The sequence below is a fragment of the Antennarius striatus genome, chromosome 11 (assembly GCF_040054535.1).
Source record: "Antennarius striatus isolate MH-2024 chromosome 11, ASM4005453v1, whole genome shotgun sequence".
NCBI classification, from domain to species: Eukaryota; Metazoa; Chordata; class Actinopteri; order Lophiiformes; family Antennariidae; genus Antennarius; species Antennarius striatus.
In genome coordinates, this window is record NC_090786.1 from 2,847,501 (window position 1) to 2,990,000 (window position 142,500).

At 44.6% G+C, this 142,500-nt stretch overlaps 5 protein-coding genes across 12 annotated transcripts in view; 2 read left to right on the plus strand and 3 right to left on the minus strand.

Annotated features, from left to right (window-relative positions):
* Nucleotides 1-5,592: 5,592 nt before the first annotated feature.
* Nucleotides 5,593-56,678, minus strand: rims1a (regulating synaptic membrane exocytosis 1a). The gene is made up of 30 exons (XM_068327095.1): nucleotides 56,515-56,678; nucleotides 54,465-54,539; nucleotides 43,023-43,233; nucleotides 32,456-32,721; nucleotides 30,758-31,455; nucleotides 28,461-28,501; nucleotides 26,648-26,761; nucleotides 26,470-26,569; nucleotides 26,259-26,382; nucleotides 24,730-24,776; nucleotides 23,799-23,914; nucleotides 23,549-23,679; nucleotides 23,195-23,366; nucleotides 22,717-22,870; nucleotides 21,019-21,184; nucleotides 20,076-20,180; nucleotides 19,061-19,120; nucleotides 17,701-17,778; nucleotides 16,447-16,536; nucleotides 15,503-15,586; nucleotides 13,821-13,886; nucleotides 11,367-11,476; nucleotides 11,152-11,273; nucleotides 9,513-9,673; nucleotides 9,215-9,426; nucleotides 8,169-8,201; nucleotides 7,373-7,535; nucleotides 7,065-7,279; nucleotides 6,854-6,993; nucleotides 5,593-6,246 (listed from the first exon to the last, which is right to left on the minus strand). Exons 1-30 carry the CDS (start codon nucleotides 56,676-56,678, stop codon nucleotides 6,028-6,030), a joined length of 4,437 nt encoding a protein of 1,478 aa, XP_068183196.1. The 3' UTR covers nucleotides 5,593-6,027.
* Nucleotides 56,679-60,093: 3,415 nt separating this feature from the next.
* asrgl1 (asparaginase and isoaspartyl peptidase 1) lies at nucleotides 60,094-65,841 on the plus strand. Of its 5 annotated transcripts, none has more exons than XM_068328190.1 (8): nucleotides 60,923-61,080; nucleotides 61,658-61,678; nucleotides 62,710-62,898; nucleotides 63,425-63,567; nucleotides 63,723-63,877; nucleotides 63,970-64,091; nucleotides 64,672-64,785; nucleotides 64,824-65,841. In XM_068328190.1, exons 3-8 carry the CDS (start codon nucleotides 62,712-62,714, stop codon nucleotides 65,105-65,107), a joined length of 1,005 nt encoding a protein of 334 aa, XP_068184291.1. In that variant the 5' UTR covers nucleotides 60,923-61,080; nucleotides 61,658-61,678; nucleotides 62,710-62,711; the 3' UTR covers nucleotides 65,108-65,841. The 5 variants fall into 5 exon arrangements, with proteins under 5 accessions (XP_068184288.1, XP_068184292.1, XP_068184291.1 ...); XM_068328189.1 differs by having other exon boundaries at nucleotides 61,658-61,674; nucleotides 62,707-62,898; XM_068328187.1 differs by lacking the exons at nucleotides 60,923-61,080; nucleotides 61,658-61,678 and adding an exon at nucleotides 60,094-60,141.
* Nucleotides 65,842-84,554: 18,713 nt separating this feature from the next.
* ogfrl1 (opioid growth factor receptor-like 1) lies at nucleotides 84,555-91,681 on the minus strand. The gene is made up of 7 exons (XM_068327181.1): nucleotides 91,284-91,681; nucleotides 90,431-90,517; nucleotides 90,253-90,331; nucleotides 90,059-90,137; nucleotides 89,696-89,762; nucleotides 88,959-89,104; nucleotides 84,555-87,691 (listed from the first exon to the last, which is right to left on the minus strand). Exons 1-7 carry the CDS (start codon nucleotides 91,452-91,454, stop codon nucleotides 87,157-87,159), a joined length of 1,164 nt encoding a protein of 387 aa, XP_068183282.1. The 5' UTR covers nucleotides 91,455-91,681; the 3' UTR covers nucleotides 84,555-87,156.
* Nucleotides 91,682-100,637: 8,956 nt separating this feature from the next.
* b3gat2 (beta-1,3-glucuronyltransferase 2 (glucuronosyltransferase S)) lies at nucleotides 100,638-121,502 on the plus strand. The gene is made up of 4 exons (XM_068327372.1): nucleotides 100,638-101,187; nucleotides 112,339-112,483; nucleotides 116,949-117,097; nucleotides 121,363-121,502. Exons 1-4 carry the CDS (start codon nucleotides 100,669-100,671, stop codon nucleotides 121,447-121,449), a joined length of 900 nt encoding a protein of 299 aa, XP_068183473.1. The 5' UTR covers nucleotides 100,638-100,668; the 3' UTR covers nucleotides 121,450-121,502.
* Nucleotides 121,486-142,500, minus strand: part of smap1 (small ArfGAP 1) — a 44,383-nt gene continuing 23,368 nt past the window's right edge. For 2 of the 4 annotated variants that reach the window (XM_068327370.1, XM_068327368.1), the window contains 5 exons: nucleotides 136,343-136,406; nucleotides 132,830-132,966; nucleotides 125,825-126,014; nucleotides 124,384-124,595; nucleotides 122,236-123,935 (listed from right to left, as the gene is read on the minus strand). In XM_068327370.1, coding sequence (XP_068183471.1) covers nucleotides 123,789-123,935; nucleotides 124,384-124,595; nucleotides 125,825-126,014; nucleotides 132,830-132,966; nucleotides 136,343-136,406 — 750 coding nt within the window. In that variant the 3' untranslated portion in view covers nucleotides 122,236-123,788. Of the gene's footprint in view, nucleotides 121,621-122,235; nucleotides 123,936-124,383; nucleotides 124,596-125,824; nucleotides 126,015-132,829; nucleotides 132,967-136,342; nucleotides 136,407-142,500 lie in introns of those variants that run through there. The other 2 variants (XM_068327371.1, XM_068327369.1) reach the window with 2 other exon arrangements.

Below are 142,500 nucleotides of genomic sequence, written 5' to 3' on the forward strand. Positions count from 1 at the left end.
GTACAATAAAATACGTAGTTCCTTAAAAGAACTATGAAGTGCACTGGCACATGGGGCCCAGGAGTGGGGTCACCCCAAGATGCCGTGAATTCAAACAGGAGTTAAAATCAATTGGAATCAATTAAAATTGGGGAAGGAAAAGAAAAGTTAGGGGAATGGTCCACAATGAAAACACACTACATATGTTCAGGGAGGATGATGGAGGTATGTAGAGAGCAGGACTTGAACCCTGCTCCCCTGACTGCTAAGCTTGTGTTTAAAGCATTGAGCTATAGCTTCTTGGTGGTGACTGTGGGGAGACGCAGTTCTTAGGAAAACTTTGGTTAGAAGAATGTTTAAAGAAGAAGTGGTCCGGTTGGGGTTTGAACCCTCGATCTCAAGTTGTAAGGTACCGACATTACCTCTACACCACTCTGGGGCCTGCTGACAATGGGAAAATAGCTAATCCGATTCAGAGGGGTTGGGATGAGGGGAAAGAAGAGGAAAATTTTGGAATTGGCAGATTAGAGACGTGTGTGTGTGTGTGTGTGTGTGTGTGTGTGTGTGTGTGTGTGTGTGTGTGTGTGTGTCTGTGTGTGTGGTGGGGGGGGGGTAGGGTTAGAAAAATCAGGGGTCAGGGTTAGGGTTAGAGGTTAGGGTTATGGTTAGGGATAGAGTTTAGGGTTAGGGTTAGGGTTAGGGTTAGGGTTAGGGTTAGAGGTTAGGGTTAGGGGTTAGGGGTTAGGGTTAGGGTTAGGATTAGGGCTTGGGTTAGGGTTAAGGTTAGGGTTAGGGTTAGGGTTATGGTTAGGGGTTAGGGTTAGGGTTATGGTTAGGTTAGGGTTATTGTTAGGTTAGGGTTAAGTACAATAAGATACGTAGTTCCTTAAAAGAACTACGAAGTGCACTGGCACATGGGGCCCAGGAGTGGGGTCACTTTAAGATGCCGTGAATTCAAACAGGAGTTAAAATCAATTAGAATCAATTAAAATTAGGGAAGGGAAAAGAAAAGTTAGGGGAATGAGGAAAAACTGGGGGAAGTGAGGTAAATGGATTTTCAAATTTAAAAAGCACTCTTGTAAAAAGAAAGCGGAGCAGGAAAGAGTTAAAAACATTGGAATAAAATAATAGTTAATAAGGTCCACAATAAAAATGTTCAGGGAGGACGATGGAGGTATGTAGAGAGCAGGACTTGAACCCTGCTCCCCTGACTGCAAAGCTTGTGTTTAAAGCATTGAGCTATAGCTTCTTGGTGGTGACTGTGGGGAGACGCAGATATAGGGAAAACTTTGGTTAGAAGAATGTTTAAAGAAGAAGTGGTCCGGTTGGGGTTTGAACCCTCGATCTTAAGTTGTAAGGTACCGACATTACCTCTACACCATTCTGGGGCCTGCTGACAATGGGAAAATAGCTAATCCAATTCAGAGGGGTTGGGATGAGGGGAAAGAAGGGGAAAATTTTGGAATTGGCAGATTAGAGACGGGTGTGTGTGTGTGTGTGTGTGTGTGTGTGTGTGTGTGTGTGTGTGTGTGTGTGTGTGTGTGTGTGTGTGTGTGTGTGTGTGTGTGTGTGTGTGTGTGTGTGTGGTGGGGGGGGTAGGGTTAGAAAAATCAGGGGTTAGGGTTTAGGGAAAGAGGGGGAGATGGGTGTTTGAGGTTAGGGAAAGAAGCAGCTAGAAAGAAAGAAAAAAGAGAACTGTATTTATATATTTTTATAGATACAAATAGATATTTAAATAAATAAATAAATAAATAAATAAATAAAATAACAATAATAAACAACCAATTAGTGATAGAACAAAATTTTAGGGCCCCTTCTGGTAAGAGAACAATTCAAAATATGATCTGAATAATAATAAGTATTTTAGTTAAGTGCTATGTTATTAAAATATGTACAATTAATAAGTAAAATGAAACATGCAGTTGAAGACAAAAGTAATCATTTTAAAGAAAGGAGTTTCACTCAATTCAGGGTGAACTCTAACCCTAACCCTAACTCTATCCACCAACCCTAACTCTAACCCTTAATCCTAACCCTAACTCCTAACCCTAACCCCAAACCCTATCCACTAACCCTAACGCTAACCCTTAAACCTAACTCCTAACCCTTAACCCTAACCCACTAACATTAATCCTATCCACTAACCCTAACGCTAACCCTTAAACCTAACCCCTAACCCTAAACCCTAACCCTAATCCTGGTTGATCGGTTGTTCTATAAAAATGTATTTTTTTTACCATTCGATTGCTCTAAAAAACATTTTTTCAGTGCGTGGTCCGTCGGTCTAATAAAGTTTTTTTTGGGAACTTCGTCCGGTCCAAAAAGTGGTTTTGTTTGGGTCAGTCAGTCAATCATAAAAACATTTGTTTTGGTGGGTCATTAGGTCTTTAAAAAAAATTTTTTTTTTTGACCAGCCGTTTGGTCTAAAAAAATGTGTTTTTGGAAGTTCCGTCGGTCAAAAAGTTTTTACCTTCGGTTGGTCTAAAAAAAATTTTTTTGGAAGTTTGGTCGTTCAAAAAAATTATTTGTTTAGTCGGTCGGTCTAACATTTATTTTGGTCAATAGGTTGGTCTTAAAAAAGCTTTTTTTTTTCGACTGTTCGATCAGTCTAAAAAAATTTTTTTGGCTGTTCAGTTTGAAAAAAATTTTTTTTTTCGGTCGGTCGGTCAATTTAAAGAAAATTTTTTTGGTCAGTCAGTCGGTCTTAAAAAATTTTTTTTTTGAAGTTTGGTCGGTCTACAAAAGTTTTTTTTGGCAGGTCAGTTGGTCAAAAATAAATTTTTGTTCTGTCAGTCGGTCGGTCTAAAAAAAAAGTTTTTTTCGAAGTTCAGTCGGTCAAAAAAATTTTTTTTTTCAACCGGTCAGTCAAAACATCTTTTTTTTAATAAATAAAACTCCATACCGCTCCTGAGAACTGAAAACAAACCGGTCCGCCGGCCCCCCCCCAGGAGACGACAGGAGCAGCTCCAGACTGGTGTAAAAACTAGTCCCCTTATATAATGAGAGGATTCGCTCAGAGTTTTTATGAATAAATTACTGATAAACTGGACCCGATTCGACCCGAGTAAATGCGGATTCGGGTCAGCAGCAGGTGGGTCTAATTGTTATTTCCTCTGTGGACTGATTGTGAGGGGGTGGAGCTACAGGTGTGTTCCACCTACCTGTCAGAGTGTTTATGTGTTTACAGATATATAAGAGGAAATGAGTCAACAATGCGTTCCGGTGGATTTGTGGGAGGAACATGAGTGGAAAATGTTCTGATCTTAAAACGTTTCTGAAAAATAAAGACGTGTACAGATAGATGTTTGACATTCATCAAGAAGTTTTTATTAAGTCATTAAAAGTCACCACTAGGGGGCAGAAACAGCCTGAAATGAGGTCAGCGTTTGAACTACAGCAGAACCTGGTGATACGAGTTGAACCCGTTCTGTGACTTAACTCTTAGGTCAAACAATATTTAATCATTTAAAATAAATAATTTTAATTCGTTCCAACGTTGTAAAAAAAAAACCCAAACCCCCTGCAATCTGAAAAAAAAAATTCTTATCAACCGATAGACATGCAGATTTTACACGTGTATAATTAATTATATATAAATTACGTGAACAATGATAAAGAATGAAAAGAAACCACCAACGAGAGCTGATGCTGTATCCATCCACCAACACGTGGAAAAAAAAATAACTCAAATAACTCGTATCTCCAGGTTCTACAGGAAGTCCTTCTGAACAGATGTTTATGTACTTTATTTCTGCATGTTTAGCTAAAACTTAAGTCTATAAAATCTATAATTCTGTCAGATAAAATCAGTGGAACCAAAACAAACATCCAGAAGTCGAGTTTGATCCGACCGGAACGCTTCTGGATCCAGGAGAAGCTGGAAAAGAAAACATTTCTGCCTCTTGAATCCAGGTTAATCCCACAAACCTGAAGGAGGCCTGAGGAAAAAATGCACAAGGAGGCAGTGTGTGTGTGTGTTTTCCATTTCCTAATCCCATGAACTCAACACACACATGCACACACACACACACACACACACACACACGAGACAGAAGTGTGTTCCAACAGCTGGATTCTTGATCCCACCGGTTGGCTCCAAGGAAAACGGGACGAAAAACTTTTAGCCGTCTCTACCTACCTGGCTCGCATCCTCCATCGCCGTCGCCGTGACAACCAAGAACGTGAGACGAGGCAGTTTGAAGACGCCACGCTCTTCTTCCACACAGTCTTTATTTGTAAATCATAAAAATGAACTCTTGAATATAAAACATACACATCAGTAGAGCCACATCTGTTATACAAACAAGAACTGTTGCAGTGAATTCTTTAGTCTTTCGTCTAAAATCATGGTTTGGGAGTGTGTGTGTGTGTGTGTGTGGGGGGGGGGTGTTAGGGTTAGGGTTGGGGGTGGGAGGGGCCGTGGGCTGTAAACAATCAGTATCCCTGGAGTAATACTGACAAAGGAAAGGGCAGTCGGCCACACCGCCGGGGCGTCAACAGAAACGTCCACAAAACGCGTCCGTTGGTTTCAGGAGTCCAGACCGATCGCAAACAACAGGGGGGTGGGCGGGGTTAAAAAGAAAAGCTTGTTTCCAATTGGTTCTGCTAGTTTATTCTGCAACCGGGTGTCCAAAAAAATAAAAAATAAAAAAAAAGGGAAAAAAGGTCTGTTAGCGCCCCCTTGTGGCTCGGCGCCGCTCAGCGGCTTCCGGCACATCGACAGGACGCAGAATTCCCCTCCGACCAACCTGGGAATGTTGGTGTGAACTCGTCCTGATTGGTATGTACAGGTGTGTGTGTGTGTGTGTGTGTGTGTGTGTGTGTGTGTGTGTGTGTGTGTGTGTGTGTGTGTGTGTGTGTGTGTGTGTGTGTGTGTGTGACGGTTGTGCAGTCAGATACACTCTTTTTATATTCATATATCTATATCTTTATAATTGATATTCATATACATTGATCTGTTTTACACACATTCTGGTTCTCGGTCTCCGTTTAGACGCCTACGCTCTCGGGGTGGGGGTGGGGGGGGGGGGGCGTGGGGGGGGGGTGGAGAACAGCAAGTTAAAAAAAAACAGAACACAAACAGAACCTTGTTGTTATTGTTGGGGGGGGGGGTTTGTTTGTTTTTGACTTCCTATTTCGACCCAGAGCGGTAGGCGTGGCCTGGCTGGAGTGGATTCCCCCCTTTTTCTATTGGTCCGCTCCCGTCTATGGGGGGGGGCGGGCGGGGCATGGCTTGGCGTTTTCTCGGTTTGTCTTCATATTCAGTACGAGCAAACTGTACAAGAACATGCAACATACAAGCTGGCCTAGAGCTATGTGGAACCAACACAGTCTGGTCTTCTTCTTTTTTTTTTAACCGTTTTTGTTTTTGGTTTTTTTGAGAATTGTTCATTTTAATTTTGTTTCGTTTTTTTTTTTATTTTACAAAAAAACAAAAAAAGTAGAGAACAAAACAAAAAAAACAAACAAACAAACAAACAAACAGAACTGAAGAAACGTGCATGCTGCTTAGGGGGCGGGGTCAGGGGCGGGGCTTCCCCGAGTCATGCTGCTCCCTCCTAGCAGGGGGGTAGGGGGGGGGGTTTGGAAAGGGGAGGATTGTGTGTGGGGGGGGGTGCCTCTCTTGTGCTTGCTTTCACCAGGCTTAAGCGTGTGCACGTGAACGTGCACGCTCCCGGACCGCCGCAACGTAGTTAACCCCTTCAGACGTCAACCAATCCCTGTGCAAGAGCTCTACTCTGATTGGCTGGAGGGCTACTGGGTGTGGGGGGGGGGGAACAAAGAAAGCAAAATGCATGGGAAAATAAACGGCGAACGAAGGAGTGGGGGGGCGGTGTGAGACGTGATTGTCAGACTCCAGCTAAACTCTGATTGGCTAGTTCTCTCGCTCGTTCCCTGTCGCTCTGTCTGGCTGTTCATTGGTCGACCGAGAGCTCGTCGTTGCCCGGGGCGACGTCTTGCCTCGGCTTGGTTCTGGTCCAGCGGCTGTGGTCCATATAAGGGATGTTTTTTTGGGATGGGCGGGGCTTGTGGTCGCCACTCAGATCACTACGACCGAACGCCCGGTGGCGGTCCTGAGCTGTCCAATGACGTCTGAGACGCCAGCCGCGTGAGCGGAGCTAATGTAGGGTCCACCAATGAAGACGGTGGGAACAGTTTGTACCAGCCAATCACCGTGCTCGAGAGGTCCAGCTCCTCCAATAGGATCTGTGCTACGCCCATGAAACACTTGTGGTCCAGCCGCCCGTAGTCGCCCCAGACGATCACCTGGAGGAGAGAACGGCAGACGGGAGTCAGCGTATCCTAGCAACCGTCAAGGATTCATCAACGCTTCCTGACCAGACAGGAAGTCCGAGTCATTAGAAAAAATTAAGGTGGAGACACTTTTCAAGTCCAAGATTCATTATTCAGGTCAAGTCACATGTTTTTGTAAGAGGGAAAATATTTAAATCCCTTCTGTCAAGACTCCAAACGATCCTCCTCACCACTGCCTCTAATCCGTCACCACTGTCTCTAATCCATCACCACTGTCTCTAATCCTCACCACTGTCTCTAATCCTCACCACTGTCTCTAATCCGTCACCACTGTCTCTAATCCTCACCACTGTCTCTAATCCTCACCACTGTCTCTAATCCTCACCACGGTCTCTAATCCTCACCACTGTCTCTAATCCTCACCACTGTCTCTAATCCCTCCACCCATTCCAGTCAAACATGTTAGAAATCCAGACCTAGAGACTGAAGTCTGACTCTTTGGGATGATTTTCTGTTTGCGTTGCATTAAATGGTTCCAAAGAAGTTTTTATTGAAAAAGAAGTTTTTTTATTCCTTGTACCCCCCCACCACCACCACCACCAGGAATGCTGGGGGTTACCTGGAGCACCTTCCCCTGGGGGCTCTCGTCAAAGAGCAGGTGCTGCTGGTAGAGCGGCTCCAAGGTCTTTCGTGCAATCTTGGTTTTCTTTTTGGCTTTGCAGGTTCCGTTATCCAGCAGGTACACCTTCACGTAGGGGGCTGAGGACGGACAGGGGGGGTCAGACAGGAAGTGGCTTCACGTTGAAGCATTTAGTGTGCATGTGGGTTACCTGGGAGGGATTTGGAGCCCGGTTTGGGGCTGAGACCTCTCGCCCGGATCACCTCCACCTCCAGCTGGCCCTTCTTGTCCATCAAGCCGATCTGAACATCGCCCATGGCGGGCGTCGCCAGCGTTTGCCGGCCCACCAGCTGACCAGGACCCAAACCGTCCAGGAAGTCGCTGAACTGACTGTCGGCGCCCAAACGCATCCCTGAGAAGATCAGACTGACACACACACACACACACACACACACACACAAAGTCAAGTCGAGGGGGAAACCAACGCTAACACCACCGCTCCGCTAACGGTTCACCTACTTCCCCTCAGAGCTGTAGCTGTTCATGCTGCCGTCGGTGGACTCCCTGCTGGCCTGGCGGTTCATGGCCGACCCCCCCCGCGGATACTCCACCGCCATGCCGGTCTCCACGCTCCTCTGGATGCTGCTGCTGCTCTTACCCACCTTCTTCCCAGCGGACACCTCTGCGGGCCGAAGAAGCATTAAAACCATTTTAAACGCCGGTGTCTCAAGTCACATGACCAGGAAACTGATCCCATGCAGACTCACGTTCCGTCGTGATCTCACCAACATCCCAGAACATACGTGTTAAATCCCATCATGCTAACAAAAAAAAAGGCTGGTGTTTCAAATCTGGACTTTTTGTTTTTGTTTTTTTTGGGACTTTTTGGAGATCAGGGACTATTTTTTGTTACTTTAGTGATGAGGTCACTTCAGGAAATCACATGACGTCTCAGTCGACCCCCCCCACCAACTGAAGCGTCCATCACTCATTCATCCAGACGTAAAAGGAGGAGTTCAGCTCTTTTCCCAGCCTGCTGTTGTCACAAACAACTTCCTGTCAGTCCAGATTGGTTACTTTGGTCCAATCAGAGAGCAGGCTGCAGACCTGAACCCTCCTTTTAACATACAATGGTGACGGGAGGGGGTGGAGTAAGGAAGCGTGCCGGAGACATAATTCAGGAGTGGGGGGGGGGTGCATGGAACTGTTTCAGAGCTATCATCTATCCCGGTGTGGGTTTCTCTGCATCTCATACAACGTTCCACTACTACTTCCTGTCTGACTGTCTCGACTTCCTGTCTCGCTACTGCTTTACCTTTCTGTCTGTCCGCCGCCTTACCCGCCGCCTCTGAAATAACACACAACAACGACAACAACAACAACAACAACAACAACAAAGCCGATAAACAACAACATCAGGAACAACAGCAACATTGGAAACACAAGCAGTGAAGATCTAGATCACGTGTGTCAAACTCAAGGCCCTGGGGCCAAATGTGGCCCACCACATCATTTTAAGTGGCCCACCAGAGCTTACTCTTCTCAAAAACTGACAGGGCGTCTTATAATCCAGTGCACGTTATATATAACACTTTTTTAGAATATGCCATCCATTGAAGGTGCGCCTTATAGTGCGGAAAATACTATTTGTTTTTCTGTGTAACTGTAATGTTTGTAACTCCAACTGTAATGTTTGTAACTTGAATAAGTAATAAATTCAGTTATTTAACATTAAAGAGTAGTTACATTTATGTTACATCACAATGAGTTACATTTTGGTTACATTTATTAGTTACATCTGGTTCTTTGAGGACAAACGTTATGGTGATGACGATGTGATGCTGATGTGGCCCCCCCTCGCTGAAAATGAGTTTGACACCCCTGACCTAGCTTGTTGTCAACCTGTTTGTAATACGAGAGTTTGCGTTTTGTCCTGGACGAGTTCCACATCCATCGATCGCGTCAGCGCGTTATGCCATCTTGTGCGGATCGCCCGCCGTCGTCTTCAGCCACGTAAAAAGTCAATCGCGCTTTTGGATTATCTTATTTTTCCGATAAACAAAAATCGTCTTGCCAGCAGAACGCCTTGAAGGATGTCGTTGGGATGACGCTCTTAAAAAATAAAGCTGCATCAGCTTTAGAGTAAACATTTTATATCAGGCTTTTGACTTGTCTTCAAAAAGCGAATTATTTTATAGGCGTATAAAACGGACTGGACGCCAACGAGGCTGCCAATCGTCTTGGCAACGGAATCTGCTAATTTACAGTAATGGGGTGATGGTGGTGGATTGCCCATGGCGGTGATGGGTCTTCCTGTCCACGTGTGTCGGTGCGCTGACTCCGCCCCCTCCCCTCCCTCACCTGTCTGGCTGAGCTGCGAGGTGCTCCGGCTCCGTCTGGACGGCAGAATGGCGACGACACGTTGGCTGAGGCTCGAGCGCCGCTTCTTGATGCCGCTCCCGAGGCTCCCGAGCGCCGTGTCTGATTGGCTGCCGTCGGCGTGCTCCATGCCGTAGATCTCGCCGCTCACGCTGGTGCTCTTCATCATGTGGCGGCCCGTCGCGCGCATGGCCCTGGAGGTCATACCGCCACCCGAAGGGTTAAGTCATGTGACTTACAAAAGGAGTGACGTGAGCGTCAGAGCGAGGGGCGGCGTTACCTGAAGCGTCCCCGGGGTCTCTCTGATTGGATGGACATGTAGCTGGTGCTACTGATGCGAGAGGCACTGCTGGTTCGAGAGATGGCTGACACGTCGCTGACATCACTGTCTGAGGACTTATGGGAAACGTTTTCGCTGCTCCTCCTCTGGTCCTTGTAGAGCTGCGGGAAGCAAATCAATAGACGTGATCAGCAGATATCCAATCAATCCAATCCACTTTATTTCTATAGCACGTAACACAATGAACATAACGCAATTAAATAAGATATGAAACAGAAATTCAAAAAAATAAGTTAAAAACGGAAATAAAATCAGATAAAAACAATTAAAATAATGTGAAATAATGTACGAAATCAACACTCTCGATGGTACGTAACGCCAGAGAAAAGAGGTAAAAAAAAAAATCAATATCAGAAGAGATCAATCACGGTAAGCAAATATATAAATATATAACAGTAAGTAAAAATATAACTTATATTTGTTGTACCAGGGTATTATTATTATTATTATTATTATTATTATTATTATTATTATTATTATTATTCCCTTTCCCCTCATGTATTAATTTTCTTTAATGTATGTTCTCCATGTTTGTTTGTCTGAATGCTGCTACAACATGTGAATTTCCCAGTTTGGGATCATTAAAGCTAATCTAATCTAATCTAATCTAATCTAATCTAATCTAATCTAATCTAATCTAATCTAACACTTGCTCCCCATCAGCGCTGATGTGCATTTTGGTGTCTTTCAGCTTGCTGTTTTGGTTCACCGCTGTAGTTCTCACTGGATCAGGTGCCAGGTGACACCACGAGGCTGCCGACCTTTGACCTTCCACACACACCCGTCTAATCCGTGGAGCAGGAACTAACGTTTCACGCCCCGTAACCTTAATGGATCCTGACTAATGAGATGTGTTTTTGCATGACCTCAGACGTTTCTTCGCTGTTAATACGCTCTGTCGTCACTTAAACACAACCTTTATCTGCTCATTTAAAGTCCACACGCGAACATTAACGCCTTCCGTACACGTCTCCACCCCCCCACACACACCGACCCCCCCCCCACACACACACACACACACACACCGACGTTTAAACCGGTTTGCATGGATGATCTGCGCTGTCAGGTTGAAATGATTTCACATTCCGTCAAATTGGGGGGGGGGGGCGGCGGCGTGATGTCGTACATCACGCAGATGGCGCTGACATGATGCATACAAAGAAGGGGGGGGGGGGACCGCTGGCTTGTAGATGCGTGTGAAATCCGGGACATCACCATTAAACTGTCAGCTTTCTGTTAAGGTAGTGATAGAAAAGCAGCCGCGCACACACACACACACACACACACACACACACACACACACACACACACACACACACACACACACACACACACACACACACACACACACACACACACACACACTTCTTGAGCGACTGCCCAGTTGGAACCGATTCATTTTATGGAGTGGTCCTCAACCATTTCGCCAACGGAATTTATTACTTTCTTGAGACAGTAAATGCAATTCGTGGTGATGGAACATTATCCCCTCCCCCCCTCCAATCTCCTGATGAGGTTGTTTTTCTTTTAAGTAAACCATCAGGATAAATAAAACACACACACACACACACACACACACCTCCCGTTTGTTCTTGAGGGATCGGTCCAGCTCCTGTTGGCTGGAGGTGGCGACGACGGCCGATGCCCGGTTGGAATGAACCCTCATCTGGAGCTGCCGGACGCACTCCTCTGCTACCAGGGCTGCACAGCAAAAAAAAATAAAAAAACACAAGACGCCGTGACCTTTGACCCCATCGGACAGGTAAGCGCCCGCTAGCGTAGCGGTTAGCTTACCTTGCTCTACAGTGTTGCTCTTGGGGGGAAGCTGGGGGAGTTGCCTCGCTCTGCGGGCCGAGGACGACGTCACCGAGGAGGAAAGAGACGAACCACCTTGGAGGTGGCCCCTGGATGAAGTGATGAAATGATGTGGGGGGGGGGGGCAAATGAATGAAAGAAAGGATGAAAAGAATGGAAATAAGAAAGAGAAACGACATTAAAGTTCGTTTCACACGTCATTTATTTGTATTTTGGAATTAGGAGCGCTTGAAATTCACCTGGAAACCGAGCAAAAGAAGAAAGAGTTACTAACTCCCTGTTTCAAAATGCGCGTAAAGTGGAAGAATGCGGTCGCAGGGAGAGAAATAAACTCAGACGTGGAAGTGAAAGGAAAGCAATAAAAGCTTCTGGAGGAAGAAAAACCAGTGGCAGCCACATTATCGACGGGGGGGGGGGGTCGATAGCGAGGGATCCTGTCGCAGGACAGAGCGGCAAATAAAGATTCAGACAGTCAAAGAAACACAAAGAGGGAAGCGCTGAAGCACAAACGCTGTAATCTATCAGGAGAAGAGCCGACAGCAGCACACATGCTTCCTATTACTCTGTAAATGACCTGTTAATAGTTTGCAAATATTCCCACTGCCAACATAGCTAGGGGGTGGGGGGTGGGGGGTAACAACGTCTGCCTGCTGGTGTTTAACTAACACACCTCACAACCCGGACGAGGCAGTCAGAGACCCCAACATCCTCTGGCTTCCTGGAGATGTTGCTTTTTCTTTTGTGACTATATCTCATCATGTTTCAGAGATGTGCACCTAAAAAGGTATAAAAGTGAAAATTTGACCTTGACCTAGTTTTTCGAGGTTAAAAATCCGCGATGAGGTGAAGTCGCAAGCATTGATGTGCGAATGCAACTTACCACATTTTGTATCTTTTCGGGTGCAACATTCTGGAGACGGACAATAAAAACTTTGAAAATACAGTATTTTCCGCACTATAGGTTCACCTAAAAGCCCTTAATTTTCTCAAAAACCAACAACGCCTAATAATCCAGTGCACTTATATATGAAAAAATAGTGAGTGAGCCTTATAGTCCAGTGAGCCTTATAGATCAGTGAGCCTTATAGTCCAGTGTACCTTATAGTCCAGTGTACCTTATAGTCCAGTGTACCTTATAGTCCAGTGAGCCTTATAGTCCAGTGAGCCTTATAGTCCAGTGAGCCTTATAGTCCAGTGAGCCTTATAGATCAGTGAGCCTTATAGTCCAGTGAGCCTTATAGTCCAGTGAGCCTTATAGTCCAGTGAGCCTTATAGATCAGTGCGCCTTATAGTCCAGTGTACCTTATAGTCCAGTGTACCTTATAGTCCTGTGAGCCTTATAGTCCAGTGAGCCTTATAGATCAGTGCGCCTTATAGTCCAGTGCGCCTTATAGTGCGGAAAATACTGTAATCAGAGGTCAAATAAGCAAAAACGATATGATAACTTTGACCTTGGGAAAACTTAGATTGTGTATTAATAGTAGCGTGTGCACATGGTTTAATAACATTTGCACCTTCAATGTTTTTCTGAAAATTAGTTAGTTAGTTAGTTAGTTAGTTAGTTAGTTAGTTAGTTAGTTAGTTAGTTAGTTAGTGTGCACACATGTAACAAAGACAATAGATCAAAGCACTAGCTATCCGGTTCCTGAGATATGTGCAAATTTTTTTTAAAAAGTTTAAATTTGACCTTGACCTAGTTTTCTCAAGGTCATCATCTCATTTTTATCCCCTTTGCTGCCTGAATAATCTGCTTTTTGTTTCATCTTTCTGTCTGCAATGGTTGTGAAGATATTTGGTGGACAGACAGAGAGACGGACGAATTCCGATGAGATTCCGATCGGGGATTAGATTCCGATCTGGATTGGAGGTCAAAGATATGGATTGATATGGACCCACCGGTTCAGTTCAACACTGATCAGACTTCTACTTTTACAATCGGATGAAGAAATGATGCCGCTTGAGGAATCGACAACGACACAAACACGACAGCAGCCACGTCACAGCAAAGGCAGATGGGTAAAAGTACGAGGCGTGGTTCTATCTAGAGTCTCTACTCAAATCAGAACAAGGGGGTACATAATGTGCGGGGGGGGGTTCCCCTCACCAAGGGGCCGCAGCGGCGCCTTCTTTCCTCTGGAGCCCCTTAAGATGGAGGTGGGCTTGATTCTGGTGCACAAACACACACACACACACACACACACACGTGGAGTCACAAGAGCGCGATACAAACCCAAGAAGCCCGGCGAACACGAGGCGTGAGCGACAAACAGGAAGTAGAAAAAAAAATGGAGGGAGGAAAGAAAGAAAAAAAAGCAACAGAACATGAGTGAGCGTAAAAACTTTAAGATGACATTCATCATCTTTTTTGGGGGTGAGGGTGGGGGGACCCCCATTCCTTTTTGATGTGTGCTGAGCGGACAGGACACGCCTTACCTGCCGCTGTCACACAGCTTCCTGCCCAGAGTGGGACACTCAGGTGTTTCCAGGGTCCGAGGATGCCTGGAGGACGACGGATGAGGGAAAGGGGAACGATGCACCAAAGAACAAAAAAAAAAAAGACGGATGGACAGATGAGAGGATGGAGGATACATCATTTACAGTCTGTCAGGATTGGGGGTTGGGGAGGGGGAAAGCTGTCACTGGACTTATAAGTTTATGATCTGGAAAACAGGAAATAGGGGACATGCTGTGATGGATGGCGCCGAAGCGATGAAGGCTGTCTGAATGTCTTCTGGGTGAATTAAAGCACGACTCCACATCCTCCATTCATGAGCATGAATATGAAACGGATGACACGCCCACACGTCTGATGTAAATTGTGGATGATGCGGATCCTGTCGTCAGGGAGACGCGACACCCACAACAAGAAAAAAACAACAAAACTCATCTCTGAGAGGCTATAGCAAGGAAAGATCACATGACTAACCCACCGACCACGAACAGCAACGAAAGAAAAGCCACGAAAGCCACAACCGGAGAGGGGAAAAGTGTCGCCGCAGCGCTAAAGGAACGGGTTACAAACCAGGAAAACACATGTGTCAAACTCTAAGGCCCGGGGGCCAAATGTGGCCCTCCACATCATTTCATGTGGCCCGCGAGAACATTAAAGGTCAGAATGTCTAAAAATAAATAAGTCAAAAGTGTGCTTGGAGCAAAAACTACATTTCCCACAATGCAATAACCACAAAAAACGTTTCAAACAAAGTTATCGTCCTAACTTGCGTCTGATGTTATTTTTCTTTATTGATTGATAGTTTGATCCTTGATTGACGGAGTTCCGTGGGTTTAATAACCCGACAAATTAAAAGGATTTATGTTCGAACAGAGAAACAAACAAACATGTTTGTTCGGTCCGACTGTAACATTTGTAACTCGAATAAGTAACAAATTGTGAATTAATTGAGTTACATTTATGTTACATTACATTGAGTTACATTTATTTACATTTATTAGTTACATCTGGCCCCTTGGAGGACAGCCGTTACGCTGATGTTGGCCCTCGGTGAAAACGAGTTTGACACCCCCACCCCAACCCCCCCGCTCTACACAATGAGAGTCAATCAAAGAAAAACCTTTATTTTGAAAGGGTGTTTGTGTTCCCTGTCACTGTGCGCAGCTCGCTGATCACAAAGCAGGAGTTCAGGGTTAGCGACAGGAAGCTACAGGTGACGGACAGTTTGTCATTTCATCTTGTATCTGAAGAGTTCAAAGTAATAGTTTTAAAATGATTTGTTTCCAGATTTGGATGAAATAAAGTTATATTTCTTAATATGACACAAGATAAAATCACATATTAGACTTTTATAGGAAGAAAAAGAGTTGGAAAAGTTTCACTTTCTACCAGCTAGTCACAGAAATCAGAGATGGATGTTAGTTGAAAGTCGGAGGTAGAGCTTGACGTCCGCCTGAACCCCAATAAGACCCGACTGAACCCGGAGGAGTTCAACCCCCCCCCCCCTCCATGACAAATGAGTTATGTTACTGAAATAAAATAATAATAATTTAAATGTCTAAATGTTTTTGCTCCTATTGATCTTAACGGGTCTTAACGGCGTGACGTTCGAAGGCGTGAGTCAAGCTCTAACAGGAAGCAGCTGGGCTCCACAAACGGATACCTGTCATCCTCAGGGGACGCATGTTGGATTAGAATCCTGGGACTCGCTGGACGTCTCCGGGGCAACGAGTGGGACAAAGGTTTTCTGAGCGTACACACACAGAATATGTCACCCATGTGGTCAAAGGAGCAATCCATCACAAAATCACAAATATTCTCTAACTGAAGACGCTGCCAAGAAGCCGAGACTACAGGATGGGGTATGTTTTTGGCCACAAGGGGGCAGTAGAAGAAGTTCTAAACACAACAAGGAAATAAAATAACCTCATATGAAGCAGATGAAGACTTATTGGCACACATTTGCTCATTTACAAATCCAGCAGACGTGGAGAAACATTAGAAGTTTCAAATTGTGTTTCAAATTTCTGTTTTGGTGTCCACAGAGTGCAGAGTTTGTGCTTGAGTCTTTAAAAGTCAACAATAGAAACAACTCCAATCAATTCCTACCTATTCTCTGAGGTATTTCGATTAAATTGAGTTTGAAAGGCAATCAATGAAACCCCAACAGGTTAGATCAGATCTGGTTGTCAGGGGTCATATCTGGTTGTCAGGGGTCATATCTGGTTGTCAGGGGTCAGATCTGGTTGTCAGGGGTCATATCTGGTTGTCAGGGGTCAGATCTGGTTGTCAGGGGTCAGATCTGGTTGTCAGGGGTCATATCTGGTTGTCAGGGGTCAGATCTGGTTGTCAGGGGTCATATCTGGTTGTCAGGGGTCAGATCTGGTTGTCAGGAGTCATATCTGGTTGTTAGGGGCCGGATCTGGTTGTCAGGGGTCCAACTGTGACCTCGTAATCATACCGACACTGACAGGTCAATGAAGGCGTGATATGTCAGCTACATGACTAAGCTAAGCTAATGTAAGAACCACTGCTAACAGTGGAGGATAAGAGACAACTAAAGTCCCGAAGGAGGGTTTGGGAATGGGGGGGGGCAGAGGCTGGTACCTTTCAGTCTCTGCTGAGGGGGCATGATTGTCTGGAGCCAGACAGTTGGTACTAGCGCTCCTGACCCTCTCCAGGGAGGGCTGCAGGTCACTAGAGGCACCACAGACCAACAAGCCATCCAATGGGAGAGGAGACAGGAAGAGGAGACAGGAAGAGAGAAAACAATGGACAAACACAAAGAGATGCTTTAAAAGAAAGTCTGATTAGATTCACAACCATAGAGCGACCCTGATTCTCAGTGGTTGGTTCTAACGACGGTGGCGGAGGAGGTGCATCAGCAACAGCATGCATGAGCAAAGGAAGGAAGGAAGGAAGGCCAAGACTGGAAATGAATCTGAAGCTCCTTCTGCTGAAGGAAATACTTACAGGAAATAAAGTCCACCGACTTCTATCTCAAGCTGCTGTCGTTTCTACTGTAAATATGTACGTTTTTGAAAGGCGCCGATATTTAATATAAGAAATTATTACCGCCTTTTGAGCAGGTTGAAGAAAAAAAAAAAGTCTAATATGCTTCAAATAATGTGATTGTCAAATCATTAAGTCCCATTCGTTCACAAATTTTAGGAGCATCACAGTCGTTGTTGAAAAACATTGAACGGAACCATCAGAAGAAAAAAAATCACGACACCTAAAAATGCATTTTTAAAAATGCATATTTAAAATGAACAAATAAAATAAAATAAATAAAAATGTATATTTAAACATTTAAATAAATAAATAAAAATAAAATACATAAAAATGCATATTTAAAATGAATAAATAAAATTTAAAAAATTAAAATGTATATTTAAACATTTAAATAAATAAAAATAAAATACATAAAAATGAACATTTAAATATTTAAATAAATACATGCATAAATAAATATTATATATAAATACATATAACTATATATACATATTTAAATAAATACATACAAATAAAATAAATAAAAATGCATTTTTAAAAATGCAAAGAAAAGATCACGACATTTCAAAATGCATTTTAAAAAAATTTGTGTCTTCATATAGAAACTTCAGGATTGGACTACACTTTGAAATTTGACGAGGATTTCAAAAAGAAACGCAAGGAAAGTGTGAGAAAATATCGAACTACTTATAGTAGTCCTACATTCTGTGACGCTGTACTTAAAATAAACTTACAAAACAAAAAGTTTTTAAGTGAAATAATGTTAAGGAAATCATCAAAAAGTTAGAAATGGAACTAGAAACACCTCGTCTGACGCACGCTTGAAGCCCTTAGACGTGGACTTACCTGTTGGTTCGTTTGTGGGTGCCGTTGAACAAAAGCGGCATCTTAGGAGGGAGTGTGTTACTGAGTCTAGTCGATCTCCTGACGTGAGCATGCATGCAGACAGACGCAGGAGGAACGGGTGGAGGAGGAAACACAAAAACAGGTGGGACCGTTTGCACAACAGAAAGGTCAAGAGGTCACACACATCCCCAACTTATCCAGTGACTCATTACATTTTCACTCCAAGTAAAAGTTTTCCAGTCGATTTCCTAAATTTTTGGTCACAAACAAAACAGTCCTGTAAATAAATCACTGGCTTAAGTTTGTAAATGCTTTCATGTAAGTGAGCAGGAAGCCGCGTGAAAGCCGCTCAAGCGTCAGAAATCCACCCTTCACCAAATGTTAACTGTTACCATGACGATAAAATTCCATGCAAAAGGGAAATGCTTCCTCCTGTTCTCAGCTGTTTGCATCATAACACACAGAAACCTAATGTCCATGTGAGGGCGATTAACGCCCCCCACCGGAGCAGGAGACGCAGAAACAACACATCTGAGTGACATGTGTCAAACTCAAGGCCCGGGGGCCAAATGTGGCCCTCAACATCATTTTACGTGGCCCGCCAGAGCATAAAAGGTCAGCTTATAAAAATAAATAGATCAAAAAGTGTGCTTTGACCAAAAACGACATTTCCCACAATGCAGTAATTTAACCCATTTTAACTCTGATAAAAACGTTTTGACCAAAGTTAACGTCCTAACTTGTGTCTGATGTTATTTTTCTTTATTGATTGATAGTTTGATCCTTGATTGATGGAGTTCTGTTATTTTATTATAACAGAGAAACAAACATATTTTTCTGTGTAGCTGTGATGTTTGTAACTTGAATCAGTAATAAATTCAGTTATTTAACATTAAGGATTTAGTGACATTTATGTTACATTACATTGAGTTACCTTTAGTTACATTTATTAGTTACATCTGGACCTTTGAGTTTGACACCCCTGCTCTAGATTCTCTGCTCTGATTGGTGAATTCTCCTCTAACATGTTGGGAGTGGAGCGCAGTTTGAAGGCAAACATGGGCATGTGCTGCCCTCTAGTGGATCCCAGGCAGACGTACATCAGAGCCAGATTATATATCATCAGATTACTGTATATAGTCATACTCACTATAGCGTGACCTCATGGGGATTAATCCATAGTTCCCACCAGAATGACTGAGCGACTTATTAAACGTAACTCTAATGCATATTTAATTATGAAGCTACATATGCAAGAACATTTCTATGCAGCGTTATAACAAGATTTATAACAAATACACAAACAGATGATCTGATCTTGTACCAAACGTAAACAACACATCGTGATTGGCCAGTTTACCTGGTGTGGAGGCACTCGGCACTTTTGCCTCGCACTGACTGGTGGATCATGATGACCTCACTGTGGTTACCATGGAGATGGATGACATATGAGGAAATCAACAACGGTGGGGGGGGGGAACAAAACAGAAAAAAAACAAACAAACCACAAGAGCAGAAGAGGAGAAGAGGGTGAATAGGAAAGAGAAGCTGTCTCTGATATAAACACACACACACACACACACACACACACACACACACACACACACACACACACACACACACACACACACGCTCAGAACTGGAGCCGAAGAAGCAACACACTCTGGGAGACGTAGTAACACAAAAACACGAGCAGCCTACCCTAGAAGTCGGAGACATAAAACTTTATTTAAAATCCATGGCCAGACAAAAACATTCAAACTAATCCAGGAAAGGAGATTAAAAACAAAATCCCCCCCTCATCCAAAGACAACGGGGTAAACTACACACACCTCAGTTCAAATAAACATCCAACAATCCTTCAGTGACACCAGATTATTGATCGGGCCCCGCAGACGGTTGCTACGGCTACAGCTGTGATGCTACGTATCATCAATGCTGGCATTAATTGAGCAAAGCGTATAGTTGTGATCAACGGTCCCGGCAAGCTTCCAGCGTAAACACAAACATGTCACATGACACGCCCACGTCAGCTGACCTCTAGGGTATCACCTGACCTCCTGACAACAGAAAATAATCTGTTCGGTAAAAGAAGACAGACAGAGAGCTGCTGCGACAAACACAAACACAGAGGAAGAAGATTCAGCAACAGGAAGAGAAATTTATTTAAATTTAAATCTATAATTATATTTAAAAATGAGAAACGCAAAATAAAAGTCAAACATCTGACCTGTGTTCATTCACACACAGATAAAAACCAACTGTCTGCACTCACACCAGCACATAAATGAGCGTTTAGTATATGAGCATACATTATGAGCACACACACACACACACACACACACACACACACACACACACACACACACACACACCTGTCGTCCAGGTACTCCTCCTGCTGCTGGCGACCTCTGGGGGTGTCGTGGTAACGGTTGGGAGATCGAGAACGACGAGAGTAAGGAAGTTCATCATCCAGACTCCTGAGAGGTAGAAAGAAAGAGGCAGTTGGGGGGGTGAGGGTTGTGGTGGTGGTGGGGGGTGTTAGTGGTCGTTGGGGTGTGGTGGGGGGGGGGGGGGGCTGCAGCAGACTCTTGGCAGGTCGGTCTGGCCGGCTCGGTAAAAGCAGAGCTGGCAGCACGGCGTGTTCTGCCTCAGACGGTCGTTTCATTAGGAGATGGACTCCGTTTGCTGCCTTCCAATTAACTTCCTGTTCTCTGTTCCGTCTCCACGGCGATGCTTCTACCTTTAACACTGTGACCCCCCCCCCTCACCCACCAACCCCCAAGGCCTCACAGGCACCGATTTCAAACCGAGCCGCTCCATCCCCATCCTAAAAAAACACTCTTATACTAATACAAAAATAAAAAAATAAAAATCAAGTTTATGTCATTTTACTTAACTTATAATTTGTTTTATGACTTTAAAAAAGACTTTTATTTATTTATTTACTCGTAAATAAAGCGTCCACATCCTCAAACTGTATTTGTAAATTTAGATATTTATTTTCTGTACTATAATAAAAAATAAATTGTGTTTTAAAGTTTAAAATAGATTCATTTTAACTGTTTTTTATTGAAAATTCATTCATAAATAAAGTTTAGTTCAACTTATGTCGTCTCTCCTGGGACCAATAAAAACAAATAGTGATGTTTACCTGTACACACAAATAATTTACATATTTTAAGCTTAAATCAAGGTTTTTTCATTCTTAAATATTTAAAATTTTAAAATATTTAATTTAAATATCCCCCAAAAATTTTTAATCTAAATATTTAAATACCCCCAAACCGGTCAGAGTACCCCGGTTCGTTCCTTCACCTCTGGGCTGGCATGTTGGGGGGTCGTGAGCGGATCCTCCCCTGCTCCTCCCGGTGCGGCGACACCGATCGGGAGCGGATGTGATGGGTGGGCGTCCGCTGCTGGTCGGGCACCTCCAGGGTGGACGTGGACTCCCGCTGCCTCTCCCGGCCACGCCCATCTGCTGCTAGGGGGGAGGGGACATCGGGCAGACACGCCCACGCATAAAAACACCTCATTAGGAGCTCGGCACCGAAAGGAAACGCATCCAAACGGAGAAAAGTGTCCAAAAAAACCTTTAGATAAAATTAAAAATATATATTTTAATTCGTTAAAAGCAGTCAATTAATATGAATTACTTTTATCGATGTAAAACTTTAATTTAACTGGTTTTACGATCTATAATTCTTTAAATCGTCGTTCCTGGTAGTAGATTTTTAAAGATCGGACAGCTGGCGATACTTCATCACTTCTTTATTTTAACTCAGTCTGGAGGTAAAAACAGACGGATCGGCCTCATGTCGGGTTTTCATATCGTTCCAACGTCCAAGTGAACCAGACCTCAAAGGAGGGGGGGTCTGGTTTTGTTTTTGGGAAGTTCTTTCCTTTATTCCCACCATGAGTGGAAATGAAAAAAAAAAAAAAAAGTCTGGTTTTAACTTCGGTGTTCCGATAAATCCGACGGAACTAGAACTTTATTTCCATCACTAGAACTCAAAAGTGTTCTGAACTACAGTCAGATTCTTCCTTCTTACTCACGGCTCGGTGATGTTTCATATAAACTAAAGTCTGGATCAGTTAAGTCCGATTTTCACTAATCGGAATCAATTAAGCCAAAGTGCGATATTTGCTTTTCAAGCCGTATTAAAGACGTAAATCATGTGTTCTTGTGATTTTTGCGTTTCTTTTCATTTTTTATCATTGTTTACGTAACTTATATATAATTAATTATACACTAGTAAAGTCTGCACGTCTATTGGTTGGTAGAATTCCCCCCCCACCCCCATAATTAAGGGGGTTTGGGACTTTTTTTTACAAGGCTGGTAGAGATTAAAAAGATTTTAGGAAATTTTGAGTCACAAATTGATTGACTTACAATCTGAAGGTACTGCCGTATTCCAATTTTATTCATTTTATGAATGAAACATTTTTAAATCATAGCAACCAATTTATAATAACAGGTATTTAAAAAAAAAAAACACACGATGCAACACGATGAGTTTAGGATCAGTTCACATTTTTTACGTCATCTTTAATTACAGTTTCCAGATTCGTATCGAGAGGATTAAATCATTTTGGACCAGTAAGCTGACCTTTAAAGTCTCTGTCAAGCTGATGCAACCTTTGTTTTTATTCAAAAAAAATTTTTTGGGAAAAAAAATATGAAAACTGATTCCAAACCGTAAATCAAGCAAACTTTCAAAAAAAGCAAAGTCACGGAAGACAAAACAGTTGATCGTAAGACGAGGAAACGATCCCCACCCACCTTTAGACACTAGGGCTGAACCCTCATCAAACTCAGGCTCTGTTAGTCGCTGAGAACCTAAACAGTCACAGACACACACGTTGTGTATAGACAACACACACACGTATATAAGCAAGCATGTTTCCCGGAACAGACACTGACGTACGTACGTTCCACTTCTGAGTGAGTAGAAACCACACACTCTCCTGGTCCTCACACACACACACACACACACACACCATTAGCAGACTTACGCTGCAGCTTCTTGCCCGGGGCGTCGGCGTGGGCGTGTCGTCGGGGGAGGTACGGGGAGGGGCGGGGCAGCGGGATGGATGAGACGTCGTGGGTTTGGAGCGGGTACCAGTGGGGCTTGTCGTCCAGCAGCGCCGTCTCCAGCTCGATCAGGATCTGTCGGGGTCACGCACACGTTGTCAAACGCTGTTCACACCCCTATATTCTAATTTTTCAAGGTCAAGGTTGTGATCTAATTGTCATCCCCTTGCCTCCCTGAATATAACACCTTTTGTTCCGTCTTTCTATCTTATCTGACACTGACAGTTATAACACATATCAACTTCCTGGGTTGTAATAAGCTGGGCCAAGACCAGCACCACAGGAACTGAGGAAGCCTCTTCAAGAAACTTTCTTAAAGTCCAGTGGATTTATTTAAATAGCTTTGGATCCCTAGCTCTGACATCTCTATCTTGCTAAGACACTTGTTAGAAGCACCACCTCTCCCATGAAGGTGCTGTCCTCCTCCGGCGACCTGGGCTGGTCCCAGATGGTCAGCTCCAACATGTGGTTGCGGAAATCCCTGCGGTGGACGTGGGTGTAGACGAAGGTCTGGTTCCACTTGGGTTCGCAGGTCTTCTTCACTGCTTTCGTCCTCCGTTTGCTCTTGTCGCTGCGTCAGAACACAGAGACGATCAGACGGCGTGGGCTGAGGACGACTCCTGATCCATCAATCTACTGGACAGCTGTGGTTGCTGCCCGCTTTGTCCTGACGTGGCCTCTTCCTGATTGGCCGCCACCCAACAAACAAACATCCAGACTTCCTTTTGATCCATATAAGGGCGTTTGACGTACCTGCGGTCAGGGAGGAAGTACATTTTGACGTAGGGGCTCCTGGGACGCCCGTCGGGCCGGAGAGGAAGCTCTACAGCCTGCAGCACGTTGACGATCAGCTGATGGCCGACTTTGTCGTACCACAGCTTCACCTGGACACACACACACACACACACACACACACACACACACACACACACACACACACACACACACATATGATGCTGCGTCTTTCTGGTCAAACGAATCGACGTAACTCGCGCTGACTCACCGAGAGCTGCCCCGGCATGAGCTGAGATGCATCTTGGAGCATCCCAGGACTGGAGGGAGACAGGACATGTAAGGACGGTCGTTCCATCTTCTGGGACTCAAAAGAACTGGAACCTGCTATGAGCGGGATCACAAATGTGGGACGATGAGCGAGACGAGACGATACGTAGACCGGATTTTTTATTTTTTTTTTACCACCAAAAATCTGTAACATATCCATTCTTGGTGTCTTTTTGTCTTCAGCACAACTTCATCTATATGAAGAGATAGTTATTCCACTTTAACCTACTTCACTGACAAATTGGGCCAAAATATACACAAACAATCCACATTAAAATGCTCGGGGAGCAGCTTTGGAACTTCAAAAACCAAACATAGGTTGCTAACATGAATATATATAAAAGTAAAATTGAACTAAAGTAATACTATATACAAATATTTACAATAAAAGCCTATTTTCATAGGCGCATTCAGCCGAAACTCTAAACCACATGTGTCAAACCCAAGTGGCCCTCCATCACATTTTATGTGGCCCTCGAGAGCATAAAGGGTCAGAGTGTCTAAAAATAAATAGGTCAAAAGCATGCTTTTACCAAAAACTACATTTCCCATAATGCAGTAATTCAGCCCATTTTAACGCTGATAAAAACATTTTTGAACAAAGTTAACGTCCCAACTCGTGTTTGATGTTATTTTTCTTTATTGATTGATAGTTTGATCCTTGATTGATGGCGTTCTGTGGGTTTAATAACCTGACAAATTGAAAGCGTTTATGTTAGAACAGAGAAACAAACATATTTTTTTCTTGAATAAGTAATAAATTCAGAGTAATTTAACATTAAGGAGTAGTTACATTTATTTTAAACTTATTTTGCATTACATTTAGTTAAATGCTGACACGAGACACAAACAGACAGCAGGAGGATACCTACTAGATTCTAACGGAGGGTGGGACGTGTCGGGGATTCTCGGGATATCACTGGAATAAAAAAAACAGTACAGAACCAGGTCAGGTCGCTCTCACGCCGGCGTCTGATTGGATTAAACAAAGTTAGTGGTGTTCTGGATGCGGAAGCACACATGCATGTAGATGACAGGAAGTAGCGCTGCCATTAAAAGCTTTCTGAAGAGTCAAATATGCAGTGATTCCGAGACTCGATCAGACGTTTCCGTCCGGCCAGTGATCACGTGTCTACGTCATCGTTTCCACCAGAATAGAGGGGCATCATGGGAAACACCAGAATCTACTGCACCAGCGTCATGTGACATAAAAGATGCAACACTTATCAGTCTAATTTTAATTTCATTTGCCACAGGAGGAAAAGTTCTGTACAGTAATCCCTCGTTACTCACTGTTAACGCGTTCCAGGACGACGCGTGAAAAACAAAATTCTGCGTTTTTTGCCTTTGATATTTGTCTTCACCCATGTGACAAACTCAACATTCAATATCTGATTTAACGCATTTTATTCACTTCTTTGCAAAGACTTTGATGAAGAAGATGGCGACAGACAGTGTCTGCATGAAATACGGCGCTATGTGGTTAGCTTAGCTTAGCAGAAATTGCTTTACAGGCTCTTAAAATAACTTTTTTTTTTTTTTTAAAGTGTTGCTCATCTTCTCATTTTATCCACAAAGAAAGGAATAAAGCATTTATACATAAACATTAAACTGATAAGTGTTTCATGGACCCCGGGGAGCCCATTCCAAAATCAAACGTAGATTAAAATTAAATAAAACAAATATTTCTTGATATATGAATTTCCCAACATCCAAACCAAGTGTTTTATTTCACGGAAGAGAAAGAATTCCAGAAGCTGCACAAACATTTTGAGCAGCTTGCAAAAAAAAATTTAAAAAAAAGCAAAGCAACATTGATGGACGTTTTCTATTGGCCCATTTTGCATCCTTTCAAGTCAACCGTCTGTTTGATTTTTTTTTGATTTTTTTGCCGGAGACGAGAAATTTGGGCTGTTTTTCTTCATCCTGAGTGGACGGGACTCAGTTTGGTTTCACTTGGGGATGCAAAATAGTTCCAGCGAAACCAGAAGAGTTTCCACAAGCATGAGAGGATCAACAGGCCCTGATAGGATGGGCAGATTACTTACTGATATTTTCTACACACCCTTCGTGAGTGTTTGGAGAGAAATTAATACATTCAACTTTTTTCTTCCCATCAAAAAAAAAACACATTTTTCTCATGAAAAAGGGCTTGAAAACAAGTATTCAACATAAGAACGATGGTCTACAACAAATACCAGGGTATATTTATAGTATACCAAGGTTTCATTTAATACGAATTCACATCAGGAAGCGCCGTCAGTGATGAGGATCCAGCTATACCGCTTCAGAGGTTAAATAAAGGTCACACCCCACGTCGCCGGGGGCGACGGATGTCTAACTGGTGGAGCGATTTCATCGGAAACGTCGAATTAAAGTGGGTTTTTTATTCCAAACTCACCCAATGGGCCTGGATACCACCAGCTCCACCTGAGGCTCCGCCTGAGACTCCATGATGATGTTGTAGACTTCCTTCATGGTCGCCCCCGGTAACAGCTTCCCGTTCCACTGCAGAACTTCATCCCCTGGAATCAGAAGCGAACGTGAATGTTCACGACGTTTTTATTGTAACTTAATTATAACAACTGGGATGTGGGACCCGTTTGAAGGACCTGCTCTGAGATGTCCCACCACGTCAGCCAGACTCCCCTTCTTGACTTTAGTGATGAAGGCACCTAATCTCCCTGACTCAGTTATTCTGCCTCCCACCACCTACAATAGAGATATTAGTGAGATATCAGAAAAACAATCTGGAAAAAATAATATCCCAAAACGCGCCCCCGCTCTGACCTTTAACCCTAGCAGAGCGCCGGCTTCTTTAGGCATGGCGGCGCTCCTCTTGCTGAGGGTGATTCTGCCGATCAGATGGTCTCCCTCCTTGGACGGTTGCCAGGTTACAGGATGCTGCAAAACGAGAAAAAAAACACTCCGTTTTGCAAACGAAGAGAATTCAGCTACGACGGAAGAATCAAACTGAACCAATGCAGTCACAGACTGAAACATCCCGCGACACCCCTGAATTCAAAATTTTACCCTGGCCTACTGTCTTACTCTCCTTCGTCTTTCTATCTTATCCGGTTCCTGAGTGTCAAAAAAGTTGAAATCTGACCTTGACCTAGTTTTTCTCAAGGTCAGAGTAATGTGCTTTTTGTTTCACCTTTCTATCTGCAGCGGTTGCAAACATTTTTGATCGACTAACTAACAAACGGACAAACACACAAACACCGACAATTACAACACATCACCGCTTTGAACACAGTTTAGACAATTTAAATCGACTCAAAACTACGATTTATAGTTTCTCACTGTCAGAAGATGAACTGGTAGTGAATCTGTTACCGACTGTCTAAAACGTCTGAAGCATCCACCTTGGGTCTGGATGTAAACATTTGCTTTTAAAATAGTTTTAAATACATGTTTGGGTCTATAAGCTGCCCTTAGGAGTTAAATATATTTGTTTCCATCAGTTCGATGTCCTCTCCATCCGTCTGACTCTAGCAGGAAAACACAGGATTGAAGTCTGAACAGACGAACACGTTCTACTGGACGGTGTGTGTTTAACCCTTGAAAACCGATTAAAATGGCTACACACATTACCTAATCGGGTCCCAAAAGAGCCGTCTCATAAAAGTGTAAAAAAAAAAAAGTAATACAGAAATATTTTTTTCTTTCAATGCATCAGATCTTTTCCATTACTTCAGCCCTATCCATAGATATAGAGTTTATTATATTTTTTATTATTATTATTATTATATATGTTTATATGGAATTTGCCATTAGAACCCTGTTTTTCTTCCAATGGGAAAAACACAAACTATGGAATATTTCCAAGTTAATGCACAGTTTAATACTTCTGATAAAGATATTACAACTATTGGACGAATGTTTTTGCAGGTGTGTGAAGACAGACAGTGGGTCTGGGTCTGGGTTGTGCGGTGATTGTGGGGTCATTGTCTTGCTGCAGACAATGAAGGTCATGTTTCATTATAACATGTCAGCATTATTGTATATAATATAGTAATATATGTAATATACATATATAATATATAAATATAATATACATATATATATGCTTATAGTATATGAAAAATATGTGGTTATAATGGGAGTCAATTGGACAATTTTTGGCCCAATCAGGTAATGTGTATACACAGTTAAAATCTGCTATTCTATACACTTCCAATTATTGGCATTAAGGAATTTAGAAAATAAAGTTGAAAGAAAATTACTGGTAAAATTTCATATATTTAGCTTTTCAATTGACTGATTTATTGGGAGAGAAACACATAAAAACAACAAAAATGTCCTTTTTTGGACCAAACAGTTCTTGAGGGTTAAATGTTGAGGTACGATCACTTCCATCACACAAGCAAAGACTAGAGAAGTGAAAACATAATCTGCAACAAATATAAGTAGAACTAAACATCACTGGTCCTGAAAAGTAAGGAACAAACCTAAGAGAGTCAAAGCAGACTGACTCCCAGACCTAAAACACTCATTATAACCTCCGTTACACACACAGACATTAACACAACCTTCATGCCAGACGGAAAGCGCTGCAGGTGAGTAGAACTAAAAACAACAAAGCCAAGCGGCGACTCACGTGCCATACGGTGGGGTCGTGGGGGTAACACTCCCAGTCACCTGTGAGGGAACAGAGAGCGGTTCAGACGCTGTGGGTGAAGCCGACAGGATGACCTCCTTCAGATCCCCCCGCCCCCCATGTTCAGTCCTCACACGGGACAGACGGTGTGTGTGTGTGTGTGTGTGTGTGTGTACACAGCACATACCAGCCAGTCCCCCTCACACACACACACACACACACACACACACACTGCTCAGCCAAATTTGGAGCGTCCATCAGAAGGTACAGTATATGTTTACACTGGAGACGGTTGGGTTTGTAGAAGATCCAGAATTAGAAACCCAAGCAGAAAGCCCGCTAAGCCTTCTGGGATGCTTTAAATCCATGTGAGATATTTTACAGATTAGATGCTGCGGATTTAATTATTCATTATAACCAGCGACAAGTTTAAACCTACAATTAATGCATATTCTCATTTTTCTCCATTGATTCCTTCACTAAACACAAGTCAGTGTCGTCTTTTCTGTTTCTTCCATCCTGCAGGATGTTTCAGGTGATTTCTCTAACTATCTCTAACCACCTCTAACCATCTCAGCAGCCTGGCGGGGGGGCGGGGGGGGGGCATCCAAATGTGTGCGGGACGTCGACGACACTGTTATGACAGAGAGCAAAACAGAGCCAAGCGTTCCTAGGAGCCAGGAGGCCGTGAGGTTAATGAGTTGTGACGCCTTACAGTGACGTTATGTAATCTCAAAGCAAACGCGTTCGTGATGGACAGCAGGGCTCAGAACGCCAGGATTACACTGTCTGGACTGTGTCCTTGTGATTTTGTGACCCGAATAGTTTTATTTAGCAGTGGATTTAAAAATGCAGAGGTTTTTTTTAAACTGCTTTAACACTTACAGTATTTTCTAGACTATAAGGCGCACTGGATTATAAGGCGCACCCTCAATAAATGGGCTACTTTTAAAAAAAAAGTCCATATATAACGCACACTGGATTATAAAGCACACTGGATTATAAAGTACACTGGATTATAAGGCGCACCCTCAATGAATGGCATATTTTCAACCCTTTTCGATATATAAGGCGCACTGGATTATAAGGCGCACCTTCAATGATTGGCCTATTTTTAAAAAAATTTCCATATATAACGCATACTGGATTATAAAACACACTGGATTATAAAGCACACTGGATTATAAAGCGCACCTTCAATGAATGGGCTACTTAAAACCTTTTTCCACACATAAGGAACACTGGATTATAAAGTACACTGGATTATAAAGCACACTGGATTATAAGGCGCACCTCCAATGAGTGGGCTATTTTAAAAGTATTTCCATATGTAAGGGACACTGGATTATAAAGTGCATTGCTGGTTTTTGAGAAAATTAAAAGCTTTTAGGTGCGCCTTAAAGTGCGGAAAATACTTTAGTTTTTACAAAACGACACAAAAAGAAGTGAGAACATCTCCCGATAAACGCCCAGACCTTCGCTGGTGCTCCTACGGCGTTTACCGTACGATAACCGACTGCATATCTGAGTGTGTGTGTTTTCTCTGCTGCGATCCCACACAGATTCACATGCCTGGACCCGGCTCGGCTGCCAGCGTCTGACCCGGTCCCGGTCTCAGAGCTAAAAAAGGAAGCGGCGTCTCGCTGTGTTTAAACCAGAACACTCTCGTCCCAAACCTCCGCTTGATGGATGGTACGGATCCTGGGCAGCGTCCGAGTACAAACATCAGTGTTACAAGGTAGGAACTGTTTAGACGTGTTCTGTCACAAATACAAAAAAAAAAAGAGGGAACTATTTATTGTCTGTGGACGTCACGTTTACACAAACGCTATTTATAGGAACGTAATTCTGCCTCATTGATCGTTACCGTAAATCATAAGATAAATAGTTTGTCGCAAATATCGCGGGATTCGTTACTCGCGTGTGGTTCCTGGAACGCATTAATCGCGAGGAACGAGAGCGCGCTGCACTCCTTCTGATTGGCCATCCAGCTGTGTGGCTCCGCCCCCTTCTGAGCAGCTGAGTCAGCAAGAAATACTTGGTTAACGGTGACGAGACAGAACTCAACGGAAGACTAGGAAACGAGCAGGAGCTGATCTGAGGCTACGCAAGGTCAACGCCGGGGTCAAGTGGGGTCAAGTGTGTGTGTGTGTGTGTGTGTGTGTGTGAAATACGCTCAAAAGTCCATAAAAACACAACAGCAGCACGTCCTGTTTCCACAGGGTGATCAAACCCACTCCAATCAGCCAAATCAATGAGTTTCTTTCGTTGCCATGACGACCGAGGGGTTTCCTCACCCCTCTCGCTGACGCTTTCGATCTCGGCGTCCTCACAGCTGCTGTACTCGGGCGTGGTCCCGCCCTCCTCCTCCGAGCTGCTCACGCTGGTCTGCCTCTTGCCCCCGGCCCCCAGCCCCCGTTTCGACTTGTAGGGCCTCGGCGGGGGCGGGCGCAGCGATTCTGATTGGTCGGAGCTCAGCGAATCGTTGCGCAGCATGCTCTCCGCCTTCTCGCGTTTGGTCCGTCTGACTTGCGGCCCCTGGCCGGAAGCCGAGCCGGGGCCCGACCCGATTGGCTCTCTGAGTTCAGGGGGAGGGGCTTGCTGAGCGAGCGCGTGCTCGTTTGGCCCACCCAGCCCCCCCACCGTCCTCTGACCGGGGCGCGTTCCGTCCCCGGCCTCCCCGGCTACACCCGCCCCACGGCCCGGCGCAGGCAAAGTGTGGCTCTGTCCTACAGGAGGGACCTGCCCCGCTTCACGAGGGGGGGCACCGCTGTGGTCCATGTGGTGGTACGCCCCCTCTTCTGTCCGTCTGACGCCGCCCCCTCCTCCTCCGACAGGGTCGTGCTCCAGGGAGCGTCCCTTTGTCAGCCGCCGGCTCTCCCTGCGCTCCCTGGACTCCCCCCGGAGGTCCCGGTCCACGGAGACCTGGGTCTGCAGTCTGGGCTGCCCCGACCGGGGTTCCCCTCGCCCGGCTCCTCCGCCCCCCCGTCCATTACTGGATCAATGCATACAGGAGGAAAAGACAAGAAGAAAATCACTGACGGTGACTGAGAAGGGGGGGGGGTTATTTCAGGGACATCAATATTGACTACAAATACACTACAAATACACTACAAATACACTACAAATACACTACAAATACACTACAAATACACAATAAACACACTATAAAAACACTATAAATACACTATATATACACTATAAATACACTATATATACACTATAAATACACTATAAATACACTATAAATACACTACAAATACACTATACAGTATATACACTATAAATACACTATACACAATAAATACACTATAAATACACTATATATACACTACACACTATAAATACACTATGCACTATAAATACACTATAAATACACTATAAATACTAAATTTCTAAGTTTGGAGAGAAGCATCGAGTTTCTAGACCTCCTAAAATTGAAAACCTCTGGATTAGCCCCTCCAGGATAATCAGGGTTCGAGATGCTGAACTGATCTCACGGTGGCACGAAAACAAAAGTAGGAAAATCACCGCGTATTTTCTGTTGAGAAAGTATTTTTTTATCATAATTCATTTCTAACACAGGTTGTAGACCCATAGTACAGGTTCTGGAACAAAAAGATTCAAAATATCAATTTCATTCTGATCCCAACAAAAACAAACCCAACCTTTTCTTCCTCTATATCATTTAAATTCATCCACTCAAATTGATTTTACGTTCCATGTGTGAAATGCCTTCCTTCCATTAGCGTTTCGGAGCCACGTAAGGTTGATTCTGATTTAGTTTGCCCCCAAATTAAAATTAAATTAAATTAGAAATTAAATTAAATTAAAAATTAAATTAAAAATTAAATTAAAAATTAAAATATTTATGCACCTCAGAATAAAAAAAGTTCAGCCATGATGACTCCGTCTCACCTACGTAACAACTACTGTGACACATAGAAGGTGTCTGATGCTAATAAATATACAGATTTGTCACTTTTCCAGCTTACATGTCTCTTGGTGGTTCGCTACGTGACCTAGCATCGGTTCCAGGTGCCGTCCCGGGTGCGCCGGGTCGGTTGGGGTCATGATGGATGGCGGCGGTGGAGGAGCCCGGGGGCGCTTGGGAGCGAGACCGGAGCTTCTTATCACCGGACGTTTGGCACACCGACGGCTCGCTGACGGCCGAACCGAGTCCGGCGGGTCCGGTGAACCAGTCCCCCGGCTTGGTGAGGATCTCCTGCTGCTTCCGGCAGTTGTTACACACCCAGATCACCTGCAGCAAACAGGTGCACGTAGGGGAAAAATCACCACCACATAAAGCTTCTGCAAAGATAATCATGACACACATTTACACAACATCAGAAAGCGCTGGAGATGTTTTTGCTGGTGTGTTTAATGCAGCTGACGTTAGCACAGCATTAACGTGTCCATTAAGAAGCAGCTTTTCCCTCCGCTGCAGCCTGCGAAATCCATTTCCACCAAACTACTTTGCCAACCACTAATCTGAGGCCCAGCTTCTGTCAAACAGGAAATGGAACAATGCACTTCCTAAAGAGGCCGCGCCGGCTGCCAATGAGTGGTGCAGAAAAGGCTTTTATGGCGTCTTTAGATCGCCATCGCGGCGGTGAAACCAGGGAGCAGCTTGGCTTCCAGTGTGGGCTGCTGCTGGAGCACACGAAGCCAACTGGATAATGAAAGGACGTTTAACTCGCTGGCAATATAATTTTTTTATTTATTTATGTCCAAAAAACATATGCACAGTGAAAACACATCATCTGTGTGTCCAAATCCAGATTTATTCAACTCAACGCTATCAAGGCTATAAATAAAATCTGTTAAACTACATAACACCTTAAACACACTCAAACACATCAACGCTTTTAGTTGTCAAGGTAATAATTAGTAATAATAATTTTGTAATTCCAAAAATATATACGACATAAATTGTAAAACGCGGGAAAATAAAAATTCAACTTGACTGGATAAATCAAGCTCGTCAAAACGACAGTAATCCCTCGCTTATTCACATTTCAAGATGCACGGCTTTACTACGTCAAGGATTATTAGTAGGTAGTCATGTGATACCGTACGCGCGCGCTATTGGCTGACAGCGTCCGGAAGTGCGCTGCGTTCCGAGACTCACGGAACGCAGCGCACTTCTGTGTATTAAAAAAACACTTCTTTTTTTTAATACAAAAGTGCTTTAAATAGTCTACCAGAGACATGGATGGGGGGGGATTGGATGTGAGGGTTGGGTGAGAAATAAAGAGATGGAGGGGGAGGCGAGGGGAGGCTGGAGTCGGTCCTCCGCTCCTCTCCTCCAGCCACCAGGGTTCTCATTACTTCTGAACACTCCCCGATGACTCTTTAAAGAGAGCTAAAATAAAACACTCTGGCATTGGCCACACCCCCCCACCCCCCATACACACACTCCCCCAATACCCTTCCTCTCTCTCCCTCCTCCTGCTCTTCCTCCCCTCCATTTCTCCCTCCTCCAGATTGCTTTTGATTAAAGCTACAAAAGCTGAGGAGAAAACAGCTTTACACCAACGCAGCTATATTTATCCTGCCAAACACCCCAGCACCATCAGGGACACACACACACACACACACACACACACACACACACACACACACACACACACACACACAGAGCAAAGAAAGCAAAACACTGCCTCATGTGGGACATTATAGCTTTGACGGAAAACATCCACCAATCTGTGATTTTCTGCAGCCAGGATGTCGAGGCGGACGTCTGCCAGACGGTGGCTGCAGCTCCGTCCGTACGTTTACAGGCCGCGACCCCGTCGCCATGGAGTCATGAAGGAATTTTAATGATTTAAAAATGTATGTTATGTATGTTGTATTTTTAAATTAAGCTTTTATGTTTGGGATCACAAATCCAAATTTATACCTTTATTTTTTTGTTAAATAACTTTAAAAAAAAAAAAAAAAACGGTTGACAATCTTGAAAAAGTTTCTCAGCAATTTCTGAAGATACTTTTTTCTTTAAAATTAAATTACATTAAATTAAATTAAATTAAATTAAATTAAATTAAATTAAATTAAATTAAATTAAATTAAATTAAAATTACAAAATTCTGGAAATTAAATCTTTAAATCTTTATGGAACTACAAAAAAACAAAAACAAACTAGTGCTGACCCTCTTTTAAACACAGAAGTAATAGATTGTCTTACACCTTTTAGTAGGTGAACTAAAAACTAGGAGGTAAAGTATAAACAGGACAAACAAAAGTTGCATTAACACAAAACCTTTCATACGTTCTTATTTCTCTTCAGAAAATCCAAAACTCATTCCAATAATTTTCCTGCCACCTTTCATATGAACGTTAACAGATGTGTTTTAGACCTTACGGTACGTCACATGAATTTGCCCGTGTGCACGTTATGCCTTTGAGTTCGAAAATTGTTTCCTTGTGCACCAAACTGCTCACACTCATAGACACAAACACCCTAAATATTCCATCCATGCATTGTTCCCTGACAAATACAACAACTTATTGAATACAGAAGAAAGTTAAAGACATTTGTTTTTGCCTAAGAAGAATCTTTACTTAAAATATCATGAAAATCTGTTCGGTAGTTTTTGCATAATCCTGCTGACCATCTGTGAAGAACTGGGACCATAATTAACTGAGCAGAGGGGAATTCTCCCTACAATGCAGCACAATGCATTATCTATAGCACATGCAGTTACAAAGGTCAATTTAAAATATTAAACCTGCATCAAATTATATATTTATACACTTTTGGGGCAAGGGAAAAAGCTGCAAACCCTTCATGTGTGCCAACAACTACCAATTTATCTGATTGTTATTTTGCATTTACTGGTCATCAGTCACCCAGAAACATCAAACTTTTCAGCAGTTTGATTCCACATGTCCAAAAAGCATCCTCTTACTTTGATTTCATGCCGTTTGGCGCCGTCCGGATGATTTATCCACACTTTTTGTCGCAGAAAACAACGGTAAGAATGAATGAAGACATTAAAGTTGATGCCATCGTCATCATAAATTTGGGAGCACGTACTTTCATGCTTATTGTTCTTGTGGATGACAGCCAAGGAAATGAAAAAAAAAAAATTTAAATTACAGACTAAAATATGTTGAAGCGCTGAGAAATAAAAACAGTCCAATCAGACGGTTGACTGAAAGGGATTCACCACCAGGTGGGTGGACGGCCTCACCTGCCAATTCTCTTTTTTCTGGGCGCATTTCACTCCTTGCTGGAGCGGTTATTGAGGGGGTTTTTTTGGTGAAAGTGTGTTGATATGGCAGAACAAATGGCCAGTGTTGTGGAGATATGAAGTGGTGAGCTGTTATTTTAATATAAGACTCACTTAATCCCATCGTAATCCCTGCATTAGATCACACTATGATGGCAAAACAAGGAGGAACAGTCGGCAGCTCGACAGAAACGCGTACTCAAAGAAAGGATATGCGAACAGAAAGGTCTATTCATCCGTAAATGCTGTTACACAACATGTAATGTTCTTTAAAACAATCACATAATCCAGAAAAAAAATATTTAAAATGTGATAATCACACCTAAAATGTTTAGAATCACGACTAACACGCTGTTTTTTGGGTTTTTTTATTACCTATTTATTTAAAAAACACTAAAAATATTTCCCACCACTCCTGTAAATTATACACTAAATACTACTCTGTGTTTCCATAAGTGTCATCCATCCATCCATCCATCCATCCGACGGGTCACAGGTGTTAGAGCCTATCCCAGCTGGCTATGGGCGAGAGGTGGGGTACACCTCGGACTTATCGCCGGCGCATCAAAAGCGAATCAAACCCGAAAACCTTGACGTGGTGAAATAGAATATTTTGAGTTCATAAAGCAGATTAAAAAAAAAAGTTTCATAAATTGATTTCTTTCATTCATCTTCCTTAAAACCTGAGTTTTTCATCCACATTCTACGACACAGGAGCATCGATGTCGGTATCTTCCCCTTCAACAGGTAAGTAAACCCATAAGATTTTGTGAGCTCACAGGCTGCTATTATGTTTTAATAAGCTGGGGGCGGGACCAGGAAGTAGAATCAGCCAATGACAGCTTGACGTATGGCACAGCCGGCATGTGAGGCGTGGGCCGTAACCGAGGGCATCAATAAATCCTGCGCTAAGGATGAAAGACTGCCACAAAGGAGATTAGTGTCCACAGCAGCTAATGAGGTACTATATCAGCGCAGCCAGGCACCGGCAGCTACACACACACACACACACACACACACACACACACACACACACACACACACACACATACAGTGTAAACATGCACTCATACACAATGAGTGTGTTTATAGACGCTCAAACACATTGTATTTGTGCAATAACACAGAAAACACTTGTCCGACAACAAGGTAGCTGCATAATGGGCTTCCTGCAGTCCTCACACAGCTGCAGTAAAAACACGCAACAGGACAAAAAATACATGCAGTACACAGGGAGTGAAAATACCCAGAGTACACAGGGGCAGCATCAAGGGTTAAATAGTTGATCAATATTATAAATTATTTAGTTCAGCTATTAAATTGTTTACTTGGGTTAAACAACAGCAGATCCAAATGCATTCACACCTCTGTCCCCGGGCCAGCTGTAACGTATGTGTTACACACACACACACACACACACACACACACACACACACACACACACACACACACACACACACACACACACACACACACACACACACACACACACACTTATACCAGGTCAACAGGAGGACAACTTCATCTTGAGCTTCATTGTTTAAACAAACAACGGGTTTCCTCTAAATTAACACAAAGCTATGAACAAGAGCAGTGTGTGTGTGTGTGTGTGTGTGTGTGTGTGTGTGTGTGTGTGTGTGTGTGTGTGTGTGTGTGTGTGTACATCTGTGTGTCGTCACGATTCTTTTACCCCTCTAGACGAAGACGAGGCTCACAAAGTTTGTAAAGATACAAACAGCTGTTTAAAACTTTATTGATACACCGATGGTGATTGGACGAGTCAGAAAACACAGCCTCTGATTGGTCAACAAGCTCAACCATTGCATCACAATATTGCAACCAAAACTGTTTCTGGGTTTATTCATTATTAAAATTAATAAATAAATTTAAAAATTTTTTTAGTTATTATTAAAATAAAACAACAATGTATATCTGTAGAGTGTAGTTCTGCAAAGACATTTATTTTTTAAGACGAGCGTCCACGCGCGTGCACGCCGTGGTTACTTTGCGTTAGCTTGCGCGTGCACATGGCCGCGTCTTTGTGTCGGAGCTGGGAGCGTACGTCAACACCCGCGAGAGCGATGGCCCCCTTAAGACCAGTCAATGAGGGATGGACGTGAGGACAGACGCAGCTAGCGAGACCGGCGATCAATAGTAATCATGAGGCACTGTGGCGTTAACAGCAGATGACACATCACTCAGGCTTTTCTGGCGCGCAGCAGCTCAACACAAAGCGCCACGCGGCCATAACTCCTCGTAGGCTCCGATCAATACATGTACATTTCCACACGTATCAAGCACACGGTGGGGTTATTTTTTATGTATTTCAGCCTTCATTTGATAGGCCATCCCTCTCCGGGTCCATTACCAACTTTTCTTCAGTCGCTAGCGGCGAGGAGATGCGATGGCGGTCGCTGCCGTCGACGCGTTGGAGAATATTAAAGGTGATCTGATGCTATGTAATTATTGATCAGGAATAGAATTCTGATCAAGAAAGAGTTCAGATAAAGTAGAACCTGGATATACGAGTTGAATCCGTGTTGCGACTGAACTCATAAGTCAAAAAATATTCAACCATTTAAAATGACTAATCATTATAATCCGTTACACCCTTGAAAAAAAAGCCCCAAATACCCTAAATTGTGAAAAAAATAATTAAATCAACCAATAGACACGCAGAGTTTACCTGTGTATAATTAATTGTATATAAGTTACGTAAACAATGATAAAGAATGAAAAATGCAAAAGTCAAGGCAAAACACGTGCTACTCCCCCAACGAGAACGAGATCCAGCCTCGCTGATGTTGTATCCATTCGCCGACACGCTGTAAAGAACGAGATACCGCCCCACTGATGTTGTATCCATCCGCCAACACGTTGTAAAGAATGAGATATGGTCTCGCTGATGTTGTATCCATCCACCAACACGCGGTAAAGAACGAGATACGGTCTCGCTGATGTTGTATCCATCCGCCAAGACGTGGGAAAGAAAGAGATACGGTCTCACTGATGTTGTATCCATCCAACAACTAGCGGACGAGTCGAATCTCAAATTTTGCTCGTATGTCAAACAAAAATGTCGACAAACGGACGGCTCCACGTGAATGAACTGTTTGGTATTGACAGAAAAAGTCATTAATTCTGGACAGAAACAAGGTTTTAGATTCATTTCATTTCAAAATTCACATGAATTTATTAAACAATAAATATCCAGGCTCATTCCCAGAAGGGGAAGCCCCCCGTTCTAAAACTGTCTACTACAGCATAGTATGGAGCGCATTTAGAACGCCGTGGTTTCGCCTGTGATTAACAGCCATGGATGAAGCAGGCGTTCATGTGAGTCTGAATCACGACGGGTCTAAAAACAGCAACCTGCCAGCGCGGAGCCGTCCGAGTTATAGCCACATAAAAGCACAGATCCCCCACAGAAATACAGCCTGAACACTACAATTAGAGAGAAGAGGTGTTAGTGAGCGTGTGTGTGTGTGTGTGTGTGTGTGTGTGTGTGTGTGTGTGTGTGTGTGTGTGAGACTCTTCTGGAGTCTCCCAGGAGAGGAGGAATAAAGACTTCAGAAATGGTCCTTCTGTAAGAACCACTCTGGTGAGAACACACTGAGTCCTCCACTAGAGCTCTAGAGCAGATAATGAGGCTATCATTAGCACAACACGCCGCGCATATCGCTAAGCTGATTAAAACTCTTTATTTATCCCTTTGAAAACTTCCCTATAAATAAAATCTATTTCTAACACCGTGATTCCATACGGAATGCACTGACATTACTGACTTTTGTGTTGTAATATCTAAACAAGGCCGCCGCGCGGAGAATATTAAAATCATTCCGCGTTACAGCAGGAATGATCTTTAAAATGACTTTACTGAACACGAATCTGGAGAAAATGAAAATGTGTGCTTGATCATGTGACCTGTAAACTACTGCAGGAAGTCCCATTACATTCTATTTATGATTGAAACTGTTACCCTGGCATCAGGGACTATTTTTTACACTGTAAATTGGGACTAATTGAATCTAGTTTAACGTCCGACTGGACTGATGTTGATGTTGTATCCATCGGCCAACACGCGGTAAAGAACGAGATACGGTCTCCCTGATGCTGTATCCATCCACCAACACGTGGTAAAGAACGAGATACGGTCTCAGCTGATGTTGTATCCATCCGCCAACACACGGTAAAGAACGAGATCCGGTCTCGCTGATGTATCCATCCGCCAACACATGATAAAGACTGATATCTGTTTTCGCTGATGTTGTATCCATCGGCCAACACGTGGTAAAGAACGAGATACAGTTTCAGTTAATGTTGTATCCATCTGCCAACACGTGGCAAAGAACGAGATACGGTCTCAGCTGATGTCGTATCCATCCGCCAACACGCGGTAAAGAACGAGATACGGTCTCAGCTGATGTTGTATCCAACTAGCGGTCCCAAAGCACGGCTCAGATCTTGGATTTTTCGGACATCAAACAAAAACATGGACGGCGCGACGGCTCGTATCTCAAAAATGTGGAGCAGCTCGCATCTCGAGGTACAAATGTAGTAAATAAAATAACATAATAACACGTTTGCGTGTCTGACAGGAAGGAAACAGGAAGCCGGTTGAACAGCTTGTCGGGATCTAGATTACACGGCCTGTCGTTCTGGCCCAGGATGACTCTTGCCAACACTTTAACTTTGAATGTTAAATTAGGATGAAGTGGGAAAAGCGGGCCGAGTAACTTTGCACTTTTGGCGTGCCGTGCCAGGAAAGATTAATCAATCCCAGAGTAATTAAATGAATCCATGTCAGAGTCATTCCAGCCCGGTGTGCGGTCCGTCTCCACATACGGACTTCGTTCTGCCAAACTTTACTGATTGTTCTAGCGATACTTTAGCAGGGGAGCGGCGCTCTCTGACCGCCATGGCGTGCTAGCTCAGCCAAGAATCATCAAAGCGCCGTTTGGCTACCAAGGCCAAGTTGGGTTCTAAACCGGACACGAGCACACAAGCAGAGGAAGGTAAGGAAAGAGGAAGCCTTGCTACCAGACTCATCGTTCTTCTCATCTGTTTCTCCGCAGAAGGGAAAGCCAGTTTAGCAAATGTCTGCTAACATTAGCTACCGGATAGCTAATTTAAAACCTCTGAACGTCACGAACAAACATCCATTAAATTCAGACGGTTGAAATAGAAACTAAAGACTAAAACCAGCTGCAATGACAATGAAGAGACCAAAGAATAGAAAATAAAAATAGAAAAAACAAATATCTGACTTAAATATCGCCGTAATGAGTTTACACATCATCCTTCACATGCATTATCCTGCTTCATGCAAGGCATGCTGGGTAAAGCTATAGGAATATCAGTAGCGGTTGAAAAATAATGGGTGAGCAGATTGGATCTATTCATGGGATGATGTGGGTTCGCCCAGGAGATCGCTCCGCGTGGCGGCCATTAAAGCGTCTTTTAAAAGGTTGGTGATATTTTCAGTCATTAAGACCATTAAGTCGTCTCCAGACTGCTGATCCAGCTCGCCCTGGCGTACGTACGGCCTGAAAGCGTTAAGATGGAGCGTCTTAAGGGTTACTCACCACTTTGTCCTCCTGCAGCCCAGTCAGCCGTTCATGTGTGATGGAAAGAAAGACAGAGAAATGAGAAGCAAAGGTGAGATCTGAGCGAATGGAAATGATCCGCGAGACGCCTGACGTCTACAACACCAACGTCAGCCGGAACGTCAGTCGATCGATTCGACTGTTTAATTAAAAAACGAGAGCAACGTGTGAGGGGCGGAGACTAGCCTAGCATAGAAACTGGAACAACCTGTGCAGGTAGGCAACAAGACAAAGGGGTTTGTTTAACACGCGTCCACCAATCAGCATCAAGGAGAGGCTGGATAACCACTGTTCTGTACACACATTTTAAGATAAGTTAAGATAGGATCATTTAAGATAGACTAAGATAAACTAATCAGCTTTTACACTGAAGCGAGAAAGAATTATATTGTGTGTGTGTGTGTGTGTGTGTGTGTGTGTGTGTTTTGTGTACAAACCCACCCTTCAAAGACTTTTTCCTACTGAATCCAGCTACCGCCCACCACAACGCGCCACCCGTGACCCCCCAGCAGATTTCTCCCCATGTCGGCTAGTGGCTAATTAGGATGTACCTTTACAGTGTGTGTGTGTGTGTGTGTGTGTGTGTGTGTGTGTGTGTGTGTGTGTGTGTGTGTGTGTGTGTGTGTGTGTGTGTGTATCATTAAATGTCACACTGGCGATGTTGGAACTGGGATATCGTTTATTTGAGAGTGAGCCTCACCTCCTGATGCCAACATAAATACACACACACACACACACACACACACACACACACACACACACACACACACACACACACACACACACACACAGCTACATCCTGCTGTGTGTGTATAGGGCACCTCCGCACCCCTGGGAGACAGAGATGGAATGGGAGACCACCCCCTTTGTCCACATCTCAGTCTAATGCCCAATTAACCTTTACCAGCTCCTGCCTGGGTCACACACTCACACACACACACACACTCACACACTCACACACACACACACATGAATGGAGGCACATACTGTACACACTGTGATACACACACACGTGCCATGGTTCACCACCTCCACCTGAGTCCTGACAGCTGATGTCCTGTCGCCTGATTGGACGTACAGGAGACCAGCTGTGTGTGTGAATTCATGTTTACTGTAAGCACAGTCTGGACTCAATACATTTTATATCTAATGATTACAACCAATGAATAATCCTCTTGTTTAAAGAAAATCTGACACTACTAATATATTCAACTTCAAATTTTTCACAGTTTTTATCACATTTTTTCTGTTTATCTTATCAAATATTTTGTCAATAATCATCATCATATTCATGAGAAAAATGTTTCTCGCAGGAAATGAGAAATGAATGAACATTTGCTGCATACAAAAAAAAAAAAGGAAAAGTATGGAGTTGGAAAAGAATGAAAGAAAGATAAGTTTTATTTTCAACTCATGTAATTCCTTACAAACTAATATTTTGTATTTTACATTTGCTTTAATTAAAATTAAAAATTATTTTATTTTTATTTTATGTAACTATTTTTATTTTAATTATTTTATTTATAAAATTTTTATTATTTATTATTTTATTCTTTACCAACTGATGCGAAGCTAAAGGAAAAAACATGTCCTACTCCCAAAAATGCTCCATCCATAATTTTATATAAGACATAATTGACTTATTTCCCACTATGTGCCTCCATAGGATCATCCATGTCATGTTGGGGTGGTTTGGTTTAATTCCACCCCCTCTCTCTTACCGTGTTGGACCTCAGGGACACCCGCCCCCCACAGCGGGCGCAGAACTTGGTCTGGCAGTACGAACACAGGTTCCCACAACCGTCTGCAAACTTAGTCTTGTGACAGATGCCGCAGGTGGGGGCGTCGTCGCGGTGACCGGCCGAGCCGGCGGCGACCGAGGCCTGGCGGATCACCGTCTCCCGGTAGCTGGACAGCTGCTGCTGGATCCCTCTGCAAGAAACGACACAGGAGCGTCACATATTTCCATGTTCACGTTAAAAAGGGTGATCAGAAACAATAAAAACAATGAAAGGAAGGTAATAAATAAATAAAAACACAGAAGCCAGAGAGTAAAGAAGGCGACTGCTGCATTAAGTCCAGTCGATATGCAGCTCTCTGATCTATTTGTGTGTTTTGGTGCAGTCGACTTATGGCGTTGGCAATTGTTTCAGATTGCTTTGCCAACTACAGAAACTCTCCAAATCAATATGAACTGGAGTGGTGGGGGTGGGGAGGGCATTGGGGGGTATTGGTTTTATCTAAGGCGTAACAGTATGTTGATTAATTGGATTTTGCACCGTGGAGATTGAGGAGAAACAGACCAAAGAGGAGAGTTGATGGGAATGTTAGTAGAACAGACAGGATGATTTACAGAAGGACTGGAAAATAACCCTACATCCCATAATGTAACATATCCTGTATTGGTGTGTATGTGGAAGCAAAGACATCAAGACAATAAAATAGAGAGTCAAGAACACAAGAGAGGAAGTCAGAAGAGAGGAAGGGCTGTAGAGAGAATAAAGAATACCAGAAAGAAGAGGAAAGAGAGAAAATGACAGAAGAAATAAGTCGCTAGAGAGGAGAAGGATGTATGGTATCTTTACATCACTCACTTTACATCTTGTCTTAAAGTAGAAATACGACTTGTTATAGTCTCGGTAGCATACCGCCGTTCTTTATGACAAACACTTCAGATTAATACAAGACGTACAAACCAAACCCGTCACACATTCTAAGAAATACACCCACACACTGAGCAGGAAGATTACTGCACCGATACTACGACTAGAAGAGGAGAGGACGATGTTAGAAAAGAGGATGAGACACGAGGAGAATAGAGGAGAATAGAGAAGAGAAGAGAAGAGAAGAGAAGAGAAGAGAAGAGAAGAGAAGAGAAGAGAAGAGAAGAGAAGAGAAGAGAAGAGAAGAGAAGAGAAGAGAAGAGAAGAGAAGAGAAGAGAAGAGAGGAGAGGAGAGGAAGATTAAAACACCGTTACTACAACTAGAAGAGGAGAACGTCAGAAAAGTAAAGACAGGATGAGGCAGAATAAGTAGTATAGTACAGTACAATACAGTACCGTACCGGAGACTAGAGTACAATACAGTACCGGAGACTAGAGTACAGTACACTACAGGAGACTGGAGTACAGTACAGTACAAGAGACTGGAGTACAGTACAGTACAAGAGACTGGAGTACAGTACTGTACAAGAGACTAGAGTACAGTACAGTACAGTACAGTACAGTACAGTACAGTATAGTACAGGAGACTAGAGTACAGTACAGGAGACTAGAGTACAGTACAGGAGACTAGAGTACAGTACAGGAGACTAGAGTACAGTACAGAAGACTAGAGTACAATATAGTACAGGAGACTAGAGTACAGTACTGTACAAGAGACTAGAGTACAGTACAGTACAGTACAGGAGACTACAGTACAGGAGACTATAGTACAATACAGTACAGGAGACTAGAGTACAATATAGTACAGGAGACTAGAGTACAGTACAGGAGACTAGAGTACAGTGCAGTACAACAGACTAGAGTAGAAGACTAGAGTACAGTACAGTACAGTACAGTACAAGAGACTAGAGTACAGTACAAGAGACTAGAGTACAGTACAGGAGACTAGAGTACAGTGAAATAACAGTAGATTATAGTGCAGTGGAGAAGAGTGGAGTACAGTAAATAGACTCCACACTATTTACTGTATTTACTTTACTATTTACACTATTTACTGTGCTCTACTATACTCCACACAGTAGAGTATAATAGAGTAGGGTGGGGTCGAGTCGAGTAGAGGATAGTACAGTAGAGCATGCTGTTTACATGAAATCACAGGTATGATGTCATAGTCAAACTGATACTTGACATCATATAAAATAGAAAATCAATGAAATACGACTGAATATCAGTTTGAACATAAATGAAACCACACAAAGAAGAAACGTCAGATTCACAGAAACACTAAATGTTCTCTGATCCGTCTTCATCGACTCTTCTCCAATCAGACAAGAGCTCTCCAGGACGGTACTTACAGGCTGGGCTTTGATGTAGTCTCCTCCCCCATCAGCTCAGCTTAAAAACTACAAATCCCAGCCGCGGCCGCCAGACACGAGGAAGTTTTTAACTCTTTTGATGGAGAAAGTAAAACGGATCCTTTCTCTGTCACAGAACAAACTGAATAGAGCCTAAAGAAAACCACACAGAGCCTCCAAAGACACACACATACACACTCGTAGTCTCTAAAGGTCACAGAGAGGTCACCTGCTGATGCAGCGCCACAGGATTTACTTCCTGCTCCATGACTCATGCTGCGTCCGTCCCAAACCCCGAGTCTCCCTAATAAAGTTAGACCGATGCGCAGCATCGGAGTTGTGATCGATTATGTGTTCCTTAATCAATATTACATCCGTTTCTCCTCTAGTCTTTTACAAAGGAAGGGAACACAGCACAAAAAACCCGCTGAGAATGCTTGAGCAGTCTGAGGACGAGGGGGTGTGTCAGAGTTCGCCATGTTGTTCGTAGTTCTTTGCTGCATAACTGAGTTATATAGAATATACAGGAGAACGTCGAGATAGGACTTCAGTTTGTTCCGTAACAGAGTTTGTAAGTCAAACTAATTTTCCTAAACCCCCTAAATTATGAAAAAAAAATTTTTTATCAACCAATAGACATGCAGACTTTACCTATGTATAATTAATTATATATACGTTGCATAAATAACGATAAAAGATGAAAAGAAACGCAAAAGTCACAAGAACACACGAGCTACATCTTTACTCCACCAACCAGAACGAGATCTGGTCTCACCGATGTTGTATCCATCCGCCGACTCGTACCTCAAGATTCTATTGTATGATAACTAGTTCAGCGTCTATGAAATGTACGTTCAAGTGAATTCATTTTCAAAACCGTGCTATTAAATTTCCTCATCTGTCAAAAGAAAGTTTCCACCCGACGCACACAAGGCGTGAGGAATTACACCGCATCAAGTACGTCTCCACAAACCATCAGATTCTCTCATGCAAGTGAGAGAAAATCTTTATTACATCAAATAACAGTGATGGGAAATGTATGGGGGGGCGGCGGCGGCGGCGGATCATTACGAGGGCAAGAAAAGAGGAGGACGAGTGGAGTGGCGGGAAGGAGAGGCAGGAGATCAGAGCGAAGGAGAGGCGGATAGCGGCGTCGTTAAGGAAATATCCATATGCAAAAGTGGGAAAACGCAAGGTCAGAGCAAAGTGAGAATAATGCGAGATGAAAACGCGCCGTCTCCAAACGCTCCCTTCACGTTCCCAACAAAGTGTTGGACGGCTGGAACAACAGAACAATGCACCTGTATGCGCATACATGCATATTTTAAAGAACACGGCGTTAACATCAAGTGTCTCCTAATGAAGCCGCGCAGAGCTAACGAGCTGCAGGATTTCAGATGGATCTCATAAGAGTAGGATCCCTCATTAAGAACGGAGAAGGAGAATCCCGTGCGTCCTTCGTCTTTAATCGGGTGACATCATTTCAGTTGAATGAAGCAGCCATTGTGTGAGCAAAGTACCTTTATGGAGGCAAAACCAGCTCTTCTTCGTCATAACGATGAAAATATTTGCCAAAAAAAAAAGCGTTAAATATGTGTTTTTAACGTCATCGTGTGTTTTTGTGATGGTTTCCTGTGACAAACCTCCAACAAGTAAATATAGAGGTAAACCTCGGCTTACATTATGTTGAATTACATCCTTCTTGATTTTTCTGTCTAGTTCTCATTTAAACAACTCTGGATAACTAAGTCATGGTTATCCAGAGTTGTTTAAATCAATCCACTGGACTTTAGGACAGTTTCTTGAAGACGTTTCACTTATCATCCAAGAGGCTTCTTCAGTTCCGTTGGTGGCTGGTCTTGTCTCAGCTTCTTAACCCTGTGAAGTGTGGTCAGTGTTACACCTTATATCTGTCTGGGACAAATATCGGAATCATAAAATCACTAGTAAACCCTTAAAAACACTTAATATCGTGTTAGAGCACAATAAGTAAGAATAAAAACATAATATCGTATTATTAGCCTGTAGCAACCCCCGTGACCCCCGATGTGGATGAAGAGCTGAAGACGAGATGGCAATGTTTTTTCTCAGCTATATAAAAAAAATAAAATTTGATTGTTTGTAAGCTTAAAATAGATTCATATTAACCAAATATTGTTGAAAATACATTTATAAAGTTTAGTTTTTCGACTTACGTTGCGTCTCCCAAAACCAATTAACGACATAAGCCGGGGGGGTTTAACTCTTTATTTAATCCAAATTTCATTCAAGATTAATCCTCCGGAAGCTCATTTCCCTCTATGTGCCCGCCCCCACACTAAGCTCCGCCTCCATCACCACCTAGTTCACCAGCATCCAGCAGAGACGTGTACCAAATCCTATGAAAACACTACATCCTGACATATGTTGTTCCTCATTGCATAACTTTCCACACGCCATTGGCTGACATGTTCTCGCCGACACACGCTTCGTCGGTTATTTTGGGTTCATGTTCCACCCCGGTGCCGTAAACACCGTCCCGGGCCAGATTAATCCACCACCACGTCCCGGGGCTGAAATGAGCAGCGGCCTCTTAAGCGCCCATCAGGTCAGCGTGGACCATCGTACGATCTCTCCCTCGTTTATTGTGTCAGTTGGTTTTTAATATTTCGCCAAACACAAATTAATTTTAAGCATCGCCCCATCGCCTACGGTACGCCCACACACAAAAAAGACAGAGGCAATGAAGTTAAGTTAGCTATCATTTGAGTTTATTAAGTTCATTACGGAACAAACCATTAACTAATCAAAGCACCACCAGCTGATTGCCTCACAATGAAACTGGCGCCTTTAGGGCCCCTGAGGGCCTCTAACACAACAAATGTGTATTAATACACCGCTGAAACTAGTCCCTGACTTATTAGAGACTGTTTTCGGCCAAACAGTGCTCAAAACCTGCCTGTTTTTCTTTGAATATCACTATCAAGTAAAACTTTATCGTGGAAACAGGACATTTCTCACTACTTCGTCGACAACCAGGGGCCGAATTTCAAAGGGAAATGAAAACGAACCGGCGATCTTTTCCTTTCGTTTATCGGTGAAAACGACTCACATTTTCATCCTGTTTGTCGGGCTTTGCTATTCCGAGGACAACAGAACGCAATCTGGTCGTTTTTGTGCGAGCCAACAGAGACACCGCTCATTGTTCTAAACTTCGAAGAAAGAAATCATCATCGTGCGTCGACTGATTCTCACCTCTCGACGATGACCTCGCAGATAATTTCGGAAATTGGCCCCGAATCGAGTTCGGGACGAGAGTGTGAATGCTTCATCAAAGCTGAAAGTTTCAGTCAAACACCTCGAAAAGCTCGGAGACCCCCCGCTTCGCCTCCAAACAGCAACAACAAAAGAAAAAAGGCGGATAAAAAAAGCTGAGTCCTCATTTCGACTCTTTTCCTGTTGCGACACCGGCCTCGATGGCCGAGTATGACTCACTCCTCCGGTTCCTGGAGCGAGATACAAAAAAAAAAAAAAAGCAGGCGTACATGAATCCAATAGCGATGAGTCAGTGTCGGAGAAAATCACCCAGCAGCCATTTAAAAAATTAAATACTCTCTCCGTCTCATCGTCACCTACTCTCCCGACGTTTTTAAAGACGCTTCCGTCGCTTGTTACCGCGGAGTCAGCCTGGCCTCGGCGTCCTCCTTACCTCGCCTCATCCATCGCTTTTCTAATCCACACACTCAGACTCGGGCTCTTACCGTCAAGGAGTCATCTGCCAGATTGATCGGAGCTCGTTCCGTTGTCCTAGAATAGACGGCGATTAAAAAAAGTTTTCCTTTCTCGTGCTGTTTGAAATTGAACGGAAGGTAAAATCGCCTGAAATAGAAAATAGGATTCCGGCTTTCGACGAGTACATCTCTCTGTATATGTGTGTTTGCGTGTTTGCATGCGAGGGATATCCGCCTACGCTCACTTTAACACCTTTATATTCGAGATGAAAAAAAAAGAAGAAGAATTTATCACCTTTTACAGGCCGATAAGAACTTGTGAATTACGAAAGCGGGTGCGTACGTCACGAGTTGCTGCGCGTATGAAGATATTTAATTTTATTCTTATTCTGATGATTTTAAAAGTCTTAATTACTGGGAGATATCGCGACAAATGGGTCAGTTCCGGAGCACTGCCGAGGCGCCTTTGAGCAAGGCACCATCCCCCCTCACAAGCTGCTCATTTGGGCACTCCACAAAGGGGCTGCCTGCCACTCTACCTCCCATTGTGTGCTCACAGGCCCCCTAGAGTGTGGTTGTGTGTATTACAGGGGCCTGCACACACTAATATGCATGCGTAGGATTGACTAACAAAAACTAGAGTGTGAGTTCTTAATTTCCCTTCGGGGATTATAACAGTGTATAAAATTAAATTAAAAATTAAAAAATTTTAAATTTAATTTTTAAAAAAATTAAATTTAAAATAACACTGTATAAAATTAAATTAAAAATTAAAACTAATTAAATTAAAAAATTAAATGACAGCAAACGCCACATCAGGTGACTGATAAGCCACCTGATAATGGGAGCGCGGCGGCGACATTTCATCAAGATGACTGTGACGAAGCCTGAACGACAACTTTAGAACCGACCGATCGATCGATCAATCGATCCTTAAAGGTACAGACGCGTCAGGGTTGGTTTATATGTAAGGGGAAAAAAACTTTATTGTACTCGAATCGTTCGCATGTGAACGCCGCGCCATATGGCGAGCAGGAACATGGAGAATCTCTCACTCTCTAGTTTTGTCTCTCCGTGCCAGACTCCATCGTTCCTCCTCCTCCGTTTCCTCCTCTTACTCGCTTCCGTCAGAGAACTCGCCATGCCGAGCCGTTTGGCTGCGCTCTCACCTCCCCCACTCCCTCCCTCCATCCTCCCATCATTTTATTCCCTTTTTTTTTTTTTTTTGATAGTACAGTACTTACAACCTAGACTTTTTATTTCTTGCGTTGGACATTTTTGCTTCACAAATATCTAAAAAAAAAAAGAAAAAAAAAAGAAGAGTTTTCCAGGAAATCCCAACAGAGACAAAAACTGATGATTCATAATAAAAACTGACAGCTGTGATTTAAAGCGCAGCGCTATGAGCGGACACAATGCTTCTTACTCTCGCTGTGCTTTTTTTAAAAAAAAATTCTCCTCGCGCCGCCTCCTCATCACTCTTTTCCTCCAGACCCACTTCCCACTTTCCAGCCGTTCGCCCTTTGCCCTCGCTCCCACTTCCGAAAAAAGGTTTTCATCTTTCCGTTGAGAAATGTGTCTCTGAGTGTGATTTACGATTCTCTAAACTAATATTTTCGCTGCCCTTCGTCTGTCTCTCCTCCCCCCGGCGGTAAATTAAATCGCTGGAGCCGTCGAGGAAAGGCGTCCATGTATGTCGACGATGGTGGTTTTTATCAGGATGAGCTGCCATAACGAATGAAACCTAAGATCTAAGATTCTATGAGCGACAAATACAGACTAGCGCCACCTGCTGGCGTGGAAGACTTTTAGAGTGCGAATGACAGGTTGCGTGATGGAGAACGCTGCTCTGCTGAGAGGGCGGCTGACCTGATGACGGACGTGAAACATGTTTATTTTTAACATTCGTGACTCGACGATGACGCCGCCGGACGAACGGAGCATGGCTTTACAGCCAAGAACAGCCGAAGTCTGACTGCTGTTATTTACGTGTTATCGTTGACAGGAGAGAAAAAACGCCGCCGACTGAAGACATTAATGACGAATTAATGATGTCAGTTTCAACTGGTGTAAAATTGCACGCAGGTTTAGTTCAATCTGAAGCTCATCCTTGTGTTTAAACACTAAACTTGTTCATAAAGTTGTTTTTGTCACAGCAGGACGGACGGAAAGTTGGATTTGATAACCAGGACGTAGTTTATCTCAGTAATCCTCTTATAATCGATCCTACTGTACTCCAGTAACTGTTAATTAACACCACGTGTGCTGTTGCACGCACGATGCCTTATAACGCCTTATAACCGCCGCTTCAAACAGCATTATGACATAAATAATGCATCCAGAAATATAATTAGGACTCGGGTTCATGGAATTAAAGACTTCCCAGGACTTTCCAGTGAACTGCGTGAAAACACAAACACACACACACACATTTTTTCCTTGGGTACAATTTGGACAAGAATTAAGAAATAAAAGATAGACAGAGTAAAAGATGGAGATAAAGAGGAAAAAGAGAGAAGGATGGGGAGGGTGGACGGATGGGAGAGAGAGGAGGGACAGATGGAGAGAGCACCAGAGCCAACAGCAGAGCTAAGTGGGTAGTGTGCTCCCCAGACAGCGCTCCATATGGCCTGGCAAAGCCATGCAAAGGCAGGCAGCACCAACACACACACACACACACACACACACACACATACCTAAACGCTAGCAGTCACACACCGGGTGCGCGTTCACACACTGTACCCACACGTTTACAGCATTCGTTCTGAGGGGAGACGTTTCCGAAAACAATTCATCACATCCGATGAACTCGGAATCGTCTTTGGATTAAAACAACTTGATTCAGATTCGTCGATTTAAAACGTGAAAATAGTTCCGTGATAAGCGTGCACAAAGCTGCTAGCGCGTCTCTCTGGTCCTTCCTGAAGCAGAGGCTCATGGGAGGACAGCCAGGCCCCCAGAGGGAGCAAGGAAGTGACTTCATGCCAACCCCCAGGGGTCGCGGACGTCACCGCGGGGATGCTGGGCCGTCGCCATGGCGCCCTGCTAACAGGGGACATCTGGCCAATCATGGCTGGCGTGAAAGGTGAACGCCCTTATGACGTGGAGCATCCATGATACCCCCTAGTGAGGCAATAAGGGGGAGGCAGGAAGAAGGGCAAGGGTGGATCAAAACGTCCCACACTGGGAATAAAATAAAATAAAATAAAATAAAATAAAATAAAATAAAATAAAATAAAATAATAAATTAAATTAAATTAAATTAAATTAAATTAAATTAAATTAAAAAAATAAAATGAAATGAAATGAAATAAAAATTTCATGTCCAGCCACGATATTTGCTGAATTCGTCTGAAGAGGCGTTCATGCCTCACGTCCATCGGAATAACAGGTGGTTCAAGATGCATTCAGGAACATCAGTTCCAGAACAACTAATGATTTAATGCTCCTGGGCTGATTTTAAGTTTTAAAGCAGCGTTTAAGTTTGGAAAAAACAACATTTTCCCTCAATTTTTTGTTCTTCTTGACTCATAAATTTGAAACACACCACCTTTTTCCTAATCTGTCGGAATATGCTGGCATGATGTTGGATTTAAAGCTCCAGTGAGGACATGCTAAATGAGAAACTAGCGGTAGCGGCTAAATTCAGCCTCACAGAATCCCAATCCAGCATCACAGATGTGCCTGAAGGAGGAGACTCTGCGGTCCCGGAAACTCACGGAATAACGTAGGGAATACCGACGGGAACGTCCTAAACAGGAGCCATATTGTGGGATTCCTCTGAGAAGCAGATGTAGTCCAGCTGACTTACTCTGTAATCCCACTTCATTAACACACACACACACACACGGTGCACACACAGCTTTATCTTTCAATCATTGTGCAGAAGACGAAAAGACGGACATTTGGAGGTGAAAACAAGGCTGAGAAGCTTCTAAAACATGAGAAAGAGAAAAAAACCACAGTGTGTGTTTCAAGAATCAGGTTGGTATTAACGGCGGCTGATGACATACAGACAGTATGGTGAGGGTGTGTGTGTGTGTGGGGGGGGGGTGAGGATGAAGTTAAGTCGACGAGGGAAACACCTTTAATCCCACTGCATTCGTTTGCTCTCTGCTCACAGAGAGAGGCGGAACAGGAAATAGTTTTTATTTTAGCTGTAATTGGAAGATGAGGAGGAACTCAACTTCCTTCCTCTCTGACTCTCCAGTAGCGACAACAATAAAAATCACCGTTTCCTTTAATAAAATAACAGAATTCTTATTTTACAGAGAAAAAATGGAACCTAGAATCCTATACGTCTGTCTGGTCACCCAATAAAAGTCAGATAAACTACAACGGCGTGACGATTCCCTCTGATTCAATGAAGCCAAGTCCAAAAGTCAAACTCGTATCTCTGAAAACAGAACCTACAGGACAGACCTGTGTGAAAACATCTACATCAGATCCACGCATCCAAGAAATAAAAGGAAATGAAGGAGAATAAACACCAGAGACAAACAAACAGAAAAGAAAAAGATCTGCACTAAAATCCAACGGAATCTGAGATCCATCCTTCCAACGAGTTGCATTGAAAGTCTTCCAGGGGGTTTTCGTGCAATCCGATCCGACAACAACAACACGGGTGACAGAAACACAACCTCCATCGGAGAAAGGAAGTAAAAAAAAAGCACAGAATGCATTCATGTAAATCACAAAATTGTGCATTTAAAGGTATTAAATTCCTGGTCTGACACACATCTCACAGGGAAAGACCTCCAGGAGTCACCCTTGTCTTCTAGCTCTTGTTCAGGAAGCTCACACCAACATTTAAAACGCTTTAATAGTTAAAAAAAACTAAAAATAACATCATGTATAGACAGCTTCCGAGGTTTGGAATGAGCTATAACATCTGGTTCGAGCCATTAGCTAGTTAGCCTGGAGAGTAGCTCAACCTGGAAAGGTGTAGGATGTGGTTAGATCTCTAGCCACAGCTGTTAGCCATCTAACGCCACTAACTCCCACTGCAGAGATGTAAAGATTTGTCCCGTTAAAGTGGAAACGTGTCGCACACAAACACACGAGGATGGAAGTGTGTCCTCCAAGACGAGTCGCTTTGGCAGCAGAACGAACCGAGAAACACCCGGAGAAGCATTTCTACGGAGGAGGAAGTCTCCGGTGACTCAACAGGATGTGGACTCGACTCATCGCTGACTGATAGACGACATCGGCTGAGCTATTTGTGCCTCCAAACAGAACGCAAAGTCACTCCCAGGGTAAAGAATCGATCAGGAATTAGCATAAACGTGTAACCGATGACAAGAACGCGTCCCCGAGACACAAGCTTGCGTTTAATGTCGTTGACTTTTCGGGAGGGGAGAAACACAACGAAACGGATAGGCTGAGGTCGTTTTTGAGCCATTTGGGGCGAAAAAAGACATCAAAGCCGGACTCACCGGACGTCATTTTGCTGCGGAGGTTTCTTCTGCCCCACCAGGTTCACTGTCCTGGCTTGGATTGGCTTCTCTTCTCTGAAACACATGAAAACGTTCATCAGCTCACGAATCCAAAGCTACACTTTCTGGAAGTCTGGTTAGCTTCGATGTCTGGTGTGTCAGGTCGAAGAACGGAATCCGTGAATCTGTCCGGACTCTCACTTCTGATCATGTTCTCTCACCCCACCATCCCGCAACCCCTGACACCTACAGACGTTAACCTCACCAACCAACACCAGAACCTGGACTCCCATAAAGCCACCAGACGTTCTCCACACCCTTCGAGCGGCGGGTGTGTAACTCAATGTAACTCAGTGTAATGTAATATAAACGTAACTACTCCTTAATGTTAAATAAATCTGGATTTATTACTTATTCCAGTTACAGGATCAAACTATCAAACACAAGTTACGACGTTAGCTTTGTTCCAAACGTTTTTGTCAGTGTTAAGATAGGCTTGATTACTGAATTGTGGGAAATGTAGTTTTTGGTCAAAGCTCACTTTTGACCTATTCATTTTTAGAGACTCTTGACCTTTTATGCTCTCGCGGGCCACATAAAATGATGTGTAGGGCCACATTTGGCCCCCGGGCCTTGAGTTTGACACAGGTGTGTTAAGCCATTAACTATTTCCATTCCACGGGAGCGAGTGATGGGATAAGTGATCGATTGGAGGCCGATGCTGACATTTCATACCGAGTTTCTGGACTCATCAATTCACCTGACCAGAGAGGGGGGGGGGTGAGGGCGGGGGCATCATCATCTCACCTGCTATCAATACCTCTGATCACACGCGTGTCAGTAAATCCCACACGTGACATCTGAGGGGGTTGAATTCTCACTTTTACCTAAAACATCTGGATCATGACATCATCGCTGCTGCATTGTGTGCCTATACAGGAGGGGGGAGTCGGGTGGGGGGTGGGGTGGGGGGGTGGATGCATGGTCCTGATGCTGAGTGGGGGCTTCAAAAATGTTCACCAGAGTCGTGGTTTCTCTGCATTACAGCCCACACTGCACTCAGCATGCATGCATTAGTCAACCAGCGCAGAAACCCCCCCCCCGTAAAGACGCACACGATGCGCCGCTCGGCGCACAGACGCACGTAAGTCTGACTTATTTGAAGATGAAGCTGCTGCAAGTCACCCCCCCCACCCCCGGCTCCTCATACATTACTGAAAATGATGCATAGCCACTTAGAGCCGGGGGGGTTTATATCGGACATTTCCTTCTTTAGATGCCATGAATCGATCTCTGGTTCCAGCGCCGGGATATCAGTCCGCGCAGGGAGCTTAAAATAGAACAGGGACGTAAAGAGGGGGGGGGGTCGGTCCATCGGTCTGTCTGCTCCATCTATGCGCGCGGATTCCACGCGAGATATGGGGGTGGGAGGGGTGTGGGGGGGGGTATCGCATCGGCACACGGATGGAATCCGGGGGAGACTTTTTTTTTTCCTCCCCACACGTATGGAGTAGGAGGATGCGCGTAAGCAACTCCTGACTCAATCTGACACGACACGGCCACCTTTTCCACCCCCCCACCACACCCCCCATCTATGCTTGTAGGCCTACTGGTTCTGTAACAGCCTGTATGATGTGATGTGAGGAGCACTGGCCTACATAAAGGGGGGGGGCACGAGTGGGGAAGGCTCAACCGCACCCCACGGATGAGGATGAGGATGAGGATGAGGATGCTGCACCTCCCCGGTTCCATACATGTGATTGAGTGGGATGGTTGTGGGGGGGGGGGTGATGGTGACACACCCCTTCCTCCTCACCCCCCCCCCCCTCCACAAACACACACACACACACACACACAGAAACTTAGAGCTGACCCACCACCAAACTCACAGCCAGCAGGAACCTGCAGCCTGGATGCTGGACCCTGGTCCACAAAGTGTGTGTGTGTGTGTGTGTGTGTGTGTGTGTGTGTGTGTGTGTGTGTGTGTGTGTGTGTGTGTGTGTGTGTGTGTGTGTGTGTGTGTGTGACACACACACACACTCTCTCTTACTTTAACATGGCCTCCTCCTTCGCCTCCTCCTCCCGTTGCCGGGCCAACACAGCCATGATGATCTTCCTCTCATCCTCCGTCAGATGGCTCAGGTCCGGCTCCGGGATGGCCGGGGGGGCCACGGGTGGGCGCGGGCCGCCCCGAGGGCCCACGGAGGCGAACATCTTCCCCACCACCACCACCTCCCTCCCTCCTCCTCCCTCCTTCTCCTCTTCCTCCCTCCTCTGTCGGGATCACGGATAGAAAACCCGCTGGCGGAGCCCACGGATCACGACATGACCCACGGACGAAGCGGCGGCTGGAGCGGCTGATGCGGTGTTCCCATTGCGGCGGCGGCGGCGGCAGCGGCGGCGGCGGTGGGGGGCACCCAGGGCGGCAGCAGCGGCAGCGGCAGCGGCGGCGGCGGAGGAGTCGGTGCGAGCTCCCGTCGCAGCGGCGGCGGCGGTAACGGCGGTGCTGCTTCGCTTTTCACGCTCTCCTTCTCCCCCTCGCTGCTCCGCGGTCTTCTCCCCCCACCCCCCACCTCCCACCGCCCGCCCGCCAGCCTCTGCCCTCCACCACCTCCGGTTTCACGGGGAGCCCATCTCTCCGGCGGTCGGTCGGGACGACGGCACACGGGAGGGGGCTTTTCTTCAGGCCAGGCAGAGCGGCGGCTGTTGGTGGTGGTGGAGGGGGATGGGGATGGAGGGGAGGGGTGGGGGGGGGGACGTCCTCCGGTTTCCCGGTTCCGGTCCGGTTCCGTCCCGGTGCGGCGCGCCGTTGGGCTTCGGGGCGAGGCGGCGGCTTCTCTTTTCGCGGCGCCGCGGATGCTGATGCTGATGCTGATGCTGATGCTGATGCTGATGCTGCTGTCAGGGAGACGGAACCGTCAATGGGACCGCAGCCCCTCGCGCGCGCTCGCTCCTCTCTGCGGCGGGGGCGCGCGTGCAGCCCTCATTTGAGAATGGGGGGCTCCGCGCGCCGTCGACATGCGCGCTCACGTGTCAGGCTGACGCACGCACGGGAAATCAAAGGTTTTTTAAAGGGTTCCGGGGGGTGGGGGGGGGGGGCTGTTAAGAGTTATAACGTTTTGTTTCACTTTAAATCACAAATGTTGAACAGATTTTTTTAATATTTACACCCAAAAAATTATTTAAATTATTAAATTATTTAATTTAATAAGGCGGATAAAACGTGATTAATGTGCTAAAATCTATTATTTATTAAATGTGTGTTTTTACCTGTATATATTTTTAATGATGGATGTTTTAAACTGAATTTACAACTTTAAAAAATTCATTTATTTACATTCAGTTAAGAAAGAAAAGACGTATAATGTAATAAGAGTGTCTTATTACATTTAAACTAACTGCAGAGGTTCATTAATGGATGTATTCACGTATCATAAGGAGTATTATGCACCCCTGTTAACAGCTCTAATGTCATCCAAAGGTAAATTCCTAATTTTCACCACAAAGGAAACATGAAGGACTTGTTAATGCACAAATTAGGAGATGACTTTTATGTCATTTCCACCTTAAATCGTCTTTAAACAGCGCAGATAATGAATTAAAGCCCATTAAAGTATTAATGATTACCCAACAATCATCCCCTTTGAAGGCTCATTAAAATGATGTCATATATGAGTGATAATTAGGTTGTTATAAAGGTTAAGACTGAATTAAACATCATCGACATCGATTTACAGTAAATAAATCAAATAAGTTAGACAAAATAAGCAAAACCAGAGTGGAAAAGAAGCCTGAAGGCTCTGTTATAAAACCCGACTGTCACTTAAGTAGACAAAGGGAGGAAGAAGAACATCTGCAAAAGCAATAAAAATAATCAGCCAGAAAGAGTAAAAAAAAAAAAAACATACAAGAAAAATGAATGACACACTATGTGTGTCCATAGGGGGACATTTACCTCCATAACATTTTAATTACAGGCTGTGGGTCCAGTTGTTCCTGACATGAATCCATTTTAACTCGATGAAAATTTCATAAATAACTTTATTTTGGAATTGATCCTTTTTCTTGAGAGATTCTGCACCAAAATGAGACTTTTTCACTTTTAATTGTCGCCCCTCGGGGGCCCTGGGGGTCAGGAATGTCAGATTGTGTTTCAGCACCACGGTCAGCTCTGGTGGGTTCGGACTGCAGGACAGGGGCATGCTGGGAAACTCAGAAGCAAGGGAACATGGGATCATACATACTTTTCCACATGCCTTTCATTCCTTCAAAGAGTTTTCTTTCAGGTGATACGAATATGTAATTTCACATCCCTAACATAAAAATCTTAGATTTTAGATTTCAAGTGTCCCAAAACCAACTTTTCCAAAGTGAAAGCTGTTATTATCAGCTGACTGGAGGATCTCCAGTCTGGTCTCAGAGTAAAATAACTCCACTAATTATTTATGACCAAATTAAAATCTCCATCCTCACTGTTTACTTAGTGATTTTTAAAACGCTTTCATGACTTTCCAGACGACTGCGTGGCCTTGTTATCCTCAATCTGATCTGAGTCGGGCAGAACGTCCAGAACAACGTCTGATATTGATTATAGCGAGTCTGTTTGTCATGAAACTGGATGATTTTCCTTTATTAACCATTTGGAGTCTTTTAGCCAATAGCAGAGCAGCAGTCCTATAACTGGTCGTGTCTTTGCTGAGTTCAGTGGTTGTTCCTAGGAAGAATGTAAACATGGTTTTGCTCTATAGGTTATATATGGGACAAGGGCTAATATCTGGAATAGGATAAGAGTTTAATGTCTAAAATTCAATGTATGAACTGGTTGAAAACACGTATAACGTATAAAACATGTATAATGAGAGCGGTGTTTGTGGATTCTGGGAGATGGGAATTTCGTAAACCTAATGGCTTACGTCAGCCCTTTCTTTTCGGATGTTGTTGTCGATGTTGTAAATGTGATGAAGGTGTGACGTCGATTAAATTAACATGGACGGGGAAAAAAATTTATAATAAAATTTAAAAAACAAATAATAATTAGTCCTTGGGGCTTTTAATGCTGTCTGAAGAGAAAAAAGAAAAAGAAATCAATTTGAATAATTCTGAACTGAACTCATCAATACTTGATAATCTGGTTTTGTAGATGACTAACTGCTGCCGTATTCTCTTCGGTCTCCTTCATCTTTTTCAGCCTTATCAATTGGTTTTACCGGCAGTGGGTTATAAAGGTTCTATGCCACATGTAATTAAGAGAATATCTCTATTATTATAGTATTTAGCAATTAATTTAGTAACTTTTCCCATAACAGCGTTAATATTAATTTTATTAAGACAGTTATCCCTCCGGTAGATGTTGTACTAAATGTGACAATTTGGTTTCCTCCCCCCCAGAATGGAAAATTTCTTTTACGTTAAACTAGTTTAACTCCTAAATTAAATGCTTCTGGTTTTTCCTCTTCTGATAGAGTCGCTGGTGTTTTCTGTCTAGAGCTGGAATCCCTGTCAGAGAGTGACTCATCTCTACTATTAGAACATCTTTGGTTACGTCTAAGGACCGATCGAATAGCCAATCAGAGCCACTGAATCAGAAAATCAACCAATCAGAGAGCAGTTTGAGGGCAATCTATTTACAGTTTGTACAGTGTACACGACGCGTCTAGACAGTGAGATCAGTTCTCAGGTATGAAATGCTTTGTTTCACCTGTTTGTCTTTTACATTTTGCTCTTTGATTGTTTTCAGACTAGTAACTGTTAATGGTGATATTTTAAATTTAGACGTTGTTGGGTTTTGTTGTTTTTTGTTGTTTTTTTCGATTTCAGAGTAACCAAATGAATATTTAATTAGGTTCACCCACTTTTAAACTGTGCAGACTTGACATGATTTTGATCACCTATTACACTACTGCTGCCACAATCTCCTCAATCTGAGGAGAGTTGAAGGTTAAAGTTCTAGTAAAATATACTTGGCTGTTTGGATGTGATCGGACATGTTTAACCGTGTTCACACCAAACACCCTCCAGACATGATCACGTGATATAGAATGGGCGTCAAAATGATTTGAAATGAATGGATTTTGTGGTGGAGTTTCGGTTTTAGGCGCTGTCCTGGCAACCGTCCTGTTTTACTTGTGTTCACTTAGAGGCTAAATTTAACAGTTAGTAAAGTTATGATAACTCTAGTTTTTATTCACAGTAATATAATATTTATGAATACTATAAAATTAATAAATATTAATATTTATTATATAAAATTAATATTTATCATATATTTATTCGTATTAATACTATATTAATATTAGATATTTGTTGTTATTATTATTATTACTATTTTTACATTTAAAATAACTATTAACATTTATTGTTATGATTAAATATTGTCGCGGTCAAACATATAACAATGATTACGTTATTTGTTTATTTACCAAACCACTAATCCCAGTACATATCCGTGAAGAGGCGGGACTTCCTGTTCTCTCAATGCGCATGCGCGTACACTGGGACTTGTGGGTAACCTGGAGTCTTGTTTCGGAAGTGTTACCTTGCTAGCTGGAGAAGACCGCTAACGAGAGGATTTTGAACTCCGAAAATGAAGACGTCAACAACCTACCGACACGTGATGGTACGTATTTGCAAAATAGCTCATAAATAAACATAAATAAACAAATACTCACTGTTATGTTTAAATAATGTCATGTTTAGGTGCACTTGCAGCTTATACATGCAGCTTGACTAATCAGTGCTAAATCAACAATAGATTATAACCTGAAATGTACGGATGCTCACTCTGGGCAGCATCAACACGACAGCTCAGACTACTACATTTCCCATGCTCCCTTGCGTTACCTGCGTTGAAGTACATTACAGGTCTGACAGTGGCTGAACTGTCTAAAACTGGTCAGATTAACTTCATTTGGCGCTTTTTATTTATTTATTACACTGATAGCAGTATAGACGCCTCACTATATCAGTTATGTTGAATTTTATATTATATACAATATATAAAAGCATATTAAAGTATAATTAATGGCATTCAGATTCACTTTCTGCTGATTATTCCAGAGGTTTGTGGAAACCAGTTAAAATCACTGGATGAGATGTGACTGCTTGAGAGCGTGTTTGTTTAAACTGTTACAGGTGTAATTTTACCCCCCTAACAGAGTTCTTTTCTTTTTGTCTATGTGTTTTTTGTCATTTAGGATACTGCAGACTCACAGCAGGTACTTTTCAGACGCATCACTGAATGTGGAGCAGCAATGGAGTCATCTGATTCACGTTTTCACATTTCTGACTCATATTTAATTCATATTTCTACAGTCATGGTCGCTTCGTTTTGGTTCTGTGTTTTTCACCTCAATAAATTATTATAACAGAAATTCATTTGTCATTTTTAGGTGAATGAAAGTGTAACTATCAGTATATTGTAACACAGGTGTCACAATAATCATTAACTGAGATGTATTTGGATCTAAAATCAAGCCTTTATTATAAATGAAAGTAAATTTATCCAATAAAATTTAACACCATGTATTTAAACCTAGTAGATCTTAAGAAAATAGTCCATAAATAATCCTAATAAGGAAGAATAGATGGATTGATGATTACTAGTTATACCTGTATACATACCAGATTGTAGAAACAGTTGTGTGCTGTTCTCTATAATCGCCACCAGATGGCGGGCGTCTGGTTTGGTCGTCGGGGCCCCTGCAGAAAAGCCTGGGAGACCCCGTGGGATGCTGTTAAAAAAAGAAAAGTGTAATCCAAGTTATACGACCATACGCTTTCTGTTCATTCATAAGGAGCGACTTTCTCGGTGTGGTTTGAGCTCTTTGAATAAACCGTCTCCCTTCAGGTCGGCTTGTGGCGCAAAATCTGAGACGTTTACGTCTGACGGACATTTTTAACCCGTTGTGGAGGAATTGATAAAGCTTCTTGAAAAGGTCACTAAATTTAATTACCTTATTAGTCGATATTTGCGTGAGGTTATTCTGTAAAATTTTAAGTTTCAGGTGTTAAAATGTTTATTACACGTTATAAGAGCATCAAAACGTCTTAATTTACGTGCATCTCAATACTTAACGTTCTTTTCAATGGTGTCACGTGAGGAAATAGCGTGTGACGTATAGACCGTTTATTTGTTGAGCAGAGGGGGCTGGAATTTAAAAAAAAAAAAGAATAATAAATATTGTCCTCCCAGGCGCATCAGTGAACCTGTTTTCTAACCTGGTGGTCACGTGGTTTTTCCTGTCAGGTATGTTGCCCGTGGTAGTCGTCCATGGAGGGGCAGGTGTCATCTCACAGGAGCACAAAGAGGAGGCCAAGATGGGGGTGTGCACGGCGGTCCGAGCGGGGTACGCCATCCTCCGTGGGGGGGGCAGCAGCATGGACGCGGTGGTGGAGGCCGTGACCCTGATGGAGGACTACCCCCTCTTCAACGCAGGTGAAAACACGTTTGTTAAGTTATTATTACATCCCGCTGCAAAGCGGTGATGCATTGTAAAGACCATAGATCAAAACGAGTGCATAAAGTAGATCAAAAGTGCTTTGGATATATAAAAGCGTGTTATAGTACAATAAAAGCATATTATTGTACAATTCAATTTAGTGCGTAAGTAGATCAAAGCAAGTGCTATGATCTAGTTATGCACTAGCTTTGATCCATGGTCAAAGCTAGTGCTTAGCTTAACCTACCCTGACAGGTAGTGTTGTTATCTCGGACTGCCTTGGTTCTTCTTCTTATTGAATTATTCCTTCCTGTCTAATTCCTCATTAGACAGGAAGTAGAATGTTGGGAAACAGGAAATCACGAGATGGAACCAAATCAAATTTGCTCAAAAACTGCGGAAAAAATTTTGACCAAAAATACATTTTTTGCTTGCATGCAGGAAAAAAAGCACTGAAATTCCTTCGTATAAACACTCCTACCCCCCTCCCCTCTGGTCTAACGGTCTGGATTCCCCTCTCAGGTCGCGGGTCGGTGCTGAACATCGCGGGAGATGTGGAGATGGACGCCATCGTCATGGACGGCAAAACACTGGAGAGCGGCGCCGTGTCGTGCGTCCGCAACATCGCCAACCCCGTCCAGCTGGCCAGACTGGTTATGGACAAGGTGTGTCATTGCCACCCACACAACCCCAGGGCTTTAATTATACTGCCAAAAGAAAAGGCCCCTACCCGTCCAATCAGGATGCAGCATCTGATGATTTTAACGCCAGAACAAAACACCTAACGCTAACAGGATCTTTGTGCTGGTGTCCATTTCAGACAAGCCACTTGTGTCTCGCGGGGGATGGCGCCAGTCGTTTTGCCCGGTCCATGTGCGTCCCTGAGGTCCCCCAAGAGTCTCTGATCACAGAGTTCGCGCGAATGCGCTGGCAAAAAAACCTGCTACCCGGAGCCGACCCCGTGGAAAGCCAGCTGTGAGACGCCAATTGGAAAACAGAATTCTGGGACGGGGTCAACTCAGGACTAAGCGCTTAAACTGTTTCTGCTTTTTTGTTCTGTTCCGTAGGGGGAAGACGGGCACGGTGGGCGCGGTGGCGGTCGATAACGAGGGCAACGTAGCCTGCGCCACTTCCACCGGTGGCATGATAAACAAGATGGAGGGACGGGTGGGCGACGTCTCCTGCATCGGTCAGTCACCAGGAAGTCAATCTCTGGACGTGTGTCAGTCCCCATCATAGTCAGGAACAGTTGGAAGGTTGACCTTTGACCGCTAGCTGATGCGGTGAAAGTCTGATTAATAGTTAACCGCTAGCGCCGCTAACCACGCTTAGCTCAGCAGCTTCTGATCTCTACAGCACAACGTCGTTGCGTCAGCGTCTGGTTTCACCGATGACCTACACAGGTCAGCCCAGCAGCGACCCCGACCCAGACCCCGAGTCAGCTCTTCTCCAGTAGATCTACATGGGAGAAGAGGCTTTAAACCAAGCATAAATAATTCAGGATAGGCTTTAGCTTTAGCTATGCTGCTGGGGGAACTTCCCATGATGCACTTGTCTCCTCTTCACGTTCATTCGTGTTCCTAATTTGACATCTAAGACCTTGAGTCTTTGGATCTGCTTAAGGTTTCTGTCTGTTAAAGGCAGTTTTTTTCTCTCCTTAAATATGAAGTTTATCAATATTTTAATTCTTATAAATAATCTATCATACATTTACGTTTATCATTTGGTTTGTCGCCCCCTGGTGGTTGACGCTATTTTATGTGTCTCAGGTTGTGGCGGTTACGCCGACAACAACATCGGAGCGGTGTCGCCGACCGGCCAAGGAGAGACGATCATGAAGGTCTGCTTATCCAGACTCATCCTGTTCCACATGGAGCAAGGTAACACACACACGCACACACACACACACACACACACACACACACACACACACACACACACACACACACACACACACACAGCATGAAGCTCCTCTCTTCTCTGTTCTCAGGTCAGTCGGTGGAGGCTGCCAGTGATTCAGGCCTGGCATACATGAAATCCAGGGTTAAGGGGTTTGGGGGGGTCGTGACGGTCGACCCCCGGGGGGGCTGGGCCGCCCGCTTCACCACCAACCAGATGAGCTGGGCCGCAGCCCTGGACGACACCCTCCACTACGGCCTGCAGGCCGGGGAACACTTCACACAGAGCATCAGCGACCCAAACTGACAGGAAGTGTGGTTTCAAAATAAAAGGTTTCAAAATAAAATAGAAATAATCTAGTCGATAATCAATAATATACAGTTAATCCATCCATTCATCCATTTTCTTGAAGATCATATGAACTTAATCAGGGGTATTGCTGGAGTCTATCCCAGCTGACTACAGGCGAGAGGTGGGGTACACCCCGGACGCTTCGCCAGCGCAACACTTTAATTACTTTAATACAGTTAATAATCAATGATAAGTCAGGTTGTGCTGATAATCTTTTATAAATTGATCTATAGGACGTACTTGAATCATGTATTGATCAGCTGCCAACGGGACCAGAAATCAGTTATACATGAACTTTGTGTTCATAAGTTTTTTTTTCAATAACCTGAAACAAGATCAAGCCTTCTTTAATCAACAGTAATCTAAGGATCTTCATCTCTGTTCATTAGACTATTAGTGGTGCTTTACGTGTTTCTGAACTGGAGAGTTGTAGAGGTGGGCTGATTTCCACCAGGTGGGGCTGTTTCACCACAAACCAAGAGTGAAACGCTCCACGTACAGGAAGTGGTGTCCTGTCTAAATCCTGAGCTTTTAATTTTGTTCTACTCATTTTATGTCTGTGATGGTTTGATAAAGATTTAAATGTTTTAATCTAAACATCTATACCAGATTTACGTTGACCCATCAAATAGAGAGGGTATCACTTCCTCCTCATCTTGTTTTTCCTGCAACGTTTCATATACAATAAAGATTTGATTAACAAAGTACTTCATGTTCTTTTTATTTGCACACATACCCTGAAGCTTCACATGTCGTATCAATATCCATTCAGATTTCATCTCAGTGAAAACTTCTTTTGTTCAAACATTTTTCTCAACTAAACACTGGAAGTCATCTTTCCAGAATTTAGGCAAGATTTTCTCCACTCATGTCTATTGGACAAATTTCAAGTCGCGTAATAATAATCTGAGGCTGTCCTGTTGATCTAAAGTATTTAAATGTAAAATGCAAACACATTATAAAAAATATACTGTATGCCGTTACGTAAACAACGCTGGGTTTGATCATTTCTACAATCCATGTGTTTGTGTGTTCTGAATGTTAATTTCATTGTTTTTCCATGAAGTTTGACTCTTATCAAGGAGCTAATTCAGCCCCTACACCCAGAATCATGATAATCTGACTGCTTTCTAGCTCGGCTTTGGCTGCATTTGTGTTTCCAATGACAATCATGGGATGCATGAGACGAGAAGGAATTATGGTTTGGTTTGAAACATTTACCTCAAACCTTAGTCTCCTGCAGGAAAGTCATGCATGTGCATCCCAATCAGACCACAAGGCACCTTTTGCATCTGGTAACTTCCTGCCACATAGAGGACATTTGCCAAAACAGCCATCGTTTGACGTCCTGGGAATGAGACCAGGCTCCAGCAGCTACTGAATTCACCTCCGGTCTCCTGGTCGTTCACTTACAGAATCAATTACAATCCAACCTTCTTTATTTTGACCTAAACCCTGACCGAGTCAGACACATCCATCCATCAACTTCTTGTAGCCGCTGATATTGTACAGGGGCGTTGGATCCTGTCCCAGCTTGCACTGGTCAAGAAGAGGGGGACACAATCAAGTCATGTGTGATAACAAAGTGTATCACAAAGACTTTGATGTTAGGAAGTCTTTGGTATCAGACAGTGTCATAAAGACAGTGTCAAAGACTTTGGTGTCATGAAAGCTTTGGTGTCAGAAAGGTGTCAGGAAATCTTTGGAGTCAGGAAGTCTTTGGTGTCACAAATACTTTTGTGTTGAGAGACGTCTTCGGTGGTAGGAAGTCTTTGGTATGAGAAAGACATTGTTAGAAAGACTTTGGTGTCAGAAAGACTGATACCAGGAAGTCTCTGGAGTCAGGAAGTCTTTGGTGTCAGGAAGTCTTTTGTGTCACAAATACTTTAATGTCAAGACACCTTCTTAGAGTCTCGAAGAGTCTAAGACTCTTTGCAGAGGATGAGATCAAAAGTCATCAGCCTTGAGCAGGAGCAAGATATATATCCACCCTAGATTCCTGACACTGGTGGTGGTGGCCGATGAACCCAGTGAAGATGATGAAGTTGGCAGGACTTTGGAGACTTGGTGTTGATGGGGCGATGGAGGGCAAAACAGCACCATGAATGAACGACAGAAATAGAGAGTCTTATTTTTAAAGCAACTATCAGCAAAATGATTGACTGACAATGAAGATGTGAGACCAGAAGAGCCTCATGACCTTCTGGACAGAAGTCACTTGTTTTTAAATCACGACCCAACTTCTGAGTTGAAACAAGAAGTCTGTCTCTTGTTACTGAGACATTTGTCCTGGTGGAAAAGCTAAATGCTAATGTCAGAATGCTATGTGTACTATCCAAATAAAGACGTAGACATGATGACGGCGTTGGCGCCATAGATAAGGCCAGGAGTTCACCCACATACTTCCCATCCCCAAAGTAACCCAATTATCTCAGTGAATTCCATTCAAATAGTGCATGTCAACCAATCAAATGGTGGTTTAGATGTTTCAGTGGTGGGGGGACCAACATCACCCACCCCAAAAACAACAGGGGTGAAACAGGGTGAGTAAGATATCCTCAGGTGACACCTTGGCACACTGTTGTGACCATCAACACAGAGGGACTTTATACACATTCAGATCCTGATGGCACCGGGCCTCCGCTTCACTTTGTACCCTAAACATAACAATTATGGAGGTAGTGGAAAAAAGCAAACAGGACGGTTTGTTTCTCCTCCGCCTGAGCGAAGACATGTTTATGAGGACCGGCGGGTCGACTCTCCCTCCTTCGAGGGGCCAGTTCAGGGGTGAGGATCTGGGCTTTCCCAGGGTTACCCAGACAGCGCACAGCGTCGGACAAAAGCGCTGCTAGCCTGAAGGCTAAAACTAGGCCAGAGCGAGTGTCACATGGGCCGACCGGGGCCGGGTTTGCACATCAGTTGATTCTGGACGACTTAGTGACAACACGGTTGTCTCTAATGACACCAACACCGACCAAAAACCTTCAAACCAGATCTGGTTGATTTTCAGCTGTCTGTCGGTGACATATTTTCGAGAAAACATCTCCTTTACTGCAGGACGGAGAATCTGCACACATTAGAGGGAAGACGTTCCCATCTGAGCCCCATGAAAAGGACACCGGCATCCAGCCGAGGTCTCAGCAGTCAGCCGCTTGGAGGCTGATGTAGCCCCTGCAAGGGGAGATAAGGTTCTGTCAGGCCGTCCTCATTGTTGTCCAGCTTATCTTTTACTTTTGTTGGGGTCCGGTGGGTGACACCAGTGGGAGGGATTCACCTGTAACGGTTTGTGTTGAAGAAAAGATGCAAAGACTGCTGTGTAGAGCTAAGCTGCAAGACAGCTATATGTCATCACAGATGTGAGGTAGAAAACAAATTTAAACGCTTTTACTGAGATATTTATTCAACTATGAAGCAGTAAGATTTTTTTCCATGGTAATAACTACTAAATATCCCTGTATTTAGAGAGTAAAACATTCACAGAGAACCCATTGATTTTAAGTTTAAAAATGATGAAAACAATGTTTTCATCGCATTTTTTTTTTTTTTTACATTTTGTAGTCGATGACGTCACATATTCCATCCCTCGTTCGTGGAGTTCGTCAGTGGACAGTCCTTATATTTTAAGCACCGCGTTGAGGCTCCATTAAGTGACATAACATTAGACAAAACACGACCGGAAATTAAACTATATCCTTCACAATAAAGGAACACATTTTTACAATTTAAAAGTATTTATTTTTACATTCACTAAAACTATATTCCTTTTGACTATTATGTATATTAATTAATGACTGATTAAGCATATTTCTCTCCTTAATGTTCGATTTATTTTACGCATATAACGAACATTTTATTTCGAAAGGACCAACCGGAAACCGATTTTGTTGTAGTTAGTATTCTACGTGAACTTGACCCCGGTCAGTGAAAAGAGGGCCGGACACCGTCTGGATTTGTGACTACAAAATCCTCCGCCAGGTTCACAGCCGGTAGTTTGAACCGGGACGGAGGAAAGTCGGCTTCCGAGGAAAAACGGAAAAAGTAGAAGGAATGAGAAGCTTTCGATTTCCTGAGCTTTTTAAAAAAAAAGAAAAATTTTAAAAAAAGTGTTTGTCAGCATCAAGTTAAGCTGGTTTGGAGTCGCGGAGGACGACACTGACTTTATTTCCTGCCTGCAAACATTTATGTTAATGTCCGTCAAAGTTCACAAGGAATAGACCCTGTTGTTGTTGTTTTTTGTTGTTGTTCTTTGTTTTTGTTTTTTTTTATATCATCGTGAAATACCCGACGGGCAGTGAACGTCTCCGCTGTCAACAACTGCTGTCTGAGGGACGCGCTCATGGTGAGTTCACGGTCCGTCCGGTCCGGTGTGGTTCCGCACGGAACCACTAACAAATTATATAATAATGTTTATGTTACCGCGGCTTTTAACGGATTTTTGTACTTTACAAAGTTATCAAGATATTTAAAAGACAAAAAGGTGATTAATTAGACAGATACATAGATTTAGTGATGTGATTTTAAGAAGAAACTAAAATGTAAAAGAAAATAGATTTTTTATAATTTTTTTCCAGACTTGGTGAGAGGATTTAACTTGACTCCATTAGAGGGAATTCCGTTAATTTCCTTTAATTACCAACAATCCACATCAGTTCAGTTGAGTTATAAACTCAGAGCTGCATATTCATAATTTGCCGGATAAAGTACTACTTAATAAAAAGTATTCAGATCCAGGTTTTAATTTGTAAAAGTTCTGGATTATCTGTTTTTATCTAAATCCACACTTAAATTTAAATCAGTCTATTCCTGGCCACGACGCATCCTCCCGCCATGTCTCAGGGTCGTCCCTCCAGTTGGCCTGTGTACAAACCAACAACCCAGTGACGACCGGTGAACACATGAGGTACTCGGCTGAGGTGATGGCGATCAGACGTGTGTGATGTATGGTGTGGATCCAAAGTGAAATCTGTTACTTTATTCTAACAGGGGTTTGAGTTTGGATCCGGCCCGGTTGGAGGGACGCGCTCCACTTCCTGTTTTCTAGTATTGATGGTTTATCAGAGCTGAGGTGGGCATGGACCCCTACTGACGGGGTCGCGTTTGAAAAGTGATAAAAAATACATCTGAACAGCAACTACAAAAGTAATCAGATTACTTTGAGCCAAAGCTAAGCGGTGGATTTAAACAGGAGGTTTTTCATCTTCGTTAATTAGTCATTCATTTTCTTTAACTGCTCATCCTGTGAGGGAGGGGTCTTGAGCGCAGGAGAGGCGGAGCCTATCCTAGCTGATTTTGTGCACAAGTTATAAGTTCATCACAAAGATGACAAATCACACCCATGTTCACGCCGACAGTTACTAAGAGTCTTGAATGCACCCCCTGGTTTCTGGATGGGGTAGGAAGCTGGAGAACCTGGGAGGAACCCAAGCAGACACGGGGAGAACATAGACCTCGTGTAGATCTACACGTTAAAAAGACCCCGTGTTACGTGTTTGATCTGTTTCACCATCAGACGGCTGGACAGCCCACGTATAAACGTCCATTTCTGGTGGAGAACCGGTCTTCTGCGGTGGGTTGGGTATGGAAGTGACCCCCTCTGCCCCGCCCGTCCATCTGACTCCCCCGTCCCTTGGGAACGGACGGTTTAGTTCCCAGGCTGACGGGGGGGAAAGTCCCGGTCGTTAGAGTCCCTCCAGCAGGACGTTAACGGTCTCCAACTCATTCGACTCAAACGTTTTAAGACATCGTAGAAACCTGGAATCATACCAGTGTTGCGTTTCATTTGTTCACCTGTTGCTCTGAGTTCCAGGACGGGGTTAGAGAGAGGAATGACGTCGGGAAGCACGGATAAACGTGACGGGAATAAAACTTGACCACATGTTACCACATCTGCAAACATTTGTGCCCCAGTCACGTCAGATAGGTGGTTATTTACCCAACTGTCCCTTTGTTTAGAACCAAACTCATACTGGAGAAACTATTTCTCTCTCTATTATCTAAAAATAGGCAGAATTTCCTCAAAAAAGTTTTTTTTTAAAAAGATTCATCCATCATTCACTGAGAAATTTAAAATAATTCTTAGAAAACCCAAATTTTTGTAGAAACCCGGAAATCTACGATGCGGTTTTTATACAATCTTGCTGGCAAACCAACAACCAACCAATCAACAAACACGCAAATACGGACAACTTTTTTGGAATCCATTGTGTAGAACGGTGGAAATTGTTCATGATCTATACGTAGAGCTCAAAATGCTGCGAGTTTGAGCTCTTAGCATCGTCTCTGAAGCTAATAGCAGTTAGCGGCTAAATGGAGCTAATGGAAAAATCAACTGAAGATGACGGAAGACAAACGGAGAACGTTCCACGAGCTTCTTCCCAACAGGAAGTCAGTTTGTTGGATGCAGTTTACGTCCTCGTGTGTGTGTGTGTGTGTGTGTGTGTGTGTGTGTGTGTGTGTGTGTGTGTGTGTGTGTTGTTCCAGGCCTCTCTGCTCTTTGTGTTTGAGGAGGGGTCTCCGGCTTCACAGGGCTGACCTCAGGGTTGCCGTGGAGACAGCAGGAGTGACTTCCTGAACTCTCGGCCCATCCCGCAATACATTACAGGGCAGGGATGTGGAGCCCGACTTAAAACGAAGGCGAGGGAAAGCCGGGACATTTCTCATGTGATGAAATTATTCAAGTGAATTGAAGGAATAATAAATACTGGAAGAACGTAAGAAGTTGGAGATGTGGAATGCGGCGCCGTGGAGCTAACGTGGAGCCAAGGCCAAACAAAGAGAATACATACGACGTTCTCCGAGTCACATTAGCGTAATGAATGTTTTTGTTTCCTTTCGCACACAGTCATTAATATCCGCAGTTCAAAAGTTGAACTTGGGAAACCAGGAATCATCTGAAAGTTTCATCAGATGACTCCTCGTTTTGCTTTACTGTCGAGAGCTCAGTTACTGATTGTCATATTCCAAAAGATTAAGTTAAAAGCCACCGTAATGGAACATCATGGATAATTCAGACATTATCAGGGCGGACTGTTGGTGAAACCAACGGAAACCCTGGTGGGGTCCCGACATGCAAATCTGTCATCCAACCTGAGTATAGCAGCAAAGACCAACGGAACCATCTGGAAATGGGTTCCCTCAGGACAGCTGGAGCTCAGAGTCTCAAAGTTTGAACTGGTGTAACTAATGGTTGGAGGTCTGATCTCAATCTATTGTCCAACTTCAAATGTAGAGACGCCTGGCTGGTTCTTCCGCGTCTGGATGTGGTCTTAAAATGCAGTTGTCAGACCAGATGCTTTGTGCAAGATGAGATCACGATCAGCTAACGTGAAATAAGTAAAATCAGAATAAAATGACAACAAAATTAAACTTGGAATTCTTAATTTTGGTTGTTTTAAGTAAGATTTAGAAGTCCAAGACTCAAGGACAGACTTTGTCAAAACTAGATCACGATCAGCTAACTTGAAACAAGTGGAATCCAAATAAAATGACAACGAAATTAAACTTGAATTCATAATTCTCATTGTTTTTAAGACTTAGAAGTAAGAGACTCTAGGTCTTTGTCAAGACTAAGACCAAAGAAACCGTTGCCAAACTCCATAAGTCAGACCTGAGCGATTGCCCTCCTTGGCTTGTGTCCGAACAAACAGTGTTGTAATAAAGTTGAACTTTATGAACTTACGAACATAAAGAATTTTCACACCTACAGAAGAACAAAGTTGTCCGTTGCCATTGGGCAACAACGACCGGGAGTTTATGATCAACCTCTTCTGCATCGTTACTTAACATAGTTTCCTGCCAGACTCAGTCTTGGAGGAACATTAACCCACCGGTCCACCGTTCCTGTCCTTTAGGACTCAGCTGTTAATAATCAGAGTGTTAGTTTCACGGGCCACTGACTCTGTTAGCACTCAGGACCCTGATCGGAACATCCGTTGGTCCGTTAAACCGCTGACAGAGAGCGATATGCAAGGTCGACCTGCCGGAGAGCAAAGGAGGAAGGGAGGGCGCTGGAAGGAAGGGAAAGATTGGTCTTATCAGATAGAACTTGCGGCGAGGAACACTCGCCGATACACCAATGCAGGGTCTTCAGAAAAGAATAGTACTGACAGGGAAATCAAATTAAATCTGGAATCTACTCCTGAAAATATCACCTAAACCCAGAGGAGTGCCGGATCGACGTGACACTCCAGGAATCCAGGTACTAAATCCAGGTACTGACCGGAATTTCACTTCCGGTCATAGCAAGTACCAGGTGGAGGTCACTCTGATGTAGTTAGGGTGTATTTTTATGCAGAAGGTGACTATCAGATGTGTTGAGCTTTGGATCTGCAGGAATTCCTTGAAAAAAGGGTCTGTTTTGCATTTCTGAGATAAGGCAAAAGAAGAAGAAGATCCCCTGGAGCTGCTTCGCTCTAACTCAGGTGTCTTTTTAAGTCACATGGACGCCCCATGAGTTTCCTCTTCATTTTGAAAGAACATCTTACATAAGTGAGACTTGTAGATTCAAGAAAAGAGAAATTTGTTCCAGTTTTATCTGCTTCCAGAGACATTTTAGTTCTTCATAGAGCCGAAACAAAGAATCTTCCCCGCGCCGCCTTCTTTATTTACGCTCAACAAACCGAGAAGTGAAGTGGTTCTACCGGTCCGAACAAATGTATTCATCCTTATTACTAGCAAACGTTGATTAATTTTAATTCAGAGACATCAGAAGAGACAAATTACGTCCACAAACTTATTATACCTCAAACTGTTGGATGACAGAAGATAAGAGAAGCTGCAGGACTTCAAACGACCACATTTGGCACCTGACCAGGCTCCAGGTCATCTGAAGTGCCGACTTGTTGATACGCTGCACCTTCTGATGTGTTTAATCTGGCCAGATCATTGTGTCACCGTGTTTGCATTACGACTGAAGTTGTTCTCGACTAGATGAAAGAACGCTAGGCCACGGTGATGGTCGTCCTTTGAAGGTTTCCAGTGCCACGCTTTCAAACGTCAATGCATCACCGTTGACTTCAGGGTTACCTTGACGGCGTATTTACTAAGTGAGTTAGCCTAGTGCCGCCAAAAGAAAGATAAATAGTTTTGGTTATTTGCTTTCTTTTGAGCCGAAAGAATAATTTGTGTTGTTCGGGTTTTTGTTTTTTTTTGTTCAGGCCTAGCTTAATGGAGGAAAACCCAACCTAGCATAGCTTCGTTCGTTAGCTGCATCTTTTAAAGAATGCTGCTAGACACTGTCCTGTTGTGCATCCAAAAGCAGGACGTACATCAACACACGTGAGCTTTTGAGGTTCTTCTTAACACACGGTGTGTTATTAATAGGTAGAACCAAGCTAGTTTTGGCCGTGATGCTAAGCTAGGTTGTGATGGTGGTCATTTCTACTGCCCCTCGATTTTTGGTGGTTTTTGGTCAGTTATTCTGTTCCTTGCTTACCGGACATGTAGGAAATATTCATATTGGTGAATTGTTATTCTTTTTTTGGTGAACTTTAAACTTTCATAATCATTTCACTCCGACGCAAAACGCCACCTTGGTTTTGGCAGTGAGTTGCTGGGATTTTATCAAAAAATTGGACTGTATTGCGTGAAAGCCAAACGCCCTCGGTCACGAATGACCCGCTAGGATAAGATAAGACTTAATAAATAGCCTGATTTGGGCTTTTGTCGCTGACATTCACACCATACAGTAGAGACGCTCACTAATTAGTTCAACTCATTCTTTCTCTCTGGAAGACGTCGAACCTGCGGCTCGTGACTCACAAGTTGGCGTTAACTTTCTAAAAAAAAAGACCATTTATATGTTTTAACTGTAAATTATGTCACGCTCGAGATTTAGGTAATAAAACTCAGACTTGGACTTGACCTGTTTTTATTCCTCCTGCCTTCCTCCTCTCTCTCTCTCTCTCTTCACTCTGTGTGTTGCCAAGTGCTAAGAATCTGGGGAATGCAGGATTGCAATGTTCTGATAAAGTTTTCTTTGTTCCCCCAAGTGACCTGAGCGGGGAAGGAAGAGAATCAGGGAAAGTGTAACCGTGACTTCGCACCCATCCGGCGCTAAAGACGGCGGAGTGTGTCGGCGCGGACGCACTCCGAAAGACGTTTGGTTTAGAGCTTCAGTAACACTTCAGCCCTGTCCTGGCTAGCCATTAGCCGTATTTACATGTGACTGCCTGGAGTGAAGTGGATTCAGGCGGTGCGGGACCAGGAGGATTACTTCAAGGGCAGAGCGACGACTCCTGAGTTCAGTGTTTAACTCTCTTTGCACCGGAGTGAAGAGTCACAGACGCGTTAATGATAATCCACCAAAACGTTCCACGCCGTTAGCTTCCGCTAAAGTTTTACTAAAGCGGCGTTTCTTTCCAGAAGATGTTTCAAAGTAATATGTGTGGTTGTTATGTCATGGTTTTAGAATTCAAATATACGCGTGCGTGTGTGTGTGTACATTCATGTACATTCATTTTTGCAGCTAACCTGCAAATGCACAGGGCCCCCCCCCCTGGACCCTAGGGCCACCACTGATGGACCCCAACGTCTCAGCCATTGAAAGTCACATGAAATGTGGACGTTCCACAGTGGCAGGACCTTGTTAGCTTCGGGGGGGGGGGGGGTGAAGGGCGGTCGGTATGGGTGGGGGGGCATTCCTGTCTTTATCTCAGCACAGGACACACATGTGATCACATGCCCTCACACCCGTTCACTCCACGGCTCCGTCACACACTCCTTCACCTTCTTCTCACAAAGGCACATTCATGCTGGCGCTAACAAAGACATGCTAACGCTCACATGCTAACGCTCACATGCTAACGCTCATATGCCAATGCTCACATGAGCTCCACTGTGGCGGAGGACAAATAAAGGGTGCGAGAGGAGGATACAGGAAGCCAACGTTTGGGGCGGGGTCACAAAGGGCACCATGGGAGTCTTCCACATACATTTGCGTGAGAAGAAGTAATTACACTGTGTGTGTGTGTGTGTGTGTGTGTGTGTGTGTGTGTGTGTGTGTGTGTGTGTGTGTGTGTGTGTGTGTGTGTGTGTGTTTGTATGCTGAGCTGTGGAGCTTTGTATGATGGCTAAACAGACAGGGCGAGTTGAGTTTACATGGTAAACAAGTGTGTGTGTGTGTGTGTGTGTGTGTGTGTGTGTGTGTGTGTGTGTGTGTGTGTGTGTGTGTGTGTGTGTGTGTGTGTGTGTGTGTGTGTTTTGTGTACAAACCCACCCTTCAAAGACTTTTTCCTACTGAATCCAGCTACCGCCCACCACAACGCGCCACCCGTGACCCCCCAGCAGATTTCTCCCCATGTCGGCTAGTGGCTAATTAGGATGTACCTTTACAGTGTGTGTGTGTGTGTGTGTGTGTGTGTGTGTGTGTGTGTGTGTGTGTGTGTGTGTGTGTGTGTGTGTGTCTTGGGAGTTAAGGTTGTGGAATGTCACATGCCCTTCGAATGCTTACTCGACAACAAAGCGAGGGAAAGAAAACATGGAAACATTAACCATGCCGGTCGCTGCTGAGCGCTAGTCGCTAACGCTACAGCGTTTGGGAGCGCCGCTAGCGCGAGTTAGCATACCGATCAGTATGTCACCTAAAAACACTTTGATCAAAACTAAATATATAAGATAAACACCTCCAAGGACGTGACGTGTTCACCGGCGTCTGTTTGTCAGCACGATTCTGCAAAAAATTTTCGCTGAAATTTGGCGGGAAAATGCGTCTGGATCCAGAAAAAAACGCAACCTCATTTTCTTTAGCAAAACAAGCTAGCTGCCCTCATAAAGTATTAATTAAATATTTGAGGAAGGTTTTTATTTTGGGTATGTCTATAATTCCACTCACCTGAAGAACTTATTACACAGGAAATTAATCTGAATTCTGATAAATTATTGATGCATTTTTTTGTTTGAAATCTAAAAACGGACACATGTTGACTTTTTGTCTGTCTAAACGAGACGTTAACTCTTTTGCAGCTCGATCCTGGCCGTATGGCGGCGGCGTCCCCCCCACCAGGGCCGACTGGCAGTCGGGGGCTACTGTAAACATCCTTGACTGGAAGCTGGTGTTGGGTTCTGGGGCTTTCAGTCGGATGTTTGCAGCAGCCAACTGCTAGTGTCATCGCTGCGTCTCACCTGCTGCTGCGCCGTCACATGACGCGTCACATGGTTCACACGCCTGGAGTCCCGCCCTCCCTTTTAAATCCGTCCAATCTGCAGCGGAGGACGTTGTCAGCAAGCACGACCGCGGCAGCGGATGACCTTTCCGGACCTCGGCTGCAAAGTCACGTGACCCTTGAGAAAGAATTTTGTTGAAGTCGTTCCCAGGCATTCATTCATCCATCGCCACGGCAACGGTCCCAGTAAGCGCTGCTGGAGTAAACATATATGGGCTATGACTCAGAAGAAATCCATATCTGTCAGTGATGGTAGTCTCCATTCAGGCCGTTTGGCTCCCATTGGGACAGGAGGGGCGTCATCCTCCCCCAGGATGACATGGGAAGAGGAGGGAGGGAGGTAGGGAGGGTGGGAGGAAAGTAAGAAGGAAGGAAGGAAGGAAGGAAGGAAGGAAGGAAGGAAGGAAGGAAGGAAGGAAGGAAGGAAGGAAGGAAGGAAGGAAGGAAGGAAGGAAGGAAGGAAGGAAGGAAGGAAGGAAAGAAGGAAGGAAGGGAGGGTGGGAGGAAGGAAGGAAGGCAGGAAGGAAGGAAGGAAGGAAGGAAGGGTGGGAGGAAGGAAGGAAGGAAGGAAAGAACGAAGGAAGGAAGGAAGGAAGGAAGGAAGGAAAGAAGGAAGGAAGGAAGGGAGGGTGGGAGGAAGGAAGGCAGGAAGGAAGGAAGGAAGGAAGGAAGGAAGGAAGGAAGGAAGGAAGTGAAGGAAGGAAAAGGAAAGAAGGAATTTAGGAAGGGAGGAAGGAAGGAGGGAGGGAGGGAGGGAGGGAGGAAGGGAGGAAGGAAGGAAGGAGGGAGGGAGGGAGGAAGGGAGGAAGGAAGGAGGGAGGGAGGGAGAAAGGAAGGAAGAAAGGAAAGAAGGAAGGAAGTGAAGGAGGAAGTTAAGGAAGGAAGGAAGGAAGGAAGGAAGGAAGGAAGGAAGGAAGGAAGGAAGGAAGGAAAAGAAAGGAAAGAAGGAATTTAGGAAGGGAGGAAGGAAGAAGGGAGGGAGGGAGGGAGGGAGGGGGGAAGGCTGTGAGGAAGGAGATGTGTTTGCAGTTTTCTCTCAAACCCCCAAAACGGCTCTCGTCCTCCTGCTAGCTTGAACATCTAGCTATGGAGGGCGACCCCCCCCCACCCCCCTCTTTAAATTCAAAACTCAGGAAATGTGCATTACTTCTGCTCAGATAAACGGGCGTGGCGTTGGGTCACACGAGTCCGGTCTGCGTCGGGTCGACGTCCCCGTCTTTGCTGAGACTGGTTTGACAGAAACTAGTTCATCCATTCACGTCTGTAACACGAGAACGCTTCCTTCCTTCCTCCCTCTCTTCCTGCCCCCGTCTGCCTCCACAGCGTCGGGTCAGAGGCAGGAATTTCTGGTCGATATTCAAAAATCTGAGCAAATAAAGCTCTCGGCATAGCTCGGGGTCTCTAAATCAGGGGCCAAAACGAGGGTAGAAACACCCTCAGCTGGTCGGTAGTGTTTCTCTGGTCTCCTGAAGATGAGGGAATGATGAGACGTCTTCATCAGATTGACCTTATTTTGGTTCAGCCGCTTCAGTTTCAGGGTCACATCCCAGGAAGCATTGGGAATCTTGGGATGGGGGGGGGGAATCAGGCGACAAAAATGAACCCGGATGAGAAAAAAGGCGCCGTCTTTGTCCATAAATCGGCCTCAAGTGGCGTCAAACTGCCCTTTGACCTTCGAGTCCCAGGAAATGTAAACATCCTACACTCTCGGCGTCCGCCCCCTGGTGGCCGGGAGTGGGATTGTTTGCACTGCCTGGCTCAGGAAACTCACCAACAGCCGAGGAGGACGGACGTTTTTCATTCCGGCGCAGAATTCAGACGCCGCGTAAGAATTACGTGTGTCGCGTCTGTCTTTAGAAATTAAAAATAACTTTACAATTCATGCAGGAGTGTGTGAAAATGCTTCGCTAGAGCCAAGTGGAACACGTTCAGTATAGAAATACTGAACCAGCCCGACCACACACACACACACACACACACACACACACACACACACTTAAACTACACTGGACACACTCGCAGTTGTTTTCAATGTCACATTTTTTGCATTTGGGAACATCTCCACTCTCACTGCCCTTAAACGGGACGTCAACAGCGTTAAATTTAACTTGTCGTCAGCGGCCGGTGGCTTGTGTAAATAAAGAGCCATTGAAGTTCCATCTGAAGGATTTGTGCAATTCCTCGGACATCCTGGGGGAATGCTCGCCATTCGGGACAGGAAATAGAGAGCTGCACCTCTCTGATTGGCTGCTCTGCCTCACCCAGCAACCCAGGTCACGTCTGTCCCACTGGGGGCAGCGACACACACTATGTGGCCCCTCCACAAGGACAGAAAGGAGGAAATGACCCGCAGAGGGTGGAATAAATCCAATAACTGTTGAGGGTTTAATTCCTGCTCTGAGACGGCGGGCATTCCTGCCTGTCTGTGTCCACAGTGGAATTTATTTGGGAAGCAGAAAATGAAGAGTAAGAAAAAACAATGAAATGTGTGTGTCTAAGTGTGTCTAATGGCAGCAGAAACAGGTGTGTGTGTGTGTGTGTGTGTGTGTGTGTGTGTGTGTGTGTGTGTGTGTGTGTGTGTGTGTGTGTGTGTGTAAAGGTACATCTAAAGATATACAATCTGGAGAAGAAGGCCTCTACGCCGGACCAGAATGCATCTGTGCTGTCCACCGGTGACTGACACAAACACACTCAGCATTCAGGCTCAAGTCTCTAGGGTGTAGTTTCAGTTTGTGAACACTAGAGGGCGGGGGAGCGACGCCACAGTGAATTAACAGTCACGTTTGATTCATAGATTTGTGTTATTTCTCTCCTTAATTAAGCTTCTTAATCTTGGAGATTTATGAATTTATAACTATTTCTTAATATTGAAACTTAACTTGAAATAAATGATTAGTTTTTATTGTGAAATTATGTGTTTTTCAGAATTTTTAATTGCAAAGGTACAACTTTATTCTTAAGTCAGAGAATTATCCTATAGTTTTATTTTATTTTATATTACAAATATTTCTTGTAATATATCGGTTTAAAAAAATACATGCAAAATTAATTAAGTTTATGTCATTTCACGCAACTCCACGTCTGTCCACCACAAATATTGGACTCTTAAAGAAAGACAAGAAAACCGTTAAAAGCACTCATCATGTTAGTGTACAATAAAAAAAAGATTAAAAATATATAGTCATGTTAAAATATGTACTTATAGTTCTAATGTCTACCTTTAAACGTCAATCATGATTCATGAGATTTTTTTTATTTTTATTTCAGATGAGTTTAGTTGGGTTGTGACTGACTGCAGGGCTAAATACTCAGGATAATTATTTTTTATCACTAATGTTTTCTGTCATACAAATACCTGGATCCCAACTGTTTACCTCTTTGGTACTTGAGCATTTAGCATGTAGCATGTAGCTTACCTTTAGAGTGGAGGAAGAGGAAGAGGGAGGAGTTATTGTTGGTCAGAGTCAGAGTTGTGACCAGAGAGATGGTCACCACTACCACTATCTTCACTAGCCTTTGCTTTATCATCATGAAAAAAAACCTAAAGTATCCAATGTAGGAAGCCTCATGCTCTCAGATGCTAACAGACACAACAGCAAACAACAAGAGGGAAAGCCAAGTGTTGGAGCTGCTTGAAATCAGCGGTGCTGCCCCCCCTGGAGATTGTGGCAGAAAGCAGAATTGCAAGAGGAGTCGGTTATGGCGGAGTGCGTTTGTTCGTAAACTGAGGACTACCTTTATCATTTTTAAACGTTATTTTTAACGTTCCTTTATAATTATCTGCTGAGAGCACCCTGAAAGGAAAAGTGTCTTTATTACCTTCATGTGAACACAATAAAGAGGAAACATAATGTGTGCATTTTGTCTCTTTTTACATTACGACATTGTACATGTGCTAATTTAATCACCTTATTTACACATTATTTACAATAATTTAATTACATTATTTACACTAATTCACAATGAATGAATCTTGTTATTTGATGTGTACAGCTGTCCGTGGATAGATAGAAAATATGCAGTACCCCTTTTTGTCAACTAGATGGAACCAAAGTCACATTACACCCCAAATTAACCCATCATAGGTTCAATAACCAATTTAGAAGATGTTATAATGCTTGAAATATGATGATGATCAGTATTTCATGCTGCATCCTCTCACTAACCTGCTTACGATGTAGGAAATAAACTCGTTACTGAACATGAAATAACAATACACAGTTCCTCCTCTGCGCAGCAAAAAGCAGAAGTGGACTTTTTTCAGTTTCTACCACAGAGGGGAAATCAGAAAAAACGCCCCGAAACCAAAATCGTCTGCTGGTCGAGTTTCGGCCTCGCCGTCGAGACTCAGGAGGATCTGCATCAGCCTGGAAATCACTCCGTCAGTCCGTGAAAGCAGAGCAGAATCTTCACTAAAATAAAGGTTCATCGATGTGAAGCCTGTAGGAATGGGCAGCAAGAAAACCTGAAAGCATTTCTGATTAATAATCTGAATTATTATGGAAAAATTAAGAATTTAAAGACACAATTCACATAATCCTGAGCATCTGATGCACCAAGGTCATAAAAAAAAAAGACTCCTGAGTCATTCTTCACCTTCATGTTTTTCATGGGGTGACATCTGTCATAATAAACAGTGAGAAATGTTCTGAAGGCGCCGCGGCGGCGCGTGGAGGAGAACACGCTGGGAGGAAGTGGAAGACCAGAAGACCGCAGGCACGTGGAGGCACCATCTGCTGTTGGGCAACAATAAAGGTGACAAATGTCAATCACACAGACACACACACACACACACACTGACACACACACACACACACACACACACACACACACACACACACACACACACACACACACACACACACACACACACACACACACACACACACACACACACACACACAAGACACTCCTGCTGGGGTGGAAAGCATAGGCCGCTCTGCTAAAAGAGTGAATTTTAAAACTTTCACCCAACATTAAAGACTTAATAATAAATTTTGAATACAATTTTTTTTGTTGTTGTCATTTTTGTGTTTTTATTCAATTTTCAATTTTAACAAATACAAGAACAACAACACAAGGGGTAGGGGGGGGGGAGTAAATAAAAAAACAACAACAACAACACACAAACAGGGGGAGTTTCCCTTGGGGGTCTTCTGCAGTCCTTCATACCCACACCTATTTTGTCCCAACTCCCCTCAGAGATCTCTATATTTACTTCTTTCTCTTTTTTATGTACTCTGTACTCTCAGTTTTGGACTGTTGGATATCATTATATAACACAGAAATTATTTTCTAACAAGTTTGAGACTGAGTTAATGCTAAGAATGCCTGTAGGAGTCCTGTAGCGAATCTTCCCCCAGTCTTTTCTAAGTCGGAGTGTGAAAATATCTTTAGAAATCTTCTTTTCCCAACTCATTTTGCTCTTGTAAGACCTCAAATCTCTGGAACACCCCTTTGTGGAAAAACGAGTAATATGAAGTCAAACCCTTGGAAATCCATCTTTTAAATCCGATATCACTTTTGTTTGGTTTAATTGAATACAATCATTCCCTCTCCGTATCCTCCACCTCCTCCTCCGTGGATTAAACCTGAGTGGGTTTGTGATCCCGTTAGCGTGACGCCTTCCCCCCCGCTCCTCTCCCTCTTCCTTCTGGGAACTTTAATTCTTTTATTCATCTGGCAGATCTCTTGCAAAAGATGCATCCTTTGTTCTGCAAAATCTTGGCGTCACGTGGTTTTACTGAAGTGACCGTGAGGGACAAACAGTATATTACATATTTTAAACTAAAATTTAAATATGATTTTGCAGATCCAGATTATGAGCAATTGTCCTTTTTAAGGCTAAAATGTTTTTTTTTTAAAGTTAAAAATTGTTTACTGTTGTTTTTATTTTTTGTGCTCTTATTTTTTCTTTGTTCCGCGCTGATTGATTTGCACTGATGAACAGTGACACGAGGACCCGCCCACTTGAACTCCTTTTATGGTCAACATCCTGGAGGACTACGCCAAATAAAGGGAAGTTTAAGAAAGGTTTCATTTGTGGAGATACATTTTATTTATTAACGTGTTTATTAATGTAATCGAGTGACTTATTTAATGTCTTACTTATTTAGAAGTTCGTCTGATTGTATTAAAATTATAAAAATAAAAAACAATCGGGTGACACACGGTTGCCCCGCCCCTTTAATTCACCTTCTCTTCCTCCTCCAAAGGCGGAAGTCCACGAATACTTTTTAATTTTGACTTCCGGAAACAGAGACGAACCAAGACAAACAGCACGCTGCAGGATTTTTCTTTTAAAAACTCGAACCGCATAAAATTGAAAAGATAATTGATTTGCTGAGCGTTAATTCTGCGGCAGGAGGAGTTATTGCTGATATGAACAAGAGTTGTTCCGGTCCATCGTACTTCCGGTTTCATCTTAAACCGGATGTGTGACCGTCGGACCAAGTTCAAATTACTTAGTATTGTAAAAATTACTAGCTGCTGTTACTCTATTTTCCAAATTGATCTATTTTGTAAAAAAAATAAAAATAAAAATCTTACAATCTCGCACAACAATGGCAGAGAAGAATCTAATAGTGTCATGTGATTTTTAATTTAATTTAAAAAAATATTTAAAATATCAAAATATATTCTGAACAACTATAATGTTCATTTTTGGCAATAAATCTGGCATAGTGAAGATGATGATGGTCCTGAAGACCATGGATGTCATGGATTGCAGTCAGACGAACAGCCTCTGGACGACAACTTCATTGGTAAATTGATCACCATTGTGATCACATCAGTTTCTGATTGATGCTGTTCTTTCCACAATAGCATAACATTGTTTGTGCACTCAAATAAATACACAGTTGGTAAGGCTTTGAACGTGTCACTGTTGTAAATGTTAAAACTAGAATGTCACATCTCCAAGGCTGAAGAACCCTGTGAGAATCACTTTGTTAAAGGATGTGGAAAAAATGTGGGCATATTAATGCTGCATTAGTTCCAGACAGATTACCTTCATGACGTCTGCAATGTTTCCGAAGTGGGGAAGATTATCTCAGTTCTGAGCGTTTGACAGTGAATCCCTGCACGTGGGTTATTTCCTGCTGTGAGCTTATTTAACGGTGATATCTTTGGCTCTCTGGCTCCAACCAATGGGATTATTCCTGCTCGCTGAAGAGTCGTGCAGCCGACAAATATGTGCACACAAGCGCTCACATCATTCTTAATCCACATTCCCATTTTTATTCGAGTCAAGTGGTAAATTTCACATTTTAGGGTATTGTATATTCTCTTAAACAATCACATTTTAATCAGTAGGCCAGATGCAAACAGTTTCAAGTATTATATATTATTACTTCACCTCTACTAGTGTGTATGCAACTCATTCCTGCTGTTACTATGCATTAATACTCATACTATATAGAATATAAATTAAACAATAATGGCAATATCAAAGTGCTGTACAAAAAACAGGATGCAGAGGAAATCAGTTGTGAAAGACACTCCTTACAGCATACAGATAAACATAAAAAAATACAAAAAAGGCACTTAAGAATATCAGATACACTCACAGATAATAGATACACATCAGATACTTGAACCCATATCGTCATACAATTCACCTGAAAAGTTATTTTTACAATTATAACAGATGCACTTGGCTGGGGAGTAAAGTACAGACCGGTTATTAAAGGAGAAGGACTCTAAATCCAGATCATACGCGTCCTTCCTCTGACACCTCACATGGCTTTTTATTTCACTCCTATTGCAAATATAAGATGAAATCTGATGTATTTGTTATAAATTATGTGTAGAAATAAAAAGAAATGGCCTTAATCTGTCTGCACAGGTATCAGCTGACCGGGCAGACCGACACAAACTCATAACATGACACACGGTAATAAAATCTACTGTCACATTCACGTTAAAGTCAACAGCATCACCACCTATTACATATAAGTCTGGTTGAACACAAAGTATTATTGGCTGGTTATTGAAAGGTAGGAGAAGTGAGTGGGATGTGTGTGTGTGTGTGATGTGGAGACCTGTGTATGAAGGCCCATTCGCGCTTCATATACGTATGTAAACAGATTCATCATCTGCAAATAGTCTATCCCCCATTGCCCAAGTATTTCTATTTGTTCCGTACGGTGTCAAAGCTTCAAAAGTGTTCACAACAAATATGGCGAGGGTAGAGAAGGTTAACTATGTACTTCGTGGGTTTGTTTAAACACATCAAGTCTTGAAAATCAAGGGTTTGTTTTCCACTTTTTCAATTCTTTTTTGTCCTTTTGTTTCCGTAGACATTTGAATGGAAGCTACACTGTTCTGTTTCGTCGTTCTCATACGAATCTTTAGCCCTCCAAAAACGGTACTAAATACGTAAAGTGTCTGTCTTTAACGCGGAGCATAAATGGGCCTTCAGTCAAGGATCTGGAGAAACCGACAGCGTTTTCAACAGGAAGACACAGATTGTTGTAAAAGTGCAACACACCACGCCCATTTGTTAGAGAGAGCGACACACCCTGTGTCAGCCCATTGGTTCTCTGCTGATGATGTCACCACGTACGGGATACCACCAACTACCATTTACTCATGGGTAAACCTGAACAATCAGTGTTGATAAGCCAATAGCAGGTCCAACTGAAAATTACATGAACTAGAGTGAAGCTTTTTTGGACAATAAACTAGTAGCTACAGGGAATAAGAGTTTTACTCGCTTACATGGACAAAGCATGCAAGCCAAATAGTGTGAAGATACGCTGAATCGTGACTGACGTCTCAAAAAGAATCAGTTTGAATCCATAGAAAATCTCTGGTGAGCTCTCAAAAAAGGACGGCTGCACCAAGAAATCCAGGAATACTATGAAACTGGAGGCTTTTGTCCATGAGGAATGGGTTAAAATTCCTCAAGAATCCTGCCAGAAGTTGGCGTCTAGATATTCATGAAGTTATAGTTGCTAAAGGCTCTCTGGTAAGAAGTAGAGATGCTAGTCATTGAAGGCTGGATCATTGGCGACTAGAGGTTAGTAGACCGAATTGTTTCAATAAACCTGTGTGTCATGGCAACAGGTATGGTTGCATGTCATTGTATGCTATATTTAGTACGTGATATGCTACATTTCCTGCATGGTGCCAGTGATCTTAGAAAGTGGTGATATTACCAGAAAACTTTTCTTAACCATTAAAGGCATGAAGTCACCGTTTGTTTGTTTTTGCTCAGTGGTTTTATACAGTTATCGCATGGAGCCAGTAAAGATGGACTTGTGCCTGTTATGAACAAAAACGTGAGGATTTAAAATCTAAAATATAGCTTTAAGATATTGCTATGGAAGGTTTCCACCCTTCTAATTTCGTGTTCCTTCTTCTTCGCTATATTCTTACTAGAGATTGTTGATGGGCGGAGCTACAGCTACAACGCTGGATGATGGGTAAGGCAATCTCCTAAGTCGTTTTATAATCATAGCCCTGACCAGGACAAACCTTCCCAGATGTTGGGATCCTTACTGGTTTGGATGGTTTCGAGATTTGGGTGAAAGGCAGTTCGTTTGGGCTCAGGATCCTTCCTGATCCCCCCCTGGCAAAACCAGTACCACATTCTGTTCAATTCAGTGAAGACAATGTAGAGATAACAGGAGTTCTTAGAAGTAAGCCCTTATCCTGACACGAATCTAATGAAACATCGTCATATTCTGTGAATGTGTTGCACATATTCTGCCTCGAGCCTCACAGCGTCCCACCGGATTACCAGGACGTTTTGTGACTGCTATGAATAAAGTTCTGGGATTTTTTTGTTACAATTGAATGGGTTAACTTTAAAAAGACATTTATCAATCGAAACATTTCTTACAAAGGAGCGATCTTGTTTCTCTCTCCTCTGGTTTCCACCATTATTAACGCTTCCTCCAGTCCAGCCATACTGGATCCGAGTCCTGAGCAGCCCTGTAGCCCCCCTCCCAGCAGCTCCTGGTACAGCACGGCATCATGGGAAGACACAATAATCCCGCTACCGGCGGAGGTGACGCCCTCGTCCTCTCTCCTCTGTGGCTCCGGTGTGGTAGTGGGCGCTCTGATCCCACTACTCCCGGCGCCGGTGCTACCCCCAACCCCGCCTCCTCGCCTCTTAGATGGCGGACCCCAGAGGAATGCGTGGGCGGGCCTGTAGTGCTTGCGGGCGTAGCGGAGCAGACGTCTGCGTGTAGCTGGCAGGCGGATGGTGTAGACATAGTACTCCAGGATGCTGTGTTGCATGTTGGGAAGGGTGTTGCGGCACAGCGACTCCTCCAGGAAGAGTCGCACCAGCGGCGCCTTGAAGGCCTCGTAGCCCAGTTCACCCAGCGACTTCAGGATGCGAGTGATGCGCAGGTAGTTGTGCTGCGACCTTTGAGGAACAATGGGGAGAGATTTTTGATCATCACCAACAGGTATACCTCGACTTACGTTATTCTCGATTATACATTAGTTTTCACAAAAAAATACATGGAAAAATAAGAATCAAGTTTACGTCATTTTACTCAACTTTATGGCGGTCCGCCACAAATTTCATAATCGTAAAATCACTAGTAAACCAATAATATCATGTTACTTCACAATAAATCATAATAAAAATGTGTAACATCATATTAGCCCGTAGCAACCACCGTGACCCGCAATGCGGAACAAGCAGCTAAAGACACAATTTTTTTTTTTACTATATTAAAAAATAATTGTCATCATAAAATAGACTCATATTAACCAAATTGTCATTGAAAATGCATTTAAGTTCAGTACAGAACTGGGAATGGTTGGAATCTCCAGTTTAGCCTGGAGAGGAGTTACTTCAACTTGCGTCGTTTTTTGACTTACTGGAACCGATTGACGACGTAAGCTGAGGTTTACCTGTATTGCCACACGATTGTGATGATATTAAACATCTGGACATCGTGGAAGCACGACATACGTCCTGCCATTCCACTCCCATCCCAAGTGGAACAAAAAAAAGACCCTAATTACACCTAAATTGTGTTTACACAGATTCTAGTGCGATACTTAAAGGCTGTGAATGTCCTGCATTTTGACTGACAACTAGCCCTGTGACAATGATGATGATGATGGTTGTTTGGCTTGAGAGGAAATTAGAATCCACGGTGCACCAGATGCGATAGACGCAAGACATATTTGATGGGACATTAAGAGGAAACGAACAGAATAAAACTATACTGAGCAGCTGCTTCATGGCTGAATCGGTTTGTTTCTCGTGCGTTTCAGATAATGGCAATGAGGAGCGTTGAATGCTAATGTTAAGAGGTGGTCTGTGGCTAGAGGATGTTGTGGTAGTAATAGTATGAGACCAAACTGACGAAAAGGATAAATGTCTAATTAATCCATGAGGGATAAAAGTGCACACAAAGAGGCAAGAAAAGACGGTGACTTATCTTGACCATGAAACCATCTAAAGAGAACGTGATAGAATATCACCCCCTTTAAAACACCTTTTAACCATCTGTCGGTTCACTTAGAACATGTTGTTTCACATTTGGCCACTGGTAGAACGATTAATTCCAGTGGGTTTAGGATAATTGCCTTGCCTGAGGGCACAAAAAGCAGCAATTGGCATCAGAGCAGTGACTTAGCTGCAATTTAATGACTGTGCGTTTGTGCGTTCTTACTCGTTGAGGTGCCGAAAGCGGTCCTGCCAGTTGGGAGCCCGGGCGACATTCCCACTCTTATCCAGCAGTTTGATACCATAGAAGTCCAACATCAGGGAATAGGCCACCAGGAATCTCCGCTTTGCTTCCCGAGTGCTTTGGAATTCCTGACAGGATGGAACATAACCATCAGCAAGTTCAGCAAACTTGTCCCACCCTATCCTGCCCTATCCTTCCCTATCCTACCCTATCCTACCTTATCCTACCCTATCCTGCCTTATCCTACCCTATCCTGACCTACCCTATCCTACCCGAGCCTACCCTATCCTGCCCTATACTACCATATCCTGCCCTATCCTACCCTATCCTATCCAGTCCTACCCTATCCTACCCTAACATACCCTATCCTACCATATACTAACCTATCCTGCCCTATCCTAACCTATCCTGTCCTATCCTACCCTGTGCTGCCCTATCCTACCCTATCCTGCCCTATCCTATCCTGTCCTACCCTATCCTACCCTAACATACCCTATCCTACCATATCCTAACCTATCCTACCCTATCCTGTCCTATCCTACCCTATCCTACCCCAGCCACACAGTCTTCATTAGGGATTGAACAGAATATACGTTCCTCTATTATGGAAAACAGTTTCTCAGACATTCATCAAGAGACTCTGACATGCGTGTGCAAACATGTTGTCAAGGTCTACATGTTTACTGCATGTAATCTGCATATTTATTGCCGTGTCTTACTTTGATCTCATCCTGAGTCAGTTCATGTGCGTAGAAGTTAAGCCCTTGTTCTCTTAAAGGGAATAGCCTGCCACACAAACAGAAAGACACACGGTGTTAGCACCGGTATAGCGCTCGTCATTTCGCCATTAGCGACACAACTGTTTGTTAACGCCGGGCGCTGCTGCTGGCGTTCAGCCAACAATTAAATGTCACCACACACTGATCACGTTTGCCGACATCTGCTTGACAGAAATAAGATTTAAAAGTTCAACACATCGGTCGCTGTGGATTGTAAAATAAACTGACACTCCTGTCAGCAGAGGCTGTCGCCGTCACGTACAGTTAGCAGCGTGCTAAACAAGAACAGCTGAGGCGTCTCACCACTGAATGTAGGTGTGATTGTGCTCCAGTTTGTCATAGTCGCCCCTCCACTTTGTCAGAATCTCTTCGATATAGATACCTGAGAAGAGACAGGGCCATTAGCACACATTTCTGATTTGTGTGTATGTGTGTGTGTGTGTGTGTGTGTGTGTGTGTGTGTGTGTGTGTGTGTGTGTGTGTGTGTGAGATCTCACCATCAGGTACCAGAGGGATCTTGTTCAGGTAGAAGCGCAGGTTGCGGTACTCATTGGGTTGTCTGGATTTTCTGTAGTTCTGCTCACAAACACAAGAAAACAAACTTCAACGCTACCAGGAAGCAAGTGAGTGTTTATGTTTATCATTTTTATTGTTTGTTTGTTTGTGTGTATTTACCGGGTAGCTATGACGGTATTTGTAGAGGTCCCTGGCAGCATAGAAACTCCTCTTCATCTTTGGAACCGATTCTGGGGATTCAGTCGGCTGAAAGAAAGATGGGAAAAAGAGTGGAGGACGAAGAGGAAGGAAGGAGCAGGAAGATTATAAAAGGAAGAAAAAATGGAAAAAGTGAACAAAACATAGGTAAAAGGCAAGAAATTGAGTATAGAAGGCAGAAAGAAAGTGGAGGAAAGAGAGACGGACAGAAAAGAGAATGGGAGGGATAGAGGTGGAAAGGGAGCAATTACTTTTGATTGATATTGTAAAAATGACAAATTATCACAGAGATCCTGATGAATAAACAATATAAATGGATCCAGAATGTGAATCGTTGCTCCGATCCGCCTCAAAATCAGAACAATTCTTGACCGACCGACGGTCCATCTAAACACAAAATTTCATTTAATTCTGTCAACAACTTTTTGAGATATTTTGTAAACAACCACACAAACAAAAAAGTGATCGCATCATCTCCTTCAGCTCAGCACGTGGAGAAAACTATTAACAATATATAAAACACTGAAATTATTATGAAAAGTGACTAAAATATCTCAAATTTAACATTTTAAATTCTGCTGACTGCTGTGAATCATTAACACTAAATAAAGTGTTTTTCTTAAGGGATTAACGTTTCAAGGTTGCACCACATATTTAATTATAATCTGTTTTAATCCTAATCGCGTGTTTTAAAATGAACTTCTGTTGCGTGTCCGTGCCGTGCACGTGTATCGATGCCACTCGTTTTCCTCCCCGTTCATGAGCACACCCACCCCCGAACACCAGAACCACCTCCCACCCCCCTCCAGCGTACCTGCGGGGACGCGTCCCCGGCGGCCCGCTCGCTCTCCGCCGGGCTGACGGAGACGGAGATGCCGCTGTCATCCTCAGCCCCCGGCTCGTCGCTCTCCGAGTCCGACCCCCACGTCGAGTCGCATTCCTCCACGGTGCTCGGCTCCTTGAAGCTGCCCAACAGATTGCCCATTTAAAAAAAACCACCGGCGCGCCTCTCTTATCGCGTCCGCGGTGCGAAAACCCTCATAATAAAGCGCGCCGGACGCGTTCCCGGTGCGCAGAGCGGAGCTTTAAATGGCAGAAAAAAAGGGGGAAATTCCTGCCGAGCGACGATGATGATGATGATGATGATGATGATGATGCTCGTGTATGAGAGTCGATTAGTGACACAAAGCAACCGGATGCATTAGAGATACAAACCCAGATTGATGATGTCATGAAACTAATATTAATTGGGGATTTTATTTGCTAAAATATGAAATAAGTTTTAAAAAAATTTTAAAAAACCGCGTATCGTTGTTACAGCTTTCAGATTGAAGATGGATGTTTTTGTTGAATTTTTATATAAATTTATTTTTTAAAAAATCCACAATAAAATCCTGCAGGAAAGATTAAATTTTTAAAAAAAATAAGCCTAAAGATGACCGAATTTTCCTGGATACTGTTGTGGATCTCTGGCTCCTCCTCATCCCGTTGCTGGGTGGCATCCATCACTCCCTATATCCGGTCACCGTAGCAGCAGCATCAGGACCGAAGCTGCGTCACGTGACCGCAGGGGAGGGGGGGAGGAGGAGGTCACCCCCCCCACCCACCCCCACCCCCGGGATTATCAATGTCACTCAGGAACAAAGGAAACCTGAAGATTCTGTTTCCGGAGATCCAGGAGCAAGAATTAACTCAAGGAAAAGATTTTAATTGTAATATTTCAGTCATGAAACCTGCAGTTGGGATAAAGAAACTGGAGTTTCCTGCTGCCTGAATTTGGTTTCACCCACTGACTCTTCCCTTTTCTCGGCTGTGGACATTGCTCTGATTAACTAGTCAATAAAACAATTTTAAAAAAACCTGACAGCCCAGATTATTCAAGAACATTATGGAAAGATAAGCAAAGAAGAGTGAGAATTTCACATTTTCCCATCTGAAGAGTTTCCAGTTTCTTTTGGGCCGTCATGTGTTCAAGAGCGACAAAAACAAATTAAACAGGCAATGATATGAAGCTATAGGTGAGATCTGATCCTCTACTTCATGCATTTTAATAATTAATTATAACATACCATGAATTAGTGATGGATGGAGAGTTTTCATTTTAACAGCTACAACACAGTTTGTCACGTCTTCCAGAAAACATTGTCCTGGTTTCTGATTTCAAAACAGATTCTGTGACGTCAAAGGGAGTGAAACCGAGACGTTTGTTCATCGAGAGTCTGAATCACCTCAAGAACTTCCTGTGATGGTTCCCAGTTAGTCACTGAGTTCATACTGGGTTGTGTTTTTCATCACCACAGAATGAAAAGTAAAGTTTTTTTCACGAAGAGCTGAATCCTCCAATCATCACACAGAAAATCAGCCACTTGGAACTAATGTTTCTACGTCTCTTTCCTCCACTGGTCTCGATAAGAATCGTTCCATTTAAGCTAATTCAGAAGCAAAGAAGTTGTGTGACATTTTTAGGTGTGAAACAAATAGAAAATAAATTCCTTTTTGCGAAGGTGGAAAAAATTTCCAAATAAATCATTCATTTTAATTATTTTAGCTTCATTTTTTTCTGAAGGACATTTAAAATGTTTTCCCCACAGCCCTCCGATTTAAGTTTGACGCGTCGCTGCCCTCTACTGTTGGGTAGTAATTATCATAATTGTTCTTTTGAATGTTTATACAATCATAAATCAAATGCCATCCAATTAACTTAATTTCAGAGAAGAGAGATCTTCTTTTTTTTGTGAGTCCCAGAGGATTTGCTTCTCGTTTTATTGCTTTCTAACTGGTTTTCCTCTGACGTAAGAAACGCTAACGCAGCCACACAGTGTGACAAACAAGCACTGAGGCCACAACTAATGCATGTAGGTTAATCAGCTCATTGGTTTCTCACATCTCTTCATTAGTCGCTCCATAAAACGGCAGAAAATGCCAAAATCTGACATTTTCAGAGTTGCTGTTTCCTTGTGCCGCCTTTAAATCTTTATTTTATCATCGCATTTTATTAAAAGAGCTTAAAATACTCAAAGTCAAGAAGTCGGATCTGCTTGAAAAGATTTTAAAGGAACAAATCAGCCAAAAATAACAACCAAACGCCACGGCTGTCGTTCTCCTTTATTGTACTTACACACATCCGCCACCAGGAGGCAGTGTCGGCAGGGTAATGATGCCACATTTCCGGTCCCTTCTCATTTCTGTGTGTTTTCATGTACCATGAGTGGATGAAGTGCCCTCGGGCAAACAGCCACATGTGGAGGAGGACGACGCAGGACACGTCGCGATGCGGCCGGCGGCGTTAAAAGCCGTTACGCCTCCCCAGGGAACATCCTGGGCGATTCGCCGCCGTAAACAGCATGTCAGGTACCTGAGCCCCTCCACTACAGTGACCCAACTCTGAGTGTGCAGCCGGCGCTGCGTGATGGCGGAATTCAGCGGTAACTGGTCGCTAACGGGGTTATCTGTGAGGTCATTCTACTTCTGCTCACAGCAGCTTCTCCATCATCGGCGCCGTGACCTCAAGCGCCGGGGTGTTTTCCTCTCAGAGGTCGCCTGCCAATCAAACGCCGGTCCATTCAGGCGGCGTGACATCCGTGGCCTCTGATTTTCTGCTGGGGAGATTTCACTTCGGCACTGTTCTTATTTTTGATTCGCCCCGGAGGTCGAAACGTCTCGGCTGATGCGAGAGGAAAGAAATCACTGATGCGCCTGTGCCTCATAAACCGACAGCCTTCAGCGCCTGAAGTTCTCGTACGTCGACAAAACAACGCAGACAGAACAACCATGAAAAACAACACTGGTCCATGTGGTTTCGTTTTAGATTTGCTGCACATTTAATGTGCTTTCCGTTCCGTCACAGCGCCCCCTACTGCTCCAGCACGCACACTACAGCTCGGTTTTCGCAAATTAATTTTGAGCGGATCCTTTATTAAATATGGACACATGCTTATTGCATGTTTATTCCTGGGATAGAACATATCTGAATCCAAACCCTCAACCTTTTTTTTCTGCAAAGCAACAAGCGGAAGCCGCCGCATCCTCTTGGTGGAGTCGTTTAGGATTAACAGGCAAGTCAGAGGAGATTAGCAGCTCATGAGAAAGTCATTATTTCTCTGCCTAAGTAATTAGGAGCTCGAAAGGATCGCGAGTCCAAATGCGAAGCAAAGCTGTGATGAGGAAGCTGTAGTCAATACCCGTCCAGTCATTATTATAACGGCCACAAAAACCAGCGCTCCAAACACCGCCAGGGCTTCATCTCGGTCTGACGCAGCGCCCAAACACATTTAGTCAAATCCTCCTTCCATTTTCCATCTGCCTGCCTCTTTGAGGGTAGTAGCTAGCAGCTAATCGCTCAGGCCGACAGTCGGGCTAAGGGCGAACGACTAAACGTCAGCGTTACGGATGAGGTCGACCTGTTGAAGACAAGAACCGACTTCACACAGACGAGGTAGATTCTACATAGGGGTTGTTACTGCGCCATTGTTGGATAAAGTTTCACAAATGTTTTTTGCGCTAAAAAAGTTTGTGCAACTTGGCCTAACATGGCAAAAACATGGAATCATTTCCTGAATCCACCCCAAAAATTTGACCCGTGTTCCTATAAGGGTTGGTCCGCGATGCTGATGGCGCCGGACGCCACCAGTAACTCAAGGTTAGTCAAACAGCGTTTGTTTGGTTTCTGGGCACGCTTGAGAGGCTTTCCTGTTCTGGCTCGATGACACGCTGGCAGAACTACAGCCATCAATGTCTCCGCACAGAAAACGCTAAGTTACGTTCGTTTCCAGGACCGGGACTGCACGGTGCACAAAAGAGGAGGACGGGGCAACGAGCCAGCAGGAGGCACAGGGACGGGGGCGAAGCCTGAGGACCTCAATGTATGCACATCCAGAATTTAAATGTGTTAGGATTGAGGGTAAGAGGGTGAGAAAGGGAAGTAAATGCCACGTTTAATGAGAAAAGAAAAGGAGTGGGGATAAAACAACCAGCCAAAAAAAAAAAGAGAAAGGAGACGAAAGGAGAAATTGATGCGCAGAGAAGTCGGTGAGAGAAAATCTTTATTGCATTTTTTATCCAGTCACTCTGAAGAAAAGAAGGCGTAAAAACAGAGTTATTCTTCGGGAGATTTGATTTTAGAAGCAGAGAATAAATTCAGTTCGTCGCCAAGTTCTGCCGTCTTGCTGGGAACGCAGAAAAGGCAATTTTACCCTTAATGGATTTTCTCTTAAGTTCTAATATTGTTAGGCTTTCAACCGAACGGCCAAAAGGTATTCTCATTATTAGAAACTCGACTGTATCAAACCCACAAATCTATTTTCTTCGTACGCGATCGCGTCTCGGAGTGGAGGACTCCAAAGACACTTGAGGATCATCTGAAGTCTGATGTCATCACACGTTCTCCGTCACTTTTCTTGTACACGACTTGTGTTTTTCTTTCCCGTCAGGCGTAAAGTAGGCCCCCTGGTCCGCCTCATGAATATTCATGTCTCTGTCCAGCTTTGTCTCGCTGCTCAGGGAAGCGTTTGCCCTCAGCCCTAGTGGGGGGGGGGGTTAATCTCAACAACGCTTCCTGTTTGCATAAAGGAAGGATAAGAACTACAAAGACGCAGAAAAGAACTACAAATGGGTGTTAAACTACAGACCAAATGATCAAACACAAGACAGTGATGAGATACACAACGATTGATTGTCTGATGCTGCGTTGAAGACCAGGTGTTTGTTAGGGTATCTCACTACTACACATGAGCCCTCTTCCCACGTAGAATACAGTCAGGATAACCTGAGTCACCAGATTCTAACCAGAGTCACATCCAACCAGAGTCACATCCAACCAGAGTCACATCCAACCGGAGTCACATCCAACCAGAGTCACATCCAACCGGAGTCACATCCAACCAGAGTCACATCCAACCGGAGTCACGTCCAACCGGAGTTTCGTTTGATTGGACTCACGTCTAACAGGAGTCACGTTCAACAAGAGTCACATCCAACTGGAGTCATGTCCACCTGGTGACAGGTCCAACTGGAGTCATGTCCACCTGGAGTCATGTCCAACTGGAGTCACGTCCAACCTGAGTCACATCCAACTAGAGGCACATCCAACTGGAGTCACGTCCAACTGGAGTCACATCCAACTAGAGGCACGTCCAACTGGAGTCACGTCCAACTGGAGTCACATCTAACCGGAGTACCATCCAACCAGAGTCAAGTACAACTGGAGTCACATCCAAATGGATTCACATCCAACCGAAGTCACGTCCACCCGGAGTCATGTCCAACCAGAGTCACGTCCAACCGGAGTCACGTCCACCTGGAGTCATGTCCAATTAGAGTCAAGTCCAACCGGAGTCACATCCAACCGGAGTCACGTCCAACCAGAGTCACAATCAGCGGCTCTGGTGGATGTGACTCCAGGTGGACGTGACTCCAGGTGGAGTCACGTCCACCTGGAGCACCGGCGCTCCTCTCCTGGCTCTTGGGGCTTTGATGTCATTAAAGTCAAAAAGCGCCTCTGGGCATCTTTTCATTAAGGAGCAGAACGTTTGGACCCCCCCCGCGCCCCCCATCTGCAGGAGAGCTGGACGGAAACTTATTTCTATGCTAATAGTGCTGACAAATGTGTTGTGATGTGGCAGCCATTTTTGAGCGGATTTGAATTGTCCCCTTGAATTGAATTGTGCCGTGAATTATCATATAATTGCATTTGAGCTGTGATTTATGTGCATATCGGAGCCCTCACAACCCCCTCTCAGAATGTTACCCCACCTCCAAACACCCATCTCTCCTCCTCTCCTCCTTCACTCTCATCCTCTTTCCACCCTCCATTCACTCGTTCGTCTCTCTCTCTTCCTCTCCTGCTTGTTTTCACTCATCTTTGCTTTTTTCTTTGTTTTCCTGCAGGCGATGCTTTCAATTCCCCCTCTGCACTTTCCATCCTCCATCATCTATCTGTGCTGCATTTGAAGGAATGACAGTCAGGCACCCTCAGGGTTAGCTTCATAGCTCTCTCACACACACACACACACACACACACACACACACACACACACACTGATGAGTACTCCGTCATGATCGTGACAGCGTGAAGTGTGAACTGTCGGTGCCATGCGGTGAAGATTCACTCCAGTTCTGCACTATTTATACTAAAAACCCAACTTTTCTGCCAAAAAGCTGAAGACGAATGACGTTAAAGAAAAAAAAAACACAACAACAACAACAGAACAAATGTAAAACTAAAAACAACAATAAATCCCAATAACAAGTTACAGGTAGTCCTCAACTTACAAACATTAGACTTACGAACATTTGGAACGCTCGCCACCATATCTGACTATTGTCAGTACTGTAATTGTTTCTGTCAGTCTTAGGGAATTGAATTTTAGTCATTTTGACATGTAAATGACCTGAGATGGAGTTTATAGACTAAACTTCAATAAATAACAACTTACGAACAATTCAACTTACAAACAATTCAAGTTATGATCACCCTCTCTGAGCCCGCCATGTTCGTGTCTCACCTGTATTTAGGGACCTGTGGACTGGCGATGAAGACCCTATGAAGACTCGCTGCTGCTCTACTCGTCATGGCGATGTGTGTTTCCCCCGCCGCCCTCCATCACACACACACATACACACACATACACACACACACACACACACACTCCTGACATTTGACATCATTTCATGCCTTAGCGTTGTCTGAGTTTTGACTTCCTGCTCTTTCAGCGGTGATGTGTGGATCCCGATGGATTGTGGGTCTGAAGCCTCTCAGAGGTCACAGGGGGTCACCGGTTGGAACGCCGTCTCGGCAGCGCCTGCGGCTGTGTGACAGACGGGGATGATTACAGACGTTTAAACACATTTATTTATGGATTTCAGTCGCCTGTCACCGTCACACAGAACCAAACCGTCGCTACGGATAAAACGCCGCCCAGACGACAGGCGGTTTAACGGCTGATTGACAAACGTGACAGCTGACAGAAAGAGATGGGAGATTTTTCTTTTTTCTCTCGTACAAAGATTGATGGATCCGGGAGCGATTTACGACAGAACCGATTTTATTCTGCCAATTAATAGACTGCCTGGATTCCAAAAGTTCAGACGCTCCATCTGAGTGGATTGGAAACTGGAAACGAGCAGCGCGTGGCTAACAAATCAGCGATCAAACCGTTTGATTACCCGGAATGGACTTGTCCCGTTTCCTTCAAACGTCCCTCTCCGCTGAAGTAACTTTAATCGCAGGCGGCTCGTTTTTTTGTTTTTTTGTTTGTTTTATTAAATCGCATTTCGCTCAGCGAGTTATCTTAATTTCCCAATTGGTGGTTCCGTGTGAACAGATGGAAGCACACGCAATCAGGATTGATAAAGCGCGACAGTTTGCGATTGGAACGCGGCCCGTTAAATCAGCGCGTCAGTCTCTTTAAAGTGATTTGTCACGGAGAGAGACCCTGAATTAGCGAGCGGGAGATTGATTAAGCACAAAAAAAAAAAAAGAGCATTTAGTATGGTGTTCAGATCAGGTGATCAGCGGCGCCCTCGGGCCCCCGATCCGACCAATCAGGTGTCTCCATCTTGTGGAATTAGGAGCCTGTTTTCCTGCAATTAGCTCTCTGTGAACCAACTCCATTAGTGAGGCTCAGTGATTTCTCCGCTTTCCTCCAGACGAGATGTGTTGATCCATGTTGGTGCATAATGAACCGTCCATGATTGGCTTCTCGGCTCAAGTGGAGAGCGCTGGTGAGCCAGGAGCTCCAGTTTCAAGGAGCCCGGAATGGATTCCCGATGGACGATTCCAGTCTGTCTGATTCCAATCTGATCCGACCAAAACAACATCCAGGAAGTCAGAACTCGGATGATTCCTGGGAGCTTTTTTTTGTTTTTCTGATCCTCTTTGTGTTTTTATTTATTTATTTTAGTAAAATGGGAATTCGACCCTTAGCAACAGGAATTCCTTGTCACTTTTGAGCTGCTGGAGCTCTGAACCTCAGGGGTTCACTTATTCCTCAGGATCTGAATGAGTTCATTTCACATAAGAAAAAGGGAAAAAAAACTGCATTTCGCTCTTCAGATCTTCCTCGATATTTTTTTCACAATCTTAATTTTTTACAATAATTTTCATCCTGACTTGTGTGAAGAAGCTAAATATACTTCCATTTGACCCTTTCGGAAATTTTAATTTACCTTTACGACACCAAAACCCGGACGATTCCTGGAACCTTTTTTGTTCTTTTTGATTGTCTCGTTGAGTTTTTTGTGTGTGTGTTTTTTAGTAAAAATGGAAAGAATCGTTTCATTTTATTGTTTAAATCTTCCTCAATCTGTTTTCAAAATCTCGTTTTTCGTCTCCTCCTGACTTTGGAGTCACCTCCGATGCGAAGGGAGTAAAAATACTTCAGTTGACCCTCTCTGAAATTGTAATTTTCCTCCTTGAGGGACCCCACCCCCCTCCCTGGGGCTCCTTCAGGGGACCCCTGGGGTGGGGGTGGGGGGGGTTTGGATGTCAGAGGACTCCTCATTTCCTCCTCTTTCTAATTCAGTCATGTCTTCTTGACTGTGTTCTCCCTCTCCTCCATCAGCTGGTTTATTCCCAGCGGACACTAATGCGCACAACATAACAAGGCCTCTCTCCACTCCCCCCTCCCTCCATCTCTCTCTCTCTCTCTCTCTCCCCCCTCGGGTTCTTTCCTCCAACCCGCCTCCCATCCTCTCCTCTGCTCTGCACCTGCTCCTCCCCTCCTGCCTTATTATCCTCAGACTCCGGAGCTGCGCTCCGTTTCTCTCCAAGTGATGCTGGGAGGCGGCGGCGCACGCAGCCCGCAGAGGGGGACGCGGCTCCGGCTTGTTTTTCTCCTCCTGAAAGGCGCACGGAAGGACGGACGGGACATGGGAATCTAACGGGGCTTGTTGGAGAGAGTCAGCCTGGGGGGGGGGGGAGGAGGAGGGAAAGGTGCGACGCGTTCAAGTCCCATCCGAGAGGAGGAGGAGGAGGAGGGAGGAAGAGGAGGGAAACTCGGGGAAACGGTCCCGCCGGGACTGCGCTCCGTGACCGTAGTTGGAAACGGACTCCTGTCGAGGTTTGGAGGATTAAAACCGAAGGGGGGGGTTGAAGGAAGAAGGGGGCTCTTGGAGTTGCGGTTGGTGCATTTCTGTTGGTGATGGAGTGAGAGGAAAGAAAGAAAAAAAAAAGGGGGGCGCACTGGAACTTCAGCCTCGCCATGAAATCGGTGTTCTTCAGCCGCTTCTTCATCCTGCTCCCTTGGGTCCTCATCGTCATCATCATGATCGATATCGACAGCAAACGGACGATCCGGGCTCCGGTTGCCGGTCGGACCGGCGGGGCGCAGCGGGAGGCCCTCACCGGCGCGCCCGGGAACCGCTCCGCCCTGCCGGTCATCTACGCCATCACCCCGACTTACACCCGCCCGGTGCAGAAAGCGGAGCTCACCCGCCTGGCGCACGCCTTCCGCCAGGTCCCCCGCTTCCACTGGATCGTGGTGGAGGACTCGACCACGCGCACGGAGCTGGTGGCGCGCTTCCTGGCGCGGTGCGGCGTGCCGTTCACGCACCTGCACGTGTTCACTCCGCGCCGGTTCAAGCGCGCGGGAATGCCGCGCGCCACCGAGCAGCGGAACGTGGCTGTCACGTGGCTCCGGCAGCACCGGAACCGGCGGGACGTCGGGGTGGTGTTTTTCGCGGATGACGACAACACGTACAGCCTGGAGCTGTTCGAAGAGGTAACCCCGCGTTTCTTTCAAACTTTTGCGCTTTTTGTTTTTGTTGTTTGTTTGTTTGTTTGTTTGTTGGGGTTTTTTTGCACAAAAATCGACGTCATCAGCTCACGTGCTCAGGTGGATTCTTGCTAAACCTGGTATCAAAGTTAAAGTCAGCTTTATTGTCAAGTCTACCATATACAGGTATGTACGACTTACAGCACAGATGACATTAGTCCTCTCTGACCCACGGTAAACAGGCAGTACAACAGGCAGTACAACAGGCAGTACAACACAGGTAGGACATGATGTGTGTAGTGTAGTATTATCACAACAGGTTCTGAGCTCCTGGAGATCCTGGGTTCAGTCTGGAGGTCACTTCCTCCCTGACTTCCTGTTGCCGCCCAGAGACGAGCAGCATCTTTTTTCCCCCCTCTGGGACTCCGACTCGCCTCCAGGTGTGACCGGATGCTTGTTGCTGACGACACCTGTATTTATGGTTCTGTCTCCATCTGTCTCCGATGCGGTCTTCTTGGGACTGGCCGTTGAGCCCGTTTTAGACAGCGTCAGCGCTTCTTTTGAGCTCGAACTCCGCCTTCACCTCAGGTAAATTCTAGCAGTGACTGTGAAGGAGAGTCTTCAGAATGAGAGACGAGCGAAGGCTGAAAGGAAGGAGGAGGACAAGATGAAGAGGAGGAGGACGGACTGACAGAAGGAGAGAGGAGAGAGATGGATGGCGCTCCCACTTTCAAATCTTTACCTCGCCGCCATCGCTGTCGACTCGCCGTCAAGGGAATTAAGAAAAATCGTGTCTGTGTGTGATTGTAAAGCCTCGTCTCGCCGAGCTGAGGCAAATATTTACCGATAATGGACTACTTTTCTTCTCTGGAACATTTAAGCACAAATCCAATCTTGGTCTAAATCTTACCCAGAGTGCTTTTTGTTCCTAAAACCTAAGCTGGACTCGAACCAACATGTCTCCAACCTCGCCTGACCTCGTCTGCATAGAAAAAAGTTTCCCTTTCAGAAGATTTAAATGTGTTTGAACAGAATTTGCCTTCGAAAGCTTTAAAAAAAATTTAAAAAAAAGGTAAAATATCCTGGATTGAAGGCTGTTCATCGTATGAATATTGATGAAAACACATTCATTGACGAGCTGTTGGGGGGCGTCGACACGTGACATGAGTGTCGTCACCGCTCATCCTTTGTCCTTCGTCTCAACTCCACACGACTCTGCTAATTACTAAACAATCCTCTCACCGCCGGTAACGCACAATCGCCTCCAACGACTGCCTCTCTGATTGGCCATTCTTCACTCTGATTGCCGCCATTCACAGGCCAACCAAATTGCTGTAATTTGCTAAAATGGCGCCACGGACGGCAACCCTGGGGAGGGGGTTGCCGTGTTGTAGTTCAGACGTACCTGGAGCTTTCCCATCTGTGTTTCCCACAGGCAACGGCTACCTCCAGCGGCTGCCCATTCCGTAACAGCCTGGGATCGATAAAGCGTGTCTAAAAGTCCAAATGCAAATAATCCAAAGGAGCGGCCAATCTCAAATTGAATTCCTACCATTGCTCGCGCTCCAGAAATCCATCTTTAATTGGAATACCGCTCCGGCTCTCGGACTCATGGTGTCAGAACCTCCGGGTTCTAGTGGAGTCCATTCCCATACGTAGTCTCTGCAGCTTGGCGTAAAGTGCATCTGTTTGATTTGTTGATAGCACACTGTCTTCCCTCTGTCGCCCTGCCTGTTTCATTACCCGGCTCCTCTGTGCAGGTAATGGCCTGTCATAGAGAGATAATAGGCTGTCATATGGCAGTAATAACCTGCAGAAACTGTCTGTGGGCTTTAACCGGTGGCGGTATCGGTGCTTATTGTGGGCGGCGCCTTCAAGCAGGAAAGAATTATTTTATCGTGACAGCTGAGGATAATATTCCTTAGAATAATCAGCTGTGAGGTTTTTATGCAAAGGATGTAGAAATAAAAATGGGAAAATAAGAGGTGAATGCAGATTTTATCAAACCCCTCTAAGTATAATAAATCTACAGGGAGAGTTAATGACCTCGTAAAAACCCACAGTCCCTGTCCTGTTTCTGCTGCACAGCGTCATTCCATAGGAAAACGAGGGGGCAGGCGAATCCTGCTTTTGATAGAGGGATAAAAAAAGCAGGCGAATCCTGCTTATATAGAGGAAGAGACATCGATAAGTAAAGGATACAGAAAAAAAAAGGCTTGAAAAATTAAATTCAGAAGAGGAAGATAAAAAAGAAGATCTCGAAGTGATCTGATCAGGAACAGGGAAACGAATATAACGGTATCCGTCGTTCTTGTTCCAAGTAGAACCTTCACATTTGATAAGACCGAGGTGTTTCAGTCCGACCACACAGCAGCTAAATAAAATTCAACTCCCACTCAAAAAGATTCAGCTGGGGGGGGTTGTCTGGACCTGCAGCAAGGGAGGAAGCGTGAACCGTGAATATTTCTGACGAGTTCCAGAAAGCAGTTCTAGAACACGACAAAGGGACGAACCCCCCTCTGTCCACCTGTATCCCCAACATTTTGGATCCCAGTGATACCACAGCAACCAAGTTCTGCTGGGTTCTGTGATGGAGATCCAGTCCAACATATAGATAAAGAATTTAGAACCGACATTATTTAAGGATTGTAAAGGTTGGACAGTCTGTCGGTTTTGGCTAACTGGCTAAATTACGACAAAAGCACACATGCAATCATTAATGGTAGGTTTGATCGGGTTTCCAAGCCTGCAAGGAATCATGGGTTGGGGTTGGGTTGGGGTGGGGGGCATAAAAGTGAAGCTGCTGGGATAAAGGAACCAGAGCAAAACGGGAAATTCAATTTCCTCCAACCCCTATGAGCAATTATCATAATTACAGAGTGTAGTGAGAGCAGGAGGATCAGGGGGTTGTGATGTCAGGGAGGCGAAGCGGAAAGGAGACCAACCTCTGCAGGAGGAGTCGTTTGCGCTCGGATGGGGAGGAGGGTGAGGATGGGGGAGAGAGGTAGGAAGGAGAGGGAAAGGTTACAGGCATAGCTGTAAATGTAAAAACCTCTCCATTTGGAAAAGCCCTCCCTTTTAGACCCGCCCACAGGTATAGAGATCCCGCTATTCATTAGCGAGGCTTTTAGCTTTGTTGTACATGAAGTTTTATCCCGAGACTTGCAACCGAGGAGACATCCGAGGATTTTGTTTCTACCACAAGTTAATTCTAGCGAAATGACCTTCAGACGGGTTGATGATGTGGGCGGAGTCACGCCGCTCATTAGCGGCTAAATGTAATCAGACTAAAGTCTGGCATGTCAGACAGACTGCTGTTATCGATCGGACTCATTGATTCCCATCAAGCTTTAAAAAAAAAAAAAAAGAAGAAGTTGCAAGCTCTAATGCTAAGCTAAGCTAACTCGTCCTCCCAATCAGGTCCGCCCTGCCGTTCCTTAACGCCCCCCTGAGGTGAAGCGTTGCATGACGTCACAGGATACGTGCAGGATTCTCTCTGTGATAGAGAAATCACTCCCCCTCCTTGCGTCTCATTTCCAAACGCACCCATAAAGCATTCTGGGTGCGTTTGCATCACGGACCGTTGCATCACACTTTCGCAGCCGCTCTAATTTGATTCATTCATTTTCTCCCAGCTCATTTCTTTCCCCTCCGTTTCTAAGATTGCCCTCGCCGCGCATATTAACAACCCGCAGATAAAAATACACTTGATTAAAAAACCCGCGCCCGGTACCTCGCCGCCCAGTGCCCGTCCCGGCGCGCAGTCAACTCCCCAACTTTTCCTCTGGGGGTGGGGGGGGAGAGGCAGGAAACAAGAACATCCATTATGGATTTCATATCCTCCATCATTAAGAGTCTCTTTGTGTGTACACAAAACTCACTTCTCACCTATTTGTTTGCAGGGGAGGGAGTCAGAGTCGATTATGCGGCCCGAGTCTCGACGCTCCCAGTCGGTCGGATGAAATGTGATTCCCCCCTCCAGTATATTTTTCACCCCCCAGTTTTCCTTTTGTTTACTTGTAAATAGCGTGCGTTTACTGGCGGAGCTGCCGGGGCTGTAATTTGTCAGGACGTGGCTGGTTGTCGCGCCGCCGAGCCGCATCTTGATATTATTTTCCCTGCGCGTGGCAAAAGATGGATTGTTTGTTATCTCGCCGCGGCGTCTGCCCTTTGCCGAACAGATCCGTGTGGATAATGAGCTGCAGAGTCCACTGATGAAGACTCCACCGGTGGACCTTCACAGCTTCATCAGCAGATAGGTCCAGGAGTCATTCCCGTCTTTCAATTGCTTTGCTTCCATTCGGAGTCACGTGAAGATTTGATCTTGACATCCATGACTCTTGTATGCTTTTTTTAGCCTTTTTAGAACTCAAAGTCCATCTAGCTCGGCACTACCGAGCTAGCCAAACCCAGCTAGTAGTTTGTTTAAAGGTTTATCCGACCAGCAGGTGGTGCTAGCATTTGCACGTACATTCATTAATTTTTCCGTACCGCTTCATCCACTTTCGTGCGTCACGGGGGTTGCCGAACGCTAAAGCTGGACAGTTTTTGGATATACAATAATCCCTCGCTTATTCGCGCTTCAAGATGCGCGGCTTCACTACATCGCGGATTTTTCGTAGGTAGTCACGTGACATGTGGAATGTGGCCGCAAGAGGACACAAGCCAGCGTATTATTTTCCGGTCCCAAGCCCGGATAAATACAGAGGGTTGTGTCAGGATGGGCATCCCACATAAAACTTTTGCCAAATCAAACCTATGACTTCCATACCGGATCAGTCGAGGCCCGGGTTAACGAACGACCGCCATCGGTGCTGTTCGCCTACAGGGTGCCGGTGGAAATTGGATTATTGTTGGTCGAAGAAGGAGTAATATTAGTATGGGGAGGGTTTATAAGCGTTAAAAAATAATAAGATAAATAGTTTGTCGCTATATCGTGGAATTTCATTTTCCACGGGTGGTCCTGGAACGCTTCAACCGCGAGTAACGAGGGATTACTGTAACTTTAGAGTGATTTAAACGTACGACCACACCCTGAACGAACGCTACAGCGACTACAAATGCTTTTTTTGTTTTGTTTTAGCACCAGTGTGTAAACATGTTTATTTCTGCAGAAGGTTGTCGGCCTCATCTCCTACCCCCCGAGCGTATTGACGTCCAACGAGGAAACGATTTGCCTTGCACCAGAAACCAATGAACACCTAACGACCGCCGCCGTCAGACGTGAAATGTGTTTCTGCAGACAATGAAAACACACCGAATGTTTGGACTCACCAAATTTATCGAGTCGTTTTTTGTTTTTGTTTTCCTTTACAACCCGAGCAAAGACATATTCCTGTGGTGCCCGACTAGAAAAACAACATTATCTCCAGAAAATCCCACTGTGACCCCCGAACACAAACCTCCACTATTTCCCCCCGCCCGGTTCCGTCCCTGTGGGGAAGCTGCTGACTCGGTTGTTGATGACAGACCTGATCAGGAGGGTTTACTTTGTGTTCTCAGATGTGGACCGATTTACTGCGGTGTGCAGGAATGACATGCAGCAACACAAAGCTCAGGTACAGCGGCGAGCGCCTACCCACGTTCAATTACAAACCCGTCGTAAATATTTAGCCGCTCGTTGCTGTGACGATCAATACAGATATTGTTTGCAAAGAGCTGCAGCCGAGCTTGAAAAGACGCGTGCAGTCCTTTAAAAATATGGATTTTTACCTCGCCTACGGTGGAAGACACAAACCCAACATCGTCATTCAGGATGACATGTGAGGCTTTGCAGATTTTTGTCACCTCCGTCTTGATTAGTTTTAAAGAAACAATTAGCGACACAGACGTCAGAACTGCTGATATGTCACAACAGACACGCACTAGTTGCATGAAGACAAAGGAACCAACAGTTTCTCTTCTTCAGTTTATTTAAAAACTTCTCTAGAACCTCAAGATATGAGCTGCTCAACATACAAGTTATTTGAGATACGAGCCGTCACACTGTCCATATTGTTGTTTGACACACAAGCCGAGATACGGAACACCACCGCTAGTTGGCGGATGGATACGACATCAGTGAGACCGGATCTCTTCGCTGGTTTTTAATTGATTCAGACTGATCTGTGATCAGTTTTAACCGACCTTTCGCCCCTGCTGGACGTTTGCGTTAACATCTTACTGCTGACGCACCAACAGAAGCTTTTCCGAGGGATGGCTCCGAGAACGCGGCGCTTCATCCCTCCTGCGTAAAGATTATTAAATATTTATGAACTAATTTACAGCTGAGGTCATTTTATCACCCGTTCATTAATTTCTCTCAGTCAGATGTGAAGGAAACTTCAACTTGGCTTTGTTTATTTTCAGCAGAAGTGTTCTCCACGATGAAGGATGGGCGAGTGCGGCTCAACGCTAATAAAGCTAATCCATCCTCTGCTCGCTGTTGACTTGTAAATATTTAAACACGGGATTATTCCTCCCACCTCAAGTCTGCGTGGATTTCATGTTGCGACCGTGAGAGTCGATGTAAACGAATCATCAACACCTCGAAACTTGTTGGTAGAGTTAATTAAAGCGTCATCAGTATAAAAAAATCTCATCCCGACTGTAATAGGGTAACTTCTAGGAGGCGTCCTGTTGTCAGCCTGTACAGAATTAACTAGAGGCATGACCTAAACATGCTAAATATCAGTATTTGTGAGGGTTTTTTTCTTCCTATATCTAGAAACGTTCTAAAAAATCAAATGTGATTCTGATATCTCAGCTGTAGCTTCAGTCTGGACTCCATCCTGGTCCTTTCTGATCTGACCGAACCTCCGCACTGTTCCGTGAGTCTATTAAATTATCCATGGCTGAAATAAAATTACCCCTAATGCAATGCAACGTGCTGGTATTAACTTTAAATCACTGCTTAATGCAAATTGATGCCATCGAGAAGATCCAGAGACTAGATTAGGATCATTTGCATATATCTACTGTGGCGAGGTCACAGCATATAAATGTCCTGGAGAATGTAAATACGTTTTTTTCCCCAACTGTTCACTTGGAGTTTGATTTGGTCCCTCTGTATTTGCATTCCCCACCCCCCACCCCCCCTCAGCGGGGCATTTCTGTACGCCAGCAGGTACGGAATGATGAACAGAACCTAAAGTACGACGAAGTTTTGCACTGCAAACTTCTCCCGCGTCGACGCGATCTGCAGATGGAGCGTCGCTAGCGAGCAGAATGACGCGCCATCTGTTGAAATGCCACCAGCCCACCGCGTTTGGCTCCCAGCAATCACTTTGGCACGCAGTTGTCGTCGTCGCTGTCTATAAGAAGGTTTGTGCAGAAGTTGGAAATGAAATCGAGGCAACATCTGCAGCATCAGGACCCGACAAGAAACGTGTCTCTGATATCTGATGGAACGTCTGCAGAATCGGCTTCTTTTTAACTTTTAAATAAAGTTGTACTTTCTTCTTCTTCTTCGCTTGATTAAAACGATTTGGACTTCACCTGTCAAGTGCTTGCTTTGTGTGCAGGGGCAAAGATTAACTTGTCGTTTTAATTCGACGGTTTCATCCTCCGACTCTGCGGGAGGAATATCTGGAAGGTCCTGAGTGTGATTTTGCGCCTAATGGCGCTGCCATCCGAGATAAACAGATTTATTTTACTCGAATAATGATGTTGCCTGGCAGCCGTCCAGTCGTGGAGGGAAGCCGCAGCCTGCAGATCTCAAAACGCGCTTTTAGTGCATCCTGCAGAAGATCTGCAGGTTTGTGCAAAACTGTCGTTTCAACCAGATCATTGATATTTTACTCCTTATATGGACTTCCTGTCGTGATAAAGCCAAAAAAAGTCAGGATACATACGCTTTCGTAAGCGAAGTAGCAAAGTCATCATCACATGATATGTATGCTTCCCCCTTTTTAGCGTCTTTCAGCTGTTTTTTCCGCGTTTCAATGGATTTTTCAGACGTGGTCGTGGTTTCGTTTCATCTTCATGTCTGACCTTCAGGAACCTGCCGGCCATCAGGATTTTATGCGACGCAGAAAAAGATCAACGCTTTCCCTCGGATGAGGCTTAGAAAAAAAAAATCAGTAAAAGCTCATAAGGATTCTTTTTAATCCAGGTCGAAAACGCTCAAATGAATTTCAGTCAACAGAAACAAGGACGAAGATTAGCGAGTGCATTTACCCTGGAAATGAGTTATTTCATTGCAATTTAGCAACACATATCTAGTAATCTGAGCATTCCCCTGCACCTCTTGGAACCCCCCTGGAAATCCCTGGAACGCACTGGAAACCCCTGAAACCTCCTGGAACCCCCACACTCGGCTTCCTTTCTAATAATCTGCAGAGCTGAGCTTTGATGAGCATCTCTGGAACTCGGGGATCATCAGCAGTCAAACTAGGACTTCGCCGCTAAGCCGAAATAACGATCGTACTCCAGGAACGATCTGGGAACGACCATCAGGAAGAGTCATCCTCTCTTTCTGTTTCGTTTTATCTCACTCTCCACAAAGCAGGGGAGGCATCGCCTTGAAAACCGACCCGAGAGAGAGAGAGAGAGAGAGAGCGGCGGGAACAAAGGGTGGAAGGTTTAAGACTCACCAGGGCGAACACGGTCCGCGGCGTTATCGGGGAACGGGCTTCAAAGCTGCTGATGTCATCCAGGAACAGCGTGAGAGAGAGAGGATGAAAAGAAAGGAAAGGAAAGGAAAAAAAAGGAAAGTAAAGGAAAGGAAAGGAGGAAGAGAAGGAAGCTGAAGGCTTCCTAATCTAAAGATATGAATCTTTACATCCAGCAGCTCGATATCAATATGGGTCTTTATCCGTTCCCTTAAACACACAGCAGCTTCTTTCTCTTGGGGTCTTTTAACAATAACGACGCAATAAAAACAACACACAGCGTGGGATCATGGAAAATGATGTTTTCACTCATCTATCGGGTAGAAAATCAGACATTTGTCAGACTTTGAATCTGTTGGATACCACAGTTTTCAGATTGGCCGCTTTGACTTGTAGCTCCTCGTTCTGGACCACAGGAGGCCGTGTTTTCATTTGAATTGACAGTTTTTTTCCTGGCATTTAAAAGTAGAACTGGACAGGCGGCCTTTTGGGGAACACGTCTCTCTACTTCCTCTCCAACAGGAAGATGAAAAGACAAATATCAGCCTGTGATTCGTCCACAACTGGACTGGGCAGTGGTTGACCAGGATGTAGTTTCCTGGTTGTGTCCAAAGTTAGAAAGCATCCCGACGTTTCATTAGCATTTCTGTAGCTAATTACCTGGATGGCAATGTTGAGACTAGACTAGACCAAGACTACAAGAGACCAAATGGAACTAGACCTAAAAAGGCATCCGACACTTGGTTTTTCTTGCTTGTGTTGCGTTCGTGTACTCCGTACCTTTCACATCCATCCTCAGATGCCTTTTAAGATCCCATCCTATCCTTTTTATCTATGATTCTCGTCTGTCATCGCTCTTGATTGATCGCGCATCGGCGCGGCGTTCCATCAGCTCCTCCGTGGAGGACTGGCCGGGTAGAAAAGATCCAATTATTCTGCCTCGTATAAATTTCTGGGTCACGTTTGTCCACCTTGATGCACGGCTGACAGAAACACGTTTGTTATTTATTTCCTGTCGCTATTTAAATTCTGAGTAAAGAAAGACAGGGCTTTTAGGGAAGTCAAGGAACTCAAAGGCCTGTTTTTCTGTCAGACGTGACTCCGTGAACCTTCCAGCGCTTTTCACCAGCTCTGATCTCAGGGCATTGCTCACAATCGGTTGTCAAGACCAAGGAGATATCTTTTTAGATTGACACTTTCAGCCTGTGGGTCTTAACAAAGATCTTAATGAGCGCGATGCTCAATCCAAGACGTTTGCTCTTCAGAAGTTGTCTTTTCATGATTGCCTTCACCTGATTTCCTTCCTTCTATTTTTACTCTCACTCTTCATTCTCTATAAATTTGCGTATTACTGCGAGATGCTACTTCCTCCATCATCAGTTCAGACTTTGAGCTGCTTGTGAATCAAAACTTTTTCATTTCCTCGCTGGTTCTTCTGTCACTGAACACCGGCGAGGTCCGATACGCGCCGCTTGCGGCAGACATCCCCCTAATTGGGCCGTCAATGGCGGATTGACAGTTCCTTCCATCAAGAATACATCAACGCCGATCTTTTCTGCACCTGATTGGAGGCTCGCTGGGATGTCATCGGCATACCGAGCTGGAAAAAACAGCAAGAACGTCCAATTTCGCCTCAATTATTCATCAAAAACCTTTTAGTCTATCTCTATTTTCCTGCAGACCACTCGGCCGTTCTTCGCTCTCCGACCTCTTCCTCTGCGATTGTTTGTAAGTTTTGCTAACTTCCACTTCAGTGAATCCTCTAAAACTTGGTTTCCCTTGGCTTTAAATGCCAGAACTCTTTGTGATGTTGGGGGCGCGGTAACGCAGCGCTGCCTACTGATTTGGGTTTGTTTGCTTGTTTTGTCAGGAGTGACTGGCTGGAGGCTGTTTGGGTGAGGAAGAAGAGCAGCAGCGTCTGGATGAATGCGCTTCGGGGTGGCGAGGGTCGGAAAATCAAATCCCAAAACGCATCGGCGAACAACGCCGGGATGCAGACACTCGGCGCGGAACCTCGCTCAGTCTCGACTCCCCTCCCCCCACCTCCGCCCCGTCTTTTATCTCGCTCTTCGTCTCGTTTCTGGTTCGCGGCGCTTCTGGCTGTGTGCAAATTCATTCACTGTGAGAATGGAAGGCAGCTCGGCGGCGCGGTTTCATTTAGTCGTCTATTCAGTTCGCCTCAGATTCCCAGCTCTCCATCGCATTTCAAATAATATTAAATTCTCTAATCACTCATGCAAACTGACACACAAGTAATTCACTTCAGAGTCGACGCCGCCGGGGCCTTCGCTAACTTCCTAACTGGAATGCGTCCACTCCGAGTGGACACCGCCCCCAAGGCTCACACATCAGTTCCCATTTGCTTCTTGCAGATTGTAAGTTGAGAATGACGAGAAAAAAATTATTGTGGATCAGCCGTGGTTGCTTTTTCATTTCATCCAGACAAATTCTGTTGGACTTCCTTTTTGCTTGAGTTGTCTTCATTTGTGAACGGAAGCTTTGTTATTTTTTAAAATTGATGCATTTGCGTTCTGCTTTGACCGAATGTCGTTTTCCTTCTTTGCAGATGCGCAGCACTCGAGGTGTGTCCGTTTGGCCTGTGGGATTCGTAGGCGGGAGAGCGTATGAGCGCCCCCTGGTGTCTGGGGGTAAAGTTGTGGGCTGGTACACCGGCTGGAGACCAGACCGACCCTTCGCCACAGACATGGCAGGTAAGGAGTACAGTAATACCTCGTTACTGACCGTTAATGAGTTCCAGTACCACCCGCAAAAAAAGAAATTTTGCAATATAGCGACAAACTATTTATTTTATTATTTATGGTAATTTAAATGTTTATGAACCCTCCCCATACTGATATTAAACCACCTTATATCTGTGTTACCTTTTCCCACACTCTGATAGACTTTAAAACACTTTTGTATTAAAGAAAACTGCGCCAGGAAGTGCGCTGCGTTCTGTGAGTCTCGGAACGCATTCTGGATGCTGTCAGCCAAAAGAATGCATGAACGATAAAATCGTCTAACTATAACCATAAAGACACTGACTCTATCTGGCCTATCTGCCTCTCTCCCTGTCTCTCTTTCTCTTACCCTGTCCTTATCCTCCTTTGATTTCTTTTCCACCAAACCAATCAGGGCAGATGGCCACCCAAAAAAGTCTGGGTCCTGCCCGGAGTTTCTTCCTCAATGGGGGACTTTTTCCCAACCATTGTCGCTTATAATGCTCAGGAGGGTTCAGTTGGGTGTTTCTGTCTGTTAAAGCGCTTTGAAATGTCTGTTGCCACAATTAAGCGTTTTATAAATAAAACTTGATTGATTGATTGATTGATGGATTGATATCATATGATTACATACTAAAAATCTGCAATGTAGTAAAGCTGCACATCTTGAAGGGCCAATAAGCGAGGGATTATTGTAATAGAAAGACTATAAAGATAAACCCAACTTTGACTCCCGACACCAAATGTCTCACAAATTAAACATTTTTATCCACACTGCCGGCAGACGAACCTTAACTTGAACATTTTATTTGACTTTGCAGCCACCGCCAGGCTTTATAAATGTGATTTTCTTGAAGAGCTCCTCTAATAATTCCACAAATGAGAATGTCTCATCGTGAGGATTATCGCCGGCCGACTGATTGCTGCTCCTCAGGATGACGAAGCTTCGGTTTGAAGTCTAAGAAACCCTGTTTACCAGGCGGGACGGATCTGGATCCATCCATTCATCAATGTCACGGCGTTACGGCCTCGTCGTGTTGATATCATTACCGTCTGACATTATGAAATCACAGCAGGATTGATTAAAAACGCCTTTTAATTGGCTGCAACAGAGAATTTCAGTTCCATCCGGAGCCCAAACCTCAGTAGAAGGAGTCAGATATCCTCCTGTTACTGATTCGGGTCGACTCTGCTGAAAGGTTCCACCATTAAACTCTCTCTCTTTAGACATGAAAGTATTGATCACCTCATTGATTACTCAACAGTGACTGTCCGTGTGACGGTTTTGAAAGGAGGGGATTTGTTCTGTCTTTCCTTGAGTTAAACCTAAATAGATCTGACATCTTTTCTATCGAGCTTCTGTCTTTTTCCAGGCAATAAATCTACCATAAAATGAGATCTGATCGTCCCAATTTAGTATTCTGATGGTTCCTCCTCCGCTGCTACTCCACCTGATTGTTTATTCCTGAGATAAATCACTAAAGCAAGATCGCAGAGTTGAAACTAATCTGAAAAGCAACAGATTAGATGAGATCAGAACAGCGCCGGCACCAGACAGTTATCAGCTGGGGGCACTGGGGTTTTGGGAGTGGGCGCTCCTTTTATTGACTCATTGATCGGATCTCTTTCTTTGGCATTGTCACACCATCCCATCTGGTAGCTGCCAAACCAGAAGGAGGTGTCAGGTGACACCCAATCAGGGTAAAGTTACCGAGAACTGGGTGCTGCAAGTGTCCCTAAAAGACTCTGATGACGGAACGGGATAAGCTCTTTGTCAGACGACCCGTCTTCTCTGTTCCACAAAAACAGCTCCTGAAAATCACAGCAACGCTATAAATACAACATCTCCCAGAGGGCCTTGCAGCTCAAGGCCATAACCAGCTGAGCTCATTCTGCTGCTGAGACAACACCCAAGCAAAACAACTTCCTGGAGTCCAGTCGTCCCTGGAAGGCCACCAGGTAACCGGTGGTGGTGCCTTACAGAGGAACCGGGGGCATGAATCAAGACACTCCCCCAATTCAGATTTGTGGAATTTTGTGGGACGAGGGAAATTTAAAGAAAATCCTCATCAAGTTGAATCCAGGAAATTTCGATCCAACGTTTTGTTTTTGTTTTTTTCAATTAGCGAGACTGTGGAAAACTTTCAAAGTAAAATTTGGGGCAGGAAAAAGCACCACCCACAGCCAACATCACACCCCTCCATTCCCCTTCAATCTGCCACACACACACACACACACACACACACACACACACACACACACACACACACGCACTCCAATTATCAGCCTTGCTTTTGCACCACGTTTTATAATTACACTGTCAATTTGCGATGCTAAGATTTACTGCCTTGCTTGTATTACGAAGCCTCCCCCCTCCCCCATTGAATTCTGCTAGAACAACAATGGGTCCGCCAAGAGAATGGCCCAAACTTCATCCACTCATATATTATTATTCATAAGGCTTACAATGGGGTGTGTGTGTGTGTGGCGCGGTGTGTGTGTCCTGTTGGCTTTATGTGTTACAGCGCCGCTTTGTTAGCGGGATGCTGCTATTGTTCTGCCCCATTCAGTCGGGTCCGGTTGAGCCGGGCAGCGGTGATACCAGCTCCACTCGCTTCATTGTGGTCGGATGTATTTACACACACACACACACACACGCACGCAATTATGACGCACCTGTCGGCTCATGAATGGACGCCAACACAAGCGATTGCAGAAATAAATCCAGCAGACACACACACACACAAAGCGACACAAAGACAGGTCGTCCTTTTGTTGAGGCTGGCTAGCCGCTATTAGCATACCACACCCAAAGCTGAGACTTAAAACAGTTCCGGTATCACTTCATTGCCCCCCAAAAAAGGGTGATAAACGGGTGCCAGTCGTCATGTAGGTCAACGATAGTGGGTCAGACCTAAAGTGGGTCGGAGTTAGTCTAGACTGGAGTCTCCTGGGCAAACTCGGCTCGGATAAACCCGGAGCTCCACGTCAGACTCCTATCTTTTAATTGCACTTGTACCGCTTCACCTGAGCTGCGTTTATCTCTGCGATTAGCCGTTAGCTTCCAACAATAGAAACAACCCAACAACCAACTGACACGAAATCAGACAACCCCTAAAGAAACGAGGAAAACACCCTCAGGTAGTCGACGCTGTCGATTCCAGGTTGCAACGAAACGCCAAAGAACTCAGGTATTGAAGTTCCACATCGACTTGGCGGTTGCTGTCGGATGTTTTGTCGTTGTTTCCTGCCCTGCGTTTTGTCGGCAATCTCAAGAAATGTTTCGTGGACTCAGAAACTTTGCCCGACTTGCCCTTGGGATCATCACTTCTGGGCAACACGACCGTTCTCCGTTCGTCGGAACCACACGATGGATGCGACCGAGGGAACGGCTTGAATGCTGGATTATTTGTAGTGAATTGCGAGCCACCTACGACTGATTTGCATAAACAAATACTCAGTCATCAGGAGGACAACCTGCATCTGGAAGATTGCGGAAATCTCTGAAAAGACCCCTCTGCCACTCTGCGTCGCTCCGAGGAACGCCGCTTCGGCTTCGAGCGACGCCCACGCTTTCACTTTTCCTGTCTCGATGGGCGATTTAAAAGCCCAACCAATTTACTCGGAAACGCATGCTTCAGATTGAGCCACTGTGCTTTTTCCTCATTGCCAGGCAGACGCTGATTTCAGGTTGGAGGGACTCGACTCATCAACTTAGACAATGCTTAGAGGAAGTAAAAGCCAACTGGCGTCCGATAGGAATCTGGCCCAAGCTTGGCGAGAAAAACGGGAATCTTATTCTGTTCCTGGAGTTTCCTCATCTTTACAACCATTTGGATTTTTTTATTTTTTTCCCATAATACTCCCTGTCGTAAATGAAACGTTTCACCTTCAGACGTCCGGCTTCGGGGCGAGACGACACATCGGATGTGCGAATGATGCGTCCCTCTGTGTCATCCCCACGTCCCGTTTCTTTGGGGATGTTACGCTGATGTGGCCCCTCGGTGAAAATGAGTTTCACACCCCTCCTTTACGGGACGGAAAAGGGTTAGCTTAGCACGTAGCCACGCGTCTTTCCACCTTGACTTCTATCCCTGCTTGCCGTTAATACCTCCTGGTTTCCGGGGTGATTTGCACGCTGACAGATTTTCTCCCTCCGCTGCCAATTCTTCTAATCAGGTTGATTGAACCTGGGGGCGAGCCAGCCATCAATCTGCACCCCCACCTCCACACAACACCCCCCACCCCCTGCCGCGCATTTTGACTTCCTCATCCTCCCCCTCCCTCACCCACAGCACAATTATCTCAGGAGAACGGAGGACCCCTGCGCTCAATGAATTTCACATCGGCTGTATCGCAGCCATTAGATTCACTAATGCACTCGCTGCGATCACAATAGACCCATAATGTGGATTTAATCTTTTCTGGCTAACCCCTCCCCCGTTCACTCCCTCAGGTTTCGCCGTGAACCTCCAGGTGATCCTGGCCAACCCGCGGGCGCAGTTCAAACGCCGCGGATCCCAACCGGGGATGCAGGAGTCGGACTTCCTGAAGCAGATCACCAAGGTGACGGAGTTGGAACCCAAAGCCAACAACTGCACCCGGGTGAGTACCCGATTGGCCCGTTCTGACGCCTACCGACCAATCAGATCTCGAGAAACCATCCCTTCCGTTCAGCAGAGATGTCTTGTTTTCCCTTAATTTAATATTTGCTGAAACAGCGGCTACGCGTTCGTTTAGCTACACAAATGCAATTAAAGTCAGATCCACTCGCGCGCTAATGATGGGATGTGATTTAATTAGCCTATTAATTTAGCATCCGCACAAATCTGTCCGGTGGTTTTTGGGTAATCCTGCTAACAATCAAACAAAATGAAAACAAACGCTCCCCGGAGGTTTTTTTTAGGCGGGAACTGAAGCTTTTCTAGACCGTTTCAAGAACTTTATTACCTCATAAATGATTATAATGAATCCAGATTCACGCAATCCTAAAATAATTTCCCATTTCTGACTCGCACCAAGTGTCAAAGGTCGTGCCGTTTGTTTTTCTCTCTCATACGAAAGCGATCCGTAAACCGATGACTCAGCTGAGCTCAGACGCGGGACGCCGACGCCGTTACGGCGCCATCAGTCGTCGTTGTGCGTCCACTTAGATCGACGCGGCTCATCGCAAATCAGCGCGGCCTCCGTCGGCGTTTGGTTTTATGAAGACGCTCATCGCCGTGACAACCGTCATCCTCTGAAGACGTCCCGTGAGGAATGGAGGAAGCGGGTTCCTCCGGTTTAAAACGTCGTTTCTCCGGTTGTTCAAAGACGCCACAGAAATGAAGCGAAGCCTCTTTGTTTCATTCGTTTCATGATTGACGCTGTTTTGCAGTGGGCGTGACCAATCACAGCCTCGTAATGATGTCATTTCCTCTCCCGAGGAGGTCCAGTGAAGCAGTTTCTTTTATAGCTCATAATCCAGGCGACAGGTTTCCGTGAAATTTACGAGAAACAAGAAGGAAAGCGTTAAAGTTCCGGAGTTTTTCGTTTTCTTTTTATAACTTCACATGATTTTTTTTTGTTGTTGTTGTTGTTGTTTCTGTTTTTGCTTCTCCTGATAAATATTTGAGCCAGCAGAAATTATTTTTCGCTCGTAGCCGAGTCGCCGTCCTCCTCTTTCCAGCCTCTGTTGGAAAAAAAACGCCATCAGCAGCTGCCTCACCTGGAACCGACGAAAGCGACATCTAAATTCGCCGTATGTTCGCAGGTTAGAGTCTCGCCGTCGGTCCCTGGTGGGTTATGGGTAAATGCGTCCCTGCGGGGAATAGGATAAAGACCCCAAGAGCCGACGGATCATAATTCAGCGCCGCTGCAGACAGCTCTGTGCTGAAACTATCATCATCATTATCAGCCCCATTACACTAATGGAGGTGCTCTGCTGCTGATAGTAATACAGACCATTAGCGGGCTGTGACATCATCAGTCATCGGCTGGCGTGGCGCTGACAAGAGGATGTCATATCAGTGTTGATCCTCGCGGTGACAGAAGCAGCGGGATGTGACATCATCGCTTATGAAGCTGCTGAGGCGGCGACACAATCGTGCGTGTTTTATAATCGTAGGATTTATTATCAGATCATCAATTAGATGTCAATTTTAAAGCTTATTCTATGTTTTTTGTTGAACTAAAAACTGATTCCGTGATGTTTTAGATCTCATCCGTTTATTTTTAGCGCTGCCGAAATGTTCAATTCAATAATAAACTCACAAGTGGGCGGTGATAACCCTCCACACCAGCAGGAGGCGCTGCAAAACAAAAGAAGCGGGATTACAGACGTAAAAACTGTGGGTGCAACTAAACAACTTTAGAAATAACATTTTCAGGTGCCTCTGTCTCGACATGTTCGATTTCTTGACTCTCATTGGTTCATCTCCACGCATCAGCTTCTGATTGGTAGATACTGTCACTATGGTAACCATCAACTAAATTGAAGGGCTTTTTTGCGGTCAATAATAAACAAATAAGGAAGAGTTCACGAAAGATTAGACGCACAAATTTAGAAACCACTTTCCGGTCGATATTAACAAAAGTATCACATGACAACTTTTCGGCCAATCAGAGCCGCCCCCATAGGGAGTTAAACGACATTGAGAGAGCCCATCAGTCGTCTGTCGTTTACAGATTTCCGCATTTCCAGATTAAAGTAGCTTTCAGGGCGAAACAGAAACCCACTTGAGTAGCCGTGATTGAAATAACTCGATTTCCTTCCCCTCCTCAAAGGCCAAAACTCCGATCCGACCCCCCACCCCCCAGGGAGGTGTCGGGATCAGATCTCGGGGTCCCCGAAACCCGACCTTGACAGAGGAGGGCAGAGACGCTCCTCCGGAGGCCGGGTCATTATCCGGAGACGAGCGACAGGAGCTGTGATGTAGTTAGAGCGGGAGAGTAATGGCGACAGACAGCGGTGACAGGACGGGAGAGGAGGGGAGCAGATGGAGACAGATGATAGCGCAGGAGGAAAAGCAGATAAAGAAGAGGGGAGGGAAAGTAAAAGCCTGCGTGGGGAGAAGAGGATGAATCGACTGGAGGTGTAGCGAAGGAGGAAGACGGAGGAGCGACGAACTAAAACCTTTATTTCATTCTCATCGACCTCCGCCTCAAACTTTAATCCTAATTTTATCGATGCGTCCCAGCGTCGCATCAGATCGTCACCCATCAGGCTCCGCCCACCGGCTCCGCCCACACTGATTTATTATCAACTCTGTAGTTTTAATGCATTACTGAATAAATATTCCATCTCCAACGGGGAACCAGACGAGACAGCGGCGCAGGCCTGTTTCAGATGTGTTCGAGGCTATTTTTTAAGCAGCACCTTTACATCTTTTTATCCATCTGTTAGCGCTAGCAGCTAAAATCCACAGGCTTGCACATCTTTTCCTGAATAAACACCATCGTGTTTGCTACAGAACTTACAACGCGAGCTTCAAACACGAAGACGAAACGATCGGGAATTTGTTCATCTGAAGGTGAAAGCAGTCGTTTCTGCCTCGTCCGTCCGTCTGGCACCTCCTGCTATTAGTGCACAAGAAGAAAGAAACACACCTCTAACCTGGTAAAGCTTTTTGTCTTCAGGTTGCCTCAGGGAGGAACAGGAATTGGCAGGGGGGAAGGACGGAGAGTTAAAACAAGCGCAAAGCCAGGAGAGAAAAAGTGGACGTGATGAATGAGCTAAACGGGGAGGAAGGAGGAGTGTGTCCAGGGAAGCCAGGAGGGCAGCGTTGCTGTATAATTGGTGTGTGTGTGTGTGTGTGTGTGTGTGTGTGCACGGATTTCTGCCCGGTCCCGTTTTCCCCATAGCTTTGCAGCGATTCTACATTAGCCTCGTTAGATATGCAAAGTGGGCCAATTAGCAGCACAGTGGGCAGGAAGTGACACGTTCCACCTGAAGAGGCCCAGAAACAGCAGCAGCCAGCAATAAATCACGCCTATGTGTGTGTGTGTGAGTGTGTGTGTGTGTGTGTGACGGACACACAAATGTCACGCAGGAAAATTATAAGCTCATTAGGTTTTTGCTTAAAAAAAAGAAACGATGAGTTCTTCATCCACTGCGGTGTTTTTGGCTGCAAAACGTCAGACAATATTTTCACGGATTAAAAACAACAAAATAAAACAATATGACCAGAATAAAAAAGTTTTTTTCTAAATATAATAATAAATGTAGATCCAGTTTGTATCAACTTTATTAGCTGCGTTCTCGTAACGTCACACCATTTTTTTTGTTGTTGGTTCTGCTAGTTTTGGAGTTTCAGCTTAGCGGTAATGAATTCTGTGTTAGCGGCCCCTTTTTTTAAATTTTATTTTTAATTTTATAAATTTTTTTAATTTAAAAAAATTATTCTGCGTTAGCGGCTGAAGTGGCCCCTTTTGTTTATTTATTTATTTATTTATTTATATTTAAAAAATGTATTATGTGTTAGCGGCCGCAGCGGCCCCTTTAAGAAGGTAGTCATGTGACCGAAGCAAGCATCTCCACAAGCGTCAAGAGTGACTCACAGACTGATGTGTAGGAGAGAATCCACTCATTTAAAACTAAACATTGTGCAGAATCGGAGCAGCACTAAATATTATCTGATCGTGGTTTTGTTTTTGGTCGTCTGTCAATTTGGTTTTGTTTTGCAAAAATACATTTTATGGTTTTAAGATCAAATCCAACAAGAAACCCACAAAAACCACAACCCAATAATTAAACGTTAAGCCGTCGAATCTTTCTGCATCCACCTGCATCCATCGAAGCGTCGCAGACTCTTCGTTCTTTATTTAACACCCGGAACCTCCGACGTCAGCAGTTTTCCTCACCCCTCTCTCCCCCTTCTCCCCCCCGACAGGTGCTGGTTTGGCACACTCGCACAGAGAAACCTCACCTGGCAAACGAGCCCAAACTTCGTAAGGACACCGTGGTCATCGAGGTGTGACGGGACAACGGCGGCGTCTCCAGATCGGAGCAAAACGATTGGCTGATGAACTCTTGAGGAGCTGCATGAGTCCGGCTGCCTGTCAAACACGACCTCTGAGAACTGGACACCAGTGGAGGACGTGATGAACAAACTGGGATGACGGACTTTTTTCATTCCCTCCATTCACAGCTTGACGATGTAAAAAAAAAAAAAAAAAAAAGGATAAATGTAAAGATTACGTGCCATGTGACTCATTTTTAATCAATAACACATCTTAACTCAGATACTGTGACATCACTACTTTCCATATAGACACCAGAGTCCTGTCTGAAGCACAGAGCTGGTGTTAGGATGCTGTTAGCGCTTAGCTATCTTAGCATAAAGACTAAAGCTCTAGCGTAGCCCTGCATCCAGAGCTTCATATGAAATAAAGGTCAGAAAATATTAAACAGAACACCAGGGACAGAAAACTACAACTCCCAAGAGCCCCTTTGATTTAAAATGCACACATTTAACAGGAATCCATCTAGCGAACAAAAAAGCGGGAAATGTCACTGGATTATTTCTATATTTTTGTGAATGCCTGTGGTTTTGTTGTGCTAAGCTAGACTAGCCCCAAATGAAGGAAAAGTGTACTTCTAATAACCCTGTTTACACGTCACACAAAATAAAACACTGAAAGACGTTTTCTCTGCATCTTTCCTCGTTTTTTAGAAGCAGAACGGGTCGTCGTGGCGACGGATCTTTGGTGGTTCAGAGGCGACCGTCGGGGTAGAAATAAAACAGAATAGAATTCATGATTCAACAACTTTTTATTTGAAACCATCATTTTTTTTAAAACTTGAAACCAAAAAAAAAAAGGATATAAAGAAAATTCAATAAATTTTAAAACAGTACTTTTACAGTTCAAAACACTGGATAGAGATGAAAACAGAACAAACATCCTGTTCATATTCTTGAAACCACTTTTCCTTCTCTGAACGAGGCACCAGAGATGTAAACGCGTGACAAATAAACCTGGATGATGGCGTGTTTGTGAGCGTTAGCATTAGCCTTAGCGTTATTGCGTTGCAGAGAGACGCTCTTGTAAAAGTGTGCGAGTGCCGTTTGTACATTTGTTCACATGAACCCCCCCCCCCGCCAAAAACAGGACGGGACAGCGTCGACGGGACCCATCCAGCATTTTCATTCAGGTCCCGTTTTGCTTGAACCGTCCAATCGGGTTCCTCTGTTCTAGCCCTCTGATTGGTCATCCAGGTTTATTTGTTTCGAACTAACTGTGCTTCACACGGCAACACACAACAACAAAGATGGCAGGACGCTGGGTCACAGAGGAGTGGGGGGCGGGGGGGGGGCGCATTTCCAAGGGAGGGGGCGGAGTCTGATAGAACTCGTTTTCTTTTAAATCTGATGTCACTAAAAAGATGTTGAATAAAGAATCCGCTGCGTGGATTTTATTCCCCGTGTGCTCCAGAAGCGTTTTGTTCAATCGGAAATCGGATAAAAGCTGAATTTACATTCTGGTGCGATCGGATGGTTGCATCACCAGAAGCCACAAACGAGCGACAGTCTGAACGGAGACGAGTTCTGGGAGTCAAAAAAAGAAAGGGAAAAGAATTCGAGCTATATTTTATTTCTTATACCAAATGTTTGTTACATTACATTTGGGATTATAAATTTATCCTAAATGTTCGTTGCGTTACATCTGGGAGGATAAATTTATCCTAAATGTTCGTTACGTTACATCTGGGAGGATAAATTTATCCTAAATGTTCGTTACGTTACATCTGGGATAATAAATTTATCCCAAATCCGATCTTCACCAATCAATTTGGGTAAAATTCACCTTAAAACGACTCCGTTTTACGAGCGGAAAGCAGCGTCAGTCAGGAAATTCTGTAAAGGTTTGCACCTTCCACACCTACATACGGTAATACTGGGACGATTTTTATTATTATTACTAAGGGGGGGGGGGGACGATTACAGCACACACAGCAGAGGAAGGGGTCAGGAGGTGGGGGAGGAGGGAGCGCAGACCAACCACACGAGAGCCGTAACTACGGCGATATTGAAAGGCTAACCGCTAACGACCCGTTTGGGTGAAGGTAGAATATTCCTAAAGCGCCGCTCGGAGCAGCTTCCTGTTTCCTGTTTCCGCTCATTTTTGTCTCTTCAGTCGACAACGGCGAAAAGGAAAAGAACTTTCTTTTCCTCCACTCCATCCAGTGTGATGTCATCTTAAAGGAGCCGTGGTGAGGGAGGGGGGGACAGTCAAACGGCACCCCCCCCGGCTGTGCGTTGTTTGTTCAGGTAGGTGGGTGGAGGTGGAGAGAAGGTGTGATCGTTTTTCCACTTCCTCACTTCCACAGCTGGGTGCTGAGGGTCTGTCCGGACGGTGGCGGGGGGGCCGAGGGCCAACCGGCTGCGGGGGCCGCCGATTGGCCGAAGGGGGCCGCCGGCGGCCCTCCGCCGCCCACGGCCATGCCTGACATTTGTTGGGTCATCTGGACGAGAAAGAAAAGAGAGGAGCGGAGTCAGCCAATCGTTTTCCTCTCCTCCCCCCTCTGACTTCAACCCCTGCCCCCCCCTCACCCCCAGCCCCCTGCCTCCCCCCTCCTCCTCTCCCTTCTTCCTCCTTCCATCTCCAGTCATCTATTATTAATGTGCATCTACAATGTACAATCTGGTCATCTGAGAGCTGTGTGTGTGTGTGTGTGTGTGTGTGTGTGTGTGTGTGTGTGTGTGTGTGTGTGTGTGTGTGTGTGTGTGTGTGTGTGTGTGTGTGTGTGTGTGTGTGTGCGCGCGTGCGTGCGTGTGTGTGTGTGTATTTATGAGGGGGAGTACATGTAATCAAACACTCCTCCATAACACACACACACTTCACCATCAGGAGTGTGTGTGTGTGTGTGTGTGTTATTCATCAAACTCTTCATCTGTGATCGTTTGCGTTACCTGGTTCACGTTCCAGTGCCCCGGCTGCACGCCGTAGACGTTCTGTCCCTGATTGGCCGACACGCCGCCCGCGTAGCCGCCATTGGGCAGCGTCATCCCGGACAGCATGGCCCCTCCTCCCATCACGGTGGTGGGCGGGACGGCTCCGCCCATCCCTGAAGCGAAGCCCTGCGGCGTGTACTGCATCTGAGGCTGGCCCATGTACAGGCCCGCTGCACACACACACACACACACACACACACACACAAACACACACACACACACACGTTAGCGACACAAACTCGACGCTAGCAGAGAAAATAGAGATAATATCGGTTAAAATCCTAAAATATAACATCTGTTCATCTCGACTTCGCCTCAACAACGTCTTCCAGCCGCTCCGGCGGCGTTCCGAGTGTCTTTTAGCGTTCTGTAACGACAACCGACGTTGGATGGAAGTCGGTTTTTTGCGTCTTCGCCCCGACGGATTCCAGATATTCTGATTCCGTTTTATAAGCTCTCGTTCAGCCGGAAAATCGATGCGTACACGAAACCTGCTGCTTATTCTCCTCCGTCGTTCTGAGAGAGATGCTGAGGTGTGTGTGTGTGTGTGTGTGTGTGTGTGTGTGTCACCCGCCTACATGCAAACATAAACAGTCTTGGCACATCGCAGCCGAGATGAGAGCGGATCTGCAGACACTTCTCTATTTTTACTGCAGCAGAGGGACTTGGGGTAAAAAGCGCCGCTGAGTGGACCTGCCTGCTTTCCGGCGCGCTGACCTTTCATCTGCCTTCGCTTCTCCTCCGCGTTCACGACGCGCCGCCGCTCTCTCTGATGTAGCGTGGAAGAAGAGTGTGTAGACGCGTCTTCGTGCACAAACACTTACGACTGAGTGCGAGCTGCTCTTCTTCCACGCTTTCACTTTTTTTCCCCGTTCTGCACGTTTTAAAGGTGAAAGACGACCTCAAGACGACCTACGTGTTCTTGTTCTCCTCGCTCGGATCGCCAACGAATGAAATCAAACTGCAAATTTAAGCCGTGCCCCTATTGGCTCCTCCGTCGTCGGGGGTAACGATAATGCGACTCCACAGAGCGGTGGGTTTTTTCTATCTTGTTCCAATTTGCCGTTTTAAATTTGGTTGCAGCAAATATTCGTTGGGGAAGATCAATATTTGCTCTCCTTTAAACTGGGTTTAGTTTACACCAAATCCTGAGGGGAGTTTTTCTGGCTTTAAGCGGCTAAATGCTCCGCTAGCTTACGGCTAACTGTTTGTGTGCCGTTTGGGCCTCGGCGGTGACTTATTAGGGGTTGTTATAATAAAAAAAACCCTAAAAAACACGTGAAAAAGTTGCTCCTGAATGAGGCGATCGGATTTTACTGTGTGTGTGTGTGTGTGTGTGTGTGTGTGTGTGTGTGTGTGTGTGTGTGTGTGTGTGTGTGTGTGTGTGTGTGTGTGTCACCTGCAGCCGGCGGCTGCTGGCTCTGCGGTTGACTTCCCACCGAGCTGCTGGCGTACAGAGACAGGATGGAGTCTTTCGACAGGAGCTTCTTCTGCTCCGCCTTGGCGGTGGCGGTGGCGGTGGACGTAGAGGAGGAGACGGCGCAGGGAGTGGAGGGGTCGGCCTGCGGGGGCGCCGTACTGGAACCCGACTGTGGGGGTAACACAGAGAGAGAGAGCGGGGGTATAAACGTGGAGGAGAATTAACGGATATTTGTGACCCTTTAAATTTCAGACTGGGCGGGGCTTGTGCCAGAGGAGGAGCCAGGAGCAGATCAAAGAAAAGGGGCGGAGCCATGATTTATTTTCAGAAACACGCCCCCTTTTAAATGAAATGAAATCAAATAAAACCAGCGTTGGGTCTGTCATGCTTCCTGTTGGGATCTACTGGTTTCCTGTACGTTGGTCTCACAAACCAAAACCTGTTCCCGTTGCATGCTGGGATTGTTTTCAATGGATCGCCGAACGAGGTGGGAAAGCAGGGCAGGAGGAAAGGAAGGAGACGGCGGATGAAATATAGATGGGAGGAACCGAATAAAGGAAAGAACGGAGGACACGGCAGAGGAGGAGCGCCGTCAACGCGAGTGAGACGGATGACGTTAATTAGGCTCCTGCATAGAGAGTGAAGCATGATGGGAAAGCAGGACGCGCACACACACACACACATAGAAACACACACGTCCATGTCTTTTTAATCTTTCAGTCACACCCTTTATTTCTAATGGATGGAGCTGAGAGGTAACACCTGCTTAAAAGGTCTGTGTGTGTGTGTGTGTGTGTGTGTGTGTGTGTGTGTGTGTGTGTGTGTGTGTGTGTGTGTGTGTGGAGTGAGAACAGAAGGAGGTGATAGTCTGCTGGATGTCATGAATAGGATGAGAGGAGACAGTGTGATAAACAGAAGCCAACAAGAACACTTAATCCACAGCCAGTCGCACGCAACACACACACACACACACACACACACACACACACACACACACACACACACACACACACACACACACACACACACACACACACACACACACAGCCTTGTGAGCTACGTTGTTTTCAGCTGCTTAGCAGGCAGCGCTGCACCGCTCCGTCTCTCTGTTGACTTCCTTTGACAGGGGGGGGGGTGTATGGGGGAGGGGGTGTATGGGGGGGGGGTGACACAGCATTCCGAGGAGCGCATGACTCCCCTTATGTCACCGCACTTCAAACTGTCCCTCCCCGAGATGACCTGGGACAAACAAAACCCGGACACGCCGGATCGTTTTCGTCCTTTTGTTGAGGATGCTATCGGTGTCGGAGCGGAGAGACGAGGACGATGATGATGATGATGATGATGATGATGATGATGATGATGACGATGATGATGATGAAAGGTGAAAAACAAACAGATGCCGAGGAGGAGAGAATGACGGAACACAAAGGAGAACTGGGATGAAATATGAAAAGCAAGGTCAAGTTGCAGGGGGCGGGGCCAAAAAGGAAGAAACGAGGAGCGAATTCCCAGACGGGTGGTTTTCCTCTCCGGTGAGGTCGCTTCAGGTAAAAATGAAACGAAACCTCGACGTGGATACATCCCATTTAGTTTTTTTATAAGGTTCTGTTATCACTGGACACGTCCCCTCACTTCTATACTAAACATATTTATGGTTTGGACATCTTTTGGACATATTCTGCGTAACTGTAATGTTTGTAACTCCAACTGTAATGTTTGTAACTTGAATAAATGATAAATTCAGAGTTATTAACATTGAGGAGTAGTTACATTTATATTACATTACATTTAGTTACATTTATTAGTGACATTTGGCCCTCTGAGGACCGCTGTTACGCTGATGATGATGTGATGTGATGCTGATGTGGCCCCCCTCGGTGAAAATGGGTTTGACGCGCCACTATTTAGTGTATAAATTAGATTTACATTTATTTCCAACAAGTGAAACCAAAGAAAAAGTCAATTCAGACTATTTAGAGTCAGTAAATAAAAAAAGACTTTAAACTTTTGCGTCTTGAAGGGAGCAGAAGTATAAACGCGTTAAATCCTAATATTTGACAATTAAGCGTATTTAACTGCGTTGTTCCCAGACATTATTCTGCACTGGAAGCTGCTCATTTTTTGATATCCGCACACAATGGAAGCTAATTTCAGTGTTTTTTTGCTCAAGGACACATGGATCAAACCGCCGCTTTAATATCCCAGTAAATTTATTCTGAATTATCCTAAAACTATCTCGCTAAAGTAAATTAAAACTTTTGTTCGACTATTTGGAGAGCAGGAATGGTTTCAGGCTCTTTTTTTTTTTTTTTTTGGGAAAAGTTCTTCCCAACAATCAGAAACCACGCTGGTTTTTATTCCGGCCTTCCTTTCATCCAAACAGATTCGTCGCTATCTGGAAAACTTGTGTCACACACACACACACACACACACACACACACACACACACACACACACACACACACAGTCCACATAGTGTGTGAGGTGCTGCGGGGCTCCTAGCAGCGCCGGTGGAATCGAGGGGCCTCTCAGACAAGGAGCCATTGTTCCAGGAGAATGTTGGTGTTGATGCTGCAGCCGGAGCGCTGAATTACCACTGATGGCCTTCTTCTCACCGCCGACACACACACACACACACACACACACACACACACACACACACACACACACCCTTCTCCCAACAGGTTTTCATCACTGCTTGAAACACTAATACACTCCCCACCGATAGACCATCTGTGGCTTTAATACCATGCTGGGCTCTGTGTGTGTGTATGTGTGTGTGTGTGTGTGTGTGTGTGTGTGTGTGTGTGTGTGTGTGTGTGTGTGTGTGTGTGTGTGTGTTTGTGTGTGTGTATAGGTGAGCTCATGGATTTTCCTCTCAGGACTGTGGAGCTGCACCGGAGCGACGAGCCAATCAGGAGACGCCCTCATCGTTACGGAGACGCCGATAGCTTCCTTCCTCTTGGAAGCCAAAAAAAAAACACCCGCGGGTCATTAGTTTGTCGCACTTGTTGATTGCAGACTCACACACACACACACACACACACACACACACACACACACACACACACACACACACACACACACAGTCGCAGAGTGTGTGAAGACGTTTGTGTGGCGCAACAACACACCGCTAACCTCCTCCACACGCAGCAATTACTCATCTTTTAATATTTACTCGCTGGTTTCATTTGTTTTATTCCACATCTGCACACGGCGTCGTCCAATCAGAGCGCAGATCTCATTATCTGTTTGTAAAGTCAACGCGGTCTGTTGATGCATTAACTTCACACACACACACACACACACACGTTGTGATTATTTCTGGACATGAAGCGAACTACTGTATATTATATCATGTGAGAGCGTCGCTCCATCCCGCTGCGATGCCTCCTCCTCCTCTTCCTCCTCCTCCTCTTCCTCTTCCTCCACCCACAGCAGTGAGAAGATTGCAGCTAATTAAACAGATGAATTGTTCCAAGTGGTGCTTTTAATTGTCCAACGGCGGCGTAAACAACTAATCCTTCATTAAACATATGAACTTTCTCTCGTACTGCAAGAGCGTCTGCTTAAAAGAACGCTTTTTTTTCCCCCCTAGAGGTCACATGACTGCAGCTACCCAGTCACAGATGGGTAAAATCACGCGGCTTCGGTATTAGCTTTTAAAAAAACGTTTTTATTACTGCAGGAACGGAGGAAATTAGAGCGAGTTGATGCGTTTAAATAAAAAGTGGTACCACAGGACAGCAGTCGGCTGCTTCATTCAGCCCTTCAAGAGGAAAGCTGTTCTCGGTGGCGACGACGGCCGATGTTAAACACAAAATGTGCCTTTATTTTCACTTTTACTGGGTTTAAAACATCCACCCGGATCGGAGGTGTTAGCTTCTGCACCGCTGTCTCGCCACATGTGGAACAGGAGCAGCTTTTTCAACTTGAACTGCTAGCTAAGTAGCTGATTAGCATTGAGTTAAAGGCTCTCTGATCCAATCAGATTTGTACTTCCTGTCTACAAACACGACCTCATGAGCGCCTCCTGATTGGTTGGGGGGGGGGGGGGGTCACTTTGCGTCATCCGTTACCGAACGGAGCTCGACGGCGAGGAGAGGGATGGAACGGAGGGGCAGGAAACAGGATTAATGGATCCGAGGAGACGGGAGGGGGTGGAGCCACAGATGGGAGGGGGGTTAGAGGGGAGGTGGGAAGTGTGTGTGTGGGGGGGGTAATCTCACCGTTACAGCAGCCCATAATTGTTCTTCAAGCCTGCGTGTCGAGCAAGACGCTGCCTGGTGCGGCCCCCAGGAGGCTCTAAGTGTGTGTGTGTGTGTGTGTGTGTGTGTGTGTGTGTGTGTGTGTGTGTGTGTGTGTGTGTGTGTGTGTGTGTGTGTGTGTGTGTGTGTGTGTGTGTGTGTGTGTGTGTGTGTGTGTGTGTTATATACTATTTGAATCCCAGGAATACATCTGGGATTGAAAGAATTGGAGGAAATGGGTCGCTGTGCGTTTCGATGTGTGTGTGTGTGTTAAATGCATGTTGTCACACCTGTTTACTGCAACTGTGCATCATCCAGCGTGTGTGTGTGTGTGTGTGTGTGTGTGTTAACGCTTTAACATATGCATCCCCACGATTCGGCGTGACCTCATTTCCTGCCGGTGGAGGTCGGCGCCGCTCCTTTATTTCTCCTTCTCTCTCTCTCTCTCTCTTTTTTTTTCCTCTCCTCCTTTATTTTAAATTTGTTTACCTGTGAGATGAAAAGAATCCAACGCGTCTGCAGACGCATCCAAACCCACCTGAGCTCTTCCCCCTCCTTCCTTTATTACTTTTCATTTTCTTTTTAAAGGCCTATGACTCGTTCCTGACTGACTGATATGAAAAACCAAAACCTTCCATTTCATTCCAGGTCTTCATTTGTGTGGAAATGAGTTTTTATTCTACTCCTTCAGTAAAATTGGCGCACTTTGAAGCAGATTTCGCGAGTTTGCTACTAATATATCGTCACATCGAGGAAGAAAATAAACCTGCTGTTCATGTTTTTCCTATTATTCAGTCACCTTCAGATAAAACACCAGATTTTAAAGTGTTTTTCTATCTTCCAACTCAAGCAGAACAAAGTGTTTGTCTACTTTGCTCTAAAACAGGAAGCTAAATGCACAGTTCATTTTACCTCCAGAAAGTAGTGCATCCCTGGGATGCGCTTCAAGAAATATTTGTGCATCCCAACATAATAACAATATATGGTAAAAACCATATATAAGGATTGAGTTTTGCCAACAGTACAAAATGAAAACTAAATTTAATTTTACTGATTTTATTAATAACGACGTCAGAACTGTTTAAGTAAAAAGAAGAAAAGAGCAAAAGTATATATTAGTTTTATCAAAATGTTAAAGTCTGGTAGTCATTCTAAAAAAACAGTTTTAGAAATAAAGAACTTTTGCTTTTCCCTCAATAGTTTTATTTGCCTTTAATTCATATATTCTCCTGTGGACACTGCACCAAGCTGACAGAACCTTCCCCACACACGTTTCAGTAATATCTGTAGTAATATCTGTGGTAATATCTGTAATAATATCTGTAGTAATATCTGTAGCAATATCTGTAGTAATACCTGTAGAAATATCTGTAGTAATATCTGTGGTAATATCTGTACTAATATCTGTAATACTATATGTAGTAATATCTGTAATAATATCTGTAGTAATATCTGTAGTAATATCTGTGGTAATATATGTAGTAATATCTGTAGTAATATCTGTGGTAATATATGTAGTAATATATGTAGTAATAACTGTAGTAATATGTATAGTAATATATGTAGTAATATCTGTAGAAATATATCTAGTAATATCTGTAGTAATATCTGTAGTAGTATCTGTAGTAATATCTGTCTCTTTTTCTCCATTACCTTTTGATTGTGTTTTATTCAAGAAAGCACCCAGTGTCACTTGCTTTTTCTTCAACTTTTGCATCTTTTTCGGAAGCGTGGTGACAATCAATCAATCAACCTTTATTCGTATAGCCCCTTAATCCCATCAGCAGACGTTCCAAAGCGCTTTAACAGACAGACAAACCCAACAGGACTCTTCTTGTTCTCTGGAGGGTTGAAATTTAAGTGGAGAAATGGATAAATTGTGAATATTTTTGTTGAATGAAAGTGCGCTTTTTTTTACCACAATATTAAATCGCGGAAAATAGTAGCATCGATTTTTTTCATTGCAAGTATTTAGGAGCTTTCTGACGACCGTGCATCTCTGTCAAAATATGTGCATCAAAGACGCACGCAAACGAGAACGCTGTTAAACGTAGCCTGTAGTGGAACGCTGTGCTCCATTCTCCTACTCTGGACTCTGTTTCATGACAAACAAACCAAAAGGTGCTCGGAGTGACCGACCACAGCAGCGCCGGAACGCTCACGGCGTTTACCGAATGGTGCCGAGGAAAATACGTCCCCTCTCCGTCTCTACCGGCCCCTCAGGGCCCCTGAGAACTCCAGGTCCCCTCCGAGCTCTGCAGGCAGCTGTGACTTGGATTTATTACTAATTTTAATAGAACGCTGCTGCTGGTGTTTGGATCAGAAACAGCCGCGGGCGTGAGTTTTTGTGTTGCTGTGTCGCTTGTTCGTCACGTCGTTGTTGGAACAAACCAGACAGAAACACCTGAGATCCCAACTGAGGGTTAAAGAATGGAAATAAAAATCATTCTGTCATTGTCTCGTCTCTACGCTCCGACTCGGTGAAGGACATCGGCCAAATGAATTGAATAAAAGACAGTGTGTGATGTGTGATGGTCTGTTTAATGTGATGCTCAGAGAGTGTGTGTCTGCACGTATTAATGTCTGTGTGTGTGTGTGTGTGTGTGTGTGTGTGTGTGTGTGTGTGTGTGTGATGGGAGTCCCTGCAGACGCCCCGTGCTGCAGTCTGCCTGTGCTGATAAGCAGATGAGAACCTGAGACGTGTCCGTGTGTGTGTTCGTGTGTGTGTGTGTACCTGGGTCTGCTGTGTGCCGCTGGATGAGGGGAGAGGGTTGGACACCATTGGTCCAAAGATGTCCAGCTCATCACTGATTGGTGCAGCAGAGCCCGGGCTCTTCCCACCACCGCCGCCGCCGCCCCCCTCTGGAGCGTCTGAGGGAGAATAAAGACACGCGTGTAAACAGGTTTCTGGTGGTTTTGTCATGAGTTCAGAGATTCAAGCGTGTGTAAAATAATTACGTGACTCAACAATGAATCTTAACCCTGAATCTGTAGCTCACCCACGAGCGAGCACCATGTCGCTCTGAGCAAAGCATGATGGGATTGGTCAGGAAGAGAAAGAAAACTTCGATAAATGTTGGGAGAGAATCCACTGGCAGCCAATGAGTTAAAATCACATTCACAGAACTTTATTTGATAAAAATGTTTGCTTTCATGTATATATATTTAAATATATATATATAAATTTACAATTATCATATATCATGTGAAGAAAAACCCTCAAAAAATTGATTTGAGCTGTTTTTTTAAAAATATTTTCCCTTTGAAAAAAGAAAATCTTTGCATATTTCTGAGTCGCTTTTGTTTTGGGTGTTTTAAATCCAGCGAGTTAATAGCAATATAATAAGACAAAGCTCTAAATAAAAACTAAAAAAAAACTAAAAAAAAACTGGGACAGGACTTCCAAAGGTTATTTTCTTTATGACGAACTCAAAGAACAAATAAAACTGAAGCAGAATGATGTGATTGTTTATCTGTTGGGCTCTTTCCCATAAAAAACGCCTCCTTCAAAAAAGATTTTAAAAGATGGATAAAGATGATAATGGATTGGACAAACGATGGCGTTCTGATGGCCGTGAAGTGTCATCATTCACTCCCCACACTGAGGACGGTGTCAGCTTTGAAAACAGGACACACCCCTGGGGGGGGGGGTGAAATAGTGACGCTCCGGCTCCCGGCGGGCGGCTGGAAGGATTGATTCCACGTTTGCAGCCGGACTGAAGCTCCTCTCCTGATTGATGCTTCATCTGCCGTTCCGTTCAAACACATTAGCTAAATTGAAAATATGACACCCCCCCCACACACACACAAACCCCCCCCTCCCATCACCGCTGATGCTGCTGGACGGCTTTCAGTCTAAAAACTGGCAGAGCTGCGGAACAAAAGCCGGATCGCCTTCAGCGTTCAGGTTCTGAGCCTCATTGGAGTCAAACGCCTTCACATTCACATATCCAACATGACCCCCCCCCAAAGGGAGAGGTCTACTCCTTAATGTGCCAATCAGCTTCCCAGCCCCCTCCAGCGGTGAGCAGAACAGCCCATCATTCAGACCATTCTTCTGCTCCATCCTCTCCGCTCCGTAGGGCGCAGCATCAAAACGCCGGCTCCAGCAGGGCGGAGCTAACGGCTGCCCGACGGCGAGCAGCAGGGGGCGCCGGCGAGCGCATCAGAGGACCGGGAAAGCGTGTCGATCGCACGCGCGAGAGGCGCCGCTCCGGTTTTATTGAGCATCTTATGTGTCGCCCCGTCGAGGTTGTTTAAACGGAAATGAGTGATGGAGGAGCAAACGGAGGGAGGAGACACACACACACACACACACACACACATTCAGGATTACAACAACTGTTAAATGCTAAGCTAAGCTAGCCGCATCTCGACTTGTCTTCACGGAGCCGATGATGGACGCCAGGTGAGAACGCCAACTCGGCACGGGTGAAAGTTCAAACGCCCGGTCCGAAAAGAGAACGCCTTAAAGCGGGCGTGTCGAAGCACGCGGCGCCCGCCGTCATCCATTTGAATCGTTTTTTTGTTGTTGTTTTTTTTGCGGGAAGCGTCCGTGCATCACAGTGCCTGGATTTCTATTTTAGCAAAAGACGCCTGCAGCGTTTTAGCAGGAAATCCATGTTTAATTCAAACATCTAATTAAAATGATGTGAATTAAAGCAAAAAAACAACAACTAACAAACAAAAAAAACGTGTATTTCCATACGAGGTTAAAAAAACAAGGTCGCTGCTAGAATACAGGAAACGGTCTTCTCAATCCAACACGTCAGGAGAACAAAGACTCGGGCGTTCCATCAATTCAGGCTCCTGAAATTGATTCCGTCGCTCCTGAAAAAGATCTATTTGGGGCGGGATGGAACTCTTCCGAGAACGAGACGCAAACAAAAGGAGAAACCGACTCAAGAAGCAATTTTTTTTCCTTTTTTTATTATTATTATCATTATTTTTATTAACGGTGTTTAAGAAAAAGCCTCGGCGGACCTAAACCGAAGAAAAAGAGGCAAACAGGGGGGTCGTTTGCGTAAAGATAATTATCTGAACGTTCTCACATTTTTATTTCCCACGCAGCCCGACAGAGTGAATTAAACTTAATCGAGAAATTTATAGCGGCGCGTTAAAGGAGCGGAGAGAGAGAGAGGCTCCTGGACAGGAGAGGAAAGTAACTCCAGACATGAGGTGGGGGGGTTGGGTGGGGGCGCTGAAGGCGCGCTGCCACGTATTTGACTTATTGATTATGTGTGAAATCTCATCCACTGGACGTGGCTGCGAGGTGTGGAGCAGCACTGGTTATTTATAGCGGGGGGGGGGGGATCGATCGCGGCCGCATCCTCCGGCTCCCGCTTCCGTCTGCAGGCTTTAGCTTCAAGCTTTTTTTTTTTTTTTTGTGTGTGTGTGGGGGGGGGGGGTGATTGGTTATTACACACTTCTAGTGAAAACCAGCCTATATCCACTGTGTGTTTTAGTAACAGATCCACGAGCGGGAAGCGGGAACTCCAGGCCGCTAACGGGTCGAGATGTTGGCCTCGGTGCGTTCAGGCGTCCCAGAAACTTGTCACTCAGTTTGTCAGCGACGCCGAAGGTTTATTTTTGCGTTGAAACCTTCCACGTCGGAATCAATAATCGACCTTCTGCTCCGAAGTAGTGTCACCTGAGACGAGGAGAGACGAGCACCAGCATAAACACTATCGCCTTACGTTCAGCGTTCATTACGACATATCGACCCGCGCCTCGTCGGATATATGATACCCTTGTCGATATTCACCCCTGCACTTTATAGGATGGGGTTTATGTCGGTGGTTTTAGGGATTGTGGGCGCGTTAGCCTCGTGCTAACGGGATGCAGGTACGACAAAACCAAAAAGACAAAGCATTTTATGACGTGCAGGAATTCACACTAAATACGCTCACGACAGCTTCTGTAGAAAATGTATGGAGAAGAAGTAGATTAGAGCTCCACTTGATTCTCACTGAAGCGACAGAATTTATTCAGTAAAACCTTCCTAAAATGTTCCAATATTTCACACTCAATTTATCTAAAGGTAATAGAGGAATTATCCGCTCCGAGGAGGATCGTATCCTAGCAGTGTGTTGAAAATGGGTCAATACAGTACGGCTGTTTCAGACACCTGTGATTATCACCAGACCAACCCCAAAACAGTGACTTCCTCACCCCCCATGAATGATTTCACTAACATATCTCGTGTTTTATGCAGCCTGGAAGATGGTGGAAGGTTGGCGAGTCTTACCTAGGCCCAGGAGGTCCACGGCCGGCTCCGTGTTTTCCTTGCCGCCAGTTTTACTCTCCGACTGCTGGGAGAAACGAAACACATGGAGTATGAATGAGATGACATTTAACTCGCTGGCTACCAATGAGGTCTATAGACGCTAATTATGCGTTTCAACGGGAAGGGCTGGGAGAGCTCCCTATTGAAAAACAAATAGTGCTGACCACACCCTATGGGGTTAATAAGCTGGGACAAGACCAGCAACCACAAGAACTGAAGAAGCCTCTTTGACGAGAGGCGAAACAACTTCAAGAAACCATCCTAAAGTCCAGTAGATTGATTTAAACAGCGCTGGATAACCATGACCTGGATAACTGAGAACCTACACAGACATTCAGGGAAGAAAGAGTTTCACGATCGTGAGAAAAGATGATGAAGTGGATGAACGGATGAAGCTTTGAATCACATCCTCTTCCCTGCAACCCTTGAACCGCAGAGATCAGCTTCAGCGCTCACTAGATTTGCTAAAGCTGCCTCACGTTCCTGTCAAATGCAGACGTGAAATAGTTATATATTCATAAATACATTATTTTACTGTCAAAAGGCTCTTCTCTGTGTTGATTTGTAGAAGGAAATCACTGTTGAGAAGTTTGAGACATCAATAAAGCTAAAAATATTAGCGTCAAAGTCGCCGTTCGACGTGCCACTTTACAGGAAAAGCTTGTTTTTACCAGGGTTTTTTTGGGTTGGTTACTAAATAACCCAAAAGGCCAGAAACAAACCGTTTTTCCCTAATGAAAGAAGAGAGTCTACGCTTTCTTTTGATAGTTTCACTGTGTATATACTCACAGAACTCAATATTCTGTAGGCCTTGAAAGATCAGTCAAAATGCTGCAAAACGCTGGCAGTATGGGGAACTCTGGCCAGCAGCCGAGGAGTTAAACAGCTGTTCTACAGCACATTCTGGAAGGTTTTGTTTTATATCTTTATATCTGACAAATCAAAGACTGGGAGGAGGAAGAAAAGAAAATGAGGCTGGAAAGAGTCACAAAAAGGCCGGGGATTTAAAAAAAAAACAAAAAACAAGGTGTTGAAGGGGAGAGACTATAACAGGTTAACACGAGGGCTTCCACAGATCTACAACACTGGTAACAAACCCAATTTCCCCCCAACAAAAGATCGATGGACCACATTAAAGTCAATGTCGCTCCAATCCAAGGCAATGAAAACAATTACCATGTCCACGCCTAATCAGGAATGCATTGGCTTTGAATTGATGTGTGTTGGGGACGGCAGACCGGCTCGAATTGCAGCAGGAAGGTCATTTGTGAACAACAGCGAAAGGTTGGCCGTGTCGCGCGTTCAGACAGATCGACGGGCGAAACGCAGTTGAGCGGGACGCCGGAAACCCAAAGGTAGCCTCAACAAATAAAAAACAAGGTGAGGAGGAAACGGCTGCCTGAGGTGATGCTGATTCTTCACCGATTGAGGGAAATCGTTTCAGTTGGACAACGAATCAATTTCTAATAAATGGTAGCCCAACGATCTCTGGTGGCAACAAGACCTGGCCCAACCCCACCAGATCTGCTGCATACCAGTTTCTTTTCTTTTTTTTTGCAGTATTCAGCAGCTTCCATCCCCCTCGGGCGTCTAATTTAAAAGTCTTTGAGCATAAATTACACCTTGCTTACCTCAAAAACTTCCTCCAACCCTTTGTCAATAAGCATTTCTCATCCTCACTCGAACTAAACTCGTTCACGGCGACGGCAAATCTGATTATTTCCTTCATCTGACTTCATGATGTAATGAAAAACGAAGAAGCCGGGGGTCGAATCGGGTATTTTGTTTCCTGTTTGGCAGCCTGTCCCTCCTCGAAAGGTCATCTTTAAACCATTTAACTAATTCATTGGCGCAGCTTCTGCAGACAGGATTTGTTCAAACGTTTATCGTTGTGTTTTGTAGTTTTAAGTAATGAAAAGGTGAGTACAGCCGTGGCACGAAAGGTCAAGTGGGCTATCACTATAACCATCAACAAAAGCCCGTTTTAAACACACATAAAAGCTCAATTCATATTGAACAAGGCTTCAACATCCCGCCACACACCTGAATTCAACATTTTACCCTGACCTACACATTTTTGTGCCTCTGGCCTCCTGAAAAAATGTTGCTTTTTGTATTGTGATTATACCTCATCAGGTTTCAGAGATGTGTACCTACAAACGTATAAAAGTGAAAATTTGACCTTGACCTGGTTTTTCAAGGTCAAGGTTCTGATTTAATTTCCATCCCCATGCCTCCCTGAATATAACGCCTTTTGTTTCGTCTTTCTATCTTCTCCGGTTTCTGAGATATGTGCAAAAAACTGTACAAAAGTTGAAATTTGATCTATACCTACTTTTCTCAAGGTCATCATCTCATTTTTATCCCTTTGCTGCCTGAGTAATGTGCTTTTTCTTTCATCTTTCTATCTGCAAAGGTGGTGAAGACATTTGGTGGACGAACGGATGGACGCTGGATGTAATAAGTGGTAGCCCAACGATCTCTGGTGGCAACAAGACCTGGCCCAACCCCACCAGATCTGCTGCATACCAGTTTCTTTTGGTTTTTGTAGTATTCAGCAGCTTCCATCCCCCTCGGGCGTCTAAAAGTCTTTCAGCATAAATTACACCTTGCTTACCTCAAAAACTTCCTCCAACCTTTTGTCAATAAGCATTTCTCATCCTCACTCAAACTAAACTCGTTCACGGCGAGGGCAAATCTGATCATTTCCTTCATCTGACTTCAAGATGTGATGAAAAACGAAGAAGCCGGGGGTCGAATCGGGTATTTTGTTTCCTGTTTGGCAGCCTGTCCCTCCTCGAAAGGTCATCTTTAAACCATTTAACTAATTCTTTGGCGCAGCTTCTGCAGACAGGATTTGTTCAAACGTTGTCTTTTGTAGTTTTAAGTCATGACAAGGTGAGTACAGCCGTGGCACGAAAGGTCAAGTGGGCTATCACTATAACCATCAACAAAAGCCCGTTTTAAACACACATAAAAGCTCAATTCATATTGAACTAGAATGAAATTCCCATCTAACACCTGTTGGATTTAGACGGCAACGAAAACCTGTTTGTTATCCCCGTCTGTTTGATTCCAGACGTCTCCGACCATGCAGCGTTCCAACAATAGGATTAGCTAGCTTTACAATGCTACATCCCACGCCGCTGTGGTCACACAGGAATATGTAAACCCTTAATGTCACTCTACATGAAACGCTTAACTTCCCTGCTGTGTGTTTCGGAGGGTTTTTATAGACATGCTGCCAATATTCATCTCGGATCCAGGCGGACAGGCGGATGCTGACAGACTCCAAGTGGAACAGGTGACAAGACTCTCCCCCTAGATAAAGGCAAACCTTCCCATCATGCCTGCCAATCACACCGCAGCAGACAAAGACATCAGCTGACGGCTGTCACGGCGACCATCTATGGGGCGGATTGTCCCGTAAGTTTGTCACCAATGTAATCGATGGCTTCGGCTTCAGACTAATCAGGACGGCCGACTGTGACGCCACTCCGTCTTCTAATCTCATCTAATCTGACCGAGGCAGCTTTCCTCACACCGCTTCGATCGGGAGAAGTCTAGCAGCAGCAGAAACGACTTTTGTATGTTTAACCTACTGTCATAGAGACATATTTGTGCGCCATTTTTAATTTATGTCACAACCAGCAGGGAAACAAACACCAAGGGAGTCCTGAAGCGAAGAATTATTCAAGAGAGAAGCCGGCTGCCAGAAGTGGTAACACTGCCTATAAATATTAATTAGGTACACGAATGTGGACTTCAGATCCCTTGGGTACCTGTGGCATAATAATTACATCAAAGTAGGGGATAATGCTATTATAAAACGTACTTGATGAGACTATAAGCGGCGGCTTGAAAGCAGACAGCAGCTTGAGTTTCTAACTTTCATGAGAGCGGCGTCTCATGAACAGACGGTTGGGAACGACGCCTGAACCGTCACAGAGGTATTCCGCCTGACATTGGGTTTCTCTAGACTCCTACCACCTTAAGGAGCAGCACAGAACCGTATGAAAGGAATTCAGACCAAATTCTTCATTTGATTGGCTGTATTTCTTAATTTTGAAGCAGAATTACCCTAAAAGTACCGGAAGAACTCCTACTAAACCAGGAGCAGGCAATTAATTTTTACAAAGGTCACATGAGAAACCTGAACTTAAATCTGCTCGACTTTGTTCCATTGTAAAACGCACTAAACTAAATATTTTGAATAATCAGAAGAATAAAACACTCTGTAAATATTTATATTTGGCTATATAACAATGTACTGTTTATGTAATTTGTTTGTACCTAATTTATGATTGCCTCAAGTGGGCCGTACATGTACGTACAAGGGGCCGGATGTGGCCCTCGGGCCCAGGTCTGCACAAAACTAACCGGAAGGGTGGAGCAACTTGGGGGGCATGTGAGATAGATGACCTGACATGTGTGGGGTGATTTTTATGTCCCCATTTATCACTAAAAATAAGAATAAATCCGTACAGTTGAGGACTATAAACACTGAATTATGAATCCCTCGTTTCTGCGATATAGCGACAAACTATTTCACTATTTACGGTAATTTAAACGTTTATGAACCCTCCCCATACTGAAATTCAACCACCTTATATCTGTATTACCCTTTCCCACACTCTGATAGACTGTTTAAGACACTTTTGTATTAAAGAAATACAGTGAGGAACTGTGAGTCGGTGACTACCTACTAAAAATCCACGATATGGTGAAGCCGTGCATCTTGAAGCGCGAACAAGAGGGATTACTGTACTGGTTTTCTTCAGGTCAACAAAGACCCTGCAGGTCCTTCATGCTTCCATCAGCGTCGTGTTCTTTATGATTACATGACACACACTGTTTGTTCACTTTTGACAGCTATTGATTTTTATGTTGTGTGTAAACCTATAATCCAGCCTTTGCTATAAATGTCAGACACTCCGATCTAGGACAACCAGTTTGGACCGAATAAAGGCCCGCCAGCTCTCTTTGGAAACAGTCCCAAATCCTAAAAAAAATATTGACCACACACATCAAACACCAGCTACAGAAATAATCGCACTGGCATCGAATTTCACAAACGATAAAAAAAAAAACGGGAAAGGTGGAAACAAATACACCTCCAGTTTCCGTTTTTTTTTTTTTTTTTTTTAACAGCCAGACTGGTAACCCGCTGAGACTGTACTCAACAGAAATCCACCAATCCACTGTCCTCCTTCACACGTACAAGCAGCAGATGAAACAAACATCTTATCCTCAGAGGAGCGGCAGAGCGAGGTGATGGAACCAACAAACCAACTGCGAGGAGATTGGTGGGAGACGAGGGGCCGCAAATTGGTTGGAGGTGAGGAAGAGAGGACGAACGCAACAGGGACAGGAAGTGGAGGACAAATAGGGGGGTGGGGGGGGGTGAACAACAGGGAGATAGAAGGAGATGTGAGTCAGACGGCGGCGGATGGCCGAGCTGACGAGAACGACCGCCGCCGCGGCACCGCTAATGGCGTCCACCGTTCAGCGCGAGGCACCGATTCCTGAACCGATGTTCAGGAATCAGTGGTGGCTAACGGCTAGCTGCTGCTAAAGTCCTCATGTTTTAGCCACGATTCATCAGATGTGTCACCGCCTCTTCCTCCTCGTCCTCCTCTTCCTCCTCCTCAGAGGTAGAGGAACAAATCAGACCCCATTAGGATGCATTCAAACTGAATGCTGGGGCAAATAAGGAGCAGAGGCGCCCCCCCCCCCCGTGTGTGTGTGTGTGTGTGTGTGTGTGTGCATCGACGGGAACTGCATTAAGTTAGAAGCCGTTTGGTGTGCTGTATCTGATCAGAACGATCCATCACTCAGCTGGTGGCGCTGACGCACATACACACACACACACACACACACACACACACACACACACACACACACACACACACATACACACACACACACACACACCTCAAAAACAAGACTCATAGTTGTGCACATGAGGGAGAAAACTACAAATTCAAGTAGTGCATGCAATCCTGCACAAACAGCACAACCACAACAAACACACACGCTGTTCACAGAGAAAGACACACACACACACACACACACACACACACACACACACACACACTGGAGTGTCTGAGGAAGGTCAC

Excerpts from the sequence above, each read along its gene's own strand:
- asrgl1 (XM_068328187.1), top strand. The coding sequence starts at position 62,712 with ATGTTGCCCGTGGTAGTCGTCCATGGAGGGGCAGGTGTCATCTCACAG. Across the intron at positions 62,899-63,424 it reads CTACCCCCTCTTCAACGCAG|GTCGCGGGTCGGTGCTGAAC; the intron begins GTGAAAACACGT and ends TTCCCCTCTCAG. Across the intron at positions 63,878-63,969 it reads GACCCCGTGGAAAGCCAGCT|GGGGAAGACGGGCACGGTGG; the intron begins GTGAGACGCCAA and ends TCTGTTCCGTAG.
- rims1a (XM_068327095.1), bottom strand. The coding sequence starts at position 56,678 with ATGTTCGCCTCCGTGGGCCCTCGGGGCGGCCCGCGCCCACCCGTGGCC. Across the intron at positions 23,915-24,729 it reads CCACCCTCCGTTAGAATCTA|CAGGTTCCAGTTCTTTTGAG; the intron begins GTAGGTATCCTC and ends TCCCGCTCATAG. Across the intron at positions 22,871-23,194 it reads ACAGCACCTTCATGGGAGAG|ATCCTGATCGAGCTGGAGAC; the intron begins GTGGTGCTTCTA and ends TGACCCCGACAG.
- b3gat2 (XM_068327372.1), top strand. The coding sequence starts at position 100,669 with ATGAAATCGGTGTTCTTCAGCCGCTTCTTCATCCTGCTCCCTTGGGTC. Across the intron at positions 101,188-112,338 it reads GCCTGGAGCTGTTCGAAGAG|ATGCGCAGCACTCGAGGTGT; the intron begins GTAACCCCGCGT and ends CCTTCTTTGCAG. Across the intron at positions 112,484-116,948 it reads CTTCGCCACAGACATGGCAG|GTTTCGCCGTGAACCTCCAG; the intron begins GTAAGGAGTACA and ends TCACTCCCTCAG.
- ogfrl1 (XM_068327181.1), bottom strand. The coding sequence starts at position 91,454 with ATGGGCAATCTGTTGGGCAGCTTCAAGGAGCCGAGCACCGTGGAGGAA. Across the intron at positions 89,763-90,058 it reads AATCACACCTACATTCAGTG|GCTATTCCCTTTAAGAGAAC; the intron begins GTGAGACGCCTC and ends TTTGTGTGGCAG. Across the intron at positions 89,105-89,695 it reads TGACTCAGGATGAGATCAAA|GAATTCCAAAGCACTCGGGA; the intron begins GTAAGACACGGC and ends CCATCCTGTCAG.